This window comes from Oratosquilla oratoria, chromosome 11 (genome assembly GCF_046742065.1).
Source record: "Oratosquilla oratoria isolate Oo_2021 chromosome 11, ASM4674206v1, whole genome shotgun sequence".
Taxonomy (NCBI): domain Eukaryota; kingdom Metazoa; phylum Arthropoda; class Malacostraca; order Stomatopoda; family Squillidae; genus Oratosquilla; species Oratosquilla oratoria.
The window spans coordinates 23,447,715-23,588,504 of NC_134787.1; the positions used below are offsets into that span (position 1 = coordinate 23,447,715).

Here is a 140,790-nt window from a genome sequence, read left to right on the forward strand (position 1 = left end):
AAACTGTTAAACAGACAGAGCCACAGAAATACTTGCAGCTACTAGACTAAATGCTACCTCAACACATTAAACACTTGGTTCACTACTTCACTACAAAAAGACTCAACATCTCACCAATTAAACAGTAAAACACAAATACACACAACACCTCTTTATAAAGAGCACCCTCATACCAAACACATACACACCCAAGATTCTTGGATGTGTGATACATATGATACATCCATATCATTCAAACAACACATCACAAACATAAAGACAAAATGCACACCTAGACTCAACACACTTAAATCACTTGCAGGTAAAATATTTGGACACAACAAAGAAACTACCACTACAGTATACAAACAATATACAGTATTCACTCAGTGATGAATTATTATACGAGCCTTGCATGGGCCCCTAACCTCATTGAGACACACCCAAGATTCTTGGATGTGTGATACATATGATACATCCATATCATTCAAACAACACATCACAAACATAAAGACAAAATGCACACCTAGACTCAACACACTTAAATCACTTGCAGGTAAAATATTTGGACACAACAAAGAAACTACCACTACAGTATACAAACAATATACAGTATTCACTCAGTGATGAATTATTATACGAGCCTTGCATGGGCCCCTAACCTCATTGAGACACACCCAAGATTCTTGGATGTGTGATACATATGATACATCCATATCATTCAAACAACACATCACAAACATAAAGACAAAATGCACACCTAGACTCAACACACTTAAATCACTTGCAGGTAAAATATTTGGACACAACAAAGAAACTACCACTACAGTATACAAACAATATATTCACTCAGTGATGAATTATTATACGAGCCTTGCATGGGCCCCTAACCTCATTGAGACACACCACAACATCCTACAAACTATACAGAACAATGCAGTAAAGATGATTACAGGGTGCAGAATCACAACACCTGAGAGGACAGACTTCACCTGCCCAGGTTGTAGTGGGGCTACCATCCAACCCTTCTAAGTTACCAGAAGTGGTTGGATGACTGTATCACAGATAACTGTCCAGGATGTAGCATTTCATCCAATACTGTACAACATACAGTATTATGGAAAACTGAATTGTACACAATTATGCATGCCAACAACACAACATATACTCTATAAGTGATTTGTGGGATAATCCCATTCCAGCCATGGTATTCCTCAGGGAGACCCACTTTCATTCTTTCCAAGCACTTACCACCCTCTGGTTTATCTACTCAAGAATTCAAATCACCCATCACCACTATATTCATATTCACTCCAAAACTCTATACACACTCGTTTAGATAATTCCAAAAATCTTCTTCCTTTCTTCATTTCTCTCACTAACAGGACCATATGCATTCACAAATACCTCACAATCTATTCTCAAATTATCAACATAATCCTAGATGGCACTTGCTTCCATTCAATTTTCCACTTGAACATCTCGACACTCACCAACAGAGCCACTCCTCTCTCCCTCATCACTCCAGCCACACTACCAATCACTCTCCCAAGCTCAACCTCACCTTTCATTTCTAACTTACGTTTCACTCAAAGTTAACATATTCATCTTTTGTTTTACAAGCAAACTATCCATCTCCTCCTCTTACTATCTCTTACTGAAAAACCACACACATTTGGGGAGTTATTCAAGTTCTAATTGAAACTACCCTCCCATAACCCTCTTTCACCTTGACTCTTCACAAGAGAAAAAATACAGAAAGGCAGATTTCTGGTCCCTTCCCTCCACCCCATTCAAATACCTTTAATGACACACATGAGAACACCCAGGATTGGGTATTGATTGCAGTCAGTACTTTATGGTTTTCAGTGATGTCCCTTCAGGCCAGTCATGCAACATTCATTTGTGAATGTAAACTAATCTCTACTCAAAAAAGAATGTTCATTACTTTTAACTTCAAATATCCCTTTTTGCCTATTTTTTGCCACCTCCATGACTTCACCTCTTTGGCATACTATTGTCCCAATGGACAGAAATATTAGTTATGGGAAACAAAATGTAAATATACACATAGGAAACTGAGGTGGCATTCTTATCCCTTCCACAAAACTCAGAAAAAAAAGAAGAGATGGAGTCATGTGAGCAATAAAGGAGGAGAGCACAAATGAGGAAAAGTAAAAGTTTAAAAATCAGATTGGCTTTCCCCTATCAAATTAATTTATGAATATTGAAGAATGCTTTATGACTTTGGTCTTTTAGGCCATCACCAAAGTCCCTTGAGTATTGACTGAATGTAATTATGGGTTACTGGAGTAGCAGCTTTGTGAATTTGCACAGAATGATATACTCCATTGAATAGTCTTTGGTTTGTCCTCTCAACAGGACGTCGGGTGTGTCCTGGGGAAACTTTGGCAAGGACAGAACTCTTCCTGTTCACTTCAGCAGTTTTACAGCAATTTACAATCAAGTCCCCTCCAGGAGAAAAAATTGTTGCAGAAACTGATCCAAGTAAACTTATCTTCAATCATGTTAAGCCATATAAAGTGGTCTTTGAGAGGAGGATACAAACAATTTAAATCTAGCTCACTGGTCTTAATAGCTACTGGTCTTCTGGTTTAGCATTTATAATAATGAAATGTAACAAGGCTAGATGATATCACCATATTCCATTATACAATATTCTGGTTGATTGTCAACCATTATTCATTGTAAACTAACAGAACTTGTATGTCAAGACTTTCTCCAAAGAAAATATTATATTTTGTGTTCAAATTACAGTATTCAGAGTAATGAAAATCTTTTCTTTGTCAGATATTTTCAAACTATCTCCAAGATACTTTTTGTATGGCTATATTTCAAAAATACTTTTTGCATTTATATAAGTTATTTAATTTTTATCCATCCAACCTGATAGGAAATGTTATTCATACCCTACTGGAGTTCCTTTTCATAAATCTGTAAATTGAAAAAGAAAAAATGCTAGGATAGTATGTATAGGCTATATGAAATAATGATATTGAATTTCTAAAATAATAAATTTAGTACATAAGTCTACAGAGCACTTGCTAATGTTGTTTAAAGATATTTTGTTTTCTTCAATAGGGTATGAAATGTGTGGGTGAAGAACTTGTAATTCAAAATATTGCAGGTAGTTTGGTGGCTTCAATCAGAAAATTATTAATTTCCTTCCTGTCCCTCAAATTATGTGCAAAAAATGCTGGATTTTTTTAATGGCTTATATGTCACTTTATGCTATTTACTGGTGCAAGGCTTTAGATGTCCATCTTGTACAGGTGATGAGAAAGGAATTTGATAACCATATAGATCTTGGAGGTTGGCCAGGTGCTGGCATTAAAGATACAAAAAATTTTGAAGGGCAGTTTGGTATGACTTGAATGTCAGGCTCTAAATTAGTTGTTGACATTACTTTTAAACCGATATTTGCTGCCCTGCATAGGTTGTTTCAAGTTCTATTCGAACTTCTCTTGTGGAAGCTGTACACTAATATCACTTGTAATTGAAATATAGATAATTATATCTGGTTGTCACTATGATTATTCAACATGCATGTGGATATGGTTGAATGGGAGGTGAGTGTTAAGGTGATGAGCGAGAGTTTGGAAATGGTGAGAGTGGAGGGTAGTGGGAGATATCATTTGTTGTTCACCAATGACATTGTGCTTGTGTCTGATTCACAGGAGGGTCTAAGACAGCTGGTGGCAGAGTTTGAGAGGGTATGTAAGAGGAGATATCGAAGTAAATATGGGCCAGAGTAAGGTGATGTGATGCAGAGGCATATGGTGATATTGTGTGGGTCACCATGATTATCCATGTGGATAGAGTAAATAAAAGTCAAGGTTAAATGGTATTTGGTATTATTAAGTAGGTTACAATCAACCAATGGAAGCAGCTTACTCCTTCTCATTGACCTTCAGTTGTAGGCCTGCAGTGTCTCTGCCTGGGCATACAGAGTTGCTACATCTAACCTACTTATGTAGGACATACTTATATAGTAGATACAGGATATTATGAATTTGGATACATATAGGGCATCTACATGCTTAGATGTTGCAGGAAAAGGTAGGGCTGGATACAGATAGAATATATTCATAGGTATACATAATTATATATCATACGATGTGGCATCAACGTACTGGCATATGTTGCTTTCTGCACTAGAGAATGTGCATAGGCAAATATGTAGTTATAAATTATGCATTACATTATATTACAACTGATACAGTGGTTTCTGACACTGTGTGTGTGTGCATTACTAATATATATATAGCTACTGGTATATACATACATACATATACCAACATCTTTTTTCCCCTTACACAGGGGGTAGCCAAAAAGAAAAAAAAGCATAGAAACCACTCCCACCCATTCCATCCCCTACATATTCCACTCCCCTCCACCCTCCTTCTCATCTTGGAACCTCCTGGAATACAGGTCATCCCTGCATCCTGTCCACTGCCCTGGGTCAGAAGCAGTGTTACAAGACACAGCACATCCAAAGCAAGGCCGCTTCATAATTTCAGCGACGTCCCCTAATGCAGAAAAGGAGAAGACGGGGAGAAATCCCTTCGGGTTGTGTCAAATTTTTTCTCATACATACTTTCTCACACCCCCACCCACTCTCCCTCATGCATCACAACACCATTTGTACACAACCATTCTCCATTCACCCCTATCTTCTGTCCTCTCCCGTCCTTCCTCAACAGACATTCCTCTTTTTTTTCAATGCGTCTTTCACCCCATCCATCCATCTCATCTTATGACGCCCCCTCATATTCACTCCTTCCATCTCTGCCTTCCACACCTCTTTCACTAATCTTTCTTCACCAGTCGCGGATCCAGGATAAAAATTTGGGGGGGGGCTAACCTGAATTCCTTCCTCTGAGTAGTCTGATGTATCAGAAGTCTGAGGTATACTTAACTTAATAATGTTTTTTTCAGATTTTTCTGTATTTTAGACATATAGAATGTATATTCGTTTTATATTGTTACACGCTTGTGCTAGTCAGTGATAAGGCACTGGCACGCGTATACTCTCGCATAGAGAAATTATTGCAGGATCCGTGTGTAGTGTTAGTGCACATGGACTCATGGAAGTAATAAAAAATAAAAGTAGCTTTAAAAAACAGAAATACAAACAAAAACGTGTATGAACTTCTGAACCTGTTAATAAAAGTATCTAAATTACATATCACACAGCATTGTTCATGGGATCTCACACGAACATCAACCTCCTGTTTTTTTGGGCAAATACATTGATTACACTGTCTATTTCAATATTGATTTCATTGTGAACGCTTCAGGGTTGAAAATGAACGCTCGGCCTCTGCGTTCGAGACTGGGAGCGTGATCAAAACTCGGAGGAGCTTGGCCAGGTTCGGATACATTCGGGTCTGGGCGTGGAAAAGGGCATCTCCAATGGATTCGAACTTCATTGTTGTTGAATACCAGCGCTCTGCTTCCGCCTTCACGAGGCTCAAGGTCTCGATGTCAGCCTCATAATCCTTTGCCGCTTCCAGTACAGCAGCAACATCTCCGTCAGCGCTGCTGAGCAGACTCTTGATCTTGAAACCAACAGGAATAGTATCATTCCCGAACCGGGTCTGCAGCTCAGTCAATACATGGTCGAGGAATGGGACATACACAAATCTTCGGTAATACTCCTCAGCTGTCTGGAAGGGTAAATTCGCTCGCTGCGTTTGGCGCTTGCAAACTCGAGGTACAGGAATGGTGTCGTGTGATGAACCGATCTCCTGGAGGAGCCCCTCTGCCTTCTTGAAGATGTCCTGGAAGCTGGTCAGTGCACCTTCCCGGGTCTTGTTTAGATGCGTCACCACATCACCAATCGTAGCGTACGCTGAGACTAGATCGACTATAGGGGACTGCAGGGCTCGGCTCGGCTCCACAGTGTGAGCTAGCACAGACTCAGCGATGGCGAGACCAATCAGAAAGCGCGGCTCTCGGATTGCTATTAGTAGTAGTCCCGCCGTCGCGTCCGAGTTGCTTTCGTTCTCCAGAAAGACGGCAATAACTGGCAGGTATTCCATAAACACAATGACTGAGTCGTGTCGCTCAACCCATCTAGTAGCGCAGAGGCTGACCAGCTTCTTCCGCTTCGTGGACGTGTGGTCTCCAGTCTCATTACAATTTAGTCTAATAAAACCATCAACTCACGATATTTTGCGTAATATAAATAATCTTAAAAATAAGTCCAATGGCTATGATTGCCTTAATACAAAGATCCTTAAACTTGCTGCTCCCAAAATTATTCATTTACTTATGCATTTAATCACTTTGTGCTTTCAACAGAGTTGCTTTCCTAATGTCCTAAAAATTGCTGTAGTACACCCGATCCATAAAGATGGGCCCACATCAAACGTATCAAATTTTCGTCAGATTTCGATCCTTCCGGTATTGTCTAAAGTACTTGAAGCCGTTATTCTTGAGCAATTGGTAGATTACCTTGAGTACCATGGGATCATTTTCGATAATCAATTTGGATTCCGCGAAAACCACTCAACATATATGCCTGTAGCTCTCTTACATGAATATATTGCAACTCGACTATCTAATAAAAAATATGTGCCGCAGTTTTTCTAGACATTAAAAAGGCTTTTGATACAGTTGATCATAGTATTCTATTGATGAAAATGGCTGAGTACGGAATAAGAGACTTTGAACTTCAGATGTTTCAGTCATATTTATCTAATCGTAATCAAGTTGTCTTATTTAACGGCAGCGGCGGCGCCAGGAATTTTTAGTTGGGGAGGCTAAGGGGGGGCTGAGCAAATTTTGGGGGGGGCTAATAGTAATATGATAATACACATATATTATCCTCATTTCAGAAGGGGAGGGGGTTAATGGTTGGGCTAGCACTGATGGCTGACAAATCTTTAGCCCTGGCAATTAAAAATTCCACTTAATAGAATTATTTCAATGAGTGTTTTAAATTTTCAATTTGCTCATTTCAGTTGGGGGGGGCTGGCCACTTTTTTTTTTGGGGGGGCTAAAGCCGCCCCCTGGCGCCGCCACTGTTTAACGGTGTTAAATCGAGATTAATGGGTGTAAGTATGGGGGTACCTCAAGGTAGTATTCTAGGTCCTATTTTGTTTTTAATTTACATTAACGATATCTATAAAGCCTGTAGTATTCCTGAATACTTACTGTTTGCAGATGATACTTCTTGATTGATTGCTTCAACAACACAAAACAATCATATAGGTGACAATACAGGTATGTTCACCACTTCACTCCGGACTTAAATCTCGCGGGCAGCAGCCAATGCCAGCCGTACGACGTGTCGTAATAATACTCGCATCATAAAATATAGTCACCGCTTATATTGATCGTTCTCTCTTTCACCCGCGAATTTTGAAAACCACAGAGAATGGGATTCAGGGCACATTTGAGAGAATGTAAAAACACAGGGGCGACTACAATAAATATAATCAAGACGCCGATATGGCAGCGTCGCGAATCCACTTGCTCCTCATGACGCCTACGTAGGCGGCACCGTATGGAAGGGGAAACGGCCAACGAACATGGTATATCTCCTTTCTATCCCTTTTCAGCGCAACTGAGACACAACCCTGGGAACCGTACAACACGCGCAGCACAAAACAGATAAATGGAATTAAACAAATGCCAAACACAGCACAATTCCGCCCAAATACCGCACACATGCTGTCAGTTTATTTAACCCCCGGACCTGGCAAAACATCAGAAAGTACTAAAATCGATTAAATGACATCCTTACAATGATTCATGGAAGAACAAATTTGGGGGGGGCTTCAGCCCCCTCAGCCCCCCCCCCCCCCTGGATCCGCGCCTGTTCTTCACTTATTCTCCATGTGTCCAAACCATCCTAATTCTCTTTCATCAACCCTATCTTCCAGCTCCCTTCCCACCTCTGTCCTCCTCCTCATTTCTCACTCTATCTAGCCTAGTAACCCCTATCATACTTTTTAGACATTTCATCTCAAAATCAAACTCCTTCTGTCTTCCTCTCTTATTTTCCATATTTCTGCCCCATACAGTACTGCTGGCACAATCACTCCTTCATATAAACTCCTCTTAGCATCCATTCCCAGATGTCTATTTCTCATTACACTTTTTAATCCACCAAGGCATTTACTCGCTTCTCTCAATGTACATTCTACCTCCACTCCTCCCTTTCCTGCCACATTCGCACCCAAGTATCTAAAATTATCCACTTCCTCCAGTCTTTCACCCTTAATGCTCACTTCCAGCCTGCTGTCACTCTCCCCCCTTGTACATCTCATCACCTTACCTTTGCCCACATATATCTTCAGCCTCCTTCTTTCACACACCTTTTCAAACTCTGTCACTAACTTCCAGGTATATATATATCATATTAATATATATACATATATATATCTATATCTATATATATATATATATATGTATATATACATATGTAAATATATATATATATATATACATATATATATATATACATATATATACATATTCATATTGTTAGTTGGAAAATAAAGCAAATAATGTGTAAATTGATTGTTATTGGGTTACCTAAAATACACAACAGAATGACTGACATAGTCACATAGCTGATTACTTATAATTAAATTCTATTCCTCGTCTTTGGGATATAAACTTGTTTATGACTTCATCATAGAGAGAGCCTCTCTGTGTAACTTGAGTCAGCAAGTTCTTTACAATGGGGAGAAAAATGAGGCCAATCAGCCTCTATTGACTTTGTGCTCAACGGTAGCATAAAATCCAGTTTGTTTCAATTGTCAACAACGTTCGTGACATAGATTGCACCCAGTCATCGTTTCTAACAGTCTCTTAATAAAATTTGGTTTCATAATACTATACAATTATTCCTGCAAGTCGTAGTTATCCCTATATAATGACTGGCAAGGACACTATATTTTCTAGCCAACATAACATTTCAACAGCAAAAATTAACTTAAACAGTGTTCGTTTGTGTCATTTCCTCGACGTAAGTAAAACCCGTTTGTGCTGTGCCACGCCCTTCTGTGAATAGTCTCCTGTTTGTAATTTTAAGGTACGCCTTGCGCGAATATATGTTATCCAAAAATCATATTATATATATATATATATACTTACATACTTATATATATATATATATATATATATATATATATACATATATATATATATGTATATATATACATATATATATACATATATATAATTGAAATTTGCAGCAGCTTCTGAGTTCACGAGTTTTTTGATGACATTCTCGACTTATACTGGCGAGCTGTGGCGTGCTAAATTCTCTAATTACCTCGCCAAATAGCATTTGTAATTATAGAACTTAGCACAACACAGCGCGCCAGCATGAGAAAAGTTGAAAATGTCAGCAAAAAATCATGAATACAGAAGCTGCTGCAAATCTTAATGACATTTGCCTAAAAGATGATCTGCTGCCCAACTATAGCAATATATATATATATATATATATATATAATATATAGATATAAATATATATATACAATATATATATATATATATATATATATATATATATATTTAAGATTATTTCAGACAAATGAGAGAGAATGCGGGTGGGGAAGGGCAAACGAAGATGTGTTAGGAATAGAGTTTATTGCCCTAACGTTGCGACCAACTTGGTCTTCTTCAGAGGACTACAGCATTACAGACGGATCACAATTCTTATATTCGTAGTGAGAGGGAACCCGCCAAGGTATGAGCGTCATGTTTTCCCTTTGGCTAACGATTTAATTATTAGGACACTTGCTGCTTTCGAGAAGCATTTAAATCCGTCTCTGTCGTTGTTGTTCTTGTTGGTGGCGATATGTGCAGCTTCCACAGTTTTTCTCATTTTCTTCTCAAATCCCTCGTGTAGAATTTCTGCGTTGTTCCAATCGGTGACGAACCAGGGAGTTAGATGTTCTATGAGCCCTGAGATCGTTTTTGTGCTCATTCAAGCGTTTATTGAACCCTCGACCTGACTCACCGAAATAAGATGATGGACAACCGTTGCATGGAATACGGTAAATGACACTGAGATTATTACGCATATTATTATGTTTCTTAAATAATTTTCTCCTATTTTATTGGAAGATATTTTTGCTATATTTATTCCACCTTTTAACAAATAATCATCAATAGCTATGGTGTTTGTAGAATTAGGGACAGAAATAAAATGAGACTTATCCTTTCCCGGGGTCCGGACGTTTGAGCCATCGTAGATCTTCTTGGCTTTCCTCGTTGTCCTGGTGATCAAACCTCCGGGGTATTTCAGCTTCCTAAAGGTATTCTTGATGTAAGTAAGTTCATCCTCTAGGAATTCTTCACTGCAGATACGAAAAGCTCTGAGAAAGAAACCTATTAGAACACCCGTTTTAACACGTCTGCTGTGTGCTGAAAAATAATGGACATTCAATTCACAGTTGAACTAGAAAAAGAGTGTAATTTACCATTTTTAGACACGTTGATACACAGAGGTTCTCAACAGGTAAGTTTCTCGGTGTACAGGAAACCCACCAATAGGGACGACTTTGTCCATTATTTTTCAGCACACAGCAGACGTGTTAAAACGGGTGTTCTAATAGGTTTCTTTCTCAGAGCTTTTCGTATCTGCAGTGAAGAATTCCTAGAGGATGAACTTACTTACATCAAGAATACCTTTAGGAAGCTGAAATACCCCGGAGGTTTGATCACCAGGACAACGAGGAAAGCCAAGAAGATCTACGATGGCTCAAACGTCCGGACCCCGGGAAAGGATAAGTCTCATTTTATTTCTGTCCCTAATTCTACAAACACCATAGCTATTGATGATTATTTGTTAAAAGGTGGAATAAGTATAGCAAAAATATCTTCCAATAAAATAGGAAAAATATTTAAGAAACATAATAATATGCGTAATAATCTCAGTGTCATTTACCGTATTCCATGCAACGGTTGTCCATCATCTTATTTCGGTGAGTCAGGTCGAGGGTTCAATAAACGCTTGAATGAGCACAAAAACGATCTCAGGGCTCATAGAACATCTAACTCCCTGGACAAATGTGGACATCTACCTGATTGGAACAACGCAGAAATTCTACACGAGGGATTTGAGAAGAAAATGAGAAAAACTGTGGAAGCTGCACATATCGCCGTCAACAAGAACAACAACGACAGAGACGGATTTAAATGCCTCTCGAAAGCAGCAAGTGTCCTAATAATTAAATCGTTAGCCAAAGGGAAAACATGACGCTCATACCTTGGCGGGTTCCCTCTCACTACGAATATAAGAATTGTGATCCGTCTGTAATGCTGTAGTCCTCTGAAGAAGACCAAGTTGGTCGCAACGTTAGGGCAATAAACTCTATTCCTAACACATCTTCGTTTGCCCTTCCCCACCCGCATTCTCTCTCATATATATATATATATATACATACATATATATATATATATATATATATATAAAGTTCCCACATCCTAGGGAACTAGCCAACATCAAGTGGGACATCGTAGGATTGAGCAAAGTCCGAAGAGCGGAAGCTGATACAATTATAAGATGGTCACCACCTGTTCTACTATAGAGGCAAGGACAAAGACCGAGAGGTTGCTGGTAACGTAAGTCAAATTCAGTAGTTTGTCAGACAGGATTGCTTGGATTGTGATTAGGCTGGGTAAAAGGCACACTAAAAATATTTCAAGTTTATGAACCAACTTCACAGAGTTCAGACGATGAAATTGAGTTGATCTTTGATGATTTAAGTCAGGTTATGGATCAAGAAAAAAGTACACATTGGTAATAGGAGACTTTAATGCTAAACTGGGGAAGAAGATGGGAGATGAGACGTATATTGGGAAGTTTGGAGTACGTGAAAGAAATGACAGAGGCGAGATGTTAGTCAATTTTGCAGAGAACTACAACATGAGGATAATGAATACTTTCTTCCAAAAGCGTGTAGGTCGTAAATGGACGTGGAGAAGTCCCAACGGAACAATAAAGGACGAAATAGAATTCATATTAGGAGATGAGAGCAAAACCAGACTGGTCGTCACACAATTCGAGCTTGGCTTTTATACTCGCTGCAGTTGGCAAGAATAGTTCGCAAAGACGTCCCGGCCAGTCAGACGGGAACCAATCAAACTCGGAAAGCTCGCAGAGGTCAGACGTCGCTCTCCGTTCCAGTTCACTCAACAGCGCCCATCGGTCTTCGCCGACCGGTGGCGGCGAGGAGATATTTCTCCTTCGCTGCTGCCGGTCTGGCACAAGGCTGACCTCTTCGTTGGCGTCGGCAGGCGAGTTTACACCACAGACATATACACACATTTCCCAAGTCACGTAATTCTTTGTTTTCAGAGTTGTGCTTGGATGAAAAGAGAGAACGCACACTTGCTCGCTGGTTTAGCAGAGGTCTACAATTCAACTCTGATTCAGAGCCCTTAACTCTTCGCCGGCTGGTCGTGGGAGAGGAATTGGGGAGCCTCTCTTGTTGACCGGCCCGCACCCACGCCCTGGCCTCTTCGCTGACGCTGGCGAGCGGGTTTACACTTCTGATATTGACACACAATTCCCAAGTCACGTAATTCTCTGCTTTCAGAGTTGTGCTTGGAAGGAGAGAGATAAAACAACACCCGCCCGCCTGCCCACACACCCACCCTCGCACCGCCATTAGATCCACTCTCCTGACTACGCTTCGGACATCGCTCGCTCATCGCTCAGGCCCAACTTGGGGGTAAACAGGAACGCTCATGCCCAACCTGGGGCTAATCAGGAACGCGCTCTCTACACGCGGGAAGTGAACTCTACTCACTTCCCGTAAGATACATACACACACCTCTCACGAACATAGCCACGCCCCACGCACAAACATCTACACGTACTTTTTCTTCAACTAAAATTTGCTTCCTTTCTAACTCTCTTATACTACATCTCATTTCAGTTTACCTCCCACTAAAGATTTTTCCGTTTTTCCACCTTTCTCTACTACTACGCCTCCTACCATGTCAACTTTTGATGATTCTAATCCCAGGCGTCAGCGCCGCCGTCCAAGTTTCCTGCCCATTTCTCCCAAGCCACGACCATCAACCGCCCCTAATCGCTCGTTTAATTGCCCAGTGGTAAAAGCCCTCTTTTATACACTACTATCTTTTCATTTTCTTACAGACATTCTTCCCCTCCCACAAAAACCGATCCCGCGCAAATGGGTGGTCTTACCTAACAAATCGTAAGTCGCAGAATTAACACAGCGCTCGCCGAGGTCAGACGTCGCTCTCCGCTCCAGCACACTCAACAAGCGCCCATCGATCTTCGCCGACCGGTGGCGGCGAGGAGACTTTTCTCCTTCGCTGCTGCCGGTCTGGCACAAGGCTGACCTCTTCGTTGGCGTCGGCAGGCGCGTTTACACCACAGACATATACACACATTTCCCAAGTCACGTAATTCTCTGCTTTCAGAGTTGTGCTTGGAAGAAAAGAGATACACGCATACTTGCTCGCTGGCTTAGCGGAGGCCAATCCAACTCTGATTTAGAGCCTTAACTCGCCACCGGCTAGTCGTGGGAGAGGAATTGGGGAGCCTCTCTTGTTGACCGGCCCGCACCCACGCCCTGGCCTCTTCGCTGACGCTGGCGAGCGGATTTACACTTCTGACATTTACACATAATTCCCAAGTCACGTAATTCTCTGCTTTCAGAGTTGTGCTTGGAAGGAGAGAGATAAAACAACACCCACCCGCCTACCTACCCACCCAACCTCGCACCGCCATTAGATCCACTCTCCTGACTACGCTTCGGACATCGCTCGCTCATCGTTCAAGCCCAACACACGCCTCCCACGAACATAGTCACGCCCCACGTACAAACATCTACACGTACTTTTTCTTCGACTAAAATTCGCTTCCTTTCTAACTTTCTCTTATACTACATCTTTTCATTTCAGTTTACCTCCCACTAAAGATTTTTCCGTTTTTCCACCTTTATTACTACGCCTCCTACCATCTTCTCAACTATTGGTGATTTCCCAGGCGTCAGCGCCGCTGTCCAAGTTCCCTGCCCATTTCTCCCGAGCCACGACTATCAACCGCCCCAAATCGCTCGTTTAATCGCCCGGTGGGAAAAGCCCTCTTTTATACACTATTATCTTTTCATTTTCTTACAGACATTCTTCTCCTCCCACAAAAACCGATCCCGCGCAAGCGGGTGGTCTTACCTAGCAAGTCGCAAGTTCTCTCCCGACATCTCTCCCGGGATCAACACCAAGCAGCACTTCTCCCAGGAAGCAGCAAGTCTCTCCAGCAAGCAGCAAGTCTCTCCAGCAAGCCGCCTTGGGACCAGTTCTCCCCAGCAAGACGCCTCGGGACCAGCTCTCTCCAGCAAATCGCCTCGTTCCCTCCTGTGGCCCTTCGCCCACAGCCACGACACTTGAGGAGGCCTTCACTCCGGACTTTCTCCTAACGAGACCTCGTCCGTGACCTCCGAGCCTATTAATCATTAAATCTTAGAGTTAGCGTTATTATGAGCCTCATTTTCCCTGCCTTGTCCATATCGAACCAAACCACGACATATGTTACGGTCATAAAGTCAACATAAGTAGTGGCCATAGAATGGTAGGTTGCACAGCTAATTTCAATTTCAGAGCCGAGAGAATTATACTAGTTTTAAGAAAGAAAATCAACCTTGCAAAGGTTAAGGATAAAAAAAGAAAAGAAAATTCAGTTAAAAATTAAAAATATATTCGAAGCTCTAAGAACTAACGAGGACACCGTGGAAGATATTAATTTGAATTTAGTGAATATCATTAGGGGACCGGCAGAGAAAGTAGGAAGTACAAAAAACGTTAGAGAAAACAAATACTCCAAAACTAAAAATGACCTAATTAAAAGAAGAAGGACCATGCAGATTAAAAGTAGGAAAGACGAAATAGAAAGAGTAGAACTAAAAAAGCTTATCAACAAAAGGCAGAGATTAGAAAAAAGAAAGAAAATCATGGATGAAATAGAGGAAGCTATTCGGAAAGGTAAAAGTATTAAAGGGACCGAGCGCAGACATGCTTTAGGAAGACAACAAATGATATGTTTGAAAGATAGAAATGGAGAAATAATTAATTGTAGAGACAAAATGGTAAAAAGAGTAGAAGAATTTTACCAAGAGCTTTACTCGTCGAAGACCGTAGTTGAGTCAGTAAATTAATGTGTAGACGTTAGTAGTATACTAGAGATTACAAAGGAAGAAGTAGAATTTGCTCTAAAAACTATGAAACGAGGAAAAGCACCTGGGGAAGATGGTATATTGATAGATCTGTTGAAAGACGCAGGGAAATTACTTCATATTAAACTAGCTCAGTTGTATACCCAGTGCTTACGTCAAGAAAGTGATCCTGGTGCGTGGTGCAATGTTATAGTGATTTTGCTTCATAAAAAAGGAGACCAGAAGGACCTTAGTAACTATCGACCGATCAGCTTCCTATCAAATGTATATAAAGTATTCTCCAAGATCCTTACAAATATACTAAGTCAAGTTTTTGATGGAAACCAACCGAGAGAACAGGCAGGCTTTAGGAGCGGATATTCGACTCTAGAACATTTGCAGGCGATAAACCAACTAATCGAGAAAACGACAGAACACAATATACCTCTGTGTTTAGCTTTTGTGGATTACGAGAAGGCCTTTGACTCAATAGAACAAATAGCAATACTAAACTAGCTACGCAAGCAGGGTGCAAACGAACAGATCGTAAGAGTTTTAGAAAATATTTATCCGCAAGGTACCGGTGTAATTCGACTTCATAAAAGTACAGAAAAGATCAAGATCGAGAAAGGAGTACGGCAAGGCAATACTATTTCACCCAAACTTTACAGCTTGCTTGGAAGATATTTACAAAAGATTAAGTTGGGAAAAGAAAGGTTTAAAAGTTAATGGCGAATATTTGAACCACCTAAGATTTGCGGATGACATTATTCTTATTTCAGAAAAAGCAGAAGACTTGCAAGGTATGCTGAGTGATCTAAACAAGGAAAGTCTCAAAGTAGGTTTAAAAATGAATAAGAGTAAAACCAAAGTAATGTTCAACACGAAAGTTCAAAGTAAAGAAATTATAATTGATGGTGTGAGTCTTGAAGAAGTTGAGGAGTATAATTATTTAGGGCAAATGGTGAAAGTGACGAAAGATCATGATAATTAAATAAAAAGACGCATTATAATTCGTTGGAAAGTGTTTGGTAAGTATAATAAAATCCTGAGAGGCTCCCTACCTTTATGTTTGAAACGTAAAATTTACAATCAATGCATTCTATCAGCAATAATCTACGGGTGTGAGACTTGGAAACTAATGAAAGCAATGGAAACAAAGCTAAGGGCCGCACAGGGGAGAATGGAGAGATCAATGATGGGAATAACACTGAGAGACCGAAAGAGAGCAAGCAGAGAGCAGACTAGAGTGAAAAATATTGTGGAGGCGGCAAAAGAGAGGAAGTGGAATTGGGCAGGTAAGTTAGTGCGAACGACTGATGAGCGATGGAGCAAGTGTGTCACTGAGTGGACGCCGCGAGATAGGAAACGTGGAAGGGGGAGACCAGAGAGAAGGTAGAGAGACGAGATCGAGAAGTTTGCAGGAGTGACGTGGCAGATGATGGCGAGGTCGTTTGAATCATGGAATATTATGAAGGGAGCCTTTGTTCAGCAGTGGACTCAGGATGGCTGATTTGACTGATTGATATATATATATATATATATATATATATATATATATATATATATATATGTGTGTGTGGGCATATATGTATATATATATGTGTGTGTGTGTGTGTGTGTGTGTGTGTGTGTGTGTGTGTGTGTGTGTGTGTGTGTGTGTGTGTGTGTGTGTGTATTTACCTACTTGTATTTACCTAGTTGTATTTTACGGAAAGGGGAGCTATGGTCGTTGGGTCCCGTCTTCATATGTCATTTTATCTAAACTATTTTTAAATTCATGTATTGTTTTTGCACACACCACTTTCTCATCTAACTTGTTCCAACTGTCTATTACTCTGTGAGGAAAGCTGTTCTTTTTCACATCTCTTCTATAGCTGTCTTTTTTTATTTTCTTTCCGTGTCCTCTTGTATTTCTATCATCCCATTTTATCAGATTCTCTCTATCAGTAATTTCTATGCCTTTCATGATTCTGTAAATAGCTATCAAATCTCCTCTCTCTCTTCTTTGCTCTACTGTCTGTAGTTCAAGTTTTGCCAGTCTCTCTTCATATGATAGTTTTGAGAGTGTTGGTGCCAATTTTGTAATTGCTCTTTGTATTCTTTCAAGTTTTTTATATATATTTTTTGTACTTGGTGACCATATCGTTGCTGCATTTTCCAATCTTGGTCTTATCAGGGTGATTAGAATTTTTTTCATCCAGGTATGTAAATACAACTTTGATTGTTCTTATTAAATTATAAGTTTCTCCAAAAATCTTATTTATATGTTTCTCAGGTGACATATTATTCATAACAATGACTCCCAGGTCCTCATTTTCCACTTTTTTTTATTCCTTCTTCTCCCAATTTATATGCTCCTGTTATTCTGTTTTTGCTTTTTCCAAATTCCATTATACTACACTTTTTTGTATTGAACTCCATCTCCCACTTCCTACTCCATTCCTGTACTTTATTTAGATCACTCTGTGGTGATTCACAATCTTCTTCCGTGTTCACTCTTTTCAGTAGTTTTGCATCATCTGCAAAGAAGCTCATATAGCTTTCAATTCCTTCATCCATATCATTAATATATATAGCAAACATTATTGGGGCCAGAACTGTTCCTTGCGGAACACCGCTTATTACTTCATCCCATTTTGAGTGTTTGTCTCTTATCACTACTCTCATTTTCCTTTCTTGCAAAAAATCTTCCATCCAATTAAGCAATTTGCCCTGTATTCCTCCTTCATATTCTAATTTCTTAAGCAGCTTCTTATGTGGTACTTTGTCAAAAGCTTTCTTTAGGTCTAGAAATGCACAGTCCGCCCATCCATCTCTTTCTTGTATTATATCTATTAGCCTTGAATAGAAACATATTAAATTGGTGACGCATGATCGTCCTTGTCTGAATCCAAATTGCCTTGGATTTAACACTTTTTTTTTTTTCTAAATATTTTACCCATCTACTTTTGACAATTCTTTCACAAATTTTTGCTATTGTACTTGATAGGGAGACTGGTCTATAGTTGTTAGGGTGTACTTTATTTCCTCCTTTATATATGGGTACTATATTTGCTTTTTTCCAATCTTCTGGAACTTTTCCTTCTTTCAAGGAACTGTTTATTATGCTATGTATTTTGTCTGCCAGTTCATTCCTGCATTCTTTCAAAATCCAGTTTGCTATTTCATCTGGTACATGCGATTTTCTGACATCAAGATTACTCAAGTGTTTCAATATTTCGTTCTTTGTTACTTCTATTTCTTTCATGGGGGGGACTTTCTCTTTCCATTCGATCTCTTCAGGTTGTATGTTCTCCCTTGTAAACACTGATTTAAAATGTTTGTTCATAATTTCCGCCATTTCAGTTTCCTCTGCGTATTCAACTCCTCCTTGTCTTAATTTCTCCAAGTCTTGTTTGTTTTTCAATTTGTTGTTTACAAATCTGTAAAATAGTTTTGGTTGATCTTTACACTTTTCTATGACATCTTTTTCATATTTTCTCTTTTCCTCTCTGCATGCTTGTACATATTCATTTCTATAACAAGTATATATTTTCCATTTTTCAGGCCTTCTGTCTTTTTTCCATCTGGTCCAAGCTTTGTCTCTTTTGTCTTTTAACTCCCTACAACTTCTATTGTACCAGCATTTTACATATTCTTTTTCTTGTTTTTGTCTTGGGACATACTTTTCCACTCCTTTTTTGTAAATTTTTGTCAAAATATTCCATTTCTCTTCCACTGTTGTTTCTTCTTTGTATATTTCTTCCCAGTTTTCTTGTTGAAAGAATTCTCTTATTTTATATAAGTTTGTTTTTTCATACATCATTCTTCCTTTTCTATATTGTTAATTTCTTTTCATGTATTTTTCTTCATTTAGTTCCAGTTCAATCAATATGTGGTCACTTTTACTTATTGGTGTTTTATATTCAATCTTGTCGACTATTCTAGGTTCAGATGTAATTATTAGGTCTAGTCTCGATGGTTCTTCTTCATTTCTATACCTAGTGTTCTCCTGTATCCATTGTGTCATTGTATGGTCAGTAATCATCTCAAATAGAGCATTTCCCCATGAGCCGTCTCCACCCGTTACTGTCATCTCTTCCCAGCAGATTTCTTTGCAATTAAAGTCGCCCATCATAACTATTCTTCCTCCCTCTTCCATTATCTTGTTTAATGCTATCTTTGTGTCTTCTAACATACTTTTATGTTCACTCTCTTCCCACGAGGCTGTTTTCGGGGGCACATAATTTATCACAAACTTTCTGCTCCTCTTATCTCTGTCTTCTACTTCCATCATAATCATCTCTACTGTATTCTTTCCATATGTGACACACCTCACGTTTATATCCTTCTTAGTCAGGAACATAACTCCACCCCCTTGCTTTGTCTCTCTGTTTCTAATCCAATAATTATATGCGTCATGTCCTACACTGTTGGGTGGTAGTGGACCTTTTAATTTTGTTTCTACAATTCCCATTATGTCCGGTTCTTTTTCCTTCAAATAATCATTCAGCTCATTCAATCCTGTTATTAATCCATCTATATTTGTGTAAGACACTCTTAGTTTTCTGTCACTTCCATTGTGTTCTCTGTTTCCCTTTTGTTTTTCTCTTGTATGTCGAACTGCCTTAGTTTCATATTCACTACTCTCCAATAGAATCTCTCTTTCTCTGACTCCGTTCTGCTCTCGTTTTTTTCTTAGCTTCAAGTCTTTTCTGCTTTTCTTCCTCTCTTTCCTCTTTATTCATTTCCCTTTTTATCCATACCTTTTTATATTGTTCACTTGTTGCTAGTTTCCCTGTTTTGGATAAGATATTCTCTGCCGTCGTTTGTGACCTGAATTTAATCTTAATTGGTCTGGTCTTATCTGTACTATACTTTCCGAGCCTGAATTTTTCCTCAATTTCCTTCATAATTTCTGGTTCATCTTCCTGAACTAATTTTAGTAAACTGCTTACTTTTTCATTTTCCTCATTGGTTCTTGAGGTTCTATCTGGGTTATGTTTCTCTTCCATTCCTAATATAATTATACATTTCTTTTTGTCAGCTAAGTCTCTTACTATATTCTCCTTCTGTCTCATCACTTTAATAACTGAGTCTTCAGTTTGTTCTCTCATTTGCTGTTTAATTATATCAGTAAATGCAACTTTACTGTTTTCTTTTATCGACTTCCATCCCTCTCTGTTTTCTTTACTATTCCTCTTCAATTCCTCATTCTCCACCTTTACTTCTTTTAACTGTCTTTTCAGGTTTTCTATTTCATCAGTTAAGTTTTTGTTCGCCTTCTCTAGTTCTTCCAATTTTTCAACCCTTTGTAGAATGTTGTTAACATGACCGAACCTACGCTCCAAGTCCTCGATCATCTTATCGACCTTCTCTTCTAGTCTTGTCAGTCCCCCCCACCCTCTTTAAATCCCTGGAAAATATTCTCATCACTTTCTACTGTATTGCTCTTATCTATACTTCTAATCTTTACATTTTTATTAGACATTTCATCGTCGCTCAGCTGATCGGGGGGTCGTTTGTTTACCTTTCGCCTGTCTACCTGGGCCAAGTCTACTCCTTCCTCATTTCCTTCCATTTCCCTCAGTAATCCCTCCCCTTCTCCTCTTTCCCTACTTTTCTACTACCCCACGAGCAATTTCCCCCACCCTGTAAATACAATAGGCACTTCTCTTTGCGTTGGGATCCACAAAACTTCAATTTTCTTCAGAACGTCTTCTAAGCCGTCCGTTCGTTGAAGTGTGTGTGTGTGTGTGTGTGTAACTGAAGGCGGAGGAAGTACACGAGGAATAATGGAAGAATGTTACTGCCTTAACGTTTCAACCCTTAGGGTCTTGATCACAAGCTTTGTGATCAAGACCCTAAGGGTAAAAAAGTTAAGGCAGTAAAATTCTTTCATTATTCCTCCTCTACTTCCTCCGCCTTCAGTTACATTTGTCATAATTTAAATCAATATATATATATATATACATATATATATATATATATACATATATATATATATATATATATGTCAGAATGTCTCAACATATATATATATATATATATACATATATATATATATATATACATATATACACACACACACACACACACTGTCGTCGGATTCACGGCGTGGATTGGAACTCCGGAAAAAAACCGCATTTTTCGTGAATCTCAACTACGAGGAAGTGCCTTATTGTATTTGTAGGGAAGGGAAAAACTCGTGGTGTAGTAGAAAGGTAATAAAATGGGAGAAGGGGAGGGATTACTGAGGGAAATGGAAGAAAATGAGGAGGGAGAAAAACGGGCTCCCCCTGACAGCAGAAAAAATGTAAACAAAAGGTCAGCTGACGACACTGGGGAAATCGAAAATATCAGTAAAAGCATTAAGGTTAGAAATATAGATAAGAGTAGCACAATGGAAGGTGAAGATAATAATTTCCAGGGATTTAATGAGGGGGGGGGGAGAATACCAACCTAGCCCCCAATAAGCAAGACTAGAGGAAAAAGTTGAAAAAATGACCGAGCATTGGGAGAAGAGGTTCGGTAACGTAGCAAAGATTGCGCAGAGTTGAAATATTGGAAGACTAGAGAAGGTGAACAAAAACTTAACTAAAGAAATAGAAGATTTAAAAAGACAGTTAAAAGAAGTAAAAGAGGAGAATGAGGAATTAAAGAGGAATGATAAAGACAATAAAGAGGCCATAGCAAAAGAAGCATAGGGTTGAAAAAAAAAAACCAGTAGAGTTGCATTTACTGACATAGTTAAACAGCAAATGAAAGAACAAAATGAAGACTCAGTTATTAAAGTGATGAGACAGAAGGAGAATATAGTAAGCGACTTAGAAGATAAAAAAAAATGTATAATTATATTAGGAATGGAGGAGAAATATAACCTAAATAGAACAACAAGAATCAATGAGGAAAAAGAAAAAGTAAGCAGTTTACTAGAATTAGTTCAGGAAGATGAACCTGAAATCATGAAACCAATTGAAGAGATAGATAGACTCGGAAAGTATAGTACAGATAAGACCAGACCAATTAAGATTAAATTCAGGTCACAAACGACGGCAGAGAATATCTTATCCAAAACAGAGAAACTAGCAGCAAGTGAACAATATAAAAATGTATGGATAAAAAGGGAAATGAATAAAAAGGGAAGAGAGGAGGAAAAAATGAAAAGACAGGAAGCTATGAAAAAAAAAACGAGAACAGAACAGAGTCAGAAAAAGAGAAATTCTATTGGAGAGTAGTGAATATGAAAGTAAGGAAATACGACATACTAGAGAAAAACAAACGGGAAACAGAGAATACAATGGAAGTGGCAGAAAACTAAGAGTGTCTTACACAAATATAGATGGATTAATAACAGGATTGAATGAGCTGAATGATTATCTGAAGGAAAAAGAACCGGACATAATGGGAATTGTAGAAACAAAATTAAAAGGTCCACTACCACCCAACAGTGTAGGACATGACGCATATAATTATTGGATTAGAAACAGAGAGACAAAACAAGGGGGTGGAGTTATGTTCCTGACTAAGAAGGATATAAACGTGAGGTGTGTCACATATGGAAAGAATACAGTAGAGATGATTATGATTCAAGTGGAAGACAGAGATGAGAAGAGCAGAAAGTTTGTGGTAAAATATGTGCCTCCAAAAACAGCATCGTGGGAAGAGAGTGAACATAAAAGTATGTTAGAGGACACAAGGATAACATTAAATAAGATAATGGAAGAGGGAGGAAGAATAGTTATGATGGGCGACTTTAATTGCAAAGAAGTCTGCTGGGAAGAGATGACAGTAACGGGTGGAGACGGCTCATGGGGAAATGTTCTACTCGAGATGATTATTGACCATACAATGACACAGTGGATACAGGAGGACACTAGGTATAGAAATGAAGAAGAACCATCGAGATTAGACCTAATAATCACATCTGAACCTGGAATAGTGGAAAAGATTGAATATAAAACACCAATAAGTAAAAGTGACCACATATTGATTGAACTGGAACTAAATGAGCAAAAATACATGAAAAGAAATTAACAATATAGAAAAGGAAGAATGATGTATGAAAAAACAAACTTTGATAAAATAAGAGAATTCTTTCAAAAAGAAAACTACATACAAAGAAGAAACAACAGTGGAAGAGAAATGGAATATTTTGACAAAAATTTATAAAAAGGGAGTGGAAAAGTATGTCCCAAGACAAAAACAAGAAAAAGAATATGTAAAGTGCTGGTACAACAAAAGTTGTAGGGAGTTAAAAGATAAAAGAGATCAAGCTTGGGCCAAATGGAAGACATAAGTCCTGAAAAATGGAAAATATATACTTGTTATAGAAATGAATATGTACAAGCATGCAGAGAGGAAAAGAGAAAATATGAAAAATATGTCATAGAAAAAAGTAAAGATCAACCAAAATTATTCTACAGATTTGTAAACAACAAACTGAAAAACAAACAAGACTTGGAGAAATTAAGACAAGGAGGAGTTGAATACACAGAGGAAATAGAAATGGCGGAAATTATGAACAAGCATTTTAAATCAGTGTTTACAAGGGAGAACATACAACCTGAAGAGATAGAATGGAAAGAGAAAGTCCCCCCTATGGAAGAAATATAAGTAACAAGGAATGAAATATTCAAACACTTGAGTAATCTTGATGTCAGAAAATCGCATGGACCAGATGAAATAGCAAACTAGATATTGAAGAATGCAGAAATGAACTGGCAGACATAATACATAGCATAATAAACAGTTCCTTGAAAGAAGGAAAAGTTCCAGAAGATTGGAAAAGAGCAAATATACTACCTATATATACAGGGGGAAACAAAGAAGTCCCTACAAACTATAGACCAGTCTCTCTAACAAGCACTATAGCAAAAATCTGTGAAAGAATGATCAAAACTAGATGGGTAAGGCATTTGAAAAAAAAAAGCACTAAACCCAAGACAATTTGGATTTAGACAAGTACGATCATGCGTCACAAACTTAACGTGTTTCTATTTGAGGCTAATAGATATAATACAAGAAAGAGATGGATGGGCTGATTGTGCATTTCTAGACCTGAAAAAAACTTTTGACAAGGTGCCACATAAGAAGTTGCTTAAGAAATTAGAAACTGCAGGAGGAATACAGGGCAAACTGCTGAAGTGGATGGAAGACTTCTTGCATGAAAGAAAAATGAGAGTAGTGATAAGAGACAAACACTCAAATTGGGATGAAGTGATAAGTGGTGTTCCACAAGGAACAGTTCTGGCCCCAATAATGTTTGCTATATATATTAATGATATGGATGAAGGAATTGAAAGTTATATGAACTTCTTTGCGGATGATACAAAATTGTTGAAAAAAAATGAACACTGAAGAAGATTGTGAGTCGCTACAGTGATCTCAATAAAGTAGGGGAATGAAGTAGGAAGTGGGAGATGGAATTCAATATCAATGAGTGTAGTATAATGGAATTTGGAAGAAAAAAAAAAGAATAGTGGGATCATATAAATTGGGAGAAGAAGAAATACAAAAAGTAGAAAATGAGAAGGACCTGGGAGTCATTATTATGAATGATATGTCCCCTGAGAGACATATAAACAAAATTTTTGGAGAAACTTATAATTTAATAAGAACAATCACAGTGGCATTTACATACCTGGACGAAGAAATAGTGAAGAAAATACTAATCACTTTGATAAGACCAAGATTGGAATATGCAGCGACGATGTGGTCACCAAGTACAAAAAAAAATCTATAACAAAACTTGAAAGAATACAAAGAGCAATTACAAAACTAGCACCAACACTCTCAGAACTATCATATGAAAAGAGACTAACAAAACTTGAACTACAGACATTAGAACAAAGAAGAGAGAGAGAAGACTTGATAACTATTTATAGAATCATGAAAGGCATAGAAACTATTGATAGAGAGGATCTAATAAAATGGCATAGTAGACATACAAGAGGACACGGAAAGAAAATAAAAAAAGACATTTATAGAAGGAACCTGAAAAAGAACAGCTTTCCCCACAGAGTAATAGACACCTGGAACATGTTAGATGAAAAAGTGGTGTGTGCAAAAACAATTCATGAATTTAAAAACAGTTTAGATAAAATGAGATATGAAGGCAGGACACCACAAGCACAGCTCCCCTTACCGTAAAATACAGCTAGGTAAATACAACTAGGTAAATACATACACACACACACACACACACACACACACACACACACACACACACACACACACACACACACACACACACACACACACACTTCAGTGAACGGACGGCGTAGAAGACGTTCCGAAGAAAAAGGGAAAAATAGAGGATTCCAAAGCAAAGGAAGTACCTATTGTATTTGCAGGGTGGGGGGAAATTGCTCGTGGGGTAGTGGGAAAGTAGGGAAAGAGGAGAAGGGGAGGGATTGCTGAGGGAAATGGAAGGAAATGAGGAAGGAGAAGACTTGGCCCAGGCAGACAGACGAAATGTAAACATCAAAAAACGGCCCCCCGACCAACTGAGTGACGACGAAATGTCTAATAAAAATGTAAAGATCAGAAACATAGATAAGAGCAGTACAATGGAAGGTGAGGATGATAATTTCAAAGGATTTAATGAAAGGGCGGCGGATACCAACCTCCCCCGACTGACAAAACTGGAGGAAAAACTTCAACAAATGTCTGACAACTGGGAAGTTAGGTTTGGCAAGATGACAAAAATCGCCGAGAGGTTTGAAAAATTGGAAGAACTAGAGAAGGCGAACAAAAACTTAACTAATGAAATAGAAGACCTAAAAAGACAGTTAAGAAAAGTAAAGGTGGAGAATGAGGAATTGAAGAGGAATAGTAAAGAAATCAGAGAGGCCATAACTAAAGAAGCTAAGAATTGGAAAGCAACCCAAGAAGACAATAAAGTTTCATTCACTGACATAGTCAAACAGCAATTGAAAGAACATACTGAAGACTCGGTTATTAAAGTGATGAGACAAAAGGAGAATATAGTAAGAGATTTAGCAGACAAGAAGAAATGTATAATTATATTAGGAATGGAAGAAAAACACAACCCAGATAGAACCACAAGAATCAAAGAGGAAAATGAAAAAGTAAGCCAATTACTAGAATCAGTTCAGGAAGATGAACCAGAAATTATGAAACAAATCGAAGAGAAATTTAGACTTGGAAAGTATAGCACAGATAAGACCAGACCAATTAAGATTAAATTCAAGTCACAAACGACGGCAGAGAATATCTTATCCAAAACAGGGAAACTAGCAACAAGTGAACAATATAAAAAGGTATGGATAAAAAGGGAAATGAATAAAGAAGAAAGAGAGGAAGAAAAACAGAAAAGACATGAAGCTAAGGAAAAAAACGAGAAAAGAACGGAGTCAGAGAAAGAGAGATTCTATTGGAGAGTAGTGAATATGAAACTAAAGAAAGTCGACATACAAGAGAAAAACAAAAGGGAAACAGAGAACACAATGGAAGTGGCAGAAAACTAAGAGTGTCTTACACAAATATAGATGGATTAATAACAGGATTGAATGAGCTGAATGATTATTTGAAGGAAAAGGAACCAGATATAATGGGAATTGTAGAAACAAAATTAAAAGGTCCACTACCACCCAACAGTGTAGGACATGATGCATATAATTATTGGATTAGAAACAGAGTGAAAAAGGAAGGGGGTGGAGTTATGTTCCTGACTAAGAAGGATATAAACGTGAAGTGTGTCACATATGGAAAGAATACAGTAGAGATGATAATGATGGAAACAGAAGACAGAGATAAGAGGAGCAGAAAGTTTGTGATAAATTATGTGCCCCCGAAAACAGCCTCATGGGAAGAGAGTGAACATAAAAGTATGTTAGAAGACACAAAGATAGCATTAAACAAGATAATGGAAGAGGGAGGAAGAATAGTTATGATGGGCGACTTTAATTGCAATGAAATCTGCTGGGAAGAGATGACAGTAACGGGTGGAGACGGCTCATGGGGAAACGCTCTACTTGAGATGGTTACTGACCATACAATGACACAATGGATACAGGAGAACACTACGTATAGAAATGAAGAAGAGCCATCGAGACTAGACCTAATAATTACATCTGAACCTAGAATAGTGGACAAAATTGAATATAAAACACCAATAAGTAAAAGTGACCACATATTGATTGAACTGGAACTTAATGAAGAAAAATATAGGAAAAGAAATGAACAATATAGAAAAGGAAGAATGATGTATGAAAAAACAAACTTTGATAAAATAAGAAAAAAAAATCAAAATGAAAACTGGGAAGAAATATACAAAGAAGAAACAACAGTAGAAGAGAAATGGAATATTTTGACAAAAATTTACAAAAAAAAAAGGAGTGGAAAAGTATGTCCCAAGACAAAAACAAGAAAAAGAATATGTAAAATGCTGGTACAATAAAAGTTGTAGGGAGTTAAAAGACAAAAGAGACAAAGCCTGGACCAGATGGAAAAAAGACAGAAGACCTGAAAAATGGAAAATATATACCTGTTATAGAAATGAATATGTACAAACGTGCAGAGAGGAAAAGAGAAAATATGAAAAAGATGTCATAGAAAAGTGTAAAGATCAACCAAAACTATTATACAGATTTGTAAACAATAAACTGAAAAACAAACAGGAATTGGAGAAATTAAGACAAGAGGGAGTTGAATACACAGAGGAAATGGAAATGGCGGAAATTATGAACAAACATTTTAAATCAGTGTTTACAAGGGAGAACATACAACCTGAAGAGATAGAATGGAAAGAGAAAGTCCCCCCTATGGAAGAAATAGAAGTAACAAAGAATGAAATATCAACACACTTGAATAATCTTGATGTCAGAAAATCGCATGGACCAGATGAAATAGCAAACTGGATACTGAAAGAATGCAGGAATGAACTGGCAGATAAAATACATAGCATAATAAACAGTTCCTTGGAAGAAGGAAAAGTTCCAGAAGATTGGAAAAAACCAAATATAGTACCTATATATAAAGGAGGAAATAAAGAAGAACCTACCAACTATAGACCAGTCTCTCTAACAAGTACAATAGCAAAAATTTGTGAAAGAATTATCAAAAGTAGATGGGTAAAATGTTGAGAAAAACAAAACAAAGTGTTAAATCCAAGGCAATTTGGATTCAGACAAGGACGATCATGCGTCACCAATTTAATATGTTTCTATTCAAGGCTAATAGATATAATACAAGAAAGAGATGGATGGGCGGACTGTGCATTTCTAGACCTAAAGAAAGCTTTTGACAAAGTACCACATAAGAAGTTGCTTAAGAAATTAGAAACTGAAGGAGGAATACAGGGCAAACTACTAAATTGGATGAAAGACTTTTTGCAAGAAAGAAAAATGAGAGTAGTGATAAGAGACAAACACTCAAAATGGGATGAAGTAATAAGCGGTGTTCCGCAGGGAACAGTTCTGGCCCCAATAATGTTTGCTATATATATTAATGATATGGATGAAGGAATTGAAAGCTATATGAGCTTCTTTGCAGATGATGCAAAACTACTGAAAAGAGTGAAAACTGAAGAAAATTGTGAATCACTACAGAGAGATCTAAATAAAGTACAGGAATGGAGTAGGAAGTGGGAGATGGAGTTCAATACAAAAAAGTGTAGTATAATGGAATTTGGAAAAAGCAAAAACAGAATAACAGGAGCATATAAATTGGGAGAAGAAGGAATAAAAAAAGTAGTAAATGAGAAGGACCTGGGAGTCATTGTTATGAATAATATGTCACCTGAGAAACATATAAATAAGATTTTTGGAGAAACTTATAATTTAATAAGAACAATCAAAGTTGCATTTACATACCTGGATGAAGAAATGGTGAAGAAAATCCTAATCACCCTGATAAGACCAAGATTAGAATATGCAGCAACGATATGGTCACCAAGTACAAAAAAATGTATAAAAAAACTTGAAAGAATACAAAAAGTAATTACAAAATTGGCACCAACACTCTCAAAACTATCATATGAAGAGAGACTAGAAAAACTTGAACTACAGACACTAGAGCAAAGAAGAGAGAGAGGAGATTTGATGGCTATTTACAGAATCATGAAAGGCATAGAAATTACTGATAGAGAGAATCTGATAAAATGGGATGACAGAAATACAAGAGGACACGGAAAGAAAATAAAAAAAGACAGCTATAGAAGATATTTGAAAAAGGACAGCTTTCCTCACAGAGTAATAGACAGTTGGAACAAGTTAGATGAGAAAGTGGTGTGTGCAAAAACAATACATGAATTTAAAAATAGTTTAGATAAAATGAGATATGAAGACGGGACACCACGAGCATAGCTCCCCTTCCCGTAAAATACAACTAGGTAAATACAACTAGGTAAATACACACACACCCTTTCACCGAATGGACGGCGAGAATTGGTGTTCCAAAGAAAAAGGAAAAACTACGTGGATCTCAACATCCAGGAAGTGCCTTTTTGTATTTATAGGGAAGGGGAGTGCTCGTGGAATAGTGGGGAAGTGATAGGGAAGGAGAAGGGAAGGGATATTGAGGGAAATGGAAGGAAATGAGGAAGAGAATGACATGGTCCAGGAAGCTAGGAGAAATGTAAACAAGAGACGAACTGAAGACGATGACTTTGGAGAGGACGGAATCAACAAAAATGTAAAGATTAGAAGTATAGATAAGAGCAATACAGTAGAAGGTGATGAGAATATTTTTCAGGGATTTAAAGAGGGTGGGGGAGGACACAATCCCCCCCCCCCCAACCGATTGACAAGACTAGAAGAGAAGCTCGATAAGATGATCGGGCACTGGGAGCTTAGGTTCGGTCACGTTAACAACATTGTGCAGAGGGTTGAAAAATTGGAAGAACTAGAGAAGGCGAACAAAAACTTAACTAAGGAAATTGAAGAATTAAAAAAACAGTTAAAAGAAGTAAAAGAGGAGAATAAAGTCTTAAAGGAGAATAGTAAGGACAACAAAGAGGGTTGGAAAAAAATCCAAGAAAACAGCAAAGTTGCATTTACTGACATAATCAAACAACAAATGAAAGAACAAACTGAAGACTCAGTTATTAAAGTGATGAGACAGAAGGAGAATATAGTAAGAGACTTAGCAGATAGAAAGAAATGTATAATTATATTAGGAATGGAAGAGAAACATAACCCAGATAGAACCACAAGAATCAAAGAGGAAAATGAAAATGTAATAAATTTACTCGAATTGGTTCAGGAAGATGAGCCAGAAGTAATGAAACAAATCGAAGAGAAATTCAGGCTAGGGAAATATAGTACAGACAAGACCAGACCAATTAAGATTAAATTCAGGTCACAAACGACGGCAGAGAATGTCTTATCCAAAACAGGGAAACTAGCAACAAGTGAACAATATAAAAAGGTATGGATATAAAGGGAAATTAATAAAGAGGAAAGAGAGGAGGAAATAAGGAAAAGACATGAAGCTAAGAAAAAAAAAAAAAACGAGACCAGAACGGAGACAGAAAAACAAGAATTCTACTGGAGAGTAGTGAATATGACACTGAAGAAATGGAAAATAACAGAGAGAAACACAAAAGAAACAGAGAATACAATGGAAATAACAGAAAGTTAAGAGTATCCTACACAAATATAGATGGATTAATAACAGGACTGAATGAACTGAACAAATATCTGAAAGAAAAAAATCCGGACATAATGGGAATTGTAGAAACAAAATTAAAAGGTCCACTACCACCCAACAGCATAGGACACAATGCATATAATTATTGGATTAGAAACAGAGAGATAAAACAAGGGGGTGGAGTTATGTTCCTGACTAAGAAGGATATAAACGTGAAGAGTGTCACATATGGGAAGAATAGAGTAGAGATGATTATGATAGAAGTAGAAGATAGAGATAAGAAGAGCAGAAAATTTGTAATAATCTACGTGCCCCCAAAAACAGCCTCGTGGGAAGAGAGTGAACATAAAAGCATGTTAGAAGACACAAGAATAACACTAAACGAGATAATGGAAGATGGAGGAAGAATAGTTATGATGGGCGACTATAATTGCAAAGAAATATGCTGGGAAGAGATGACCGTAAAGGGTGGAGAAGACTCATGGGGAAGTGTTCTACTTGAGATGATTATTGACCACACAATGACACAATGGATCCAAGAGAACACTAGGTATGGAAATGAAGAAGAGCCATCGAGACTAGACCTAATAATTACATCAGAACCTAAAATTGTGGAAAAGATAGAATACCAGGCACCAATAAGCAAAAGTGACCACATATTGATAGAACTAGAACTAAATGAGAAAAAATACATGAAAAGAAATGAACAATATAGAAAAGGAAGATTGATGTACGAAAAAACAAACTTTGATAAAATAAGAGAATTCTTCCAAAATGAAAACTGGGAAAGAATACACAAAGATACAACAGTAGAAGAGAAATGGAATATTTGGACAAACATCTATAAAAAAGTAGAAAAGTATGTCCCAAGACAAAAACAAGAAAAAGAATATGTAAAGTGCTGGTACAATAAAAGTTGTAGGGAGATAAAAGACAAAAGAGACAAAGCTTGGACCAAATTGAAGAAAAACAAAAGACCAGAAAAATGGAAAATATATACTTGTTATAGAAATGAATATGTACAAGCGTGCAGAGAGGAAAAGAGAAAATATGAAAAAGATGTCATAAAAAATGTAAAGATCAACCAAAACTATTCTACAGATTTGTAAACAATAAACTGAAAAACAAACAAGATTTGGAGAAATTAAGACAAGGAGGAGTTGAATACACAGAGGAAACTGAAATGGCGGAAATTATGAACAAACATTTTAAATCAGTGTTTACAAGGGAGAACATACAACCTGAAGAGATCGAATGGAAAGAGAAAGTCCCCCCTATGAAAGAAATAGAAGTAACAAAGAATGAAATATTCAAACACTTGAGTAATCTTGATGTCAGAAAATCGCATGGACTAGATGAAATAGCAAACTGGATTTTGAAAGAATGCAGAAATGAACTGGCAGACATAATACATAGCATAATAAACAGTTCCTTGAAATAAGGTAAAGTTCCAGAAGATTGGAAAAAAGCAAATATAGTACCTATATATAAAGGGGGAAATAAAGAAGACCCTACCAACTATAGGCCAGTCTCTCTAACAAGTACAATAGCAAAAATTTGTGAAAGAATTGTCAAAAATAGATGGGTAAAATATTTAGAAAAAAAAAAAACGTGCTAAATCCAAGGCAATTTGGATTCAGACAAGGACGATCATGCGTCACCAATTTAATATGTTTCTATTCAAGGCTAATAGATATAATACAAGAAAGAGATGGATGGGCTGATTGTGCATTTCTAGACCTAAAAAAAGCTTTTGACAAAGTACCACATAAGAAGTTGCTTAAGAAATTAGAAACTGAAGGAGGAATACAGGGCAAACTGCTAAATTGGATGGAAGACTTTTTGCAAGAAAGAAAAATGAGAGTAGTGATAAGAGACAAACACTCAAAATGGGATGAAGTAATAAGCGGTGTTCCACAAGGAACAGTTCTGGCCCCAATAATGTTTGCTATATATATTAATGATATGGATGAAGGAATTGAAAGCTATATGAGCTTCTTTGCAGATGATGCAAAACTATTGAAAAAAGTGAACACGGAAGAAGATTGTGAATCACTACAGAGAGATCTAAATAAAGTACAGGAATGGAGTAGGAAGTGGGAGATGGAGCTCAATACAAAAAAGTGTAGTATAATGGAATTTGGAAAAAGTAAAAACAGAATAACAGGATCATATAAATTGGGAGAAGAAGGAATAAAAAAAGTAGAAAATGAGAAGGACCTGGGAGTCATTGTTATGAATAATATGTCACCTGAGAAACATATAAATAAGATTTTTGGAGAAACCTATAACTTAATAAGAAAAATCAAAGTTGCATTTACATACCTGGATGAAGAAATGGTGAAGAAAATTCTAATTACCCTGATAAGACCAAGACTGGAATATGCAGCAACGATATGGTCACCAAGTGCAAAAAAATGTATAAAAAAACTTGAAAGAATACAAAGAGTAATTACAAAATTGGCACCAACACTATCAAAACTATTATATGAAGAGAGACTAGCAAAACTTGAACTACAGACACTAGAGCAAAGAAGAGAGAGAGGAGATTTGATAGCTATTTACAGAATCATGAAAGGCATAGAAATTACTGATAGAGATAATCTGATAAAATGGGATGACAGAAATACAAGAGGACATGGAAAGAAAATAAAAAAAGACAGCTATAGAAGCGACCTGAAAAGGAACAGCTTTCCCCACAGAGTAATTGACAGTTGGAACAAGTTAGATGAGAAAGTGGTGTGTGCAAAAACAATACATGAATTTAAAAATAGTTTAGATAAAATGAGATATGAAAACGGGACACCACGAGCGTAGATCCCCTTTCCGTAAAATACAACAAGGTAGATACACATACACACACAAACACAAACTTCCACACACAAACACATGCAGATGCAAACACACACACATAAACAGACACACACACACACACACACACACACACACACACATATATATATATATATATATATATATATATATATATATATCTATATATGTATATATATATATATATACATTACAGGTGAAAAATGTAATCACACATTTGTCAATCATGTGAAAACCGATTCCCCGTCTCCAGTCTTTTTTTACTCCATCAGTTAATATTGTTATTATTATACGTTCAATTTATGTTTTTTTTTTTTTTTTTTTTTCATCTTTCGTATCGCGACTAGCCTGGCCCATAGGTGATTGTGACTGTTCGTCGATCTGCACGCCTAACGCCTATATTTTCAACAGTCTCCCATCACATTAAATCGTATAAGTCTACCAACATTGAAAGATCGAAGAGAAAGGTGATATGGTTACAGTTTTCAGGTAATGGGGATAGATTGTATTGACAGAAGAGATCTCCTAATTAAAGATGAGAGGGCTTTAAGAGGTCATGGAAATAGATTAAGAAAGACCACATGTCGAAAGGATGTGAAGAAATACAGTTTTCAATATAGATGTATGAATATGTGGAATAGCTTAGAAGGTAATATAGCCCAAGTTCAAACAATACATGAGTTCAAATCTATATATGATAATAGGAAGTCAAAAATATAGATTAAATTGGAACCGTACATGAATTTGAGTCTAGGTATGTTAGAAAATTAGAGAATGGGAGATGAGACCCAACGAGCGTTTCTCCTTCCCTGTATCTTACAACTAGGTAAATACACTCCACTGTATGCGCTAATTACGCTATGCCACATAATGTTACAATGGACCTTTCGCAGTGAGCGATTTGATACCAGACACCGCCAGATTTTGTAATACTTGCCGGAAAATAAATACTTTTTTGGGCAAGTTTTATAAGCTTACAGAGGTGTATCGTTGTACATTATTGTGTCTGAAATTTAAGTCAATTAATTTCATGATTGCAAACGGCATACAGTATTGTTTGAGCCTCTATTTATAATTACAGATGATATTCGTAAAACAGCCTATAATTGTATCAAGCCAAGAATTTTTTCATTTTCTACCGACTTCAATGGACATATACTGATCTATACTTTCATTTGAACGCACCAAGCAATAGGAAAATCCATGTAATGTATAGAAAACATAATTTTGCATCGAAGACTTAATTTTTCCGGTACGATTACGGTTTGTCTTTCTCTTACTTTTTCTTGAATCTGACGTGCAATCTGCCACGGTACACGTAAAATTAGTCATATTTGTTTGAAAATAGCTCCCAGCACATCTAACAGGCTATTGTTTACACAAACGTCGCTCACCTCGTACGTCCGCCACCACTGTTGTTATCTTTTATCTCACTGATTATCTTCATATACAGGACGTGACAGTGATATCCATTATTTTTCAACACTCAGATGAAATGCACAAACCGAAATCAACATCCTCTTATTTTTACTGCTCATACTTACTTCAGTAAAAATAATTACCTATTTTTAGTTTTATCATATAATTAAATTAACAAAGCCTTATCACACACCAGTAAGTAAAAATTATAACATTAAGAGTCATGTTTTTAATTTTGAATACACTTATGCAGCAATTTATGTCGTTTTTTTTTTTTATCGGTTTCCAAATTAGCTAAGTCACCCCTTTGCCTCGTGAAATCCGAGACAATTGAAAATTCTAGCGCTAATAGGAATCTACGAGCCTGACTGCGAAAGGTCCCATTGATTATATATATTATTGGGTGTGCAGTGCTTCTATAGACCTATAACGCGAAACCTCATAACAGGGCTAAAAACTATAAGAAAAATATCGTTTCCAACTTACTGCTGAATTTATTTGTAAAAAAAAAAAAAAAAAAAAAAAAAAATTCTCTCTGGGATGCAAAATAGAATGAGGTATATGGGTCAGAACACAAAAATAATGCTTACCTTAGTGAAAGTAAAAGAAGCAAGAGAGTAGCTCATAAGGGGTGCCTCTTCTAGAATTTCTTACAGTCTCAAACTGGTCATATCTGTTTTTAAATATATTTACGTTTGTGCCTCCAGTCACATTTTCAGTGAGGCTGTTCTACATATTCACTACCTCAGTATTGAATTAAAAAAAATATTCCTCTACTGTTCGGTGGCATGGTTTCATTAACTTGAGACTAAAACCTCTTAGTTCTGGGTGGCAGTCTCTGGTAACCAACTGTAAATATTCTTCACCTCCAACCTTGTCCACACCTCTCAGGATTTTGTAAGTTTCCAACATATCTCCTCGGATCCTTCATTCTTCAAGTGTGCTGAGTCTCGGTCTAGATAACCTCTCCAGCTTCTTTATGTCACCTCTCATATGTGGAGACCAAGCTTGTACACAATACTCAAGACACGGTCTTACCGCTGCCTTGTATAAAGACATCATCATATCCACATCAAGACATGTAATAGTCTTTTTTTACAAGCCCTAGTATTAACCTTTGCACCAGTCTTAGCCACCTGTCTCGAGGGCTTGAGATCACTGTTAACCATGACTACAAGATATATTTCCTCTTGTATCTCCTCCAGTACTTTCTGTCCCAAATAGTACTTAAAGCCTTTGTTCTTCAAATATGCACAACTTTATACTTCTCCTAATTAAACTGGACCAACCAATTTTAGCTCCATTCCTTCAATACATTCAAATCTTGTTTCAGCGTCGTGCTATCTTCTGCAGCTCTTATCCGATAATAATTTTTTGCAGTCAGCGAAGATTTTTTCTTTTCACTGGATATTATCTAACATGTCATTTATGCTCCCCTGTGAAACGCCACTCCATACCTGCAGCCATTCCGAAGAGATTCCCCTGGCTCAAACCCTTTGCTATTTCCAAGAAAACCCAGTATCCACCTATAAATTTCTCCTCTCACTCCTAGAGTTTCCAAATTAGCTAAAAGTCTGTTGTGGGGGACATTATCAAATGCCTTTCGACAATCAAGAAAAACATCTGCACTATCTCCCATCATCCACCATATTTTCTAACACATCTAGATATTCTAATAATTGCGTCAGGCAAGATTTCCCTGCTCTTAACCAGTGTTGGTAATTATTTAGCAAGTGATTTTTTTCAGGTGCTCTACTATATCCTTTCTTAGCAGTTTCGCCATTACATGGAAAAGAGGCGAGTTAGTTGACCACCAGCACGTATTTTAACACACTCTATCTTTCGGCTGTGCATACCATTGTCGCACCAAGGTCACTTCCCCCCCCCCCCCCACCCCTTACACGACCCACTCCAATCCATCACCCATTTCATTTTTATTTTAGCTTCTTGACATTGAAGGGACATCCTTGTCCCCTGTCCACTGCCCAGGTCAGAAGCAATGCTGCAAGACAATTAGATAGAAACATAAATAAAATATTTCATATGCATTCCTTAAACAATGACGTTTTCTTTGATAGCCTATCAACCATAGTTACTAATGGCTTATAGTAGTCCTAGTTGGCAACATAGTTGTAATCACATGCTTGAAGTCGCGTGTGGCCTAAGGCCAAGTCATGCTTATTTGAGCGAGGTTCTTCAGTTCATTCATACACACCCCTTTCAGCGCAACTGCAGTCATCACAAGGTATCGTATTTCTGTTCAAAACAAGTTACGGTGTTCACGAATACACTGATGGCCACATGCAGACATAAACTGTCTTGTCACAGCTTCTATTAGGTCATTAGGGAGCGGTGTCCTTTTGCATGCATACTCTACCATCAAACGATTTTATTCAGCTAAGGGATATATTTCCATTAACCAACAGACTGATGAACATTTTCTGCCAAAAGTTTCAGTTTTATATCCGCAACGCTTTGTGTATTCGGACTCGCGCGTTCGACGTTTCAAAACAAATAGTATGAAATTTGGCCAATCCTTCAAAAGATTTTTTGGGACGCTCTCTCCCACGTATCCTACCCAGCCACACACACCCGTATTTGCTCTTGCATCACCGTTAGAAACTATACCCCGCTCTCTGTTTAGAAGTACGATAATAGTAATAATGATTATAATAATAATGATAAGAAGAAAGAAACCTCGAAATATGCAGTCACTGGTCCAACAAATGAATATTGGAAAATTTTGTTGCACGTTGAACTAAGAAAAGGATCCAGGATTAAAAAAAAAAAAAAAAAAAAAAAAAAAATAGGGTACAGCTAACCTGAAGTTTGTAAATGTAGATGAGGGGCTGAGTTTTGTAAATATTGATAACGGTTAAGGAATGTACTCTGTAGCTTCAGCCCACTCAGCATCCCTCCCCTAGTACCCGCCACTGCTGTAAGGAAGACGAAGAAAAAAAAGTAATTTTGAGCGATTAACTACACTAATCGTCAGAACGTCATCGGCTATCCAATTTGAACAAGAACTGTATCAGAGATCAATACAAGAATAGTAATGGTAATAGCAATAATAATAGTAACAATAAAATAATAATACTAACAACAATAATAATGATAATAACAATGATAATAATAATAAATAATTCATAATATTAATATTTATAATTATATTATAAAAATCAATAATAATAACACTAGCAATAATGATAACGATAGTAGTTACCATTTGCAATAATGATGATAATAATGGTAATGCGCATGTCTACTCTGGCAAGCTCTGAGCTTTCATCCGGGAGGTTAATAACTGTCGATCACGAATCCAACACGTGATCCAAGGCCATGGTGAATCACCAGCGAACTGCCAAACATTAAAGTACTTCGCTGTAGACGGCGGTAATATTTCATTTATATTTGTTCTGGCTACCACCAAGCAATTTTATTCATCAGAGGGTAACACCCAACTCCAGTCATTTCAGGGTCACAACCCTTCTCAATCAATCCAAAGACTTTTACCCCTTACAAGAGGGGCGGACAGCCAAGGCAATTCATCCTTCACCTATCCCACTCCCATTCAACACTCCCTTTCATCTTGTTTTCAATTTACTCAAGATATTCTAAGCAATGCGTACATTAAGGCGCAATTTCATCCACGATTTCTAGCGATGACTACATGAAGCGATATTGTTTCCAAACAAACTACGCTTTGATGAATAATCTTGCGAGATATTTCTCGACTTTAGTGAAGCAGTATTTGATGGTTGCTCTAGTGACATTGTAGATACAACATAATTTAAGGCAAAACAATCAAGTTTGAGGATTTTTTTTTTTTTTTTAGGAAAAGTTGTACTATTGTGTTATCTTTACCGCACTGACGCAGCAGTAATGCTTGTGATTAGTAGTCAGGTGCATCATGTAAATCTCCCAAATGCACAGAGTAGGCTTTCCTACGCAGCGTGTGTGATTCACCATGGTCGTCTTGGATCACGCGTTAGACTCGTGATCGACACCTCATAAATGATCGCGTGTGTGAGTTTACCTATACCGCGGGTCTTCGGTCAACTTGCAGTCTCTTTAATTATACCAGTCATACATGCAAATATTTAGAAAACAGTGTCTCCCCCGTTTTCTATGGAGATGAATTAGACGTGCCAACGCTGCTGGTTTTGCCGACCACATCCTATGGGTCACCAGATAATGGAAGAAGTATAGTTGTATTATACGGTAAGGGGAGCTATGCTCGTAGAGACCGTCTTTGTATCTCTCACCATCTAGTTTATTCTTAAATTCTGGTATGGTTTTTGCACACACTATTGTTTCGTGCAATTTGTTCCAGACATCTATCTGTTGGTTTACTATATTTTTGTCTATCTTCATCATCCTCCATTTTATATTTTAACCAGTAAGTGAAATTACTCTATTATATAATTTCAGTCACAATAAACAAAGCTCCCTTCCCATACAATACCAACTAGGCATTTCCACCAACTTATTGAAAAAACACTGTACTCCAGAGCTTGTTCTAGATGTCCATTCCAGATGGTGGTTCCAGATGGTGGTTCCCATACAATACCAACTAGGCATTTCCACCAACTTAGTGAAAAAACACTGTACTCCAGAGCTCGTTCTAGATGTCCATTGCAGATGGTGGTTCGTCGGTGTGCGTGTCTGTGTGTGTAAGAGAGAAGCACAGACCTTTGTGGCAGATGCAGATTGTTCAAATGCTCCAAAAATACATGGGAAGATTTGTTTTCCGACAAACATCGTCTGTACATAGATATTCCTGTGGAGTACTGGTCTTGTTTTCTCTATATTTTAGTATAATACTAATTGCCAAATATATTGCAACGCAGTGCATAATGATATGAGTATGGCACCAACTACTAGTTGATGAATAGCAAAAGGTTGTAGTATAATCTTAAGATGTGGCTGTATGACTGTATGACCTTGAAGCGTAGCTCAGTATCCATGATAACAAAACGCCTCGGCACCTTCATTGCTGTGGCTTAAATGATTAATCTCTTTAACTTCTTCAAAACTGTCACCATCTATTATAATTCCTTTATTTCTAATCGGTCGGTTTTCTGGTCTTTCTTATGAAGTAATATCACAGCAACATTGCACCATGGTTTAATGTTTTCCTGACGTAAACTGGGTAGATAGCAGAGCTAATTTACAACGAACTTATTTCCCTGTGTCTTTCTGAAGAAGACAGAGGTGAGTGGAGAATGGTTGTATATGGATGATGTTGTGACTGCATGAGGAGGAATGGGCGGGGGGGTGGGGGGTGGGGTAGTATGTGTGAGTAAATTTTGACGCAGCCCGAAGGGATTTCTCCCCGTCCTCGCCTTATATGCAAAGGGGGACGGAGAGGGGGGGGTCGCCGATTAAATGAAGCGGCCTTGCTGTGGATGTACTGTGTCTTGCGACACTGCTTCTGACCCAGGGCGGTGGGCAGGGTGCAGGGATGACCCGTCATCCAGGAGGTGCTCAGATGAGAGGAAGGGTGGGAGGGGTGTGGAGTGTATTTAGGGATGAAATGGGTGGGAGTGTTTTTATGCCTTTCCCTTTTTGGCTACCTCCCTTGGAAGGGGAAAAAAGCCTTGGTATATGTATGTATGTATGTCTTTCTGAAGATCTCCATATGTACAGAACCAAACTGCCACAAACACAACCATCATACTGAAGGTACTCGGCACCTCATCTTGCTTTGCGTTACTCTGACCATACCCAATAACACATTTCTTCTTTGAGAGATTTATAGGCCAATTCAGTGGCTCCTTCAGTGAACCTGTGATCCATGGGTCTCAGGTAAAAGAGATGTAGACCAATATGTTTAATTGTCTTGTTTTACATAGACAAGGACAATCATAATGAGAGCTACATCTGCCCATCAAGTCCGTTATATCTGAATTTTTTTTTATCAGATGCTGTTATAATGAAATTTGACTGTAATCTGTATAAATTGTAAACCAGAGACTGTGTCTAATGTTTGTTTCTGCAGATGCTGGCTGAGGTGCTCCTGAGTGTGCTCTTTCTCATAGTCTGTGTCTACTTTCTGGATGCAAAGCCCAAGAACCTCCCCCCAGGTATGTTGTAGCATAATTCGATATAAGGTCATGTTATTGCTTTTCTCGGCGAACCTCATTAAATTAACCAAAATTAGATAAATCAGTACAACACTATCAGGGTTGTAGATAGCCAATCTTTTTCATCTACTATTATTTCAATGGGCATTCCTTTAAATTCTCCCCTGTCTCTTATTCCCTTTTATCTGTCACAGATAATCTAAACTTTCAGCTGAAGGGTGGATCTTGGTCTGAATGAGGTCTCAGTTACTGACTACCCTTGTGAAGTGAATATCCAAACTTGAGTCTAATAATTATAAGCATTTACTACTGTACAACAAATTCTATTAATCAATGCCCCCAGAGTATTTAAGGAAACAGTTAATATTTTTGTGTCAACTGTGGGATTATAAAACCCATAACTTACCACCAAGTGTAGCACCAAAATTACTATACGAAATATGATATCAACCACTTCTGTTTGCAGGACTGTGGGGCCTTCCAGTTGTTGGATACATATTCTCTACATTGCCATTTCCAGAACAAATAAAAAACCTACAAAGGAGATTCGGAGACATTGCTTCGTAAGAATATTCCTTACTGTTGTAACAAATATACATGTATAATAATATTCCATACATGGTATGAAAACTGTTGACAAGTAAATAGGGACTTTTTTTTAATCAGTAGATTTTTAACAGTGATAATTTACTGTTAAAAAAAAAAACTCCCCAAATGATTCTAAGGGATACGTTCATACAATACCATGCTTAAATTGCAATAAATTTTATGTTGGACAAACAAGCAAAGATTTAGAAGTAAGAATTAAACAGCATAAGCATAGCATTAAAACAGGCCAATAGTCTAATGCCTTGTTTACTCATGTAAGGGATTTTGACCGTCCGATCGATTGGGGAAATGCAACAAAAATTGTACAATTTTTAAAACAGGATTGAAAGAAATATTATAGAACCCTGTATCGTCAAACATGACCATGAACAACTCCTCAATAACAATTTAGGTATTATACAAACTTGACCCATTTATTGTCAAGAGTATATACGATAATTACTGTAAGGAATGAGGTCACCCACCCCTACCCTTCAAGGGTTGACCTGACCTGAAATAATTAGCTTAAGTGGTAACCCTTTCCATGTGTTAACCCTCTCTTGTGTGTGTATGTATATATATATATATATATATATATATATATATATACATACATACATACATATATATATATATATATATATATATATATATATATATATATATATAATCTTACTCCGTACTTATCTATTCTATTATAATCCTTGAAAATGCGAAAATATCACGAAAGCGCTCGGATTCCAAGAATTTTTCTTTTCCTTGGGGTGTTCAGCATATCGGTGTAGTCACGTGTTTTGTGATACTTGTGTATACATACATACATATATATATATATGTATATATATATATATATATATATGTATATATATATATATATATATATATATATACACCAAGGACTACTATTACACAGGACGTGCGCACCCAGATTCCTGGCTCTGCTAGCGGAGGCCATTGCTTTCTTTGTAACCTAACATTTTATTTTGGACAAATATATCAAAACTAGAAACCTAACATTGTATATACGACAAATATATCAACTATTGACTTATTCAACGCAGGATAAGTTAATATAAACTTTTATAGTGAAATAAGAAACTATTTTTAAGGCACTGTCATGCTTTGAAATGCCAGTTTTAGCCGGACTTAACATGTATTATTGTATAGTGGACACCAGGGTTCGCGATTTTTTTTTTTAATCATATTTATTTGATTTAAATAGATTTTTTTTCTAGATGTTAAATATTGTGTGATTGCTATCTGATATGCGATCTGATTCCTAAAGGACATTTTTAGCATATCAATATAAGGTGTTAATAGACTTGCTACAAGTATACAAGGAAAGGTATAAGCCTACATGTAGTATATATCACTGTACAACCCACAAGTTTCAACAAGATTCTTGTTGAAACTTGTTCTGGGTAAGCAGCTTCTCACTGAGTCAGTTGCTGCTTTGGAATCAACCAGGAAGGATGTCTTCTGGACCTGGCAGAGTAGTTCCTTCTGGCAAATGGTACCGAGCTAAATGCAAAGACTGCAGCCAGGAACTACAGGGCATTGTGTCAAGATTAAAATCTCACACAGATAAATGCCAAGGTCAGCCACAGCATACAGAAGAAATTGACCCAGGTAAATAATTTTACTTATATTGTGTGCATTTCTCCCTTTTCATACGCAACTATATAAATGTGGTGAACAATGGAGAGCATGTGCAATAAAAATGTGAAGGCCTAAAGAGATGCTACTTCAACTTCATTACTTCTAAATTTGGGTAATGACTATATCACTATAACATACTGTATCCACTCAACTTTGGGGCCTAGATGATTGTTATTCATTTAATTCAATATTGTGTAATATATTTCATAGGTTCCATTGGAATTCAGCCCACATGGGATTCAGCCCAAAGGGATTTAGCTTAACCTAACCCAACTAACCCATTATTTTGAGTGAATTTAAAAGTGGACTGAATCCTGTGTGGGTTGAATTCCAAGCCCACCTATTTCATATCCTGTTAATTATTTCCAAATAATTTAGTGGCTTGTGTGAATATGATCATTATCTAAAAAGAATAACTACTGTACTCAAAAGTAGCCTAAATCACACTATTCATTCATTTATTTATTCATTTATAAATTATGCAATATGCTAAAATTTTCTGTTTCCATTTCAGGATCTGTATCAACAGCGTCAATCCTTTCATCATCGGTTCCACTTGAATTATCTGCAAACCTGACTCCACCATTAAAAAGGTCACTATCAGCTCCTCCACAGGCGCCACTTCTGCTAGATCATTTTCATCTAAAAGAAAGTCATCAACATCTATGGACAGATTTATCATAAAAACTTCAGCCTCTCAAAAGGAAAATCTCGACAAAGAAGTTGCAAGAATGATATTTGCTACAAATTCACCATTTCGTCCTGTTCAGCATCCTCAGTTTCTCAAGATGGTTCAGAACCTGAGGCCAGGTTATATTCCTCCATCCAGAAAAGATATTGCTGATAAGTACTTGGATCTTGTGTATGAAAAGGAATATAAACAGTGTGCAGATGACCTGAATAATGAAACTGTATGTCTTTCAATTGATGGGTGGTCTAATATCCATAATGAGCCCATAACATGTGTCACTCTAACAACATCCACTGGTCAGATTTATTTAGTTGATACAATAGACACATCAGGGAAACCTCATACTGCTGAATATCTTCTACAACTTGTACAAAATTCGATCAAGAAGGCTGAACAAGATTTTGGTTGTAACATTGGAAGTGTTGTGACAGACAATGCAGCAAATGTCACCAAGATGAGAAAAGTCTTGGAGGAATCAAGTGAACCTGAGCATACCGTCCTCACATACGAATGTGCAGCACACCTACTAAATCTACTGGCTCATGACCTTGAGATTGATAATGTAAAACAACATGTGGTCCATGTAGTTAAATATTTTAGAAATAATCATTATGCTGCTTCAAAGTATCGGCAGGAAGGTGGTCGGTGTCTAGTTATGCCCCAGGACACAAGGTGGAACACAATGTCAGATTGTCTCAAGGCCTATATAAATAACTGGCCAATTCTAATGAAGATCTGTGAAGTCAACAGGGAAGCTATTGATATTAAAGAAACATAAGTATCAAATTTAGGCCTAAAACGCTCGGGTGAGGAATTACTGGATCGATTGCAGCCAATAGCAAAGGCTCTAGATGAGGTACAGAGTGACAAGTGCACTATTGCTCAAGCGGTAGATGTTTGGAAGAAATTACTTGGCCATTTCACAAACAATAAACAAGCTGAAAAACTGGTGAAAAAAGGTATGAACAGTTTATCACCAAAGCTCACATACCAACATGCTTCATCCAGCACTTCAAGGAAAAATGCTCAGTGCAGAAGAGGTGAATATTACTATGGAGTACGCCAATGAGAAATATACATTACTTGTTCCTGCAATTATGAAGTTTCAGGCAAGATCACCTCCTTTCCAGGCGTTCAAGTTTACTAAGTCTGTGACCAAGACCCTAACAGCTATTGAGTGGTGGGATTCACATACAGCCATGTTAGACAGTGATATTTTGTTATCAATGCGTCAACTCCTAACTGCAGTAGCCTCATCATCAGGAGTTGAAAGAGTTTTCTCCTCCTATGGACTTGTTCACACAAAATTAAGGAACCGCCTCGGTAATGAGAAGGCAGCCAAATTGGTCTTCCTTTTCAAGACAATGAACTCAAATGTAAATAATGATTAATGTAAATAACTGTCTACTAACCTCATACAATAATACATGTTAAGTCCGGCTAAAATTGGCACTTCAAAGCATAACGGTGCCTGAAAAATAGTTTATTATTTCACTATAAAAGTTTATGTTAACTTATACTGCATTGAATAAGTCAATAGTTGATGTATTTGTCCTATATACAATGTTAGGTTTCTAGTTTTGATATATTTGTCTAATATAAAATGTTAGGTTACAAAGAAAGCAATGGCCTCCGCTAGCAGAGCCAGCAATCTGGGTGCGCGCGTCCTGTGTAATAGTACTCCTTGATATATATATATATATATATATATATATATATATATATATAAATATATATATATATATATATATATATATATGTGTGTGTGTGTGTGTGTGTGTGTGTGTGTGTGTGTGTGTGTGTGTGTGATATATATATACATATATACATATATATATATATATACAGACGCTCCTCTACCTACGTTCATTCGTTTTACGTTTTTTCAATTTTATGTTTGGACTGAAAAAAAAAAAAAGTGATTTTTTTAGTTTAGCGCGCTCTCCGTGGTTCAAACGATACTTATGCATGACGCTGCGTCCATTGTTTACATGGCACAAACGACAGACTGAACGTGCTTTGCCTCCTCCTCCTCCTCCCCCTCCTCCTCCACCATCTCAATTTATGTTGCTTGAATTGAATTTATTTGAAATTAATGTTATTATTTTACAATGTTATGTGTGTAATTAATGATTTAGGGGTGTTTTATACGATACGGTAATAGAATTTACGGATGTATAATACAGTAACAACTTACGTTCATTTTCAACTTACGTTCGGCCGTTCGGAACGTAACTAAAACGTAAGTTGAGGAGCGTCTGTATATATATGTATATATATATATATCTGTGTGTGTGTGTGTGTGTGTGTGTGTATTTACCTAGTTGTATTTTACGGGAAAGGGAGCTATGCTCGTGGTGTCCCGTCTTCATATCTCATTTTATCTAAACTATTTTTAAATTCATGTATTGTTTTTGCACACACCACTTTCTCATCTAACTTGTTCCAACTGTTTATTATTCGGTGAGGAAAGCTGTTCTTTTTCACATCTCTTCTATAGCTGTCTTTCTTGATTTTCTTTCCGTGCCCTCTTGTATTTCTATCATACCATTTTATCAGATTCTCTCTATCAATAATTTCTATGCCTTTCATGATTCTGTAAATAGCTATCAAATCTCCTCTCTCTCTTCTTTGCTCTAGTGTCTGTAGTTCAAGTTTCGCTAGTCTCTCTTCATATGATAGTTTTGAGAGTGTTGGTGTGTGTGTGTGTGTGTGTGTGTGTGTGTGTGTGTGTGTGTGTGTGTGTGTGTGTGTGTGTGTGTGTGTGTGTGTGTGTGTGTGTGTATTCACTTGGTCTTTGGATCACGTGTTGGACTCGTGATCGACAGCTATTTCCCTCCCGGAAGAGAGCTCAGAGCTCGTAGGTCCGATCTATGGGTAATGCTATGACCTTTCACACACACACACACACCCAACTCCCCGCCCACGAGTGTCAGAGTAACGACCCGATGCGCAGCGGTACCGAATTAATTTCGGCCCTGGGCAGGATTCGAACCATGAACTGCGGGCCGCTTTCGTGGCAGCTCAAAGCTCTACCAACTGCGCCACCGAGTCGTGTGTGTGTGTTTGTGTGTGTGTGTGTGTGTGTGTGTGTGTGTGTGTGTGTGTGTGTGTGTGTGTGTGTGTGTGTGTGTGTGTGTGTGTGTGTGTGTGTGTGTGTGTGTGTGTGTGTGTGTGTTTACCTAGTTGTATTTTACGGGAAGGGGAGCTATGCTCGTAGTGTCCCGTCTTCATATCTCATTTTATCTAAACTATTTTTAAATTCATGTATTGTTTTTGCACACACCACTTTCTCATCTAACTTGTTCCAACTGTCTATTACTCTGTGAGGAAAGCTCTTCTTTTTCAGATCTCTTCTATAGCTGTCTTTCTTGATTTTCTTTCCGTGTCCTCTTGTATTTCTATCATCCCAATTTATTAGGTCCTCTCTATCAATAATTTCTATGCCTTTCATGATTCTGTAAATAGCTATCAAATCTCCTCTCTCTCTTCTTTGCTCTAGTGTCTGTAGTTTAAGCTTTAATAGTCTCTCTTCATATGATAGTTTTGAGAGTGTTGGTGACAATTTTGTAATTACTCTTTGTATTCTTTCAAGTTTTTTTTTTACAATTTTTTGTACTTGGTGACCATATCGTTGCTGCATATTCCAATCTTGGTCTTATCAGAGTGATTAGTATTTTCTTCACCATTTCTTCATCCAGGTATGTAAATGCCACTTTCATTGTTCATATTAAATCATAAGTTTCACCAAAAATCGTATTTATTCGTTTCTCAGGTAAAATATTATTCATAACAATGACTCCCAGGTCCTTCTCATTTTCAACTTTTTTATTCTTTCTTCTCCCAATTTATATGATCCTGTTATTCTGTTTTTGCTTTTTCCAAATTCCATTATACTACACTTTTTAGTATCGAACTCCATCTCCCACGTCCTACTCTATTCCCATACTTTATCTAGATCGCTCTGTAGTGACTCACAATCTTCTTCCGTGTTCACTTTCTTTAATAGTTTTGCATCATCTGCAAAGAAGCTCATATAACTTTTAATTTCTTCATCCATATCATTAATATACAAATATATATATATATATATATATATATATATATATATATATATATATATATATATATATATATAGCAAACATTATTGGGGCCAGAACTGTTCCTTGTGGAACACCACTTATTACTTCATCCCAATTTGAGTGTGTGTCTCTTATCACTACTCTCATTTTTCTTTCTTGCAAAAAGTCTTCCAACCAATTAGGCAGTTTGCCCTGTATTCCTCCTTCGGTTTCCAATCTTCTGGAACTTTTCCTTCTTTCAAGGAACTGTTTATTATGGTATGTATTTTGTCTGCCAGTTCATTCCTGCATTCTTTCAAAATCCAGTTTGCTATTTCATCTGGTCCATGCGATTTTCTGACATCAAGATTACTCAAGTGTTTCATTATTTCATTCTTTGTTACTTCTATTTCTTTCATAGGGGGGACTTTCTCTTTCCATTCGATCTCTTCAGGTTGTATGTTCTCACTTGTAAACACTGATTTAAAATGCTTGTTCATAATTTCTGCCATTTCTATTTCCTCTGTGTATTCAACTCCTCCTTGTCTTAATTTCTCCAAATCTTGTTTTTTTTTCAGTTTGTTGTTTACAAATATATAAATAGTTTTGGTTGATCTTTACATTTTTCTATGACATCCTTTTCATATTTTCTCTTTTCCTCTCTGCACGCTTGTACATATTCATTTCTATAACAAGTATATATTTTCCATTTTTCAGGTCTTTTGTCTCTTCCATTTGGTCCAGGTATTATCTCTTTTGTCCTTTAACTCCCTACAACTTTTGTTGTACTAGCACTTTACATACTCTTTTTCTTGCTTTTATCTTGGGACATATTTTTCCATTCCTTTTTTTTTTTTTTTTTATAAAAAAAATTCAAAATATTCCATTTCTCTTCCACTGTTGTTTCTTCTTTGTATATTCTTTCCCAGTTTTCTTTTTGAAAGAATTCCCTTATTTTATCAAAGTTTGTTTTTTCATACATCATTCTTCCTTTTCTATATTGTTAATTTCTTTTCATGTATTTTTCCTCATTTAGTTCCAGTTCAATCAATATGTGGTCACTTTTACTTATTGGTGTCTTATATTCAATCTTTTCCACAATTTTAGGTTCAGATGTAATTATTAGGTCTAGTCTCCATGGTTCTTCTTCATTTCTATACCTAGTGTTCTCTTGTATCCATTGTGTCATTGTATGGTCAATAATCATCTCGAGTAGAACATTTCCCCATGAGTCGTCTCCACCCTTTACTGTCATCTTTTCCCAGCAGACTTGTTTGCAATTAAAGTCGCCCATCAAAACTATTCTTCCTCCATCTTCCATTATCTTATTTAATGTTATCCATGTGTCTTCTAACATACTTTTATGTTCACTCTCTTCCCACGATGCTGTTTTTGGAGGCACATAGTTTATTACAAACTTACTGCTCTTCTTATCTCTGTCTTCCAATTTGATCATAATCATCTCTACTGTACTCTTTCCGTATGTGACACACCTCACGTTTATATCCTTCTTAGTCAGGAACATAACTCTACCCCTTTGTTATGTCTCTCTGTTTCTAATCCAATAATTATATGTATCATTGCCTACACTGTTGGGTGGTAGTGGACCTTTTAATTTTGTTTCTACAATTCCCATTATGTCTGGTTCTTTTTCCCTCAGGTAATCATTCAGCTCATTCAATCCTGTTATTAATCCATCTATATTTGTGTAAGACACCCTTAATTTTCTGCTACTTCCATTGTATTTTCTGTTTCCCTTTTGTTTTTCTCTAGTATGTCCCATTTCCTCACATTCATATTCACTACTCTCCAATAGAATTTCTCTTTTTCTGACTCTGTTCTCATCTTTTTTTTTTTTTCCTTAGCTTCTTGTCATTTAATTTTTTCCTCCTCTCTTTCCTCTTTATTCATTTCTCTTTTTATCCATACCTTTTTATATTGTTCACTTGCTGCTAGTTTCCCTGTTTTTGCTAAGATATTCTCTGCTGTCGTTTGTGACCTGAATTTAATCTTAATTGGTCTCGTCTTATCTGTGCTATACTTTCCGAGTGTATACATCTCTTCATTTTGTTTCATGATTTCAGGTTCATCTTCCTGAACTAATTCTAGTAAACTGTTTACTTTTTCTTTTTCCCCTTTGATTCTTGTGGTTCTATTTAGGTTATGTTTCTCTTCCATTCCTAATATAATTATACATTTCTTTTTATCTGCTAAGTCTCTTACTATATTCTCCTTCTGTCTCATCACTTTAATAACTGAGTCTTCAGTTTGTTCTTTCATTTGATGTTTTATTATGTCAGTAAATGCAACTTTACTGTTTTCTTGGATTTTTTTCCAACCCTGTGCTTCTTTTGCTATGGCCTCTTTATTGTCTTTATTATTCCTCTTTAATTCCTCATTCTCATCTTTTACTTCTTTTAACTGTCTTTTTATTTCTTCTATTTCTTTAGTTAAGTTTTTGTTCACCTTCTCTAGTTCTTCCAATATTTCAACTCGCTGTGCAATCTTTGCTATGTTACCGAACCTATTCTCCCAATGTTCGGTCATTTGTTCAAGTTTTTCCTCTAGTCTTTCTAATCGGGGGAGGTTGGTATCCGCCCCCCCCCTCATTAAATCCCTGGAAATTATTATTATACTCACCTTCCATTGTGCTGCTCTTATCTATATTTCTAATCTTTACATTTTTCTTAATCCCTTCACCAAAATCATCGGTCCTTCGTTTGTTTACAAGACGCCTGGCCTCCTGGACCAAGTCCTTCCCTTCTTCATTTCCTTCCATTTCCCTCAGTAATCCCTCCCCTTCTCCTTTTTTCTCATTTTCCCACTACACCACGAGCTTTCCCCTTCCCTATAAATACAATAAGGTACTTCCTTTGCGTTGAGATCCACGAAAATTTCCCTTTTTCTTCAGAACTCCAATCTTCGACGTCCATCCGACGAAAGTGTGTGTGTGTGTGTATTTACCTAGTTGTATTTTACGGGAAGGGGAGCTATGCTCGTGGTGTCCCGTCTTCATATCTCATTTTATCTAAACTGTTTTTAAATTCATGAATTGTTTTTGCACACACCACTTTTTCGTCTAACTTGTTCCAGATGTCTATTACTCTGTGGGGAAAGCTGTTCTTTTTCAGATCTCTTCTATAACTGTCTTTCTTGATTTTCTTTCCGTGTCTAATATCCCATTTTATTAGATACTCTCTATCAATAGTTTCTATGCCTTTCTTGATTCTCTCTTCTTTGTTCTAATGTCTGTAGCTCAAGTTTTGTTAGTCTCTCTTCATATGATAGTTCTGAGAGTGTTGGTGCCAATTTTGTAATTGTTCTTTGTATTCTTTCAAGTTTTGTTATACACTTTTTTATCTGGTGACCACATCGTCGCTGCGTATTCCAACCTTGGTCTTATCAAAGTAACTAGTATTTTCTTCACCATTTCTTTATTCAGGTATGTAAATGCCACTTTGGTTGTTCTTATTAAATTGTAAGTTTCTCCAAAAATTTCGTTTATATGTTTCTCAGGGGACATATTATTCATGAGTATGACTCCCAGATCCTTCTCATTTCCACTTTTTTATTTCTTCTCCCAATTTATATGATCCCACTATTGTTTTTTTTTTTTTTTTTTTTTTTTTTTTTGCTTCTTCCAAATCCTATTATACTACACTTCTTGATATTGAATTCCATCTCACACTTCCTGCTCCATTCCCATACTTTGTTGAGATCATTCTGTAGTGACTCACAATCTTCTTCAGAGTTCACTTTTTCAACAATTTTGTATTGTCCGAAAAGAAGCTCATATAACTTTCAATTCCTTTATCCATATCATTAATATATAGCAAACATTATTGAGGCCAGAACAGTTCCTTGTGGAACTCCACTTATCACTTCATCCCAATTAGAGTGTTTGTCTCTTATCACCACTCTCATTTTTCTTTCATGCAGGAAGTCTTCCATCCATTTCAGCAGTCTGCCCTGTATTCCTCCCTCAGTTTCTAATTGAGCAATTTCTTATGTGACACCTCATCAAAAGCTTTTTTCAGGTCTAGAAATGCACAATCAGCCCATCCATCTCTTTCCTGTATTACATCTATTAACCTTGAATAGAAACACATTAGGTTTGTGACGCATGATCGTCCTTGTCTAAATCCAAATTATCTTGGGTTTAATGTTTTTTTTTTTTTTTCAAATGCCTTACCCATCTAGTTTTGATCATTCTTTCACAGATTTTTACTTTAAGAGAGACCGGTCTATAGTTAGTAGGGTCGTCCTTGTTTCCCCCTTTATATATAGGTACTATATTGGCTCTTTTCCAATCTTCTGGAACTTTTCCTTCTTTCAATGAACTGCTTATTAGACTATGTATTTTGTCTTATAGTTCGTCCCTGCATTCTCTCAAAATCCAGTTTGCCATTTCATCTGGTCCATGCGATTTTCTGACATTGAATTTACTCAAGTGATTCATTATTTCATTTCTTGTTACTTCTATCTCTTTCATAGGGGGGACTTTCTCCTCCCACTCGATATCTCTAGGTTGTATGTCCTCCCTCGTAAACACCAATTTTAAATGCTTGTTCATAATTTCTGCCATTTCTATTTCCTCTGTGTGTTCAACTCCTTCTTGTCGTAGTTTCTCCAACTCCTGCCTGTTCATCAGTTTGTTGTTTACAAATCTGTAAAATAGTTTTGGTTGATCTTTACATTTTTCTAAGACATCTTTTTCGTATTTTCTCTTTTCTTCTCTGCACACTTGTACATATTCATTTCTATAACTAGTATATATTTTCTATTTTTCAGGTTTTTTGTCTTTTTTCCATTTTATCCAAGCTATCCCTTCTGTCTTTTAGCTCCTTGCATATTTTGCTGTACCAACACTTTACATATTCTTCTTGTTTTTGTTTTGGAACATACTTTTCCACTCCTTTATAATATTTTGTCAAAATATTCCATTTCTCTTCTACTGTTGTTTCTTCCTTCTGTATCCTTTCCCAGTCTGCTTTTTGAAAGAATTCTCTTATTTTATAAAACTTTGTTTTTCCATACATCAACCTTCCCTTTCTATATTGTCCTTTCTTTCATGTATTTTTCCTCGTTTAGTTCCAGTTCAAGCAATATGTGGTCACTTTTACTTATTGGTGTCTTATATTCGATTTTGTCCACTATTACGGGTTCTGATGTGATTATTAGATCCAGTCTCGATTGTTCTTCTTCATTTATATACCTAGTATTCTCTTGTATCCACTGTGTCATTGTATGTTCTATAATCATATCAAGTAGTACACCTCCCCATAGGTCGTCTCCACCTTTCAATGTCATCTCTTCCCAGCAGATTTCTTTAAATTAAAGACACCCATTATTAATATTCTTCCTCCATCTTCCATTATCTTATTTAGTGTTATCCTTGTATTCTCTCTCTTCCTACGAAGCTGTTTTAGGAGGCACATAATTTACTACAAACTTCCTACTCTTCCCATCCTTGTCCTTCACTTTCATCATAATCATCTCTACTCTATTTTTTCCATATGTAACATTCCTCACATTTATATCCTTCTTAGTCAGGAACATTACTCCACCCCCTTGTTTTACCTCTCTGTTCCTAATCCAATAATTATATGCACCATGTCCTACACTGTTGGGTGGTAATGGACCTTTCAATTTTGTCTCCACAATTCCCAATATGTCCGGTTCTTTTTCCTTCGGGTAATCATTTAGTTCGTTCAAGCCTATTATTAAGCCATCTATATTTGTGTAAGACATTTTCAATTTTCTGCTACTTCCATCGTGTTTTCTGTTTCCCTTCCGTTTTTCTCGGCTATGTACCATTTTCTCACTTTCATATTCACTACTCTCCAATAGAATTTCTCTTTTTCTGTCTCTGTTCTTTTCTCGTTTTTTTCCCTTAGCTTCTTGTCTTTTTGCTTTCTCATCCTCTCTTACCTTTTTATTCATTTCTCTTTTTATCCATACCTGTTTAAAGTGTTCACTGTTTGCTAGTTTCTCTGTTTTTGCTAAGATATTCTCTGCTGCTGTTTGTGACCTGAATATAACCTTAATTGGTCTGGTCTTATCTGTATTGTATTTCCCTAGCCTATAAATTTCTTTTATTTCTTTCCTTATTTCTGTTCCATCTTCTTGAACTGCTTCCAATATCTTATTTACTTTCTCCTTCTCCTTTATTCTTGTAGTCCAATTTGTATTATACTTCTCTTCCATCCCCAATATAATTATACATTTCTTCTTATCCACTAAGTCTCTCACTATATTCTCCTTCTCTCTCATCACTTTAATAATTGTGTCTTTAGTTTGATCTTTCATCTGCTGTGCCACTATATCCTTAAATACAATTTTGTTATTTTCATGGACTTTTCTCCAACCCTGTACTTCTTTTGCTATGGACTCTTTATTCTTTTTATTATTCCTCTTTAATTCCTCATTCTCATCTTTTAACTGTCTTTTTAATTCTTCTATTTCTTTAGTTAGGGTTTTGTTCTCTTTCTTTAACTCTTCCAATTTATCAACTCTCTGCGCAATCCATGTAAGTTGACTGAACCTACTTTCCCAATGTTCGGTCATTTTCTCTAGTTTTTCTTCTAGACTTGCTAATCGGGGGAGGTTGACATCCCCCCCCCCCTCATTAAATCCATGGAAATTATTATTTTGACTTTCCATTGTGTTGTTCTTATCTATATTTCTAACTTAAATGCTTTTACTGATATTTTCGATTTCCCCTGCGTCATCAGCAGACCTCTTGTTTATATTTTTTCTGCCTTCAGGTGGAGCCCATTCGTCTCCCTCCTCATTTCCTTCCATTTCCCTCAATCCCCCTCACCTTCTCCCCTTTCATCACCTTCCCACTACACCACGAGCTTTCCCCCTTCCCTACTAATACAAAAAGGTACTCCCTCGTTGTTGAGATCCACGAAAATTCACTTCTTCTCTGGAGTTCCAATCTTCGCCGTCAATCCGTCTACGTGTGTGTGTGTGTGTGTGTGTGTGTGTGTGTGTGTGTGTGTGTGTGTGTGTGTGTGTGTGTGTGTGCGTGTGTGTGTGTGTATATACATATATTTATATATATACATATATATATATATATATATATATATACTGTATATATATATATATATATATATATATATATATATATAAATATATATACATATATGTATATATCTATATATATAACAGGATTCCTAGTCCTATCTCCGTCCCGTTTTTTGTCGCCTCGTACGACTCAAGTGGGAAGACTCGGTGGCAGAATTATTTTCCCCCACCATAGTGTTAAGCAAAAAAGGGAAATGAATATTCAGAGAAATGGTACAGGACAGTAACAAGGTGTGTGTGGGGGGGGGGGGCAGCATAACGGAGGGACAGTCACAGTATAATAAAAGTTTACTAATTTCTCTATGAACAGAGACTTCCTCTATCACAGACAAAATGATGTGTGACTCTGGTCCGTAGGGGCGCCCCATATAGACCCTAAAGTATCAGCTGCATGCTACTTTGTCACAATAACATGCAGCCAATACCCCAGGCGGGGTATTGCAGATATATGGGATAGGAGGTATTGCAGATATATGGGATAGGAGGAAAGCTGTTAAGAGCAGTCAAGAATTTTTACCAGAGTAGTATAGCTTATGTTAGGATTAGAAATGGAGAGAATGAGTGGTTTGTGATAAAGATGGGACTCCGTCAGGGATATATTACGTCGCCCTAGCTGTTCAATTTATACATGGATGGGGTGGTGCGAGAGGTGAATGCAAGGGTAGTGGGTCAGGAATTGGAGATGGTTAAAGAAAACGGAGAAAAGTGGGAGATAAGCCAGTTATTGTTTGTTGACGACACTGTGCTTGTAGCAGGATCAGAGGAGGGATTGAGGAAGTTAGTGACAGAGTTTGGGAAGATGTGCGAAAGAAGGAAGTTGAAGATAAATGTGGGTAAAAGTAAGACGATGAGATGTACATGGGGAGAGAGTGGCAGCAGGCTGGAAGTGAGTATTAAGGGAGAGAGAGGAAGTGGATAGTTTTAGATATTTGGGTGCAAATGTGGCAAGAAAGGGAGGAGTGGAGGTGGAGGTAGAATGTAGATTGAGAGAAGCAAGTAAATGCCTTGGTGGAATAAAAAGTGTAATGAGAAATAGACATTTGGAAATGGATCCTAAGACGAGATTATATGAAGGAGTGATTGCGCTAACAGCACTGTACGGGGCAGAGACATGGAACATTAGAGAGGAAGAGAGAAGGAGTCTGAATGTGTTTGAGATGAAATGCCTAAGAAGTATGATAGGGGTTACTAGGCTAGAGTGAGAAAAGAGGAGGTGAGGAAGAGAACAGGGATGGAAAGGGAGTTGGGAGATAGGGTTGATGAAAGAGTTTTGGGATGGTTTGGACACATGGAAAGAATGAATGACTGATGAGAGATTATTTAAAGAGGTATGTAAGGCAGAGGTGGAAGGAGTGAACATGAGGGGGCGACCAAGGATGAGATTAATGGATGGGGTAAAAGGGGCATTGGGAAAGAGGGAAATGTCTATTGAGGAAGGACGGGAGAGGACAGAAGATAGGGGTGGATGGGGAATGGTTGTGTACAGATGATGCTGTGTTCCATGAGAGGGAGAGGGTAGGGGATGGGGGTGAGGGAGTATGTATGAGAAATAAATTGACGCAGCCCGAAGGGATTTCTCCCCATCGTCTCCTTTCCTACATGAGGGGACGGAGAGGGGGGGGAGGGGTCGTCGATTTGATAAAGCGTCCTTACTGTGGATATGCTGTGTGTTGCAACACTACTTCTGACCCAGGGCAGTGGACAAGATGCAGGGATGACCCATCATCCAGGAGGTGCCAAGATAAGAGGGAGGGAAGAGGGTAGATAGGGATTGGAGAATGCAGGGGTTGGAATGGGTGGGAGTGGTTTCTATGCCTTTGTTTTTTGGCTACCTCGTTGTGTGTATGTATATATATATATATATATATATATATATATATATATATATATATATATATATATATATATATATATATGAGTGAAAATGGTGGTGAGGTAAACGCCAAAAAACCGTAGGAATTTTATTACTAACGTTTCGTTCATAAGAGGAAATGGGTGATGGATGGGAGTGGGATGGGTGGGGGTGGGGGTATGCCTTGCCTGGCGACCTCCCGTATAAAGGGGTATACACCTATTGGTATGTACGTAGATAGATTTATATTGTAATTCAAATATCACATAATCATGGGAAAATTAACTTTCATTCAATCAAATACGGTATCTGGTTGACAGATGGCGTATCGGTAGCCGGATTACAATACTCATCAGTGATTTTGCCGCTATCAAAAGTGCTTTGGGGCATCCTAATTTAGCAACAAGAGCAGATTTTTTCTCCTTCAATATTTTCTCACATTTTGAAAATATGGGTAAGTCACTCTGTTTCTGCTATAAGTGAAAAATTGACAAACAATTATCATGTAAGTAACATGTTACTAATATTATGTTTAAAAATAGGAATTTTAAGTTCAAATGGACCTCAATGGCAACATGCACGACGTTTTGCTCTCCACCATTTAAAGGACTTTGGAATGGGAAAGACATCTTTAGAAGACACCATCATACCAGAAGTAAACCAGTTGATTAATGAAATATCCAAGCAAGAAGGCGAGCCCATGGAGATATCGAATGCACTAAATGTAAGCATTCTTAATGTCATCTGGAAATTAGTGGCTGGTAAGTAGTCTTGCATATGTACATATATAAACATATGCACAAAGAATCCACAATCTGTATAAATAGGAAACGAAGAAGAAAGTTAAAATTCTATATTTTGGCTAATAGCTACAGCTTTCTTCAGAAAGGTACAAGATACGAGAGTTGTTTGAGACTTAAATACTGTTAAGATGAAAGAGGGGCAGGAACATGGGTAGCACGACGGACAACATCCGTCACTCAGGGCGGGGTCAGAAGGAAGGGTCGTATGCCATCAGAAGGGGTAGGGGTATGAGGTCAGAGGGGGGTGGAGTGCGGGGTTGAAAGGGGGAGGGGGAGCGGGGTTCAGGAGGGTGAAGATTCTTAACCAAATGACTAACAGTTAGATGCGAGATTATGTCCGGAGACCATTGTCCTTTGAAGATGTTAAGGTTTGGAAATTGGAGAATGTTCCTGCCCTCTTTCATCTTAACAGTATTTAGGTCTCAAACAACTCTTGTATCTTGTACTTTCTTGAAGAGGGCTATAACTATTAGCCAAAATATAGAAGTTTAATTTTCTTCTTAGTTCATTTTTACTTCAATTGTGAGTTCTTTGTGTGTTTTACAAATGTGCTACTACATTTTGTCTCATTGATATAAACACACACATACACACACACACATGAAAAAACAAAGATGGAAGAGAAATGGAACATGTTTAAAGAAAAATACAAAGAGGGAACAAATAAATATGTACCAAAGAAACAAAAAAGGGTTTACATAAAATGTTGGTATAACAAAAAATGTAGTGATGCTAAAGATAGAAGAGACAAAGCCTGGAAAAGATTTAAAAAAAAAAAAAAGACAAAATGGTAAATATACATAAAACTGAGAAACGAATGTGTAGAAAACGTGCAAAAGATATAATAGATAAATGCAAGGATCAACCTAAACTATTTTACTGATATGTCAATGATAAACTAAAAGACAAACACGAAATAGTGAAACTGCACGAAGGAAATAAAGAATATATAGATGATGTAGAAATGGCTGAAGTTATGATCAGGCATTTCGGGTTTATATTTACAATTGAAAGCTCACAAATTTGGGATGAAGGGCAGCGAGGAAGATCCTCCCAAACGAAAGAAACAACGGTGACACAGAAAGGAATAAGGGACCAAATAAAAAACCTTGACGTCAGAAAGTCACACGGGCCCGACGGAATTGCAAACTGGATATTGGGAGAATGTATAGATGAACTAATGGACATAATACACAAGATAATTGATTTCTCACTCAAAGAAGGAAAAGTACCACAAGATTGGAAAAATGCAAATATTGTACCAATATACAAAGGAGAAGACAAAGAAAATCCAAGAAACTATAGACCGGTATCCCTTACAAGCACAGTAGCAAAATTATGCAAAAAAGTTATTACGAATAAATGGATTAAACACTTGAAACAGAACAAAATACTAAATCCAAAACAATTTTGTTTTACAAGTGGAAGATCATGTACTGCAAACTTAATATGCTTTTACACAAGATTAATAGAAATAATACAAGAAAGAGACGGGTGGGTGGATTGTGCTTTCTTGGACTTACAAAAGGCTTTTGACAAAGTACCACACATAAAGCTACTAAGACAATTTTAAATAATAGGTGGAATATAAGGAAAGTTATTAGAATGGATGAAAGATTTCTTGAACGGAAGAAAAATGAGGGTGGTACTTAGAGACAAGAACTCAAATTGGGAAGATATAAGTGGAGTCCCTCAAGGCTCCGTGTTGGCTCCGATGTTTGCTACTTACATAAATGATATGGATGAAGGTGTGGAATGCTATATGAACTTGATTGCAGATGATGCGAAACTACTCAAGAGAGTAAGTACAGAAGAAGACTGCAAATCTTTTCAAGAAGACCTAGACAATGTCTGGAAATGGAGCCAGAAGTACGAAGTAAACTTCAACATAAGGAAATGTGGCATAATGGAATTTGGGAAAAGCAAAAATAGAATATCATGTCAATATAAAATTGGTACAATGGAAGTAAAAAAAAAAGTAAATTCAGAAAAGGACCTAGGAGTAACTATCTCAAATGACATGACACCAGAGAAACAAGTCAACAAACTAGTCGGAGAAACTTTCAACTTATTAAGATCAATGAAAGTAGCCTTTGATTACATGGATGAAGAAATGGTTAAGAAAATACTAGTTACACTGATAAGACCAAAATTGGAATTCGCTGCGACACTATGGTCACCTAGTATAAAAAAAAAGGGGGGGGGGTATATTAAATGATGGTACAGCAAAAGGTGTAGCGAGTTAAAAGATAAAATGGATAAAGCTTGGATAAAATGGAGGAAAGACAAAAGACCCGAAAAATGGAAAAGAAAAAACACGAAAAGGATGTCATAGAAAAATGTAAAGATCAACCAAAACTATTCTATAGATTTGTAAACAACAAACTGAAAAACAAACAAGAATTAGTGAAACTACGACAAGGAGGAATAGAATACACATAGGAAATAGAAATGGCAGAAATTATGAACAAGCATTTTGAATCAGTGTTTACGAGAAAGAACATACAATTTAGAAATGTTGAGTGGGAAGAGAAAGTCCTCCCTATGAAGGAGATAGAAGTAACAAAGAATGAAATAATGAATTACTTGAGTAATCTCGATGTCAGAAAATCGCATGGTCCAGATGAAATGGCAAACTGGATTTTGATAGAATGCGGGAACCAACTAACAGACAAAATACATAGTCTAATAAGCAGTTCATTGAAAGAAGGAAAAGTTCCAGAAGATTGGAAAAGAGCAAATATAGCACCAATATATAAGGAGGGAAACAAAGGAGATCCTACAAACTATAAACCGGTCTCTCTTACAAGTACGATAGCTAAAATTTGTGAAAGAATGATCAAAATTAGATGTATAAAGCATTTGAAAAAAAAAAAAAAAAATCCGAGGCAGTTTGGATTTAGACAAGGAAGATCATGTGTCACAAACTTGATGTGTTTCTATTCAAGACTAATAGATATAATACAGGAAAGAGTGTGCCTTTCTAGACCTGAAAAAGGCTTTTGATAAGGTGCCACATAAGAAATTGCTAAAGAAATTAGAAAATACAGGAGGAATACAGGGCAAGCTACTTAAGTGGATGGAAGACTTCCTGCACGAAAGGAAAATTAGTGGTGATAAGAGACAAACATTCCAATTTGAATGAGGTGATTAGTGAAGTTCCACAAGGAACAGTTCTGGCCCCAATAATGTTTGCTATATATATACTAATTATATGGATGAATGACTTGAAAGTTATATGAGCTTCTTCGCAGACAATGCAAAAGTGTTGAAAAAAGTGAGCACCGAAGAAGATTGTGAGTCACTGCAGAGTGATCTCAATAAAGTATGGGAATGGAGTAGGAAGTGGGAGATGGAATTCAACATCAAAGAGTGTAGTATAATTTTATTTGGAAGAATAAAAAAAAAAGAATAGTGGGATCATATACATTAGGAGGAAGAAATGAAAAAAAAGTGGAAAATGAGAAGGACCTAGGAGTCATTATTTTTTAAACATATATACACACACACACACACACACACACACACACACACACACACACACACACACACACACACACACACACAAATATATATATATATATATATATATTTGTATATATATATATACTATTATTATTATTATTATTATTATTTTTTTTTTTTTTTTTTTTTTTTTTTTTTATAGAAACTTGTAATTCAATAAGATCAATCAAAATGGCATTGACATACCTGGATGAAGAAATGGTGAATAAAATACTAGTCGCTTTGATAAGACCAAAATTGGAGTATGCAGCAACGACGTGGTCACCAAGTACAAAAAATTTATAACAAAACTTGAAAGAATACAAAGAGCATTTACGAAATTGGCACCAACACTCTCAGAATTATCATGAGAGGAGAGGCTGGCAAAACTTGAGCTACAGACATTAGAGCAAAGAAGAGAGAGAGGAGACTTGATAACTATTTATAGAATCATGAAAGGTATGGAAATTATTGATAGAAAGGATCTAATAAAATGGAAAAGTAAAGATGCGAGAGGACATGGAAAGAAAATAAAAAACAGACAATTATAGAAGTGACCTGAAAACGAACAGCTTTCCCCACAGGATAATACACGTTTGGAACAAGTTAGATGAAAATGTGGTGTGTGCAAAAACGATACACGGATTTGAAAACAGTCTAGATAAAACGAGCTATGAAGACGGGGCACCACGAGCATAGTTCCCCTTCCCGTAAAATACAACTAGGTAAATACACAGAGTCAGATTGACGGCGAAAATAAGAATTTCGGGAAGAAAACAAAAAACAAAAAACACGCAAATTTCGTTGATTTCAGCGACGAGGGAGTACCTGTGTTGTATTAGTAGCGAAGGGAAAAACTCGTGGTGTAGTGGGCAGGTTAAAAAAAGAAGGGGAGCCATTGTTAAGGAAAATGGAAGAAAATTAGAAAGGGGAGAAACGGCATTGGACGTCAGAAGGGGTGTCAACAAAAGTTGTGCAGATGACACAGACGAGGTAGAACAGATGAGCAGAGGTATTAAAAGTAGAAATATAGATAATAGCAGCTCAATGGAAAGAGGAGATAATTACTTATATGGATTTAATGAGGGAGAGGACAACCTCCCCCGACTAGTAACTCTAGAGGAGAAACTTAAAAAAAAAAAAAAAAAAAAAAAAAAAAAAACGAAGTATGGGAGATTAGATTTAACCAACTAATACTAGTTACACAAAGAGTTGATAAACTAGAAGAACTAAAGAAGGAAAACCAAAACCTAACTAAAAAAATACAAGAATTAAAAAGACAGTTAAAAGGAGTAAATGGTAAGAATGAAGAAGAGCGGAATAATAAAGAGAACAAGAGAGGTAAGTGGTTGGATAAAAGTCTAAGAGAATAACAAAATTGAATTTAGAGATGTAGTGCAACAACAGATGAAAGAACAAACTAAGGACAGTTATCAAAATGATGAGAGAAAATATAGTAAGAGACTTAGCAGATAAAAAGAAATCTATAATTATATTATGAAAGGAAGAAAAGCATTATCCAAATAGAACTACAATAGTAAAGGAGAAAGAATAAGTAAACAAGGCATTAAAATAGTTCAAGAAGATAAACAAAAAATAGGGAAAGAAATTCAAGATATGTTTAGAGTGGGAAAATACAATATAGACAAGACCAGAACAATTTAGCTTAAATTCAGGTCAGCTTGTGTTAAGATTAGAAATGGACAGAGTGAATGGTTTGAGGTAAAGGTGGGACTTCGTCAAGGATGTGCTATGTCGCCCTGGCTGTTCAATCTTTACATGGATGGGGTGGTGCGAGAGGTGAATGGAAGGGTAGTGGTTCAGGGGTTGGAGATGATTAAAGAAAATGGAGAAAAGTGGGAGGTAAGCCAGTTGTTGTTTGCTGACGACACTGCGCTTCTAGCAGGATCAGAGGAGGGATTGAGGAAGTTAGTGACAGAGTTTGGGAAGGTGTGTGGAAGAAGGAAGCTGAAGATAAATGTGGGCAGAAGTAAGGTGATGAGATGTACAAGGGGAGAGAGTGACAGCAGGCTGGAGGTGAGCATTAAGGGTGAAAGACTGGAGGAAGTGGATAGTTTTAGATATTTGGGTGCGAATGTGGCAGGGAAGGGAGGAGTGGAGGTGGAGGTAGAATGTAGATTGAGAGAAGCGAGTAAATGCCTTGGTGGATTGAAAAGTGTAATGAGAAATAGACATTTGGGAATGGATGCTAAGAGGACGTTATATGAAGGAGTGATTGTGCCAACAGCATTGTATGGGGCAGAAACATGGAACATGAGAGAGGAAGAGAGAAGGGGTTTGAATGTGTTTGAGATGAAATGTCTGAGAAGTATGATAGGGGTTACTAGGTTGGATAGAGTGAGAAATGAGGAGGTGAGGAGGAGAATAGGGGTGGAAAGGGAACTGGAAGATAGGGTTGATGAAAGAGTATTAGGATGGTTTGGACACATGGAAAGAATGAGTGAAGAAAGATTGGTAAAAGAAGTGTGGAAGGCAGAGGTGGAGGGAGTGAATATGAGGGGGCGTCCTAGGATGAGATGGATGGATGGGGTGAAAGGGGCATTACAAAAGAGAGGAATGTCTGTGGAGGAAGGACGGGGGAGGACAGAAGATAGGGGTGAATGGAGAGGGGTTGTATATGGATGATGCTGTGATGCATGAGGGGGGAGTGGGTGGAGGGATGTAGGGTGAGGAAGTATGTATGAGGAAAAACAATTTGACGCAGCCCGAAGGGATTTCTCCCCGTCTTCTCCTTTTCTGCATGAGGGGACGGAAAGGGGGGGGTCGCCGAATTTATGAAGTGGTCTTGCTGTGGATGTGCTGTGTCTTACGACACTGCTTCTGACCCAGGGCAGCGGACAGGATGCAGGGATGACCCGTCATCCAGGAGGTGCCAAGATAAGAGGGAGGAAGAAGGGTGGAGGGGAGTGGAATATATGGGAAATGGAATGGGTGGGAGTGGTTTCTATGCCTTTTTCTTTTTGGCTACCCCCCCCATGAAGGGGAAAAGAGCCTTTGGTATATGTATGTATGTATGTATATATGTATAACAAAATTTGAAAGAATACAAAGAGCAATTACGAAATTGGCACCAACGCTCTCAGAACTATCATACGAAGAGAGACTGACAAAACTTGAGCTACAGACATTAGAGCAGAGAAGAGAGGAGACTTGATAACTATTTATAGAACATGAAAGGCATAGAAACTATTGATAGAGAGGATCTAATAAAATGGGATGGTAGAGATACAAGAGGACACGGAAAGAAAATCAAGACAGTTATAGAAGAGACCTAAAAAAACAGCTTTCCCCACAGGATAATAGACGATTGGAACAAGTTAGATGAGAATGTGGTGTGTGCAAAAAACGATAAACGAATTTAAAAATAGGCTAGGTAAAACGAGATATGAAGACGAGACACCACGAGCATAGCTCCTCTTTCCATGAAATACAACTAGGTAAACACACACACACACGTCGGACAGACGGCGAAGATTGGAACCCCGGAAAAAACGCAATTTTCGTATATTTCAGCGACGAGGGAGTACCTGTGTTGTATTACTAGGGAAGGGTAAAGCTCGTGGTGTAGTGGGCAGGTGAAGAAAAAGGAGAAGGGGAGGAATTATGGAGAAAAATGAAAGAAAATGAGGAAGGGGAGGAGCAGGCCCCAGAAGTCAGAAGGAGTGTAAACAAAATGTGTGCAGACGACACAGGTGAAGTCGAACAAGTCAGCAAAGGGATCAAAAGTAGAAATATAGACAAGAGCAACTCAACAGAAAGTGGAGATAATAATTTCTATGGATTTAATGAGGGAGGAGAAGACAACCTCCCCGATTAGCAAATCTAGAGGGAAAAAATAAAAAATAAACGAAGCATAGGAGGTTGGGAATTGTGGAGACAATATTGAAAGGTCCAACAGTGTAGATTACGGTTTATATAATTATTGGATTAGAAAGAAGTAAAACATGGTGGTGGAGTTATGTTCTTGACTAAGAAGGATATAAAATGTTACATATGGAAAGAATAGAGTGGAGATGATTATGATAGAAATAGAGGACAGGAACAAGAAGACCAGGAAGTTTGTGATAAATTATGTGCCTTCTAAAACAGCTTCGTGGGAAGAGAGGGAACACAAGAATATGTTAGAAAACACATGGATAACACTAATTAAGATAATGGAAGATGGAGGAAGAATAGTTATGATGGGCGACTTTTATTGTAAAGAAATCTGCTAGGAAGAGATGACAGTGAAAGGTGGAGACGACCTATGTGGAAATGTACTACTTGATATGATTATAGAACATACAATGACACAATGGATACAAGAGAATACTAGGTATAGAAATGATGAAGAGCCATCGAGACTAGACTTAATAATCACATCAGAACCTGATATAGTGGACAAGATTGAATATACGACACCAATAAGTAAAAGTGACCACATATTAGTTGAATTGGAATTAAATGAAGAAAAATACAGGGGAAAAACGAATATAGAAAGGGAAGAATGATGTATGGAATAACAAATTCTGATAAAATGAGAATAATTTTTCAAAAAGCAGACTGGGAAAGGATATAAAAAGAGGATACAAAAGTAGAAGAGAAATGGAAAAAGTTGACAAAAATTTATAAAGAAGTGGAAAAGTATGTTCCAAGACAAAAACAAGAAAAAGTATATGTACAATGTTGATACAACAAAATATGTAGCGAGTTAATAAACAAAAGGGAAAAAGCTTGGAAAAAATGAAGGAAAGACAAAAAAAAAAAAAAAAAAAACGAATAATGGAAAAAAAAATTACTGGTTATAGAAAGGAATGTGTACAAGTGCGCAGAGAAGAAAAGAGAAAATACGAAAAGGATGTTATAGAAAAATGTAAAGACCAACCAAAACTATTTTATAGATTTGTAAACAACAAACTGAAAAACAAACAAGAATTAGTGAAACTAAGACAAGAAAGAATAGAATACACATAGGAAATAGAAATGGCAGAAATTATTAACAAGCATTTTAAATCAGTGTTTACGAGGGAGATCAAACAACTGAGAGATGTCGAGTGGGAGGAGAAAGTCCCCTCTATGAAAGAGATAGAAACAACAAGGAATGAAATAATGAATCACTTACATACATACTTACATACATACATATACCAAAGGCTTTTTCCCCCTATATGAGGGGTAGCCACAAAGAAAAAGTCATAGAAATCACTCCCACCCATTCCATTTCCTATATATTCCACTCCCCTCTACCCTCCTTCTTATCTTGGCACCTCCTGGATGACGGGTCATCCCTGCATCCTGTCCACTGCCCTGGGTCAGAAGCAGTGTCGTAAGACACAGCATATCCACAGCAAGGCCGCTTCATAAATTCGCCCCCCCCCCTCTCCGTCCCCTCATGCAGAAAAGGAGAAGACGGGGAGAATTCCCTTCGGGCTGCGTCAATTTTTTTCTCATACTTCCATTCACCCTATCTTCTGTCCTCTCCCGTCCTTCCTCCACAGACATTCCTCTCTTTTGTAATGCCCCTTTCACCCCATCCATCCATCTCATCCTAGGACGCCCCCTCATATTCACTCCCTCCACCTCCGCCCTCCATACTTCCTTTACTAATCTTTCTTCACTCATTCTTTCCTTGTGTCCAAACCATCCTAATACTCTTTCATCAACCCTATCTTCCAGTTCCCTTTCCACCCCTATTCTCCTCCTCACCTCCTCATTTCTCACTCTATCCAACCTAGTAACCCCTATCATACTTCTAAGACATTTCATCTCAAACACATTCAAACACCTTCTCTCTTCCTCTCTCTCATGTTCCATGTTTCTGCCCCATACAATGCTGTTGGTACAATCACTCCTTCATATAACGTCCTCTTAGCATCCATTCCCAAATGTCTATTTCTCATTACACTTTTCAATCCACCAAGGCATTTACTCGCTTCTCTCAATCTACATTCTACCTCCACCTCCACTCCTCCCTTCCCTGCCACATTCGCACCCAAATATCTAAAACTATCCACTTCCTCCAGTCTTTCACCCTTAATGCTCACCTCCAGCCTGCTGTCACTCTCTCCCCTTGTACATCTCATCACCTTACTTTTACCCACATTTATCTTCAGCTTCCTTCTTCCACACACCTTCTCAAACTCTGTCACTAACTTCCTCAATCCCTCCTCTGATCCTGCTACAAGCGAAGTGTCGTCAGCAAACAACAACTGGCTCACCTCCCACTTTTCTCCATTTTCTTTAACCATCTCCAACCCCTGACCCACTACTCTTGCATTCACCTCTCGCACCACCCCATCCATGTAAAGATTGAACAGCCAGGGTGACATAACACATCTTTGACGAAGTCCCACCTTTACCTCAAACCATTCACTCTCTCCATTTCTAATCCTAACACAAGCTCTACTACTCTCGTAAAAACTCATGACTGCTCTTAACAGCTTTCCTCCTATCCCATATATCTGCAGTACCTCCCACAGTGCCTTCCTATCTAGCCTTTTCCAGATCCATAAAAGCCCAAAAAACATCCTTACCTTTTCCTATAGCTTTCTCACATATCTGTCTTACCACAAAAATCTGATCTACACAACCTCTACCTGTCCTAAACCCGCACTGTTCCTCACCAATTACATCCTCTGTTCCTCTCCTAATCCTCTCAATCAAGACCCTCCCATAAGCCTTCCCAACTACACTCAACAAGCTGATCCCTCTGAAACTACTACACTCACACTTGTCCCCCTTTCCCTTGTAAAGCGGAACTATACAGGCACTCCTCCAGCACTCTACCCTCTCTCAAACAAACATTAAACCTCACCAGCCAGTCCACCATCACTGTACCTCTTTCCTCAGACATTCTGCATGGCATCCACCTAGACCAGGTGCCTTACCTGCTCTCATCATCTTAACAGCTGCTTTCACTTCATCCTTCCCTATTTCTCCTCCATTTTCCTCACTCATCACTCTCATTTTCTTAGCGCTTCCCACTGCAACTACCTTTCCCTCCCTATCCTCCTTCACATTTAGCAACTCCCTAAAATACTCTGCCCACCTTCCTCTCACTGCCTTCTCTTCCATTATCATCTCTCCATCTGCACCTTTTACCTTTTCCTCTCTACTTGATTCGCCTCCTTTTTCTCTTTTAATTTCCTTCCAAAACATCTTTTCATTGCTTTCAAAATTTTCTGTCATACTCTTACCCCATTTCACATCTGCTCTCCTCTTTGCTTCCTTTATCTTATGCTTAACTTCCTTTCTCTTTACTTTGTACCTCTCATACGATTCCCTCGTCCTAATTTGCAGCCAATCTATGAATGCCTGCTTCTTTTCTTCTACACATTTCTTTGCTTCCTCATCCCACCACTCACTACCCTTCCCGAAGTAACAGACAAAATACATAGTCTAATACGCAGTTCACTGAAGGAATGAAAAGTTCCAGAAGATTGGAAAAGAGCAAATATAGTACCAATATATGAGGGGGGAAACAAAGAAGACCCTACAAAATATAGAGCTGTCTCTCTTACAAGTGCGGTAGCTAAAATTTATGAAAGAATGATCAAAATTAGATGGGTAAAACATCTGGAAAAAAAAAACAATGTACTAAACCCGAGGCAGCTTGGATTTAGACAAGGACGATCATGCGTCACAAACTTAATGTGCTACTATTCAAGAATAATATATGTAATACAGGAAAGAGATGGATGGGCCGATTGTGCCTTTCTAAACCTGAAAAAGGCTTTTCATAAGGTCTCACATAAGGAGTTGCTAAAGAAATTAGAAACTATAGGAGGAATACAGGGGAAACTACTTATGGGAATGGAAGACTTCTTGCATGAAAGGAAAATGAGAGTGGTGATAACAGACAAACATTCCAATTGGAATGAGGTGATTAGTGGAGTTCCACAAGGAACAGTTTTGGTCCCAATAATGTTTGCTATATACATTAACGATATGGATGAAGGAATTGAAAGTTATATGAGTTTCTTCGCAGACAATGCAAAAATATTGAAAAAAGTGAACACCACAGAAGGTTGTGAGTCACTGCAAAGTGATCTCAATAAAGTATGGGAATGAAGTATAAAGTGGGAGATGGAATTTAACATTAAGAAGTGTAGTGTAATGGAATTTGGAAGAAGCAAAAAAAAGAATAGTGGGATCATATACATTGGGAGAGGAAGAAATGAAAAAAGTGGAAAAAGTGAAGGAGCTAGGAGTCATTATTATGAATAATAATGTCCCCTGAGAAACATATAAACAAAAAGTTTGGAGAAATTTATAATTCAATAAGATCAAAGTGGCATTTACATACCTGGACGAAGAAATGGTGAAGAAAAAACTAGCCACTTTGATACGACCAAGATTGGAGTATGCAGCGACGACATGGTCACAAAGTACAAAAAAATTATAACAAAACTTGAAAGAATATAAAGAGCAATTACGAAATTGGCATCAACGCTCTCAGAATGATCATATAAGGAGAGACTGGCAAAACTTGAGCTACAGACATTAGAGCAAAGAAGAGAGAGAGGAGATTTGATAACTATTTATAGAATCATGAAAGGCATGGAAATTATTGATGTAGAGGATCTAATAAAATGGGATGGTAGAGATACAAGAGGATATGGAGAGAAAATCAAGAAAGACAATTATGGAAGAGACCTGAAAAAGAACAGCTTTCCCCACAGGATAAGACATTTGGAACAGGTTAGATGAGAATGTGGGGAGTGCAAAAACGCTACCCGAATTTAAAAACAGTTTAGATAAAATGAGATATGAAGACGGGACTCACGAGCATAGCTACCCTTCCTGTAAAATACAACTAGGTAAATATACACACATATATACTTACATATGTATATATATATATATATACATATATATATATATATATATATATATATATATATAGTAAAGCCCCGATTATCCGAAACGAAAGGGGGGAAGCCTCTTTCGGATAAGCCGATTTTTTGGATAATCCAGATTTATCAGAAATATATTTCGTGTTGACATACTTTGTGTGTGTGTGTGTATTTACCTAGTTGTACCTAGTTGTATTTTACGGGAAGGGGAGCTATGCTCGTAGGTTCCCGTCTTCATATCTCATTTTATCTAAACTATTTTTAAATTCATGTATTGTTTTTCCACACACCACTTTCTCATCTAACTTGTTCCAACTGTCTATTACTCTGTGAGGAAAGCTGTTCTTTTTCAAATCTCTTCTATAGCTGTCTTTTTTTATTTTATTTCCGTGTCCTCTAGTATTTCTGTCATCCCATTTTATCAGATTCTCTCTGTCAGTAATTTCTATGCCTTTCATGATTCTGTAAATAGCTATCAAATCTCCTCTCTCTCTTCTTTGCTCTAGTGTCTGTAGTTCAAGTTTTTCTAGTCTCTCTTCATATGATAGTTTTGAGAGTGTTGGTGCCAATTTTGTAATTGCTCTTTGTATTCTTTCAAGTTTTTTTATACATTTTTTTGTACTTGGTGACCATATCGTTGCTGCATATTCCAATCTTGGTCTTATCAGGGTGATTAGGATTTTCTTCACCATTTCTTCATCCAGGTATGTAAATGCAACTTTGATTGTTCTTATTAAATTATAAGTTTCTCCAAAAATCTTATTCATATGTTTCTCAGGTGAAATATTATTCATAACAATGACTCCCAGGTCCTTCTCATTTTCTACTTTTTTTTATTCCTTTTTCTCCCAATTTATATGCTCCTGTTATTCTGTTTTTGCTTTTTCCAAATGCCATTATACTACACTTTTTTGTATTGAACTCCATCTCCCATTTCCTACTCCATTCTTGTACTTTATTTAGATCTCTCTGTAGTGACTCACAATCTTCTTCAGTGTTCACTCTTTTCAGTAGTTTTGCATCATCTGCAAAGAAGCTCATATAGCTTTCTATTCCTTCATCCATATCATTAATATATATAGCAAACATTATTGGGGCCAGAACTGTTCCCTGCGAAACACCGCTTATTACTTCATCCCATTTTGAGTGTTGGTTTCTTATCACTACTCTCATTTTTCTTTCTTGCAAAAAGTCCTCCATCCAATTTAGTAGTTTGCCCTGTATTCCTCCTTCAGTTTCTAATTTCTTAAGCAACTTCTTATGTGGTACTTTGTCAAAAGCTTTCTTTAGATCTAAAAATGCACAGTCCGCCCATCCATCTCTTTCCTGTATTATATCTATTAGCCTTGAATAGAAACATATTAAATTGGTGACGCATGATCGTCCTTGTCTGAATCCAAATTGCCTTGGATTTAACACTTTGTTTTTTTCTAAATATTTTACCCATCTACTTTTGATAATTCTTTCACAAATTTTTTGCTATTGTACTTGTTAGAGAGACTGGTCTATAGTTGGTAGGTTCTTCTTTATTTCCTCCTTTGTATATAGGTACTATATTTGCTTTTTTCCAATCTTCTGGAACTTTTCCTTCTTTCAAGGAACTATTTAGTATGCTATGTATTTTGTCTGCCAGTTCATTCCTGCATTCTTTTAGTATCCAGTTTGCTATTTCATCTGGTCCATGCGATTTTCTGATATCAAGATTACTCAAGTGTGTTAATATTTCATTCTTTGTTACTTCTATTTCTTCCATAGGGGGGACTTTCTCTTTCCATTCGTTCTCTTCAGGTTGTATGTTCTCCCTTGTAAACACTGATTTAAAATGTTTGTTCATAATTTCCGCCATTTCCATTTCCTCAGTGTATTCAACTCCCTCCTGTCTTAATTTCTCCAAGTCTTGTTTGTTTTTCAGTTTATTGTTTACAAATCTGTAGAATAGTTTCGGTTGATCTTTACACTTTTCTATGATATCTTTTTCATATTTTCTCTTTTCTTCTCTGCACATTTGTACATATTCATTTCTATAACCGGTATATATTTTCCATTTTTCAGGTCTTCTGTCTTTTTTCCATCTGGTCCAGGCTTTGTCTCTTTTGTCTTTTAACTCCCTACAGCTTTTGTTTTACCAGCATTTTACATATTCTTTTTCTTGTTTTTGTCTTGGGACATACTTTTCCACTCCTTTTTTGTAATTTTTTTGTCAAAATATTCCATTTCTCTTCTACTGTTGTTTCTTCTTTGTATATTTCTTCCCAGTTTTCCTTTTGAAAGAATTCTCTTATTTTATCAAAGTTTGTTTTTTCATACATCATTCTTCCTTTTCTGTATTGTTCATTTCTTTTCATATATTTTTCTTCATTAAGTTCCAGTTCAATCAATATGTGGTCACTTTTACCTATTGGTGTTTTATATTCAATTTTGTCCACTATTCTAGGTTCGGATGTAATTACTAGGTCTAGTTTCGATGGCTCTTCTTCATTTCTATACCTAGTGTTCTCCTGTATCCATTGTGTCATTGTATGGTCAGTAACCATCTCGAGTAGAGCGTTTCCCCATGAGCCGTCTCCACCCGTTACTGTCATTTCTTCCCAGCAGATTTCTTTGCAATTAAAGTCGCCCATCATAACTATTTTTCCTCCCTCTTCCATTATCTTGTTTAATGCTATCTTTGTGTCCTCTAACATACTTTTATGTTCACTCTCTTCCCATGAGGCTGTTTTTGGGGGCACACAATTTATCACAAACTTTCTGTTCTTCTTATCTCTGTCTTCTACTTCTATCATTATCATCTCTACTCTATTCTTTCCATATGTGACACCCTTCACGTTTATATCATTCTTAGTCAGGAACATAACTCCACCCCCTTGCTTTTTCACTCTGTTTCTAATCCAATAATTATATGCATCATGTCCTACACTGTTGGGTGGTAGTGGACCTTTTAATTTTGTTTCTACAATTCCCATTATGTCTGGTTCTTTTTCTTTCAAATAATCATTCAGTTCATTCAATCCTGTTATTAATCCATCTATATTTGTGTAAGACACTCTTAGTTTTCTGCCACTTCCATTGTGTTCTCTGTTTCCCTTTTGTTTTTCTCTTGTATGTCGACTTTCTTTAGTTTCATATTCACTACTCTCCAATAGAATCTCTCTTTTTCTGACTCCGTTCTTATCTCGTTTTTTTCCTTTGCTTCAAGTCTTTTCTGTTTTTCTTCCTCTCTTTCCTCTTTATTCATTTCCCTTTTTATCCATACCTTTTTATATTGTTCACTTGTTGCTAGTTTCCCTGTTTTGGATAAGATATTCTCAGCCGTAGTTTGTGACCTGAATTTAATCTTGATTGGTCTGGTCTTGTCTGTACTATATTTCCCTAGCCTGAATTTCTCTTCGATTTGTTTCATTATTTCTGGTTCATCTTCCTGAACTAATTCTAGTAAATTTCTTACTTTTTCATTTTCCTCTTTGATTCTTGTGGTTCTATCTGGGTTATGTTTCTCTTCCATTCCTAATATAATTTACATTTCTTTTTGTCTGCCAAGTCTCTTACTATATTCTCCTTCTGTCTCATCACTTTAATAACTGAGTTTTCAGTTTGTTCATTCATTTGCTGTCTGATTATGTCAGTGAATGCAACCTTGCTATTTTCATGAATTTTTTTTCCAACCCTCCTTGTTCTCCTTATTATTCTCCTTTAAGACTTTATTCTCATCTTTTACTTCTTTTAACTGTTGTTTTAATTCTTCAATTTCCTTAGTTAAGTTTTTGTTCGCCCTCTCTAGTTCTTCCAATTTTTCAACTCTTCGTATAATACTGTCAACATGACCGAACCTACGCTCCAAGTCCTCGATCATCTTATCGACCTTCTCTTCTAGTCTTGTCACCCTCTTTAAATCCCTGGAAAATATTCTCATCACTTTCTACTGTATTGCTCTTATCTATACTTCTAATCTTTACATTTTTATTAGACATTTCATCGTCGTCGGGGGGCCTTTTGTTTACCTTTCGCCTGTCTGCCTGGGCCAAGTCTACTCCTTCCTCATTTCCTTCCATTTCCCTCAGTAATCCCTCCCCCTTTCCTCTTTCCCTACTTTCCTACTACTCCACGAGCAATTTCCCCCCCACCCTGTAAATACTTTAGGCACTTCTCTTTGCGTTGGGATCCACAAACTTCAATTCTCTTCAGAACGTCTTCTAAGCCGTCCATTCGTTGAAGTGTGTGTGTGTGTGTGTGTGTCCTGTGCCTCCCCCCCCCCCTCTCTCTCTCTCCATCAGTCTCAAGTTGTGGATTGAACACAATTTTTTTTCGTGTTGACGTACATACCTTATACGTAACAGAGAACAAGAATTATTCCATACATATATCTTCCACTATCCTGACGAACACAATAAAGCAACTCCGCCACTCCCCGCCTCCGTCACCATCACTCCACAACCCTTCCACTCCCCACATACTTATACGCACACACACAAACACGCACACACAAATACACAAACTCGCGCGCGCGTGTATACATACACAAACACACACACATACATGTACACAAGCGCACACACACACACACAAACGCACACACACACACACATACACCCACACTTTCAACCGAATGGACGGCGTGAACTGGTGTTCCAAAGAAAAGGAAAAACTACGTGGATCACAGAATTCAGGAAGTGCCTATTGTATTTATAGGGAAGGGGGGTGCTCGTGAAATAGTGGGGAAGTGATAGGGAAGGAGAAGGGAAGGGATATTGAGGGAAATGGAAGGAAATGAGAAAGGGGAGGACTTAGTCCAAGAGTCTAGACGGCTGATAAACAAACGTCGAACGGACGACTTGGATTTAGATGAGGGGACTAACAAAATTGTAAAGATCAGAAACATAGATAAGAGCAGTTCAATGGAAGGTCAGGATGATAATTTCCAATGATTTAATGAAAGGGCGGCGGATACCAACCTCCCCCGACTGGCAAAACTGGAGGAAAAACTTGAAAAAATGTCTGACAACTGGGAAGTTAGGTTTGGCAAAATGACAAAAATTGCCGAGAGATTTGAAAAATTGGAAGAACTAGAGAAGGCGAAACAAAACTTAACTGATGAAATAGAAGACCTAAAAAGACAGTTAAGAGAAGTAAAGGTGGGGAATTAGGAATTGAAGAGGAATAGTAAAGAAAACAGATAGACCATAACTAAAGAAGCTAAGAATTGGAAGACAACCCAAGAAGACAATAAAGTTTCATTCACTGACATAATCAAACAGCAATTGAAAGAACATACTGAAGACTCAGTTATAAAAGTGATGAGACAAAAGGAGCATATAGTAAGAGATTTAGCAGACAAAAAGAAATGTATAATTATAATAGGAATGGAAGAGAAACACAACCCAGATAAAACCACAAGAATCAAAGAGGAAAATGAAAAAGTAAGCCAATTACTAGAATCAGTTCAGGAAGATGAACCAGAAATTATGAAGCAAATCGAAGAGAAATTTAGACTCGGAAAGTATAGCACAGATAAGACCAGACCAATTAAGATTAAATTCAGGTCACAAACGACGGCTGAGAATATCTTATCCAAAACAGGGAAACTAGCAATAAGTGAACAATATAAAAAGGTATGGATAAAAAGGGAAATGAATAAAGAGGAAAGAGAGGAAGAAAAACAGAAAAGACTTCAAGCTAAGGAAAAAAACGAGATAAGAACGGAGTCAGGAAAAGAGAGATTCTATTGGAGAGTAGTGAATATGAAACTAAGGAAAGTCGACATACAAGAGAAAAACAAAAGGGAAACAGAGAACACAATGGAAGTGGCAGAAAACTAAGAGTGTCTTACACAAATATAGATGGATTAATAACAGGATTGAATGAACTGAATGATTATTTGAAAGAAAAAGAACCAGACATAATGGGAATTGTAGAAACAAAATTAAAAGGTCCACTACCACCCAACAGTGTAGGACATGATGCATATAATTATTGGATTAGAAACAGAGAGAAAAAGCAAGGGGGTGGAGTTATGTTCCTGACTAAGAAGGATATAAACGTGAAGTGTGTCACATATGGAAAGAATACAGTAGAGATGATAATGATGGAAGTAGAAGACAGAGATAAGAAGAGCAGAAAGTTTGTGATAAATTATGTGCCCCCGAAAACAGCCTCATGGGAAGAGAGTGAACATAAAAGTATGTTAGAGGACACAAAGATAGCATTAAACAAGATAGTGGAAGATGGAGGAAGAATACTTATGATGGGCGACTTTAATTGCAAAGAAATCTGCTGGGAAGAAATGACAGTAACGGGTGGAGACGGCTCATGGGAAAACGCTCTACTTGAGATGATTACTGACCATACAATGACACAATGGATACAGGAGAACACTAGGTATAGAAATGAAGAAGAGCCATCGAAACTAGACCTAATAATTACATCTGAACCCAGAATAGTGGACAAGATTGAATATAAAACACCAATAAGTAAAAGTGACCACATATTGATTGAACTGGAACTTAATGAAGAAAAATATATGAAAAGAAATGAACAATATAGAAAAGGAAGAATGATGTATGAAAAAACAAACATTGATAAAATAAAAGAATTTTCAAAAAGAAAACTGGGAAGAAATATACAAAGAAGAAACAACAGTAGAAGAGAAATGGAATATTTTGACAAAAATTTACAAAAAAGGAGTGGAAAAGTATGTCCCAAGACAAAAACAAGAAAAAGAATATGTAATATGCTGGTATAACAAAAGTTGTAGGGAGTTTTAAAACAAAAGAGACAAAGCCTGGACCAGATGGAAAAAAGACGGAAGACCTGAAAAATGGAAAATATATACCGGTTATAGAAATGAATATGTACAAACGTGCAGAGAGGAAAAGAGAAAATATGAAAAAGATGTCATAAAAAAATGTAAAGATCAACCAAAACTATTCTACAGATTTGTAAACAACAAACTGAAAAACAAACAAGATTTGGAGAAATTAAGACAAGGAGGAGTTGAATACACAGAGAAAATGGAAATGGCGGAAATTATGAACAAACATTTTAAATCAGTGTTTACAAGGGAGAACATACAACCTGAAGAGATCGAATGGAAAGAGAAAGTCCCCCCTATGAAAGAAATAGAAGTAACAAAGAATGAAATATTGAACCACTTGAGTAATCTTGATGTCAAGAAAATCACATGGACCAGATGAAATAGCAAACTGGATTTTGAAAGAATGCAGGAATGAACTGACAGACATAATACATAGCATAATAAACAGTTCCTTGAAAGAAGGTAAAGTTCCAGAAGATTGGAAAAAAGCAAATATAGTACCTATATATAAAGGAGGAAATAAAGAAGACCCTAACAACTATAGGCCAGTCTCTCTAACAAGTACAATAGCAAAAATTTGTGAAAGAATTGTCAAAAATAGATGGGTAAAATATTTGGAAAAAAAAAACAACGTGCTCAATCTAAGGCAATTTGGATTCAGACAAGGACGATCATGCGTCACCAATGTTTCTATTCAAGGCTAATAGATATAATACAAGAAAGAGATGGATGGGCTGATTGTGCATTTCTAGACCTAAAAAAGCTTTTGACAAAGTACCACATAAGAAGTTGCTTAAGAAATTAGAAACTGAAGGAGGAATACAGGGCAAACTGCTAAATTGGATGGAAGACTTTTTGCAAGAAAGAAAAATGAGAGTAGTGATAAGAGATCAACACTCAAAATGGGATGACGTAATAAGCGGTGTTCCACAAGGAACAGTTCTGGCCCCAATAATGTTTGCTATATATATTAATGATATGGATGAAGGAATTGAAAGCTATATGAGCTTCTTTGCAGATGATGCAAAACTATTGAAAAGAGTGAACACGGAAGAAGATTGTGAATCACTACAAAGAGATCTAAATAAAGTACAGGAATGGAGTAGGAAGTGGGAGATGGAGTTCAATACAAAAAAGTGTAGTATAATGGAATTTGGAAAAAGTAAAAACAGAATAACAGGATCATATAAATTGGGAGAAGAAGGAATAAAAAAAAGTAGAAAATGGGAAGGACCTGGGAGTCATTGTTATGAATAATATGTCACTTGAGAAACATATAAATAAGATTTTTGGAGAAACCTATAATTTAATAAGAACAATCAAAGTGGCATTTACATACCTGGATGAAGAAATGGTGAAGAAAATTCTAATCACTCTGATAAGACCAAGATTGGAATATGCAGCAACGATATGGTCACCAAGTGCAAAAAAATGCATAAAAAACTTGAAAGAATACAAAGAGCAATTACAAAATTGGCACCAACACTCTCAAAACTATCATATGAAGAGAGACTAGCAAAACTTGAACTACAGACACTAGAGCAAAGAAGAGAGAGAGGAGATTTGATAGCTATTTACAGAATCATGAAAGGCATAGAAATTACTGATAGAGAGAATCTGATAAAATGGGATGACAGAAATACAAGAGGACATGGAAAGAAAATAAAAAAAAAGACAGCTATAGAAGAGATGTGAGAAAGAACAGCTTTCCTCACAGAGTAATAGACAGTTGGAACAAGTTAGATGAGAAAGTGGTGTGTGCAAAAACAATACATGAATTTAAAAATAGTTTAGATAAAATGAGATACGAAAACGGGACCCCACGAGCATAGCTCCCCTTTCCGTAAAATACAACTAGGTAAATACAACTAGGTAAATACAAATACACACACTCGCGCGCGCGGGTGTATACATACACAAACACACACATACATACACACAAGCGCACATACACACACATAAACAAAATAGTACGCTTATACGTATTCATTATAATTGTTCTTATGAATTTTAAATGTGATCATATAGTACATATGTAGTTACTTTTATTTATTTTCATATTTTTGATGTTTTATAACGTTTTAGTATAGAAAAAAACTTAATTGCATTATCCAAATCAATTTCGGATAATCCCGTTTTTCGGATAATCTGCTTTCGGATAATCGGGGTTTTACTGTATATATATATTTATATATATATATTTTTATATATATATATATATATATATATATATATATATATATATATATACAAACTACACTAACATGGTTACAATGTAAAGATGACAAGAAGAATAAGAGCCTCACAACTGTAGCTCCTTTCTTGTATATAACTAGAGAAAAAACAATTGATAAATCAATAAAAAATAAGGTAGAATAAGTAAACATTGATACAAAATTGTAGGTGGGCAGTTATGTGTTTTAACATCTCCATGAGTTGATAATGAGATGTACATAATTCATGTTCTTGTTTTTGAAGTGGGGTGCATTCATATGTTCACACTTGACAACACACTGCAGTGTGTGGGCACAGATGATTATTGACCACACAATGACACAATGACACAATGGCTTCAGGAGAACACTAGGTATAGAAATGAAGAACCATCGAGACTAGACCTAATAATCACATCAGAACCTAGAATAGTGGAAAAGATAGAATACCAGGCACCAATAAGTAAAAGTGACCACATATTGATAGAACTAGAACTAAATGAGAAAAAATAAATGAAAAGAAATGAACAATATAGAAAAGGAAGATTGATGTATGAAAAAACAAATTTTCATAAAATAAGAGAATTCTTTCAAAATGAAAACTGGGAAGGAATACACAAAGAAGATACAATAGTAGAAGAGAAATGGAATATTTTGAAAAAAAAAATTATAATAAAAAATAAAAATAAAAAAAGGAGTGGAAAAGTATGCCCCAAGACAAAAACAAGAAAAAGAATATGTAAAGTGCTGGTACAACAAAAACTGTAGGAAGTTAAAAGACAAAAGAGACAAAGGTTGGACCAAATGGAAGAAAGACAAAAGACCTGAAAAATGGAAAATATATACTTGTTATAGAAATGAATATGTACAAACGTGCAGAGAGGAAAAGAGAAAATATGAAAAAGATGTCATAAAAAATGTAAAGATCAACCAAAACTATTCTACAGATTTGTAAACAACAAACTGAAAAACAAACAAGATTTGGAGAAATTAAGACAAGGAGGAGTTGAATACACAGAGGAAATAGAAATGGCGGAAATTATGAACAGGCATTTTAAATCAGTGTTTACAAGGGGCAATAAGAGATCGAATGGAAGGAGAAAGTCCCCCCTATGAAAGAAATAGAAGTAACAAAGAATGAAATAATGAAACACTTGAGTAATCTTGATGTTAGAAAATCGCATGGACCAGATGAAATAGCAAACTGGATTTTGAAAGAATGCAGAAATGAACTGGCAGACAAAATACATAGCATAATAAACAGTTCCTTGAAAGAAGGTAAAGTTCCAGAAGATTGGAAAAAAGCAAATATAGTACCTATATATAAAGGAGGAAATAAAGAACCTACCAACTATAGACCAGTCTCTCTAACAAGTACAATAGACAATTTTATGAAAGAATTGTCAAAAATAGATGGGTAAAATATTTAGAAAAAAACAGCGTGCTAAATCCAAGGCAATTTGGATTCAGACAAGGACGATCATGCGTCACCAATGTTTCTATTCAAGGCTAATAGATATAATACAAGAAAGAGATGGATGGGCTGATTGTGCATTTCTAGACCTAAAAAAAGCTTTTGACAAAGTACCACATAAGAAGTTGCTTAAGAAATTAGAAACTGAAGGAGGAATACAGGGCAAACTGCTTAAATGGATGGAAGACTTTTTGCATGAAAGAAAAATGAGAATAGTGATAAAAGACAAACACTCAAAATGGGATGACGTAATAAGCGGTGTTCCACAAGGAACAGTTCTGGCCCCAATAATGTTTGCTATATATATATCAATGATATGGATGAAAAAATTGAAAGTTATATGAGCTTCTTTGCAGATGATGCAAAACTATTGAAAAAAGTGAACACGGAAGAAGATTGTGAGTCACTACAGAGTGATCTAAATAAAGTATGGGAATGGAGTAGGAAGTCGGAGATGGAGTTCAACACTAAAAAGTGTAGTATAATGGAATTTGGAAAAAGCAAAAACAGAATAACAGGAGCATATAAATTGGGAGAAGAAGGAATAAAAAAAGTAGAAAATGAGAAGGACCTGGGAGTCATTGTTATGAATAATATGTCACCTGAGAAACATATAAATAAGATTTTTGGAGAAACTTATAATTTAATAAGAACAATCAAAGTGGCATTTACATACCTGGATGAAGAAATGGTGAAGAAAATTCTAACCACTGATAAGACCAAGATTGGAATATGCAGCAACGATGTGGTCACTAAGTACAAAAAAATGCATAAAAAAACTTGAAAGACTACAAAGAGCAATTACAAAACTGGCACCAACACTCTCAAAACTATCATATGAAGAGAGACTAGAAAAACTTGAACTACAGACACTAGAGCAAAGAAGAGAGAGAGGAGATTTTATAGCTATTTACAGAATCATGAAAGGCATAGAAATTACTGATAGAGAGAATCTGATAAAATGGGATGACAGAAATACAAGAGGACACGGAAAGAAAATAAAAAAAGACAGCTATAGAAGAGATTTGAAAAAGAACAGCTTTCCTCACAGAGGAATAGACAGTTGGAACAAGTTAGATGAGAAAGTGGTGTGTGCAAAAACAATACATGAATTTAAAAATTGTTTAGATAAAATGAGAAATGAAGACGGGACCCCACGAGCATAGCTCCCCTTCCCGTAAAATACAACTAGGTAAATACAACTAGGTAAATACACATAAACAAAGTAGTACGCTTATACGTATTCATTATAATTGTTCTTATGAATTTTAAATGTGATCATATAGTACATATGTAGTTACTTTTATTTATTTTCATATTTTTGATGTTTTATAACGTTTTAGTATAGAAAAAAACTTAATTGCATTATCCAAATCAATTTCGGATAATCCCGTTTTTCGGATAATCTGCTTTCGGATAATCGGGGTTTTACTGTATATATATATGTATATATATATATGTGTATATATATATATATATATATATATATATATATATATATATATATATATATATACAAACTACACTAACATGGTTACAATGTAAAGATGACAAGAAGAATAAGAGCCTCACAACTGTAGCTCCTTTCTTGTATATAACTAGAGAAAAAACAATTGATAAATCAATAAAAAATAAGGTAGAATAAGTAAACATTGATACAAAATTGTAGGTGGGCAGTTATGTGTTTTAACATCTCCATGAGTTGATAATGAGATGTACATAATTCATGTTCTTGTTTTTGAAGTGGGGTGCATTCATATGTTCACACTTGACAACACACTGCAGTGTGTGGGCACAGATGATTATTGACCACACAATGACACAATGGCTTCAGGAGAACACTAGGTATAGAAATGAAGAACCATCGAGACTAGACCTAATAATCACATCAGAACCTAGAATAGTGGAAAAGATAGAATACCAGGCACCAATAAGTAAAAGTGACCACATATTGATAGAACTAGAACTAAATGAGAAAAAATAAATGAAAAGAAATGAACAATATAGAAAAGGAAGATTGATGTATGAAAAAACAAATTTTCATAAAATAAGAGAATTCTTTCAAAATGAAAACTGGGAAGGAATACACAAAGAAGATACAATAGTAGAAGAGAAATGGAATATTTTGAAAAAAAAATTATAATAAAAAATAAAAATAAAAAAAGGAGTGGAAAAGTATGCCCCAAGACAAAAACAAGAAAAAGAATATGTAAAGTGCTGGTACAACAAAAACTGTAGGAAGTCAAAAGACAAAAGAGACAAAGGTTGGACCAAATGGAAGAAAGACAAAAGACCTGAAAAATGGAAAATATATACTTGTTATAGAAATGAATATGTACAAACGTGCAGAGAGGAAAAGAGAAAATATGAAAAAGATGTCATAAAAAATGTAAAGATCAACCAAAACTATTCTACAGATTTGTAAACAACAAACTGAAAAACAAACAAGATTTGGAGAAATTAAGACAAGGAGGAGTTGAATACACAGAGGAAATAGAAATGGCGGAAATTATGAACAGGCATTTTAAATCAGTGTTTACAAGGGGCAATAAGAGATCGAATGGAAGGAGAAAGTCCCCCCTATGAAAGAAATAGAAGTAACAAAGAATGAAATAATGAAACACTTGAGTAATCTTGATGTTAGAAAATCGCATGGACCAGATGAAATAGCAAACTGGATTTTGAAAGAATGCAGAAATGAACTGGCAGACAAAATACATAGCATAATAAACAGTTCCTTGAAAGAAGGTAAAGTTCCAGAAGATTGGAAAAAAGCAAATATAGTACCTATATATAAAGGAGGAAATAAAGAACCTACCAACTATAGACCAGTCTCTCTAACAAGTACAATAGACAATTTTATGAAAGAATTGTCAAAAATAGATGGGTAAAATATTTAGAAAAAAACAGCGTGCTAAATCCAAGGCAATTTGGATTCAGACAAGGACGATCATGCGTCACCAATGTTTCTATTCAAGGCTAATAGATATAATACAAGAAAGAGATGGATGGGCTGATTGTGCATTTCTAGACCTAAAAAAAGCTTTTGACAAAGTACCACATAAGAAGTTGCTTAAGAAATTAGAAACTGAAGGAGGAATACAGGGCAAACTGCTTAAATGGATGGAAGACTTTTTGCATGAAAGAAAAATGAGAATAGTGATAAAAGACAAACACTCAAAATGGGATGACGTAATAAGCGGTGTTCCACAAGGAACAGTTCTGGCCCCAATAATGTTTGCTATATATATATCAATGATATGGATGAAAAAATTGAAAGTTATATGAGCTTCTTTGCAGATGATGCAAAACTATTGAAAAAAGTGAACACGGAAGAAGATTGTGAGTCACTACAGAGTGATCTAAATAAAGTATGGGAATGGAGTAGGAAGTGGGAGATGGAGTTCAACACTAAAAAGTGTAGTATAATGGAATTTGGAAAAAGCAAAAACAGAATAACAGGAGCATATAAATTGGGAGAAGAAGGAATAAAAAAAGTAGAAAATGAGAAGGACCTGGGAGTCATTGTTATGAATAATATGTCACCTGAGAAACATATAAATAAGATTTTTGGAGAAACTTATAATTCAATAAGAACAATCAAAGTGGCATTTACATACCTGGATGAAGAAATGGTGAAGAAAATTCTAATCACTCTGATAAGACCAAGATTGGAATATGCAGCAACGATGTGGTCACCAAGTACAAATTTTTTTTATAAAAAAACTTGAAAGAATACAAAGAGCAATTACAAAATTGGCACCAACACTCTCAAAACTATCATATGAAGAGAGACTAGCAAAACTTGAACTACAGACACTAGAGCAAAGAAGAGAGGAGATTTGATAGCTATTCACAGAATCATGAAAGGCATAGAAATTATTGATAGAGAGAATCTGATAGAATGGGATGACAGAAATACAAGAGGACACGGAAAGAAAATCAAGAAAGACAGCTATAGAAGAGATGTGAAAAAGAACAGCTTTCCTCACAGAGTAATAGACAGTTGGAACAATTTAGATGAGAAAGTGGTGTGTGCAAAAACAATACATGAATGTAAAAATAGTTTAGATAAAATGAGATATGAAGACGGGACCCCACGAGCATAGCTCCCCTTCCCATAAAATACAACTAGGTAAATACAGGTTGTTTCATGGAAGTAGTAGTCTGCGTATAGTGTTGCCTGTACAAACACTTGTTTGCAAGTCTGTTGGTGTGTGTATATTAAATACACAGACACCAACAGACCTGCAAACAAATATTTGTATAGACTACTACTGCCAGTGAGTTCCCCCCTCTGTGTTACCGTAGTAAGAATGGTGTTGGTAGATAGAACTCTGTCTTTTATGTGCTGGCTTATAGTAAATAAGTGTGAAATAACCCCCTCATTTTTTTGTAGTGACTCAGATTCAGAAGTGTCAACATACCCATACATTTTATGAGTCAGGTTAGCTATCATTGAGTTGGTGGTTTTTGTAGCAATTTTACTTGTTTTTTTTTTTTTAATTATTAGATACTCATGGAGTTCTATCTTCTTATCCAATCATAATACCTAGTCTTGAATTTGTCTAATGGTTTTAGCTTGGGCTATATCAGCTTGTAAGCTATTCCAAGAATTGATGAAGTTTGAGGGAAAAATATTTCTTGATACCCTTTAGAAATTTCTCCCTTTGCCTTGTGACTCTCTCCTGTCCCAGACCAAGAGTTCTTATGTTATTCTTATCTATTCTCTTTAGTGACTTGAACACAAGTATGCTTTGCTCCATTTCTGCATGTTCCAGATCGGAGATACAATATCAATGATGAAGAAATCCTTACCTTTCAAAAAATGATATTTGAAGACTTTGAGAATGCACAGGGACCTGTAATGCTTCTGGATTACTTCCCATGGCTTTTCCACATTCTTCCTTCTTGGGTTATCAATAAAGTCATGGGAGTAAACATAACGGAGTACAATCGGAATACCTTAAATGATTTTCATAAGGTGCATTAAAGAATATGTTAATGAAAATCTGAATTATTGCCATATATCATACATTCATTTTATATACTTACCACTCTATATTCTGCATTCTCTTTATAAAATACTTCATATTTTACAGCAAATTGTTGAAGAACACAAGAAAAGCCGTATCCCACACAATCCAAGAGACTATATTGATGCATATCTCGACAAAGAAGAAGAAGAAAAACACAACCCAAACTCCTCATTCAAATTTGAATGTAAGAACACTGAAACTTATAATAAATATGATAATCCAATGAAAGCTAAAATATAAGAATTTCCTTGAATTTACCACACTGGCATGATATGATCCACCTTTGAACAACATATCATCTAAAATTTTCTCATTTTATAGAAAATTAATCATTTGTTATTTACTGACAACACTGCTTGTATGTGATTCTGAGAAGAGACTGAAGCAGTTGGTGACTAAGTTTAATAGGGTATGTGAAAAAAGAAAGCTAAAAGTAAATGTTGGCAAAAGTAATATGTGAAATAAATTTTACAATTATTTTCATCTTCATATTTTTTTTATGGACACTTCCTCACCCCCCATTCCCCACCTACTCCCCCTCATGTATCATAGCATCATCTATACACAACCCCTCTCCATTCACCCCATCTTCTGTCCTCTCCCGTCCTTCCTCCACAGACATTCCTCTCTTTTGTAATGCCCCTTTTACCCCATCCATCCATCTCATCCTAGGACGCCCCTCATATTCACTCCTTCCACCTCTGCCTTCCACACTTCTTTTACTAATCTTTCTTCACTGCATCTATTACATTGTGCTTTCTTCTTCTTCTTCTCCTTTTGACACTACTCTTTGTTCTCCTCTGATGAAAGTCTGACCTAAACCACATTCTCTCCAATCATTTATTTCTAATCCCATCTCTTGCTTATCATACAGACTCAATAATTTTCAGAATAATCATATCATGTTCTTTAACTTCCTCCTTTTCTCTGAAAACTTCCCCTCTCTATTTCTCACCTCCACCATAAAAGATTTTTTCAACAACACAAACATGTTTCATTCAAATTGGACTTTTTCTTACATGTACATGTTTTGTTTCAAGTGTTCGATTTGTTGATAACAATGGGAGACCTTTTTGTGGCTGGAAGTGAGACAACATCGTCAACATTTAGATGGATGATAGCACTCATGGCAGTCAACCCTGATGTGCAAACCAAGGTTCAAGCAGAAATTGATGCAGCAGTTCCTCGTGATAGGATACCAAATCTCAATGACAGAAAGAAGTAAGATTTTTTGTTTTGTTTTCACCTGCACTTGATTGAAATTTCATCCAATATTACATGTAATTATATTGCATGAGACTTATGTAAGGCATTACCCGATATTTTTGTGAAAGACCAGGAAACAGACTCGTGGGTAAGATTTTATCTATGAAGCTTTTATTTATGCTAATTCTCCTATGAATATGATGTTTATTGACTTGAGTTTTTTTTTTTTTTTTTTTTTTTTACTGGAATCCCAAATCTCAAAAGTAGTTTGTAACAGTCATTAGGACTTCCCATAGAGGTTTTTTTTTTTTTTTTTTTTTTTTTTTTTTTTTTTTTTTTTTTTTTTTTTTTTTTTTTTTTTTTTTTTTTTTTTTTACTGGAATCCCAAATCTCAAAAGTAGTTTGTAACAGTCATTAGGACTTCCCATAGATCTCAATGGAAAAAAAATGTGGTCAATATTTTTTGGACTCTAGTAACATTACTACGGACCAAGTCTCTCAGCACTCTTTTATGGTTAGAGATTACTTTCCACTCAAAAGACAAATGCAGATAATTTTTAACTTCTGCTATCCTTCCATTCTTTACCTTGAATTTACCTTGAAGTGCTTTTGTCTTGAAGCGCTTTTGTCTCAAGGGGGTGTTGCTCCCCTAATGGAACTTGAGGCAAGGCCACAGTGTAGCCACCACCTTTTAGTTTGTTGTTTGTAGTCCAGCTGGTCAATAATGGAGTTGGAATTCTCTGGACATGATGCTGAATAACCTGGGTACCCGCCTGATCTGGTAGGATTGACAGGAATTTGTCAAGTTCCCTTTTTAAAACTTCCGTTTTAACACCTGTAATGTTCTGTAGGTGTTTGGGTAAGTGATTGAACAGTTGGGCCCCCTTTCTTGAGATGCTGTTGTTTTGGAATGTCCTGACTTTTAGCAGGCACTGTGATGGCAGGGCCAATTGGGTGCGTTTTCTTGCGGTTCTATTTTCTTCTGGGGTGATATGGGTCTTTACTGGTTTAATAGGTTCTGTTTTGGGTGGAGTGATCTGGCTTTCTAGGATTTTCCATCATATATTATCAGATATCTCTCTAGCCTCCTCTCTATTGAGTAGAGTTCATTTTCAGCCATTTCTTGTGGGGATGTGGTAGCATGTTGTCCATCTGCCCTAACTAGTGGTCCGATATTGTGCTTTAGTGTGGAGTTCTTTTTTGTATAATTAAAGAAAAATCTGGTATTGTTTTTTATTGTTTTTATGGCTTTTCTTTCACTGTCCATCCTTTCGGTTTCATGAGATGTTTTTCTTTTCTTTTCTAGATCATGTAGTTCTCTTTCAGCTCTATATCTTTCTCTTATATTGCATGGATTGTTCTTTTTGTGGTTGTTGGAGAGTGATTTTCCAATTTTGGTTCTCCTCCTCATTAATGTCTTTCTGTATCTATGTTCTTTTGATATCTTTTTCCTTTTTGGTTGCTTCTTGGGTGCGATGGAGTATATTATTTTCCTTATGTGTTTATCTATTATATTCCAGCATTCCTGTGTGCCTTGGTTCTTAAGTTCTTCGTTCCAGTTTATTCTTTCAAGGGTTTCATTGATTTTTATCCAATTAGCCTTGTTTATGTTAATATCTGAGAATGGCATCCTTCTTTGTTTATAAGGCACTGAGTTTAGTAGGGATATTTTTGTTTCTCTTATGATTATATTGTGATCCAAGTGTATAGTTAGGAATATGATTAGATCATTTAACATATTTGGGTTATTGGTTAGTATGAGGTCGAGGGTGTTGTTGTTTCATGTTGGAGTATGAACTTCTTGGGTTAAGAGAAGCATTTCCATCATTCTGTTTAGCATTTCTCCTTTGTTATGGTATTTTCCAGACTCCATGGTGCCATGGCTGCTCCATGTACATTTTGGTAGGTTGAAATCACCTGTTATTATCACCTTTACCACCTCTATGACTTAACCTCTTTGGCATAATGTTAACCCCAAGGATTTAAGTGCTGGTTAAAACTAAACTGAAACTTATCTCTTTTCAGTGAAGATAATTTTTTTAAGAACACAATACACATTCTTTTTTTCCACTATGAGGCTCAAGAATTCTTAATCATGACATGTACTCACTTGTCTATCATGTGAACTCCTTCAAAACTGAATTTTAAAAAACTACCCTTGTATCAGCACTTATCAAATAATTATTCATTTTTCTATCCTTTCCAGAGTGGTGATTTGCATTATATATTTTCTCATTTTTCTTTTTACTACTGATACACAAATAAGGTATCCTCCTCCCAAAAGACAGCAACATAAAATAACATCTTAGAATGACTTATTGGCAGAATTGATGGACATGGCTGGTTTTTTGAGGGTCATGGGTCTCCTCTAAGAGAGAACTGGGACTAATGATTGAAGAACATTGCACTTCATTATAATTTGACACCAAATACTGAACTTGAGGAGTCCCATCATCAATCACACATAAATGTTATATTGGACTTTAGAGGCAACAGTATCACAATTCATTCTATTGGCTCTGAGATGAGTTGTAGCATGCAGACTTTCTTCTGATTTATACTATGTATAGTGCAACCCCCTTTTTTCTAAGAGCTCATTTTTTTTTTTTTTTATACCTCATGTGTAATTTGACTCCAGCTTTTCAATATCACTAGTAGATCTATAATGGCTTTCATACCCTCTCTTTTTTATCATTATTATTTCTTTTACAAAGACACCCATAATGGTCAGAAAAACTACTTAAAACATCTGATATGAATGAATATTTGAATATTTAGAGACAGTACTTTTACTTGCCTGACAATGGTTGCTCCTTTTTACCCTGGGCATGTTTCCTAATTAGCCTAAATTTCTTTCCTTTTGTTGCTACATTAAGAACAAGACCTCATCTACAATGTATTCTACTTCAAATCAACAAATACCTTATGTAAATGAAAAATTAAATATATTATTTTTACCTCTCTCAAATTTAAATGCATTTTATTTGCTAGTGTTTACATTGTTCATGTATTGCCTTTTCAATGACAATCCATTTGTCAGGATTAGCAGCATACATATGTCTTATGTTAATGTAAAGAATATAATAAGATAAATATAAATAGAGGAAGGCAGAATAAGGAACACAATTTAAACTACCATACAGTATAGGTAGTTGTGGTATGAATATGGTGCAGATATGGGTGTGCAGTTGGTACCCCCAGCACAGGATCAAAGGTCACGGTGTAGATAGGAGGCGAGTGGGGCGCAAGCTGTGTGCATATGCTACTGGGTATGTGGAGCGAACAGTGAGGTGTTAGTTTAAATGTTAAAATTAGAAATAGGAGAGCTAGTGGTTTTAGGTAAAGGTAGATTGTAGAGTGAGAGAAGCGAGTACATTAGGGTATTGAAAAGTGAAAAAGAAACTAATGAAGAAAAACCGGGAAATAACTCCGATAAGGGAAGTGAGTGACAAGCTATCTAGGCACTAGAGATGGCCAAGGCGACTAACACAAAGGAACCATTCAATATTAGCAATATCACCCTAGAGCCATTTGATGGCATTGGAGACGTCGCTGCGTGGCTCAAAAAGGCAGAATTAGTGGTAAAACTAACCGATGTCACCGACGTCGCGAGTTATATTGTCCTTAACCTGGAAGGCGACGCATTGGGCATCTACCTAGAAATGAGAGATAGTGATCAAGCAGATGCAGAGAAATTGAATAGGAGGCTGGAAGAGGCATTCGCTGAGAGTCCGTTCGAATCGTTTAATCGGCTGCAAAGAATGCGCTGGACTGGCGAACAGATCGACGTTTTTGCCAAAGAAATTAGGATATTAGTGGGACTATCAACATTCAAAGTCGAAGGCTTAGAGCAATTAGAATGGTGTTTGTGAATGGCTTTCCACAGGAAGTAGAGAATGCCGTGTCGATGAGCATGGACGTATTGATAGTCCGTACTAGACATCTCACAAGGTCACAGAAGGATGGGCCTTTAGCTGTCATGGCGACAGAGAAACCGAAAGGCCTTACACGAGACCCAGGGCCGAGATGACAACCCGATGACTCATGTGGGAAGAGGGGAGACCCGGCGAAGCAGGGTCCTCCACCGGACAATAGAAGAGAGAAAACGGGGGAGTCCAGGGGTGACCACAGCGGATGGAGGGTACGACCTCGCGAGGAATTATAGAGACGGAGCAGGGAAACGAGCGACCGCTCAAGAAATGTAATGACACTCTCCAACTGTATGCCGATTGTAGATATCTGGTTGAGAGGAAGGCGTGCAAGAGCACTAGTAGATTCCGGCTGTTGAACTACGATTGTAACGGCCGACTTGATTAAAGAATTCAAAGGGAGATATGGCCCTGATGACAGTTGACGGAAGGGAGACAAAGTGCGAGGGCGACCAGGAAGTTGAAATGACGGTGGAGGGCATTCCGATACGACTAAGAGTGCTTGTTATTAGAACGGTCACAGAGGGAATTGACGTGGTGCTGGGAATGGATACAATTGCACAGCTTGGAGAAGTCACGTTTGTCGCCGGACAAGTGAGTGTTGGACCGATATGTGACTCGAGTACGGAAAAGAGAGGAAGGAGCTTTCAGAGGCCGGAAACAGACGTAGGAATGACAATGAGGACCATGGAGGGCAGTGTCGCCGCGAAGCTCGACCTTGACGAGAAGGCGGCACCTTGTACAGTTGAAGACAAAGACTTCTTGGTGAAATCTGATGGCCAGAAGTTGGGGTGGGGGGGTAGAGTGGTACCTGAAAAAAGGCTCAGTTCTATTAAAGAGCAAAATCGACTGGTACGAACAGACTCTCGGAGAGGGGGTGAGGGATGTCTTTGACATCGAAGAAGAGCGGTGGATTGATGAGGGAATTTTGAGTCCCTGGGAGGAGCCGGTGGAAGATGGATTATTGTCTCTGATGGCAGTGGTACAGCACACCAAGAACAAAGTGCGACCGGTGTTGGATTTCCGAGAGCTGAACCAGTTCGTGAGGTGTCATACTGACGATGATTTTGTAGACGTATGTAACGAGACTCTACGCAAATTGCGCCAAATGAGGGTGGGGGGTCCATATCTCCGGGCGGCTTACCTACAAATTCACGTGGCGAAGAAGCTATGGAAATACCAAATAATAAAATATAAATGTAAAACATATTGCTTGACCGGACTGGGATTCGGGTTGTGCTCAGCTCCGAGGATAGTGATGGGGATCCTGAAGACAGTACTTGAGAAGACTGAAGCGATGAAGAAGGGCACAGACTACTACTTCGATGACACATTAATGGATGATACTGTTGTACCGGCGTCGGACTTAGTAGAACACTTAGCTCGGTTTGGATTGGCCTCAAAGGAGCCAGAACCGATGGAGGGAGGAACGGTGTTGGGGCTGCGACAAGAGAGAGACGGGAGCGGAAACCCGTTGTTCAGGGGAGGCAACGAAATCCCGAATGTAACGGATGAGATTAGCAAACGAGACCCCTTCTCGCTATGTGGCAAATTGGTTGGTCACTACCCGATCGCCGGTTGGCTCCGTGTAGTGTGCAGTTATATTAAGAGGCGGTCAGGGTCGAAGGATTGTGGAGACAAGGTTGATGAGGGTACGCTTACGATGATAAGTGACGTCGTACGACGGGTGAGACACGAGCCAGTGAGAGGACAATGAAGTGCACCACAACAGGGCATAGGTGTAATGTGGTGTGATGCTAGCAGCATAGCAACCGGCGTAGTCTTGGAGATAGGTGTGGTAGTCGAAGATGAGGCGTGGCAGCACAAAAAAAATTACTACCATCACATTAACGTATCGGAGTTGGATGCGGTTGTAAAAGAAGTAAATTTGGCGCTGAGATAGGGGCTACGCGAGATCGAAATCAGGACAGACTCAGCCTCGATGGTGGGATAGACGAACTCAATGATGACGGCTGAGAAGAGAATATACACGAAAGGGGCAGCAGAGGTTATTGTGAAATGGAGCCTTGGGATCCTGAGGGAGTTAATAGACGAGTTCAGAGTGAAGGTGAGCGTAACCTAAGTGCCGTCGGGAGTGAACAAAGCGGATGCGATAACCATAGTGAAGAAAAGTTGGTTCAGGGTGCCGGAAGAACAGGAAGAGAAGGTTGAAATGTGCGCCGCAAGGTCCCTGTGCGCGAAAGGGTTGCATGGAACGCATCACCTAGGTGTTAATAGGTCATTGTTCTTAGCAAGGAAAGTTGACGCGAATATAACTAGGGAAGAAGTACGGCAGGCGGTGAGAGCATATGTCTGATGTCAATCAATAGATCCCTCCCTTGGACCGCACGCAACGGGGGAACTTAGCGTAAAAGAGAATTGGAGGAGGTTGGCGGTCGACGTAACCCACTATAGGCGGGGCATGTACTTATCGATGGTTGACTGTGGGCCAGGACGCTTCACCGTCTGGCGGGAGCTGAAGACGGAGACGGGAGAGGAAATTGCACGGGTGATGAATGAAATATTTTTGGAACGGGGTTCAGTGGATGAAGTCCTGATGGATAATAGCACCGCGTTTCGGTCGGGGGCACTGAAAGAAATAATGGACAAGTGGAGCTCGAGACGTTTCTTTAGGGCTGTGTACCGGCCGAACGGAAATGGAATACTAGAACGACACCATCGCACTATTAAGTCCATTGTCGAGAGGGCACTAATACCACCCATGGATGCAGTCTTCTGATATAATATGCCCCCCTAGGTCAGGCTAAGACGAAGGCTCGGTTCCACAGAGAGCCTTATTTAAATATGATTGGCGACATCCCAGGGTAAGGCCGGTGCTACACGCCAATGCTGAAGGCGCTGCCTCAGTACAGGTGGGGAGGGGGTACGGGTGAAGCCAAAGGATGGTAAGTGCACGTCATAGTGGACAAGGGGTATCATAACGGAGGTACGTTCGCGGAACATCTTTGTCGAAGGAGTGCCGCGACATATCCTGGATCTTCCTCGTGCGGTGAATGACGGAAAAATGAGGAAGAGAATCGCGACAAGGTAGTGGATGGGGGAGCGATGCCCCAACGACCGCGGCGCAACAGACGTCCTCCGAGATGGCTGCAGGACTACGAAGTAGGAAGTGGAGGAAACGAAAAAAAACGAACATTAGGTTAATCTCGAGATCAAAGGGATGTGTGGTATGAATGTGGTGCAGATAGGGGTGTGCAATTGGCACCCCCGGCACGGGATCAAAGGTCACGGTGTAGAAAGAAGGCCGAATGGGGCGCGAGCTGCGTGCGTATACTATTGTGTATGTGGAACAAACAGTGAGAAGGTGCAACTTTAAATGTGTTAGAATTAGAAATAGAAGAACTAGTGGTTTTCAGTAAAGGTAGATTGTAGAGAGAAGTGAGTAAATGTGTTAGGGAATTAAGATATTAAAGAGAAACTAACGAAGATGAAAAAAAAACTAGGAAATAACTCCGATAAGGTAAGTGTATCAGACAAAAAAGTGGTACCCTTGGGAAAGTAATACCTCATTGGTGTAAACACATGCAAAGAAAAGTGTACACATATTGGGGGAAAAACAAGTTTTCATTTATATAACTTTTTGTAAATCATAAGTGATATACATAGTGAATATTAACACATTCAAGAATATCATCTGTGTATAGTGTGGCCCCCTATTTTTTTAAGTAAAGAATTTGTCATAAAAACTTGCACTATACACAAGTATATACAGTAAGCAATTTTATTCAGCTGCAAGTGGGATCCTATTTTGAATGTTTTAACAATATGCTGAATAAAATAATCATGAAGGGGAAGAGGTAGTTACTATCGCTGAGAGGAGTTTGGTTATGTATGAATGAGCCAGTTCTGTCACATATCCTTTTTCTGTGTACATTAAGACAAATACTATATATTTCTTATATTCCAGCTTACAATACCTTGAGGCAATGCTGAATGAGGTTCACCGTCATGCATCCTTTACACCCCTTGGAATTCCACACATGGTCTCTGAAGATACAGATTTAGAAGGATATGTTCTACCCAAGGTCATGTGTTAAACAAGTGTTCTTTTATTTGCATTCAATATATTAATCAAGATGTCAGATTTGCAATGTACAGTATACCCAAATGAAAAGAAAGATAGCTGTATTAATTTAGATGACACCACAGAAGACACAGAACATGTTATCTTGCATTTCCCAACGTTCACTCTATTCATATATTATTATCTTCTCTGAGTGATGTATAGGGCACCCCAGTAAATATGACTGGATTCCTCAGGGTCATAGATTTCCTACAAGAGATCTGTTGCTGTAGAGTGACAGACCATCTGTATGATGCACATGTTTCTTCATGCAAAATTATCATCATTGCTTTCAGTTTACTTTATTGCGTTTAGAATCTTAATTCATATTTATAACTTATTCTTTCAACTTTTTCTCATATTTGCAAAACTTTTACAAAAATAAGTGTGTAGATTTGTGATAATTTCTGTAAAGTTTTACTCCCCATAACTTAATTGAAGTGTTTTTTACATAAATAGCACACCTTGTCTATCTCACACCATTACATGATATATAATCATTCCTTATCTGTATTAATAATGAAGATCTTGCTTTGGTTCAGGGTTCTATTGTGATGGCCAACACTTCCAACTGCCACTTCAACCCTCGCTACTGGAAATACCCTAAGACATTCTACCCAGAACACTTCATTGATGAGAAGGGAAAATGCATGAATAAGAAAGAAGGATTCCTTCCATTCTCAATTGGTATGTATATGCAAAAGCTGCAGTCCCTCTCTTAATGGGGATGGCCAAGTCAGTCCATACACCTGCTCCAAAAGACCTATTAACACCACCCTTTCATCACAGCACCTTAGGGATAAAGGTCATATATCTGCACCACACTGCACGAGTCAAAACAGTACAGCAAAGCAATCTCATCTACTAAAGGGACTAAACAACCAAAGATGGTTTACCTCCAAACTTCACCATGCAGCCAACACCCATCCCCCTATCTAGTAATCTATCTATCCATATACCAAGGAAGGTACCGGTACACCTTTACCTACCTCCCTTACCAGGGAAGTAGCCAAAGTCAAAAGGCATATACCCACTCCCACCCATTTCATCCCCACCCATTCCACTCCTATCCACCACCCTTTCCTCCCTCTCATCTTAGCTCCTCATAGATGATGGGTCATCCCTGTATCCTGCCCACTGCCCTGGGTTAGAATCAATGCACCAAGACACAGCACATCCACAGTAATGCTGCTTCACTTGATCAGTGACACCCACCCCTTTTCCATCCCCTCATGCATAAAAGTAGGAGATGGGGAGAAATTAATTTGGGCTGCATCAAAATATCATTTACACATAACCACTCCCTAAACCCCTGCCACTATCCGCCATCCACTCTCTTCCTTGCATCACAGTATCATCTATACACAGCCATTCTCCACTAACCCCTATCTCCTGCTTTCTCCCTTCTTTGCTCAACAGACATACACATCTACATCATAATAGATGAAGGAAAATATATTGGACCCCATGAGCATAATTTCTTTCCTAAATATCACAGTTAAGCTTAGATAGAGAAATTAATTTTTTCCAGTTCCACTTTCACCCTCATTGACTATGTTCCACACATTCCATAGACCCATGTAGTATTCATGTTCTTTCCCACCATAATCTCACTTTTAGCACTTCTCTGGCTCCCTTTGTTTTCCTCTTCTCCCATTTCTCCCGCTGATATCCACTCTTAATCACCATTAATCTAGAATGTGATCACATCTTCCAACACTATCAAAGGATCACAAAGGTGAAGATTGCCAACAGGAAACCTTTTGGTCCATAACTAGGTCAGATGCAAAAAAAAAACATAAATAAATGAATAAAAAATAAAATAAAAATAATAATAATGATGATAAATAAATAAATAAATATATATATAATAATATAAATAATAATAAATAAAACAAATAAATAAATGCATAGGTATAGTTAAATAATAAACAGGTAAATAGTAAATAATAATAAATTGACATATAACTAACAATAAATGTGAATCAAGCAAATAATAAACAAACAGACAAATCATAACAAAACAAATAAACAAATGATATAAAATAAATGACAGTCAGTACAGCATCTTGCTTAGGTGTTTATCTAAATGATTCTTAAAGCTTTAAACTGAACTACATTGCACTGGATGTGCAGGAAGTTTATTCGGACAATTTATGGATTCACACAAAATTACAACCGCATTGTTTCTTGTTGGATTCTCATTCAGTGTGAAAATTTTGTCACTTTTAATGTTGTCATTTCCCTTTAGAATCTTAAAGACCTGTATCAAGTCATCTCTGAGTCTACGAATTTTAGGGAAAACAAATTCATATGATTTAGGCAATTTTCATATGATTTATTTTTGATATTTGGAATCAGTTTTGTGGCTCACTGTTGTACTTTTTCCAATCTGTCAATGTCTTTAATAAGATTCAGTAACCATATGGAAACAGCCTATTCCAGATGTGGAGGAAATAACGATTTATATAGCTTCTTAATGATAGATTTTTGAAGTCAAAAGATTGTGCAATCAGTCCTAGAATCTTATTTGCTTTCTCAGAGGCTGAAATACACTGCTTACATAAGAACATAAGAATAAAGGAGACTGCAAGAGACCATAAGGCCTACACTAGGCAGCTCCATATCCATCACCACCTGTCATCCCCATCCATAAAGTTGTCTAATCGTTTCTTAAAACAACTGATAGTTTCAGCCCTTACTACATGGTTACTAAGTTTATTCCATTCATGCTTGGATGATTTGAGATTGTTACTGATAATTATGCCAAGATCATTTTCACTATCCACTTTTGTTAATGAATTTCCAAATAACTTGTAATCATACTTACTGTTATTTTTACTTATGTGCATTACCTTACATTTATTTGTGTTAAATTTCATTAGCCACTTTTCAGACCATTGCTGTAATTTATCTAAATCTTCTTGAATATTTTATTGGTTTAAGATATCATTTGCCATTCCGCACAATTTTGTATCATCAGTGAATTTGGAGACAATAGATTTTAGTCCGTGGTCTATATCATTTATATATACTTTGAATAGAAGTGGCCCAAGACCAGAACCCTGAGGAACTCCACCCGTAACATTTTTCCATCTAGAAGTTTTGCCATTTAGAACAACTCTGTTTTTGATCATTCAACCAATTTCTAGTCCAACTTAATAGGCTACCACTTACTCCATGGGAAGCTAATTTAGTAAGTAGTCTTTCATGGGGAACAGTATCAAAAGCTTTTGTAAAGTCTAGATATATTAAATCTATATTGTTTCTTTTGTCATGATTTGAAATGACTGTGTTGTAGAATTCAAGTTAGTCATGCAACAATGATTCCATCTGAGTACATGCTGCCTATCATTTATAAAACATCTCCTGAATCTGTGTAATCCCTTAATGAGTTCTGAACTACCCTCCCACCAACCACTATAACCCACATATTCTTATTGGTTGGTGGGAGGATAGTTCAGAATTTATTAAAGGACTGGGGTCCTGGTGTGTCATGGGAACATGCCAAACCCCCAGCATGGAAGGAATTGGGGGCCAAACCATCACAGGAAGCCCTTGTCACTCTTGCAGATGGCATAAATCCCTGGGAGCAGCATTGATTACCCATGGCAAATACCACAACCCTTATCCAAAAGTGCACCTTCACATTTTTTTCAACACTGGCAATCATCCCTCTTCTTTTCCTATTAGCCAGAGATATAGAGAGCAACCCTGGATCCACCACAAATTACACATCTCCAAAATGTTCCAAACCTATCACCTCGAGCCATCTGGTAACGGACTCAGTTAAATATAATTTATGCAAAAACTGGGTCCATCTCACTTGCACAACACATGCTAACATAAAACACTACACAAACACTTGGACTTGTTCCTCATACCCATCCCTGACCTCACCCTAACCTACCCCCGCTCAGCCTCCATCCTCACCCACATTCCCACCCCTGACCCCCCTTTCTCTCACCTTCCCCACCATCCATTCCACCTCCTCCTCCTAACCCTGTTCCTAACCCTCTCCCAGCCATACCCCAACCACATGCAGCAACCTCCAACATGTACAGAACAACAACAATATCTTTCAATTAAACAATGATGACATCAACATGAAAAAACACAAACTTGAACACTTTCTCAAACAACACAACATACATGTTGTCAACATACAAGAAACAAAACTCTGACACTCACAAAAAACACCATCATTTTATAATTTCACCATCAGACAAGACCAAAATGATGGCAACTTTGCATCCCAATCCACCAATCTATCTGCTTTGTGGTCACAAGCACCACAAAATCCCTTTTCCCTCCCATTTACAGTACCAACAAAACCCAATCAATCCAAATCTGAACTGACAACAAATTCACAATCAAAATACTTAACACATGAAATGAATAAGGAGGAAAGAGAGGCAGAAAAGCAGAAAAGACTTGAAGCTAAGGCAAAAAACGAGGAAAGAACGGAGTCAGAGAAAGAGAGATTCTATTGGAGAGTAGTGAACATGAAAATAAAGCAGTTCGACATACAAAAGAAAAACATAAGGGAAACAGAGAACACAATGGAAGTGGCAGAAAACTAAGAGCGTCTTACACAAATATAGATGGATTGATAACAGGATTGAATGAACTGAATGATTATTTGAAAGAAAAAGAACCGGACATAATGGGAATTGTAGAAACAAAATTAAAAGGCCCACTACCACCCAACAGTGTAGGACATGATGCATACAATTATTGGATTAGAAACAGAGAAAAAAAACACGGGGGTGGAGTTATGTTCCTGACTAAGAAGGATATAAACGTGAAAGGTGTCATATATGGAAAGAATACAGTAGAGATGATTATGATAGAAGTGGAAGACGGAGATAAGAAGAGAAGAAAATTTGTGATCAATTATGTGCCTCCGAAAACAGCCTCATGGGAGGAGAGTGAACATAAAAGTATGTTAGAGGACACAAAGATAGCATTAACTAAAATAATGGAAGACGGAGGAAGAATAGTTATGATGGGCGACTTTAATTGCAAAGAAATCTGCTGGGAAGAAATGACAGTAAAGAGTGGTGATGACTCATGGGGAAATGCTCTACTTGAGATGATTACTGACCATTCAATGACACAATGGATACAAGAGAACACTAGGTATAGAAATGAAGAAGAACCATCGAGGCTAGACTTAATAATTACATCTGAACCTAGAATAGTGGACAAGATTGAATATAAAACACCAATAGGTAAAAGTGACCACATATTGATTGAACTGGAACTTAATGAAGAAAAATATATGAAAAGAAATGAACAATATAGAAAAGGAAGAATGATGTATGAAAAAACAAACTTTGATAAAATAAGAGAATTCTTCCAACAAGAAAACTGGGAAGAAATATACAAAGAAGAAACATCAGTGGAAGAGAAATGGAATATTTTGACAAAAATTTACAAAAAAGGAGTGGAAAAGTATGTCCCAAGACAAAAACAAGAAAAAGAATATGTAAAATGCTGGTACAACAAAAGTTGTAGGGAGTTAAAAGACAAAAGAGACAAAGCCTGGACCAGATGGAAAAAAGACAGAAGACCTGAAAAATGGAAAATATATACTGGTTATAGAAATGAATATGTACAAAAGTGCAGAGAGGAAAAAAGAAAATATGAAAAAGATGTTATAGAAAAGTGTAAAGATCAACCAAAACTATTCTACAGATTTGTAAACAATAAACTGAAAAGCAAACAAGACTTGGAGAAATTAAGACAAGGAGGAGTTGAATACACTGAGGAAATGGAAATGGCAGAAATTATGAACAAACATTTTAAATCAGTGTTTACAAGGGAAAATATACAACCTGAAGAGATTGAGTGGAAAGAAAAAGTCCCCCCTATGGAAGAAATAGAAGTAACAAAGAATGAAATATTGACACACTTGGGTAATTTTGATGTCAGAAAATCGCATGGGCCAGATGAAATAGCAAACTGGATTCTGAAAGAATGCAGGAATGAACTGGCAGACAAAATACATAGCATAATAAGCAGTTCCTTAAAAGAAGGAAAAGTTCCAGAAGATTGGAAAAAAGCAAATATAGTACCTATATATAAAGGAGGAAATAAAGAAGAACCTACCAACTATAGACCAGTCTCTCTAACAAGTACAATAGCAAAAATTTGTGAAAGAATTATCAAAAGTAGATGGGTAAAATACTTGGAAAAAAACAACGTACTAAATCCAAGGCAATTTGGATTCAGACAAGGACGATCATGCGTCACCAATTTAATATGTTTCTATTCAAGGCTAATAGATATAATACAAGAAAGAGATGGATGGGCTGATTGTGCATTTCTAGACCTAAAAAAAGCTTTTGACAAAGTACCACATAAGAAGTTGCTTAAGAAATTAGAATATGAAGGAGGAATACAAGGTAAATTGCTAAATTGGATGGAAGACTTTTTGCAAGAAAGAAAAATGAGAGTAGTGATAAGAGATCAGCACTCAAAATGGAATGAAGTAATAAGCGGTGTCCCGCAGGGAACAGTTCTGGCCCCAATAATGTTTGCTATATATATTAATGATATGGATGAAGGAATTGAAAGCTATATGAGCTTCTTTGCAGATGATGCAAAACTACTGAAAAGAGTGAAAACTGAAGAAGATTGTGAATCACTACAGAGAGATCTAAATAAAGTACAGGAATGGAGTAGGAAGTGGGAGATGGAGTTCAATACAAAAAAGTGTAGTAATAATGGAATTTGGAAAAAGCAAAAACAGAATAACAGGATCGTATAATTTGGGAGAAGAAGGAATAAAAAAAGTAGAAAATGAGAAGGACCTGGGAGTCATTGTTATGAATAATATGTCACCTGAGAAACATATAAATAAGATTTTTGGAGAAACTTATAATTTAATAAGAACAATCAAAGTGGCATTTACATACCTGGATGAAGAAATGGTGAGGAAAATCCTAATCACCCTGATAAGACCAAGATTGGAATATGCAGCAACGATATGGTCACCATGTACAAAAAAATGTATAAAAAAACTTGAAAGAATACAAAGAGCAATTACAAAATTGGCACCAACACTCTCAAAACTATCATATGAAGAGAGACTACAAAAACTTAAACTACAGACACTAGAGCAAAGAAGAGAGAGAGGAGATTTGATAGCTATTTACAGAATCATGAAAGGCATAGAAATTACTGATAGAGAGAATCTGATAAAATGGGATGACAGAAATACAAGAGGACACGGAATGAAAATAAAAAAAGACAGCTACAGAAGAGATTTGAAAAAGAACAGCTTTCCTCACAGAGTAATAGACAGTTGGAACAAGTTAGATGAGAAAGTGGTGTGTGCAAAAACAATACATGAATTTAAAAATAGTTTAGATAAAATGAGATATGAAGACGGGACCCCACGAGCATAGCTCCCCTTCCCGTAAAATACAACTAGGTAAATACAACTAGGTAAATACACATGCCCTCCCAATCATCCCCCACATTTTTCAACAACTTCAGGCCTAACCTTAACCAACTTACCACCATCCCCAACCTTATCCTAGGTGGTGACTTCAATGCCATGTCATTAGCCTGGTATGTCAACAACCCAGACACTGACAAAGGGTTTGATTTCCAGACACAGCTTGACTCACTATCATAAACAACACTCATAATAATCACACATATATCCCCCATCAACACCCTAAACACCCCCTCCTCTTTTGACATCACCTAGTTCTCCTGTTTAATTAATCCTAACATCACAATATCACCCCCAACTGACCATAGATACATGGACTAATTACAAAAGAACAAACTGGGAAACTTTCACTGAACAAACAGAACAACACTTTGAGACACTGAACAGTACACCAATCAGAGACATAGACACTGCTGAGCACACCTTCAATACAACCATATAAGACACAGACAAGAAATACATCCCAGAGGCAACAGAAAATAACACAATCCAAAATTCACACCAGAAATTCAAAGCCTTATCAGGCACTACAGCACACTCAAATACAACATTCCCACTTATCCCTCTGAACATAACAGACCAAATAAAAGCACTTAACACTTAGATTAACAATAAAATACATGGGAAAAAATAAATTGGAAAACCTTTGTCAACACACTTAATCACATGACAAACACCAAAGAATTGTAAAAGACACTCAACAGCATTACACTACCCAACAATAACACAACACGCTCACACAGCAATCACTACAACAAGCCACCCTACCTTCAAACAGACAGCAAGCAATCACCTTCATTGATCACTTTGCACAGACAAGCCACCTCATCCTTCACCTTAATGACTAATGTATTTTCCAATGTAAGAAATATTTCCTTAAAAAACCAGACTATGCACCCTTCAAAGATAGAAAGACGAAGCATATAATCCATAACTTCAATCATTCATCCACTTGTGGTTAGGACAACAGAAGTAACATCCACCTAAATCACTTCAGACCACATGGCATATATAGTATACTCTACAAGAGGTTTGTGGGAAAACATCATTCCAGCCATGGCATTCCTCAGGGAGACAGAACTGCTTGGCCAGACAGTTTAGGGAATGACAACAACAGTGACAACACCAACAAAATTTGTCACACCACATATTCCCCTTGCCAAATCACAACACAGTTTTAGACCACTACAGTCCACAAACACTCTTCTGATACCGGTAATTACTAAGAAAAAGTAGGAACTACATGTACCGGTATATGACTCATGTTGTGCATTGGCCCCTTATTACTTTGTAGCTTAAATAGTTTGTTGGAAATATGATCTAAAAAAGTTTATTGAAAGTAAAATATACAGAAAAAATTTGGGATTTTTACAGAAAATGTTCTTTTTATATCTTGAGGAAATAATTTGTCTTTACCATTTTTTTTATTTAATACTGAAACAAACTACAGACTGTTTCGTTTTAGCTTTAAACCTGCAATGACAGTGGTGAAATAGGACAGTCTCTCATCGAGGTGACGCTTAGTTAATATAACTCCCGAAAGAGGGTGTTGTAGTCAGGTGTTTGACACAATTATGAACGGCCGCAATGGAATGAGTACCATACCTAAAGTGAAGCCACAAAGCCAACATAAAAATTCAAACTAAGATGCTGTGAACATGGGCAAATATCATGAATATTGATCATGTTTCATGGTGTTTAGGCCTATTTAAACATGAAAAATAAGATTCGATAGATACCTACCTATACCAAATATTTATATACGGTAGCCCATGCTGGCGTATTCTTTCATGTCACCATGGCTGTTCTTCTTGTTCTCACTGAACGTCACGGAGAAGTGTGCCTCCCGACTTTGCGACGGCCAACATCGTCACGTTGTTGTGAAAAAAATTACACACACAGCCGCAGAATTTTTATCGTAGGCCGTAGATAATGCGCACCGCCGGATGACGCGCACCCTCCATTTTTAGGCCCTTACAACGGAAAAAAGTCGCGCACTATACGCCGGAAAATACGGTATATCGTACATAAAAAAACTTTTGATGGTATCAATTCAGGTATGCCCCCACACAGAATGCTTTTTATAACATTAGTCATTAGTAAAGCTTTTGATACCATCTCGATAAATTTCATAGACAAAATATACAAGAAAGACATACACAATAATAACAAACAATGGTTGGCCAATAATTTGACAAGTAGAAATACCTATGTGTCATATAATGACCAATCACTGTACACCATAAACTTCCCCTCCCTCTTTTTTTTTTTTTTTTTCTTGCCTCCTCCTGGATGACAGGTCATCTCTGATCTCGCTCACTACCCTAGGTCAGAGGCAATACAGCAAGATTTAATTTATACATGCACAATATACTCACACCCCAGAAACACAAATTTCATCTTACACAGATGACATGATAATTACAGGCACAAACTGTTAAACAGACAGAGCTACAGAAATACTTGCAGCTACTAGACTAAATGCTACCTCAACACATTAAACACTTGGTTCACTACTTCACTACAAAAAGACTTAACATCTCCCCAGCCAAATCTACATCATTACTTCTCACCAATTAGACAGTAAAACACAAATACACACAACACCTCTTTATAAAGAGCACCCTCATACCAAACACATACACACCCAAGATTCTTGGATGTGTGATACATATGATACATCCATATCATTCAAACAACACATCACAAACATAAAGACAAAATGCACACCTAGACTCAACACACTTAAATCACTTGCAGGTAAAATATTTGGACACAACAAAGAAACTACCACTACAGTATACAAACAATATATTCACCCAGTGATGAATTATTATATGAGCCTTGCATGGGCCCCTAACCTCATTGAGACACACCACAACATCCTACAAACTATACAGAACAATGCCTTAAAGATGATTACAGGGTGCAGAAATACAACACCTGAGAGGACAGACTTCACCTGCCCAGGTTGTAGTGTGGCTACCATCCAACCCTTCTAAGTTGCCAGAAGTGGTTGGATGACTGTATCACAGATAACTGTCCAGGATGTAACATTTCATCCAATCCTGTACAACATACAGTATTATGGAAAACTGAATTGTACACAATTATGCATGCCAACAACACAACATATACTCTATAAGTGATTTGTGGGATAATCCCATTCCAGCCATGGTATTCCTCAGGGAGACCCACTTTCATTCTTTCCAAGCACTTACCACCACTATATTCATATTCACTCCAAAACTCTATACACACTCATTTAGATAATTCCAAAAATCTTCTTCCTTTCTTCATTTCTCCCACTAACAGGACCATATGCATTCACAAATACCTCACAATCTATTCTCAAATTTATCGACATTATCCTGGATGGCACTTGCTTCCATTCAACCTTCCACTTGAACATCTCGACACTCACCAACAGAGCCACTCCTCTCTCCCTCATCACTCCAGCCACACTACCAATCACTCTCCCAAGCTCAACCTCACCTTTAATTTCTAACTTATGTTTCACTCAAAGTTAACATATTCATCTTTTGTTTTACAAGCAAACTATCCATCTCCTTTTACTATCTACTACTGAAAAACCACACACATTCAGGGAGTTATTCAAGTTCTAATTGAAACTACCCTCCCATAACCCCCTTTCACCTTGACTCTTCACAAGAGAAAAAATACAGAAAGGCAGATTTCTGGTCCCATCCCTCCACCCCATTCAAATACCTTTAATGACACACATGAGTATTGGGTATTGATTGCAGTCAGTACTTTATGGCTTTCAGTGATGTCCCTTCAGGCCAGTCATGCAACATTCATTTGTGAATGGAAACTAATCTCTACTCAAAAAAGAATGTTCATTACTTTTAACTTCAAATATCCCTTTTTGCCTATTTTTTGCCACCTCCATGACTTCACCTCTTTGGCATACTATTGTCCCAATGGACAGAAATATTAGTTATGGGAAAAAATGTAAATATACACATAGGAAACTGAGGTGGCATTCTTATCCCTTTCACAAAACTCAGAAAAAAAAAAAGAGATGGAGTCATCTGAGCAATAAGGGAGGAGAGCACAAAGGACGAAAAGTGAAAGTTTAAAAATCAGATGGGCTTTCCCCTACAAAATTAGTTTATGAATATTGAAGAATGCTTTATGACTTTGGTCTTTTAGGCCATCACCAAAGTCCCTTGAGTATTGACTGAATGTAATTATGGGTTACTGGAGTAGCAGCTTTGTGAATTTGCACAGAATTATATACAGTATGAGACATATATAGACTACATTGAATAATCTTTGGTTTGTCCTCTCAACAGGACGTCGGGTGTGTCTTGGGGAAACTTTGGCAAGGACAGAACTATTCCTGTTCACTTCAGCAGTTCTACAGCAATTTACAATCAAGTCCCCACCAGGAGAAAAAATTGTTGCAGAAACTGATCCAAGTAAACTTATCTTCAATCATGTTAAGCCATATAAAGTGGTCTTTGAGAGGAGGACACAAACAATTTAAATCTAGCTCACTGGTCTTAATAGCTACTGGTCTTCTGGCTTAGCATTTATAATAGTGAAATAACAAGGCCAGATGATATCACCATATTCCATTATACAATATTCTGATTGACTGTCAACCATTATTCATTGTAAACTAACAGAACTTGTATGTCAAGACTTTCTCCAAAGAAAATTATATATTTTGTGTTCAAATTACAGTATTCAGAGTAAAGAAAATCTTTTCTTTGTCAGATATTTTCAAACTATCTCCAAGATACTTTTTGTATGGCTATATTTCAAAAATACTTTTTGCATTTATATATGTTATTTACTTTTAATCCATCCAACCTGATAGGAAATGTTATTCATACCCTACTGGAGTTCCTTCTCATAAATCTGTAAATTGAAAAAGAAATAATGCTAGGATAGTATGTATAGGTAACAATAATATTGAATTTCTAAAATAATAAATTTAGTAAATAAGTCTACAGAGCACTTGCTAATGTTGTTTAAAGATATTTTGTTTTCTTCAATAGGGTATGAAATGTGTGGGTGAAGAACTTGTAATTAAAAATATTGCAGGTAGTTTGGCGGCTTCAATCAGAAAATTATCAATTTCCTTCCTGTCCCTCAAATTATGTGAAAAAAATGCTGGATTTTTTAATAGCTTCAATGTCACTTTATGCTATTCACTGGTGCAAGGCTTTAGATGTCCATCTTGCACAGGTGATGAGAAAGGAATCTGATAATCATATAGACCTTGGAGGTTGGCCATAGGTGCTGGCATAAAAGATACAAAAGATTTTGAAGGGCAGTTTGGTATGACTTCAATGTCAGGCTCTAAATTAGTTGTTGACATTACTTTTAAACTGATATTCTCTGCCCTGCATAGGTTCTTTCAAGTTCTACTCTAACTTCTCTTGTGGAAGCTGTACACTAATATCACTTGTAATTGAAATATAGATATATCTGGTTATCACTATGATTGTTCAACATGCATGTGGATATGGTAGAATGGAAGGTGAGTGTGAAGGTGATGAGAGGGAGTTTGGAAATGATGAGAGTGGAGGGTAGTGGGAGGTATCAGTTGTAGTTCACCAATGACATTGTGCTTGTGTCTGGTTCACAGGAGGGTCTAAGACAGCTGGTGGCAGAGTTTGAGAGGGTATGTAAGAATAGATATCGAAGTAAATATGGGCTAGAGTAAGGTGATCTGATTGTAAGAGGCCAGTAGATAGAGGTAGACATTTAAGGTAGATCAGAGTAAATCGAGAGGTAGATGGAGAACGAATGCTAATCCAGGGTCAGTTGTTATGAATACTTATGAAAACAACGGCCGGACGGCCGACAGGCGTCAAGGATAGCTGAGTCAGACTCGCGCCTTGTATATATTTAAAAGTGCGGAGTGTTGCCTGGTGTGTAATATTGTTTTGACTATTGTAACTGTGAGCGGACAAGCCATTTTTGTTACGACATAATGCTTACATTGTGACATAGTTTAGAAGAGTATAACAGGCTCTCTAAATGGAGAAAAAGGTGGAGGAGGAGAAAAATCATTGGTGCAGAAAGGAAAGTCATGCCCTTAAGGTGTGGCACTTATTTGAGAAGTAAAAGACTATTGGATGAATGAAGGAGTGATGTCAGAACGAAGGTGGCTTGACGTTATGTAGAGAGTTCCAGGTGGGATTCTCGAGGTGTACTGATTAAGACCAACAAGCATCAGAACGACTACACCTATTTTATTCACCCCTCAAGAAACTAATTTAGAACAAAGAGAATAGAAACGCTCTGAGAGGAGACGACGGGGGGTGACAGTGGGGGCAGCGGTGGGATCTTCAATTTCCTCCGAAGAGAAGTGGCAAGACGGGTGCGTGAAGTGGTGCAAGATAAGTCTACGGGAGTACAACAACCACAACCAAGCGTGTGTTGGTTTCAAGGGACGACAAGACGAGGAACGAGGGGTCTACAACACTACAAGCAACTACTACGAGTGGAACAAAGCGATCTTCAAGGTGATCATCTACAAGACGATCTTCAAGGCAGTGAGTGATGAGGCTGAGGAACGACGTCGCTGGCGAACGACAAGGCTGAAGAAGGACGTCGAAAGGAAGTCGTAAGCAACACTACGTGGAGGCAGCCAAGCTAAAGCAAGGTATGAACAATCCGAACGCGAACGTGTTGAGGCATGAGGTTCATACCTCAAATATCAATATTCCGAAATTTACGGGGGAAGCAAATACCTATGGGGTCAACAAATACCTAAATTTGATAGACACTCTTATTGTGAGTAAAAACATTACTGATGAAAAAAAGAAAAATAGAAACTCTAAAGGAGAATATAGACCCTGAAAATGGGAGGGCTAGGTTTATCATTAATTTCCAGCAAATGGAAGAGATCAACCAATATGAAGTATATAAGAAAGCCTTCATTAAACATTTTATGTCCAAATGTGACCAGGATCCTATCAGGTCTTTGGTAAAAATTATTAAAGAAGTTAGAACAAGTGAAACAGACACAGAATACTTAGCTAGATTAGATAGATGGTCAAAAGACATGAATTCTATCTTGAAAGATTCAGACTGGATAGAAAGATCTAGTGACAAAATGAAAATTTCTCAGGTAATCAAATTGATCACATTTGGATTGTTAGCCAAAAATTCTGATGACTTAACGGCAGAAAAGCTGTATAAAGATCTTAAGTCAAATATAAGTTTAGGAGAAGTAGATTATCTTCTTCAAGGATACAGTGAGACCAGAACGATAAACCCATATGTAATGACCGTGGGCCAACATAGGAACTCTAGAGAGTTGAGAAAAGCTGAAGTAGGACATAGACGGCATGTTAGAAGTCCATCCAGGGATGCTAGAATTCTATGTTTTAATTGTAATACCTGGGGACACAAAGCACAAGACTGTTTTTATGGAATTATTTGCAGAAATTGCAAATACGAGGGTCATACGGAGTATCAATGTAGGAACCCACCATTCTGTATTTATCATAATAAGATAGGTCATAGGACTCATGAATGCAGAAATTTTCGGATACCCCCAGAGCTGAGAGGAAAACCCCCAGACACAGAATAAACAATTTCAGAACTCCCCATATATATACCGATAGACGGTATTGTGTTAAATATGGGAATACAAGAGAGATGAAAGAAACTGACAAACTGATAATTACTATTGGAAGAACTTCTGTAGGACCTCTCATTGCGGGTAGAGTGTTCAATAAGCCTATTCAAATATTTATTGACACAGGGTCTGTAGTTAATGTAATTACCAGTAAAGTTTTAAACCAGTTGAACCCAGGAGTGAAAATGTTGGAACCAATCCGTTACTCATTGCAAGGAGTAACTGGAAATCAGTTAAAAACATTAGGTAAGGTTGAACTAGAAGTTATCTTATATACAAATGAACATTTGTACATTCCAGTGATAGTGGTAGAAGAATCTGTTTTTCCAGGAGATTTATTGATAGGATTTGCAACTATGAGAAAAGAAAACATGGTAATATGTCCTGCTGACTTAGGGATTTTAGTGAAGTCACAGTTAATCCCATTTTTTAATCAACCAGACTTAAGACCAGTGACAGGAATCAATGAATCCCTTGATAACATTTCTATCTTAGATAACGAGGCCGAGCGGTCCAGACCAACAGAAAGTAAAGCAACTTGTGAACCCAACTCAGATGTTCAGGAAATCCCAGAAATTACTAAATTATCAACGACTGAAGCTTTGCTAATTGTAGATGGTGGTGTAACAAAGTCGACATTGTTGCATCCCACGTCAATTAATAAGGTGGAAGTGTGTTTGAAAGGAGTCAATGTAGACTCTGAAATAATTACAGTCCCAGAATCAATTAAAATAAGAGGGTTGAAGTGGGACTCAGGGATTTATAAGTCAAATAAGAACAGAGTAGAAGTACTAGTAATTAACACTATGAATAAGGATATAGTTTTAAGGAAAGGTACACAAATAGGATGTTTTCAGGTGTGTACAAAACCCATTAAGATTTTAAATGAGAGTAGTGAGGAGATAGAATTACCAATTTCATCAATCTGTTCAGTTCAAGAAGGAATAGATTTAAGAAATAGATATAAAGATTTATTAAAATCAACTAATTGCCCTGAGTTGGATGAAAGTTTACTTGCTTTGCTTGTAAAGCACAATAAAGCAATTACTTTGCCGGGGGACGCCTTAGGCAAAACAACTGTTTTAAAACATCATATCAAATTAAAACCAAGAACACAGCCTATTTACATACCCGCCTACAGAGTTCCTCACTCTAAATTAGCAATAGTAGATCAACTGATCACTGAAATGTTATCACAGGATATTGTTGAACATAGTAATAGTGAGTGGAACTTTTTCTTTGATTTTGGTGCCAAAGTCAGATGGTACTATGCGCCCAGTTATTGATTACAGGGAATTGAATAAGCACACCACTCGTGACAGGTTACCATTACCCATTATTGGTGACATTTTGAGAAGTTTGGGAACTCCAACGGGACATTATGAGTTCAAGAGAATGCCATTTGGGTTATGTAATAGTCCATTAACTTATATGGGATTAATGAATACTATTCTAGATGAATTGTTAGGAAACACTGCCAGTGTATTTCTAGATGACATCTTAATAGTTTCTCAGACTCCAGTGGAGCACTTTAAGAAATTAGATTTGATATTCTCAAGATTAAAAGTAAAACTTGAAAAATGTAAGTTCTTGCAAGACAGTGTTATTTATTTAGGACATAAGATAGACAGATATGGACTTAGTACAGTGAATTCAAAGGTTGACGCTGTCAAGAATTTTCCGGTTCCGACCAATGTAGACAAGGTTAGGAGCTTTTTGGGATTGACAGGATATTATAGAAATTTTATTCAACGATATGCTGACATTGCTAATCCATTAAGTTCTTTGTTGAGGAAGGATTCAAAGTTCATATGGGGACCTGCACACCAGCAAGCTTTTGACAATTTGAAAGATAAACTCACGAATTCCCCCATTCTAATATTTCCTGATTATGAAAAAGAATTCATTCTTTGTACGGATGCATCTAACATAGGATTAGGAGGCATACTGATGCAAGAGAGAAATGGAACTTTGAAACCAATTGCTTACACATAAAGACTTTGTAATAGTGCGGAGAGAAACTACTCTATAACAGAAAGAGAAACATTAGCAGTCATTTATTCTTTAGAAAGTATTAGGGATATGATATTAGGATATCCAATCAGAGTTTGGACTGATCATACAGCTATTCAGAACTTATTTAAACATAAGAATCTAAGGGGCCGACTTGCTATGTGGTTTGCAATACTTCAGTGCTATGAAGTTCAATTTGAATATATTCCGGGTAGAAAGAATGTGGCTGCAGATGCACTATCTAGAAACATTAGTCAACCAATGACTGGGACTGGGTATATTATGTTCTGTCGTTTTCTCGATTAGTTGGTTTATCCCTTGCAAATGGTCTAGAATCGAATATCCGCTTCTAAAGCCTGCCTGTTCTCTCGGTTGGTTTCCATAAAAAACTTGACTAAGTATAATTGTAAGGATCTTGGAGAATACTTTATATACATTTGATAGCAAGCTGATTGGTCGATAGTTACTAATGTCCTTCTGGTCTCCTTTTTTATTAAGCAAAATCACTATAGCATTGCACCACGCATCAGGAACGCTTTTTTGACGTAAGCACTGGGTGAACAGCTGAGCTAATTTAATATGAACTAATTTACATGCGTCTTTCAACAGATCTATCGAAAATTAGCTCAACTGAGCTAATTTAATATGAACTAATTTACATGCGTCTTTCAACAGATCTATCGAAAATTAGCTCAGCTGAGCTAATTTAATATGAACTAATTTACATGCGTCTTTCAACAGATCTATCGAAAATTAGCTCAGCTGTTCACCCAGTGCTTACGTCAAAAAAGCGTTCCTGATGCGTGGTGCAATGCTATAGTGATTTTGCTTCATAAAAAAGGAGACCAGAAGGACCTTAGTAACTATCGACCAATCAGCTTGCTATCAAATGTATATAAAGTATTCTCCAAGATCCTTACAAATATACTAAGTCAATTTTTTTATGGAAACCAACCGAGAGAACAGGCAGGCTTTAGAAGCGGATATTCGACTCTAGACCATTTGCAGGGGATAAACCAACTAATCGAGAAAACGACAGAACATAATATACCTCTATGTTTAGCTTTTGTAGATTACGAGAAGGCCTTTGACTCGATAGAACAAATAGCAGTACTAAACTCGCTACGCAAACAGGGTACAAACGAACAGATCGTAAGAGATTTAGAAAAGATTTATGCGAAAAGTACCGCTATAATTCGACTACATAAAGATACAGAAAAGATCAAGATCGAGAAAGGAGTACGGCAAGGCGATACCATTTCACCCAAACTATTTACAGCTTGCTTGGAAGATATTTACAAAAGATTAAGTTGGGAAAAGAAAGGTTTGAAATCAGTAGTGAATAATTGAACCACCTAAGATTTCCGGATGACATTATTCTTATTTCAGAAAAAGCAGAAGACTTGCAAGATATGCTGAGTAATCTAAACAAGGAAAGTCTCAAAGTAGGTTTAAAAATGAATAAGAGTAAAACTAAAGTAATGTTCAACACTAAAGTTCAAAGTAAAGAAATTATAATTGATGGTGAGAGTCTTGAAGAAGTTGAGGAGTATAACTATTTAGGGCAAATGGTGAAAGTGACGAAAGATCATGGTAATGGAATAAAAAGACGCATTACAATTGGTTGGAAAGTGTTTGGTAAGTATAATAAAATCCTGATAGGCTCTCTACCTTTATGTTTGAAACGTAAAGTTTACAATCAATGCATTCTGCCAGCAATAATCTACGGGTGTGAGACTTGGAAACTAACGAAAGCAATGGAAACAAAGTTAAGGACCGCACAAAGGAGAATGGAGAGATCAATGATGGGAATAACACTGAGAGACCGAAAGAGAGCAAGTTGGGTGAGAGAGCAGACTAGAGTGAAAGATATTGTGGAAGCAGTAAAAGAGAGGAAGTGGAATTGAGCAGGTAAGTTAGTGCGAACGACTGATGAGCGATGGAGCAAGTGTGTTACTGAGTGGACGCCTCGAGATAGGAAGCGTGGAAGAGGGAGACCAAAGAGAAGGTAGAGAGACGAGATCGAGAAGTTTGTAGGAGTGACGTGGCAGATGATGGCGCTGTCGTTTGAATCATGGAATAATATGAAGGAGGGCTTTTTCAGCAGTGGACTCAGGATGGCTGATTTGACTGACAGATATATATATATATATATATATATATATATATATATATATATATATATATATATAATATATATATATATATATATATATATATATATATATATATATATATATAATACCAAAGGCTTTTTTCCCCTTACATGGGGAAAAAAATTAAACAACTCCCACCCATTCCATCCCCTACATACTCCACTCCCCTCCACACTCCTCCCTCCCTCTCATCTTGGCACCTCTTGGATGACGGGTCATCCCTGCATCCTGTCACACACACGCGCGCGCGCGCCGTGCGCTCGCACACGACAGTCGAAGTGACAGCGATGATTGGAACTAAAAAAAAAAAATCGTGGATATCAACGATGAGGGAGTACCTTTTTGTATTTATAGGAAAGGGGAAAGCTCGTGGTGTAGTGAGAAGGCAATGAAAAAGGAGAAGGGGAGGAATTACTGAGGAAAATGGAAGGAAATGAGGAAGGAGAAAACTGGGTCCAGGAGGCCAGGCGCCTTGTAAACAAACGGAGGCCGGATTATTTTGGTGAAGAAGAAGGGATTAGCAAAAATGTAAAGATTAGAAATATAGATAAGAGCAGTACAATGGAAGGTGAAGATAACAATTTCCATGGATTTAATGAGGGGGGGATACCAGCCTCCCCCGATTAGCAAGCCTAGAGGAAAAACTTGAGAAAATGACCGAACGTTGGGAGAGTAGGATTGGTCAACTTACACGGATTACGCAGAGAGTTAAAAAATTGGAAGAATTAGAGAAGGTGAACAAAAACCTAACTAAAGAAGTAAAACAATTAAAAAGACAGTTAAAAGAAGTAAAAAATGAGAATGAGGAATTAAAGAGGAATAACAAAGAGAATAAAGAGTCCATAGCAAAAGAAACACAGGGTTGGAAAAAAATAAGAGAACAACAAAATTGTATTTAATGATATAGTGACACCGTAGATGAAAGAACAAACTTAAAACACAGTTATTAAAGTGGTGAGGGAGAAGGAGAATATAGTAAGAGACTTAGCAGATAAAAAAGTGTATAATAATATTAGGGATGGAAGAGAAGTATAATCTAAATAGGACTACAAGAATAAAGGAGGAAAAGGAAAAAGTAAATAATATATTAGAAGTAGTTCAAGAAGATGAACCTGAAATAGGGAAACAAATTGAAGAAATATATAGACTCAGGAATTATAATACAGATAAGACCAGACCAATTAAGGTTAAATTCAGGTCACAAACGACAGCAGAGAATATCTTAGCAAAAACAGGGAAACTAACAGACAGTGAGCAACATAAAAAGATATGGATAAAAAGAGAAATGAAGAAAGAGGAAAGAGAGGATGAGAAATCAAAAAGACTAGAAGCTAAAGAAAAAAAAACGAGAACAGAACAGAGACAGAAAAAGAGAAATTCTATTGGAGAGTAGTGAATATGATGGTTCATAACAGAGAAAAACAAAAGGGAAACAGAAAACACGATGAAAGTAGTAGAAAAATGAAGGTGTCTTACACAAATATAGATGGATTAATAACAGGTTTGAATGAACTGAATGATTACCTGAAAGAAAAAGAAACGGACATAATGGGAATTATGGAGACAAAATTAAAAGGTCCACTACCACCCAACAGTGTAGGACATGGAACATATAATTGTTGGATTAGAAACAGAGAGGTAATACAAGGGGGTGGAGTTATGTTCCTGACTAAGAAGGATATAAATGTGAGGAATGTCGCATATGGAAAGAATAGTGTAGAGATGATTACGATGGAAGTGGAGGACAAGGATAAGAAGAGCAGAAAGTTTGTAGTAAATTATGTGCCTCCTAAACGGCTTCATGGGAAGAGAGAGAACACAAAAATATGTTAGAAGACACCAGGATATCACTAAGTAAGATAATGGAAGATGGAGGACAAATAATTATAATGGGTGACTTTAATTGTAAAGAAATCTGCTGGGAAGAGATGACAGTGAAGGGTGTAGATGACCTATGGGGAAATGTATTACTTGATATGCTTATTGAACATACAATGCTCAATGGATACAAGAGAATACTAGGTATAGAAATGAGGAAGAACCATCGAGACTGGACCTAATAATAACATCAGAACCCAAAATAGTGGACAAGATCGAATATAAAACACCAATAAGTAAAAGGGACCACATATTGGTTGAACTGGAACTAAATGAGGAAAAATACATGAAAAGAAATGAACAATATAGAAAGGGAAGATTGTTTTAAGAAAAAACAAACTGACAAAATGAAAGAATTCTTTCAAAAACCTGACTGGGGAAGAATACACAAGGAGGAAACAACAGTAGAAGAGAAATGGAGTATTTTGAAAAAAAAATTATAAAGAAGGAGTGGAAAAGTATGTGTCAAGACGAAAGCAACAAAAAGGATATATAAAGTGGTGGTACACCAAAAGATGTAGGGAGTTAAAAGACAAAAGGGATAAAGCTTGGATAAAATGGATAAAGACAAAAAACCTGATCATGGAAAATATATACTAGTTATAGAAATGAATATGTACAAGTGTGCAGAGAAGAAAAGATAAAATACGAAAAAGATGTCATAGAAAAATGTAAAGATCAACCAAAATTATTTTACAGATTTGTAAACAACAAACTGAAAAGCAAACAAGAATTAGAGAAACTACGACAAGGAGGAGTCGAATACACAGAGGAAATAGAAATGGCAGAAATTATGAACAAGCATTTTAAGTCTGTGTTTACAAGGGAGAACATACAACCTAGAGATATCGAGTGGGAGGAGAGAGTTCCCCCTATGAAAGAGATAGAAGTATCAATAAATGAAATAATGAAACACTTGAGTAATCTCGATGTCAGAAAATTGCATGGACCGGATGAAATGGCAAACTGGATTTTGAAAGAATGCAGGAATGAACTAACAGACAAAATACATAGCCTAATAAACAGTTCATTGAAAGAGGGAAAAGTTACAGAAGATTGGAAAAGAGCAAATATAGTACCTATATATAAAGGGGGAAACAAGGAAGACCCTACTAACTATAGACCGGTCTCTCTAACAAGTACAATAGCTAAAATCTGTGAAAGAATTATCAAAACTAGACGGGGAAAGCATTTGGAAGAAAAAAAACACCGCACTAAATCCAAGACAATTTGGATTTAGACGAGGACGACCATGCGTCACAATCTTAACGTGTTTCTATTCAAGGCTAATAGATGTAATACAAGAAAGAGATGGATGGGCTGATTGCGCATTTCTAGACCTGAAAAAAAGCTTTTGATAAGGTGCCACATAAGAAGTTACTTTAGAAACTAGAAACGGCAGGAGGAATACAGGACAAACTGATGAAGTGGATGAAAGAAAAATGAGAGTGGTGATAAGAGACAAACACTCTAATTGGGATGAAGTGATAAGTGGTGTTCCACAAGGAAAAGTTCTGGCCCCAATAATGTTTGCTATATATATTAATGATATGGATGAAGGAATTGAAAGTTATATGAGCTTCTTTGCGGATGATGCAAAATTGTTGAAAAAAGGTGAACACTAAAGAAGATTGTGAGTCGCTACAGAGTGATCTCAATAAAGTATGGGAATGGAGTAGGAAGTGGAAGATGGAATTCAATATCAAGAAGTGTAGTATAATGGAATTTGGAAGAAGCAAAAAAAAAAAAAGAATTGTGGGATCATATAAATTGGGAGAAGAATAAACAAAAAAAGTAGAAAATGAGGACCTGGACAAACAGAGAGAGAGAGAGAGAGAGAGAGAGAGAGAGAGAGAGAGAGAGAGAGAGAGAGAGAGAGAGGGAGAGGGAGGGGAGAGAGAGAGAGAGAGAGATAGACAGATAGGCAGACAGACAGACAGACAGACAGACAGACAGACAGAAAAAAAATTGTGGACGGTCTCAGAGTCTCACGAGAAAAACTGTCGTGAGATGGGGTTAGTGCCCTGAACTTACTTTTAATGCCCTTACTTAGTTCGCCACTCACAGTCCATTTTCTGAATCCCGAACTTTGTAAATCTGTTTATCCTTTTACATTTTCTGTCTCCTTGCCCATCCGGTGCCAAGATGACCTGCCTGGGCAGCATAAGGCCATCGTTTCTGGCACTCACTGGACAGGCCGCCAATGCCTTTAACGAGAAACATCTAAAGTTGTTCTTGGTCGGTGATGAGAAATTCCTCAAGACTATTTTCAGTCTGCCATTTTTTCTTGTGATGACCCAATTTTATTATTATTATTATTATCATCATTATTATTATTTCTGTGCATACATTGTGACGAATGTGGATAGGAGGTAAAGGGAACACGGGCTGAGGGAAATACTTTTATTCCTGACTAGTTTCGCCTGAGTGGCTTCTTCAGAGGAACATGAAAAAGTATTTTCCTCAGCCCGTATTCCCTTTACCTCCTATCCACATTATTATTATTATTATTATTACTATTATTATTATTATTAATTATTATCATTATCATTATTATCATTATTATTACTATTATTTATTTATTTTTATTTATTTTTATTTATATATATAATATATATATATATATATATATATATATATATATATATATATATATATATATATTTTTTTTTTTTTTTTTTTTTTTTTTTTTTTTTTGCGGACGTCACGCTCTTTCGTTCACGTTAAGGAAGAATATTCAAACGAGGAATTACTGAATATTCCTGGGAATGTTTACCTTAGCCATAAATTCTTGGACAGCGACGTCACTATTTCCGAGCCAATATCTACACAATTTTGACACGGAAGTACACATGCACCTCAGAATAATGCCTAAACTAAGAAATTCAACCTATGTCACCAAGTGGTTGGCGCCACCATCTGTCAACGGGACAGCATTGTACGGATATACAAAAAAAATTTTTTTAATGAGGTGTGGTCCATGAGTTAAGAGGTTTGGAATAAATCTAAAAGTTCACCTTTTAGACGCCATTCTAGCTAATGTCTGGGAACGTCTGGCTCGATTCTCAAAGCTAAAGCGTTAACGCACTGAACTATGTTTCCACCAACCTCCAGTTAATCGGCGGTACCACCCATCTTCAGGACTTTTTCTGACGTAAAATTACTATGGCAAACTATTTTGTTTCTTCAACAATTCACAAAGAATATCATTTGATATGCTGGATGAAAATTGTTTTCCTCCAGCATACCAGATTCCTTCCTGGAAGGTAGGAGCTGCAAATTTGCCCCAACAGTCGAAGGAAAAATAGACCAGTGTGATAACTTTTACCACTGTCATTACAATGGCATCGCTTATAGATTCTATAGGAATTATAGTCACGTCAACTGATTCAAGTGAAGACATGCACATTGTCTTAATAGATTAAATTTCTTCCCTTAACCTTTTCTATGCCTTTGTCAGTATATTTTTGTTTTAGAAAACAGAATATTCTATTCAGCTGAGGGGTAACCCTTGGAGTAAGGGCGTTTCTTGTTTATTTTTTCATTTTATTTTCTTATCATTACTTTTTTTTTTCTTGCCTGAAGTCCTTTTAATAGGATTCATCCTTGAAGTAAAGGTGTTTTTCTTTTTCTTTTATTTATTTATTTATTTTATTATTATCTTTTTATTTTATATATATATATTTTCTTCACTTTCTTGATCAAGTCCCTTTAATGGGATTAATTCTTGGAATAAGGACGTTTTTTCTTTTTCTTTTATTTATTTATTTATTTTATTTTATTTATTTATTCATTCATTTATTCATTTATTTATTTTTTACTTGTTTATCATTTTCTTGCCTTAAGTCCCTTTAATGGGATTAATCAAATTCTGTATAAAATAAATATTCTGAAAATCGAATACCAAACAATTGTGGAGATGATATTCCTTGAGAGCAAAGTTAACATTTTGCATATTTTTCTTGCTAACAGTTGATACAAACAATATCGTTGATGAATTCTGCAAATTTGCACCAAAATATAACTTCATTGAGAGAGATGATTACAAATGTAATTAATTCTTTCCAGGAGGACTGTCGATCTTTACAGCTGAAAGATGCTGAGCCAAGCATCAAGATGAAAGTTATTTCACAAGATTTTGCTTATGAGCGCTTGGTTAAATTCTTCGACACAGTGAAGGACATTTACATTTGGAATTAAACTACAGAGTATCAGTTCAGGATCTCGTATAATGTTTTCGAGATTGAACAAATCTTCTCTTTTTGTGAGACGTGACATTTTTACTCATAAATTCCAATTAATTTGCCATTCGTCATGTACTCAAGACTGACCACCAAGCAGATTTTTTTTAACTTATTAACAATTCAAACAGACTCTCCAGTTTTTTATTCGTTCTGTTTGTCGTGCTCGGCATCCCGAAGAGCGTCTCGATGTCGATCTCTCTCGAAGTCCCGAACAACGTCTCTTTGGGCATCGCGCCTTGCGTCTCTTCGAGGATCGCGGTCGAGTCTCTGTCCAGGCCAGATGCCTCTCCATGGCTCTGGGGTCCATTCGGCAATTTCCCATTCGACGCCCATGTCGGTCATCACGTCGATTTGGGCGTCTCTCCAGGCATCCCTTCGGGCATCCCGCCAGCCGTCGCGCCTTGCGTCCCTCCAGGCGTCCCGCGCTGCGTCCCTCTCTGCGTCTTCCCGAGCCTCCTGCAGGATCCGCTGCACCTCTTCCAAGTCCACCTGATGAGTGCTCCTGACCATTCTTGTAGTGAAGCAAAAACAACGCCCGAGTCTCTGGGAGGGGCTGAGGTTTCACGAGGCAACACGACAATTGGAGAACCATCCTAGAGTAACATGTCCTCTTCTTTCGACTGCACACTTTCTCTCTCTCTTTCTCTCTCTCTCTCTCTATCTTTTCTTTTGTCTCCTGTTCTTCATATTTCGCCTCGTTCTTCTCCTCCTCTCTGTCTAGACTCTAGTCCCTCCTGTTTTATCTTATTCGTTTCCTAAATTTCCTCTTTTCCCTTCCTTATCCTTCTCTTCTTCATCGTCTTTCTCTTCTCCCTCTTTTTCCTCCTCCTCTTTTTTCTTTTTCTTCTTCTTCTTCATCTTGTCCTTCTTCCTCCATTTCATTTTCCATGCTCTTCCTTTTATTTTTCCTCCTTTATTTCTTTCTCCTTTTCCTTTTCTTTCCCGCTTCATTTTCATTCTCCTCCTTTTATTTCTCCTCCTATTGTCTCTTCCTCTTCCTCTCTATCTCTCTGTCTTTCTCTTTCCCTTCTTCCTCTTCCTCCCCTCTTCCTTCTTCTCTTCTTTCTTCTCTTCCTCACTGTCTTCTTCACGCTCTTTTTCGACATACTCTTCTCTTCTTTTTTCTTCCTCCTTTGCTTCTTTTTGCAGTTCTTCCTCTTTTTCTCTCTCCTCTTCCTTTTCTTTATCCTCCTCCATTTCCTTCTCCCTCCTTCCTTTATTCTTCCTTTCGTTCCTTTTTTTTTTCTTTTCCATCCTCCCCTTCCTCTTCCTCCTCCTCCTCCTCCTCTTCCTCGCCTTTCTCCACCTCTTATTTTCTTCTTTCTCTCACTCTTTGTATTATTCATCATTTTCCTCTTCTTTGTTTTCTTCCTCTTTTCTTCCCATCGTCTTTTTTCCTCCTCTTCCTCTTCTTTATTCTTCCTCCTCTTTCCTCTTCTTCCTCTTCTTTCTTCAAGTCACCTTCTTCCTCCCTTTAACATTCTTTTCCTCCTTCTCCTCCTCTTCTTTCTACTTCTCCCCTCCTTCCTTTTCCTATTCTCCCCCTTCTTCTTTCTCTTCTTTCCTTCCTCTTCTTTCTCGTTCTCCAGAACAACCAAGAGAAAACAATCAGATAAAATTAAATTACATAAAAGAACGAATAAGGAGGCCTATTTACAGGATAACAAAACCACTTATAAACAAAGAAAAAATAAGCAAAAAAATATTCTAAGTTAATAAATGGACAATCACATAAATAGGTTAAAAAATTAACTAGCTCATTACTCAATGAGTTAATTAGTACATAAAACCACTTATAAACTAAAGCAATTAAGTAAACAAAACAATATACTAAGTTAATGAATGGACAATCACAGAAATAAATGCAAAGAAAACAATTAACTAGCTCATTACTCGACGAGTTAATTAAGTACATAAGTAAAATCTTAACAAAAGGCATAGATAAGCCAGACTTTTCTCTCCATACCTGTGACACTCAGACGCCAAAGGAAAGAGTGAGCAACACGAGAAGGTTTAAATGGAAGTGATATTATTCGTACTCTGTGCATTTTCTAAAAGTTTGATATAAAACAGAAAATATAAATAACGTTGTCAGGTCTAAGATGGGATGAGACATCCTCCCTATTGGCCGTGCACTAAATAAAGAATTTATAACAAAGATAATGTAAATCATGTAACCCAGCTAAAAATGTAAATATCATTTCCCCTCCGCATCTGCTAAAAATATATATATTCATGTTCCATTTGGCATACATAGGAGGGCGGAAGTAGAATAAATTTGTATCAAAATAAGACTGTGGCTCAGGGTGGTGGGAGGGTGGTGAATGTGGCAATTGGTGATAGTGTGGTGAATGTGGCAGGTGTGGTGGAGTGTCAGATATTCTCCTGCTGAAGTATTACGAGATGCTGAGGTGGAGGAGTGGAGGGAGGAGATAAATGAAGCATGAAATGGCAACATGTGCAATAGATAAATAACGGCAGTGATCGAAGATGCGTGTGTTATGATCGAGCGCGCCACGAATTACGTTTTGTAGATTCCGTCCGCAAGAAATGTTAAGACGAATTTCTTCACCTAATGGGCGCCCAGTGTACTAGATACGTGTTCACTACAGATACGAATGGGTTAAGATTATCCTTGTTAATCCTTTCTATCCCTTAAGCCAAGACCAATTTAATTATCTTCACGGAAAAACTCGACTGTTTTCCTACAAAGAAGTGGTTTCTGCCCTCAAGATCCGAGAGTACAATCATAATATATACAAAAAGGTATCTTATTCAAACTTATAACCCACTTTCAGAGAAAATTAAACTCAGAAGTCAAGTAATCCGTATTTTTCGACCACTAACTGTGGTCCTCTTCAGACGATAAGTACAGAGGAAGGTTAGAGCACAAAGAATATATAATGACGTGAGATGATACAGAAAAAAAGAGACGAGGAGGTTCTTAAGTGACATGCCCCTGGTAGTGGTGGTGGCAGTGTGTTTAATTTTCTCTGAAAGTAGATTATAAGTTTGAATTTTACTTATGTGCTACTACATCACGTTACTCTAATGTACCTTAAATTTCACCAAGAGTTGGGTGTCCATCACAGTCCTTCTAAAAACACACAATGTACAAAATTAGGAAGTCTTGCCAATAAGACACTTATGGATTAATATAAGGACGTAGAAAGTATGTGACCATAAAATTGAACTGTCACAAAGTAAAAACAAATCCTATCAGACAGAATGCCGGTGCAATTATAAGAATCAAGGATTTTTTCTCGACATCTTGATAATGTATATAAGGTGTTCGTAAACTCTTTGGAAGGTTTTAAATACGTATTACACTGAAATCTTTAGAGAACGAATGTTACGAATCTTGCATATGGTGTGACGTGTTTTTTTTTTTTTTCAATTTTAGTAACCCGTAGCTTTCTATCCAGTAGGAGACCATAGTCCGAAATATCATCAATTCGGGAAAACAAAAAACAGCACCAGTCACGATTTGTGAGGAGAACCTGCAGACCTCAGTGTCATAAAAATCCAGCAGCAGAAAAACGCCATTAGGGAATGAGGGAGAAAAGTTTAGAACACAGGAATTGTGCGCGATTTGCCTCAAGGTGGATGTCCAAGCTGTTCCATCTTCTTTTCTTTTTTCTTTTTTTCAGAAAAAAAAAAATCTAGAGTCAAGAGTCGACTGCTGTGACCAAGATTTTACACAAAATATCGATTTTTTAAATAAAATAAATAATGGATGTTTTGAGATTTAAATAGATAGATAACAGGACTGAAAGCATTTGATATTGCAGGAAATACCATTGATGGACAAAAGCTCAATTCTTTCCTTTACGCAACGTTTCCGCAATATGTGATGTGTATACACTACACTCCTCCTCCTCCCACCTCACCCTACGTCCATCCCTCCCACCATCAACTCCAAAGCGTGACGCCACCCCATCAACTGCATTTGGATGAATAGCTCCCCATACACGATAGATAGTCCGCCTGAACAAACCAGTTCAATCCGGATTCTTCCGTCCGGTTTGAACAGCTGATCATTTTTATGACAGTCGCATGTAGGATTCGAACCCACTGCTTTCGGCCACCCGTAAGATTACCTTCACAGAGGTTTTACCCACTTAAAAATCATTAGATTAATGTCGCTGTCACTAGCGAGTTTCTGTCGTGTAAGGAGCTATTTAGGACTCAGAGTAGGCCTGAAATGCAATCTGTTGGGTTGACACGTTTGCAAAGGATTACAAAGAATTACAAAGGAGGAGCATGCCGACAGGAGACCTTTTGGTCCATAACTAGGTCAGATGCGAAAAAATGTAATAATGATAAATAAATAGATAAATAAAAATTATAATATAAATAATAATAAATAAAATAAATAAATGCATAGGTATAATTAAATAATAAACAAACAGGTTAATAGTAAATAATAATGAATTAAACTGGGCCTGTGTTTAGGTGAACTGAAGGGAGGTTTGAACGTGTATGGGGCAATCTTCAGGCAAAGCATCAGTTCCACACCAACAGTCGTATTACTTCAAACACAGTCGCGCTTCCAAAAGAAGGTCATGTTAAGAGAGGGCACTTTTCTGATTAGGTTCTACAGACATGTATGTGAAATACCCATGCCTGTGTAACATTAAAGGATAGTAAATAATTTTTGGAGAAGAATACTTCTTTGTCGCGGCTAGTGCCGCTTAAATTGTTTTTATCGGCTTAAGAAACCTGCACAGCGAAGCTATAGCGGTAATCCCCTACCACACTCCTGGCCAAATGGCCACTTCCGGAAGGGAGTGTGTGGTTGGACATTCCGCATAAATCATCGGAAATTTAAAATTCCCGGCTCTGTGCAGGTGGCGCAAGCGTCTACAACCCCACCTCCCCCTCCCTATCCCCTCCCTTCTTACTCGGCTGCACGGATTGAGCCGTCACTTCAATGAGAAATGAAGGCTTCGCCTGTGGGAGGAGGGAGGGACCCTAAATCTGTGCAGGTTTCTTAAGCCGATAAAAACAATTTAAGCGGCACTAGCCGCGACAAAGAAGTATTATCGGCTGAGAAGAAACCTGCACAGCGAAGCTAAGCATGAGACGAGGATAGGTGGGAGGAGAAGGTGAAGCCCAAATTGTAGTCGAGGACAGGGCTCAAGCCGTTATTACGTGTGTCTCGTATGGGAGACTATTCATCTTATCATTCAGTAGAGGGGAGACAAAAAGCATCAAGTACTTATATCGATATCAATATCAATATATATATATATATTCATTTGTTTATTTTTTATAAAAATAATATTGTACAATTTACATAGTGCATAAATTCTATGTAGAATATTGTATCTTGCTCAGCGGTTCCTGGGCCTTCCCCGACCCCTCGGTCGCCCTTTGCCCCCCTTCTTTTGCGAAGAGAGGGGTGGAGCCGTTCCCATGGCGACACATGGGACAGGGGTGATCGAGTGGTAGAGATACCGTGTCTTGAAGGAAGTTGCTGATGCCCAGCCCCCGAGGTCCTGCACCCGTTCCACAGAGTGGGTGCGGAGAAATGCCAGCGATGCCGCGAGGCCTCTGATGTTGTGGGCGTGGGGGGCATGGCCCGGGTCGGCCTTCTCTATAATGCGGCAAAGTAGACGCGCCAGGGACCTCGGGGTTAGGGGGTTCCGAGATTTCGAATTGTAGAAGAGATGATCCTCGGACACCCCTTCCGTGCGTTCCACGTAGTCTTTAAACGCACGGACCGGGCACAGCGGGTGTGGGTTTCCTTCCTCCAGGAAGGATGGTATTCTGATAGGGCCAATCATGTCGTCCGCCTGCTCATTCTTGGCTAGGAATGTAGGTGATGGAGCGAGAGTTAGGGCAGAGCAGTCCTCCTCCAGGTTGGAGAAGGACTGGTGGCGGGTGATCGCCGCCAGCTGTGACGCCCTATAACCCGTAGCCAGGGCGAGCAGAAAGACGGCACGTTGAAGGAAGTGTTCCCCCTCCATGATGGTCCCTTCGAACGTCAGGTACTGCAGAACACGATGCAAGGACCAGGCTAGGACCGGCTGACGTCTCGGCTCTCTCGAGGCGCGGATCCCCTTCATTAGAAGGTTTCGCTCCCTTTGTGGCACTCTGATGTTCATGCCGAAGCAGAGTGGATCAGCGAGGGCTGCGGAGTGAGCCGAGATCGTCGCCGGTGCCCTGTTGGTGGTGTCAGCTAGCCAAGACAGGAAGTCCAGAACTGTGCTAGCGGAGATGGTCACTATCGCGTGTCCCCCAAGGTTGGGAGGGTTGTTGGATCTGGATGACGGTCGGGACCGTAGCGAAGACGCGGTCTGTCGCTTCCTGGTCGAACAGACCACGGGAAAGGGGAGCTGCTCTCACCACGCCCCGGCGAGCTATCTCCGGGGCCGACCGCGTTGCAGACTGACGAGCTGCCAAACGAGCCGCGGTGAAGGCCCTCGCTGCTGGGGGTAGGGCTGATGACGCCATGTTGGCTGTACCCTCTGCCACGGTAGAGAGTGCCGCCAGGGTGTGTCTGCATACAGAAAACACGCGAATCAAATTAGTAGGGCGAGAAGGATCCCGATCCCCGGAGGGTGTAATAAAGTCACATCGCTCAATTGTAGAACGTATAACATATGCGAGGCCGAGGTCGTTTCCGAACGACCTCGTCCTCGGGCGCTAGTCAAGAGGCTCCGTCCTGGGTGAAGACGCTACCTGAGCGTCACTCGCCAGGACAGGTCTGGACCCTCTGTATAGATTGAAATATCCCACTCACCTCAATTCTTCCCGCGGGAAGTCCTCAAAGCTCGTGGCGAGCGTCGTCAGCCAGTTCCTCATCATCGCGATTGCCGTGACGGTCGAGATGGTAGAGGCAAGGTCTTGTCTGGTCGAGGCCTCCGTCGTCAGCAACTTAGCCTCCGGTTCACTAAGTTGATGGGGGAGGGCGGGGTCCCTGCCCGAGTGCCATAAGCAATCGCGCAGGCCCTCCGGCGCGAAGGGTGGTGGCAGGACGACGGGGAATGATGAAGGGATATGCCGTCGAGGAGGAACCGTCTTGGGTTGGTCTTGGGCCCGCTCGAAGAGAGCAGGGATGTCTAAGGCCTTCTCCCCTTTCTCCTGCGGGAACCAGGCGTTTGGGGAGAGTGCTACCGCCGGCGAGTCCCCCGACCTGTCGACAAACATATGCCCATCAGGGTTTAAACGAAGGTTCTCCAGGAGAGCACCTAATGCGTCCAGAGTGTTAGAGGTGGAAATCCTGGAGGGCGTGGAGGCCGGGGCGGAGAGGGGTCGAATCTTATATAGAACCTTAGCCCCCTCCTCGTCGTTGGCCCACTTTAGGATAACGTCATCTCTCCTCCTCCAGCCCTCCGGTAGCGAGTAGTCGGGAGACCAGGCCACTAGCTTGTGGCCTTCTCCAAACGAGTACTCCCAGGACCGGGGAAGGTCACACCATGAGAAGGGGCGGAACTCAAAAGAGTCCGTCATGGTAGGAGGATAAGGTAAAGAAGAACTGTAGTGGTCCTCCACCCCGTCCAACCCGACGGACGTCTGATTGGGGGGTTCCTCCTGAGAGGGGCCTTCTAGTCCTATACCTGTCGCCGGCACGGAGGGGCGGAGGGAAGGACCAGGAGGGAGAGTGGGAGGGGGGGCTAGAGCCGTAGGTTCAATAGGAGGTTGCTCTGGAGAGGGGTGCGTTATGATTTGCGCGGCCTGAAAGGCCGGATAATGTGATAGGGCCGATTCAAGGACGGGGCCTATCAGGGACGGAAGGAGGGCAGCCACTTGGGCAGCCAGAGTTCCCTCTCCCCTCGTTTCGTCCTCCGGCTCCCTGCCCTTGTGGGATTTACGGCGAGGAAAAGGAGAGCGAGGAAGGGAGGGTGAGTTGGGGGGAGAGGCTGTGGAGGGTGGGGACAAGCTGAGCGTCCTGGACCTCGGTGAGGCAGACCTCTTTTTCGAGCGAGATTTCCTGCCGGGTTCACGCGAGTGAACTAGGGAGGAAGACGAGTTCGTGGGGGTGCTTGACAAAGCAAGCCGTAAGGGTTTTAAGGACCCTTGATGGTCGGATGTATGGGGCTGCCGAGAGGCCTGAGGACGCTCGGGGACACCATACTCCGCAACATCAGACTCGTCCCCTTGTACTCCGAGAGGCCCAGGTTGTGCACCAACGGAAGTCTCGGAGACATAGGGAGACGGATGGCGAGGGCGAACGAGGCCCAATTCCACGCCTAACGCCGGATCCGCCCACACTAGGGGGGGGGTCGTCAGCGGATTTCAATTTCCGAGCTCTGCGCCATGCCTCCCGAAGGAGTTCGAGGGCAGCTAGCTTGGAACGGGTTTTGGGAGGAGCAGCACGAATCTCCTCAACCCGCGCTTTGCACACAACGCCAGCTTGTGAGAAACAAGGGGTATGGCGGGAGCAGAGGTCGTGGGGGTGCTTGACAAAGCAAGCCGTAAGGGTTTTAAGGACCCTTGATGGTCGGATGTATGGGGCTGCCGAGAGGCCTGAGGACGCTCGGGGACACCATACTCCGCAACATCAGACTCGTCCCCTTGTACTCCGAGAGGCCCGGGTTGTGCACCAACGGAAGTCTCGGAGACATAGGGAGACGGATGGCGAGGGCGAACGAGGCCCAATTCCACGCCTAACGCCGGATCCGCCCACACTAGGGGGGGGGGGGTCGTCAGCGGATTTCAATTTCCGAGCTCTGCGCCATGCCTCCCGAAGGAGTTCGAGGGCAGCTAGCTTGGAACGGGTTTTGGGAGGAGCAGCACGAATCTCCTCGACCCGCGCTTTGCACACAACGCCAGCTTGTGAGAAACAAGGGGTATGGCGGGAGCAGAGGTCGTGGTGGCCGTCTGACGAGATCCTGGCTGTGCAGCCGGATTCCACACACAAGCGTTTGGTCTGAAAATAGAATAATGGTAATCATAGACGGGGTGTCCCAAAGGTGTCTGGACACAACACCGAAGGGGAAAAACTGCAGGAGAACAGGTAGAGCTCCCTACGAGAACACGAGCACGAGCAGGAACCAGACTTACCTGCATGAAAAGAAGGTGGGTTGTTGAGTGACCGACTCGTCTGGTTCCGCGATGCTAAGTGACGGCTCAATCCGTGCAGCCGAGTAAGAAGGGAGGGGATAGGGAGGGGGAGGTGGGGTTGTAAACGCTTGCGCCACCTGCACAGAGCCGGGAATTTTAAATTCCCGATGATTTATGCGGAATGTCCAACCACACACTCCCTTCCGGAAGTGGCCATTTGGCCAGGAGTGTGGTAGGGGATTACCGCTATAGCTTCGCTGTGCAGGTTTCTTCTCAGCCGATAAAGGACAAATGACAGATTGGGTGGTGGAAGTAAAACGAAGACGATCTAGGAAATTGATTGAGTAAATCAATTCCTAGATCGTCTTCGTTTTACTTCCCACCACTCAATCTCTCATATAGTAAACAATCATACAGAATTAAGAAATAGTCACAAATCTAACCCTTTCGATTAGATGTCTCCTTCATCTTCTTAAAAACATTTGGTGGTAATTGGAATATACGACTAAAATCGTCCAATTCAGCAAAAGAGAACAATTTTAATCTCGATAGGCTAAAGGTTTTTCTTTAAGACGAATGAAATCGTTCAGAGGCAACTAAAATAAATCATTTAGGTCATAAAATGTAGCACAATGGTTAAACCAGATAGATTTAAGATCATTTTCATCCTTGTATCTACAAAGGGTTTATTTCAACTAAATGAAATTACCTGGCGACTAAAATAGAACGCAGGAAATGGTCAAAGGATTAAGACAAGTCAGCAAAGACTAACACTGTGGTAAATAGACCAAGTGGTTCTTTGTGGAGCCTCCAGGAAGGAATATTGGAAGTGATAAACTCACACGCGTCAGGAGCCCTCGCAGACACTGTACACAAACAAAGCATTACGTCACGTCTGCATCTCGTGAGGAGAAACGAGCGTTCCCGCGGTGCTCGCTGCGTCATAACTGAACACCCATCTTGAGGCCAAACTGAATAGTGTGTGTGTGCAAACGCACCGGCCGGCCGTCCAGGCGGACTGTCCGGCAAAACTGAGCGTGGATGGAGGACTTTAGAACCAGGTTAGTGGAGACTTCAGTTATAACTGGCGTCTCAAGGGGTCTGTTAGGGGACCGTAGCGCGGTCAGTTTGTCTGGCTGTTTCGAGGTGACCAAAGATGGCATGGCAGGACATGCAACCTCTGCTCTCTTTCTAAGGCACAAGCTTACTCCCTCCCCCAACCCCAATAAAAAAGAGAGAAAAATATACTTTAATAAAGATCTTACCCTACGCGAAATTATCTTATCAGCAGTCTGAAAGAATCCTTGACAAGGATTTTTTTTCTCTGGGATGCCTCTGATCTGAGTAATATCAACCAACAATATGACGACACTCTTTAAAGATTTTGTTCTGGCTAAGAAGTGACAAATATTATACAACCGGAAAAGTCAAAATCAATCACAACAATAACGCCTAAATTTTACGTTAAGGGTAAATTAAATGTTTGACAAACAAAATAAAGTAGTCTGTCTTTTAGTTTAAAATTCATAATTCTATACGCCTCTCGAATTATGTTGCAAGTACCCAATCGGCTCTAGGAAATACGAAATTCCCCTTTAGTTGAAACAAGTCGATTGGTTTTCGTAATCGATATACCATGAGGCGGGATGATCTGGTATAAGCATTCATGCAAGTTCCTTAAGGATCGATGGAGGATGCGACAGGACGTCCTCACGTCCTGATGGAGGCAAAGGGAAGGACCCTTGCTGTGCACTCGCGCAAACAAATGGGAGGTGGCTTTCCTCTTCCAAGACATAAATTCGGTGGCCAAGGCTCCTCGGTCGAAGCAGGTTTCACAGCCCAAAAGCATAATTCCGCCTTTCCTTCCGACCCCCCACCCCCACCCCAAACTACTCCTATTTTTTTACTTGGTCGAAATAAAAACTTTGAACATATAGCATTACTTGGAAAACACAGTCTAAGTCTAAAAGAACGAGAGAAAAGAGACAGGCAGAAACGCTACGAGACAGAGGAAGAAAGGCGGAGAAAGGTAAAGAGAAAATGACAGGGACCGAAAAAGACGAAGACAAAAAGAGACAGGCAGATAGACAGACAAAACGACAGTGGGAGAGTCACTATTATGAATAATAAGTCCCCTGAGGAACATATAAATAAAAATTTTGGAGAAACTTATAACTGAATAACAATTATCAAAGTGGCTTTTACATACCTAGACGAAGAAATGGTGAAGAAAATACTAGTTACTTTGATAAGACCAAGATTGGAATATGCAACCAGGACCATCACAAGAGGATGATTCTGGGGATGATGCGGATTATTTTGAGGGTTTTGAGACTCCAGCAGCCATAGATGAATTCCTCGACGAGATACAACGTCGAGTGGGTGGTCAGTAACAAGCCACCCCAGCCTCGGAACCCCTCTAACCCACCCAAGCCCCTCATCACCCTCAAAAAGATAAAATAAATGTCTATGAAATGTCTATTTTTTATTTTATAGCCTTGATGTGTTTATTACAGCACTGGATTGTATGTTTAAGCAATTTTTTTAAGAAAGTTGAAAACAGTGAAAATAAAGGAGAAATATTGGTGAAGTTGGAGGAAAATTTTTGGTCTGGGTACCAATTATAATTAATACCATTAGTACTTAAGTTCCGCTATCGCGTTTTCAGCTATCGCGCGGCTTTAGCCGCACCAATTAGGCGCGATAGCAGGGGGATGGGTGTGTGTGTGTGTGTGTGTGTTTGTATATATATATATATGTATATATATATATATATATATATATATATATATATATATATATATATATATATTAGATATACTTGTTCATAACTGCGCAATACCAAGTTTGTTGGAGTGCACTATTTACGTATGATCGCAGGTAAAACGAAGCAGAAACGTCATTGATTTGAGCCGGAAAAGCTCGCTCTATTTTCCAATTGGATGAGGATCTTCAAACTGCCTAGTCCTAAGACGTTTGGCCATGTTTGAAACGTCGGCTCCCTTTCGCTTAGTATAAAAGGGTGGAGCCTAGGACGACCGAGAGAGAACTTAGAGAACAGAGATAGCGAAAATAAAAAAAAACACAAAAGTCAGAAGTCGGCATAAGTCAACAGAAGTCTGAAAACCAGGGCCCATTTGAATCTTCGTAGAATTATCTACAGATCGTCGACTTACGACCGTTCCAATTAACAAGTCCTTTGCATCATAAAATTGGCCGCCTTCAAAACAAAGTGCTGTCAACCTTCGTTGTTTTTTTTTTTTTCGAATTCATCGAACATTATCCAGATTGTTGCTTAACTACGAGCGACGTGACTATTCTGTTTTTCTCGTCAAATCTCATTTTGTTCCTGACTACCAGAAGCTACCCACACCAGAAGTTATCGTTCACCTCAAACTACCCATTCGTTCCCATAGTGACGGTTAGAATTCGTTTTGCCCACCTGATCACGACCAACAATTTGGTATACTTTATATAATTTTGGTTATATGTAATATTGTTATTATTATACGTTCAACTTATGTTTGTGTTGATTTTAGTGTGATAATATTTAATTTTGACAAAGTTTAATTATCCTTTTTTTTTTTAATTACTTTTTTTTTTTTTTTTTTTTTTTTTTTTAACCTTTCGTATCTCGACTAGCCTGGCCCAACATTTATATACACCAGGTCTAACCACTTGAGCCGTTCTGCGCAGCTTCTGACGTCATCTGGCTGCTTCCGTTTTCTCTTTGTGAAACACTGAAGAAAACTGTGAAACGCTAAGGAAGACTGGAACTATTATATTTTCCCCCCGTTATCTCTCTCTCTCTCTCTAGCTCATTGCTATTATCAGTGTGTGTGTGTGTGTGTGTGTGTGTGTGTGTGTGTGTGTGTGTGTGTGTGTGTGTGTGTATTTACCTAGTTGTATTTGCCTAGTTGTATTTTACGGGAAGGGGAGCTATGCTCGTGGGGTCCCGTCTTCATATCTCATTTTATCTAAACTATTTTTAAATTCATGTATTGATTTTGCACACACCACTTTCTCATCTAACTTGTTCCAACTGTCTATTACTCTGTGAGGAAAGCTGTTCTTTTTCAAATCTCTTCTATAGCTGTCTTTTTTTATTTTCTTTCCGTGTCCTCTTGTATTTCTGTCATCCCATTTTATCAGATTCTCTCTATCAGTAATTTCTATGCCTTTCATGATTCTGTAAATAGCTATCAAATCTCCTCTCTCTCTTCTTTGCTCTAGTGTCTGTAGTTTAAGTTTTTGTAGTCTCTCTTCATATGATAGTTTTGAGAGTGTTGGTGCCAGTTTTGTGATTGCTCTTTGTATTCTTTCAAGTTTTTTTATACATTTTTTTGTACTTGGTGACCATATCGTTGCTGCATATTCCAATCTTGGTCTTATCAGGGTGATTAGGATTTTCCTCACCATTTCTTCATCCAGGTATGTAAATGCCACTTTGATTGTTCTTATTAAATTATAAGTTTCTCCAAAAATCTTATTTATATGTTTCTCAGGTGACATATTATTCATAACAATGACTCCCAGGTCCTTCTCATTTTCTACTTTTTTTATTCCTTCTTCTCCCAAATTATATGATCCTGTTATTCTGTTTTTGCTTTTTCCAAATTCCATTATACTACACTTTTTTGTATTGAATTCCATCTCCCACTTCCTACTCCATTCTTGTACTTTATTTAGATCTCTCTGTAGTGATTCACAATCTTCTTCAGTTTTCACTCTTTTCAGTAGTTTTGCATCATCTGCAAAGAAGCTCATATAGCTTTCAATTCCTTCATCCATATCATTAATATATATAGCAAACATTATTGGGGCCAGAACTGTTCCCTGCGGGACACCGCTTATTACTTCATTCCATTTTGAGTGTTGATCTCTTATCACTACTCTCATTTTTCTTTCTTGCAAAAAGTCTTCCATCCAATTTAGCAATTTACCTTGTATTCCTCCTTCATATTCTAATTTCTTAAGCAACTTCTTATGTGGTACTTTGTCAAAAGCTTTTTTTAGGTCTAGAAATGCACAATCAGCCCATCCATCTCTTTCTTGTATTATATCTATTAGCCTTGAAAAGAAACATATTAAATTGGTGACGCATGATCGTCCTTGTCTGAATCCAAATTGCCTTGGATTTAGTACGTTGTTTTTTTCCAAGTATTTTACCCATCTACTTTTGATAATTCTTTCACAAATTTTTGCTATTGTACTTGTTAGAGAGACTGGTCTATAGTTGGTAGGTTCTTCTTTATTTCCTCCTTTATATATAGGTACTATATTTGCTTTTTTCCAATCTTCTGGAACTTTTCCTTCTTTTAAGGAACTGCTTATTATGCTATGTATTTTGTCTGCCAGTTCATTCCTGCATTCTTTCAGAATCCAGTTTGCTATTTCATCTGGTCCATGCGATTTTCTGACATCAAGATTACCCAAGTGTGTCAATATTTCATTCTTTGTTACTTCTATTTCTTCCATAGGGGGGACTTTTTCTTTCCACTCAATCTCTTCAGGTTGTATATTTTCCCTTGTAAACACTGATTTAAAATGTTTGTTCATAATTTCTGTCATTTCCATTTCCTCAGTGTATTCAACTCCTCCTTGTCTTAATTTCTCCAAGTCTTGTTTGTTTTTCAGTTTATTGTTTACAAATCTGTAGAATAGTTTTGGTTGATCTTTACACTTTTCTATAACATCTTTTTCATATTTTCTTTTTTCCTCTCTGCACTTTTGTACATATTCATTTCTATAACCAGTATATATTTTCCATTTTTCAGGTCTTCTGTGTTTTTTCCATCTGGTCCAGGCTTTGTCTCTTTTGTCTTTTAACTCCCTACAACTTTTGTTGTACCAGCATTTTACATATTCTTTTTCTTGTTTTTGTCTTGGGACATACTTTTCCACTCCTTTTTTGTAAATTTTTGTCAAAATATTCCATTTATCTTCCACTGATGTTTCTTCTTTGTATATTTCTTCCCAGTTTTCTTGTTGGAAGAATTCTCTTATTTTATCAAAGTTTGTTTTTTCATACATCATTCTTCCTCTTCTATATTGTTCATTTCTTTTCATATATTTTTCTTCATTAAGTTCCAGTTCAATCAATATGTGGTCACTTTTACCTATTGGTGTTTTATATTCAATCTTGTCCACTATTCTAGGTTCAGATGTAATTATTAAGTCTAGCCTCGATGGTTCTTCTTCATTTCTATACCTAGTGTTCTCTTGTATCCATTGTGTCATTGAATGGTCAGTAATCATTTCAAGTAGAGCATTTCCCCATGAGTCATCACCACTCTTTACTGTCATTTCTTCCCAGCAGATTTCTTTGCAATTAAAGTCGCCCATCATAACTATTCTTCCTCCGTCTTCCATTATTTTAGTTAATGCTATCTTTGTGTCCTCTAACATACTTTTATATTCACTCTCCTCCATGAGGCTGTTTTCGGAGGCACATAATTGATCACAAATTTTCTGCTCTTCTTATCTCTGTCTTCCACTTCTATCATAATCATCTCTACTGTATTCTTTCCATATATGACACCTTTCACGTTTATATCCTTCTTAGTCAGGAACATAACTCCACCCCCTTGCTTTTTCTCTCTGTTTCTAATCCAATAATTGTATGCATCATGTCCTACACTGTTGGGTGGTAGTGGGCCTTTTAATTTTGTTTCTACAATTCCCATTATGTCCGGTTCTTTTTCTTTCAAATAATCATTCAGCTCATCCAATCCTGTTATTAATCCATCTATATTTGTGTAAGACACTCTTAGTTTTCTGCCACTTCCATTGTGTTCTCTGTTTCCCTTATGTTTTTCTTTTGTATGTCGAACTTCCTTAGTTTCATGTTCACTACTCTCCAATAGAATCTCTCTTTCTCTGACTCCGTTCTGTTCTCGTTTTTTGTCTTAGCTTCCAGTCTTTTCTGCTTTTCTTCCTCTCTTTCCTCTTTATTCATTTCTCTTTTTATCCATATCTTTTTGTATTGTTCACTTGTTGCTAGTTTCCCTGTTTTGGATAAGATATTCTCTGCCGTTGTTTGTGACTTGAATTTAATCTTAATTGGTCTGGTCTTGTCTGTGCTATACTTTCCGAGTCTAAATTTCTCTTCGATTTGTTTCATAATTCCTGGTTCATCTTCCTGAACTGATTCTAGTAATTGGCTTACTTTTTCATTTTCCTCTTTGATTCTTGTGGTTCTATCTGTGTTGTGTTTCTCTTCCATTCCTAATATAATTATACATTTCTTCTTGTCTGCTAAATCCCTTACTATATTCTCCTTTTGTCTCATCACTTTAATAACTGAGTCTTCAGTATGTTCTTTCAATTGCTGTTTGACTATGTCAGTGAATGAAACCTTATTTCCTTCTTGGGTTTTCTTCCAATTTTTACTTTCTTTAGCTATCGTTTCTCTGTTTTCTTTACTATTCTTCTTCAATTCCTCATTCTCCACCTTTACCTCTCTTAACTGTCTTTTTAGGTCTTCTATTTCATCAGTTAAGTTTTTATTCGCCTTTTCCAGTTCTTCCAATCTTTCAACCCTTTGTAAAATGGTGTTCATATGACCTAACCTACTCTCCAAGTCCTCGATCACCTTATCGACCTTCTCTTCTAGTCTTGTCAGTCGGGGGGGGGGGGGGGGGTTGTGTCCCCCCCACCCTCTTTAAATCCCTTGAAAATATTCTCATCACTTTCTGCTATATTGCTCCTATCTATACCTCTAATCTTCACATTCCTATTAGACATGTCATCATCCAACTCGTCTTGGGGTCGTTTGTCTACCTTACGGCGGCCCGTCAGGGCCATTTCCTCCACCTCCTCATTACCTTCCATTTCCCCAGCAATCCCTCCCCCTCTCCTCTTTCCTTACTTTCCCACTACCCCACGAGCAATTTCCCCCCACCCTGCAAATACAAAAAGGCACTTCTCTTTGCGTTGGGATCCACAATCTTCACTTTTCTTCAGAACGTTCTTCAAGCCGTCCGTTCGTTGAAAGTGTGTGTGTGTGTGTGTGTGTGTGTGTGTTTTATGGGAAGGGGATATCGTCGTGTGTGCTAATATGTGTACATGTTCACATGTGTGTGTGATTCATCTTGGTCTTTTGGATCACGTATTGGACTCGTGATCGACAGCTATTTCCCTCCCGGAAGAGAGCTCAGAGCTCGTATGTCCGATCTATGAACTTACACGCACACATATCTCCAACTCCCCGCCAACGAGAGTTGGAGTATCGACTCGAAGCGCAGCGAGACTGAAAAAAAAAATTAAACCTGGACAGGAATCGAACCAAATACCGCCGATATTATGGCATTATATATCAGACTCTACCAATGGCGCCACCGAGTCGTCTGACTATTGGGAAGTGTGTGTTTGTATATTCTTTTATTTTACGGGAAGGAGAGATATCGTCGTGTGTACTTATATGTGTACACGTTCACATATGTGTGTGTGTGTGTGTGTGTGTGTGTGTGTGTGTGTGTGTGTGTGTGTGTGTGTGTGTGTGTGTGTGTGTGTGTGTGTGTGTGTGTGTGTGTGTGTTTTATGGGAAGGGGATATATCGTCGTGTGTGCTTATATGTGTACATGTTCACATGTGTGTGTGATTCATCTTGGTCTTTTGGATCACGTATTGGACTCGTGATCGACAGCTATTTCCCTCCCGGAAGAGATCTCAGAGCTCGTATGTTCGATCTATGAACTTACACCCACACATATCTCCAACTCCCCGCCCACGAGAGTTGGAGTAACGACTCGAAGCGCAGCGAGACTGAAGAAAAAAAAAAATCCTGGCCTGGCTTCGAACCAGGTACCGCCGATATCTTGACATTGAATACCTGACTCTTAACCGAGTACGACACCGAGAAATTTGAATAATAAGTGTGTGTGTATTTATATATTTTTATTTTACGGGAAGGAGAGATATCGTCGTGTGTACTTATATGTGTACACGTTCACATGTGTGTGTGTGTGTGTGTGTGTGTGTGTGTGTGTGTGTGTGTGTGTGTGTGTGTGTGTGTGTGTTTATATACTTGTATTTTACGGGGAGATATCGTCGTGTGTGTTTATATGTGTACACGTTCACATGTGCGTGTATTTGCAGGGAAACGATGAAAATTAACATTTGGCTTAATTCCTCTTTGGTTTGAGCCACAACCCTTAATGGTACAATAAGCCATATTGTCAAGATCTATATATACCGGTATATATAGATCTTCATTGTCAGAATATAACTAATTGCGTGGAGCGGTGCGGGCGGAGGCAGCGACATGCCCGTACAACGAACCAACATCAACTCACAGCAACGGGACGCGCGAACCCCACTTTGAGCAGCCAGGTGATGTCACGGGCCCGCTGCGCCAACTCTCTCGAAATTCGGTCGGAAGTAGTTAGACCTGGTATATATATAGATCTTGGCCTGGCCCATAGGTGATCGTGACAGTTCGTCAATCTGCACGCCTAACTCCTATATTTTCAACAGTCTCCCATCCCATTAAATCGTATAAGTCTACCAACATCGAAAGATCGAAGAGAAAGGTGATATGGTTACAGTGTTCAGGTAATGGGGATAGATTACATTGACAGAAGAGATCTCCTGATTAAAGATGAGAGGGCTTTAAGAGGTCATGGAAATATATTAAGGAAGACCACATGTCGAAAGGATGTGAAAAAATAGTTTTCAATATAGATGTATAAATATGTGGAATAGCTTAGAAGGTAATATAGCCCAAGTTCTAACAATACATGAATTCAAATCTAAATGTAATAATTGGAAGTAAAAAATATAGATTAATTTGTAACCGTACATGAATTTGAGTCTAGGTATGTTAGAAAATTAGAGAATGGGAGATGAGACCCAACGAGCGTTACTCCTTTCCTGTGTCTTACAACTAGGTAAATGCATTCTACTGTATGCGCTAATTACGCTATGCCACATAATGATACAATTGATTATTGGGTGTGCAGTGCTTCTATGGACCTATAGCGCGAAACCTCATGACAGGGCTAAAAACTATAAGAAAAATATCGTTTCCAACTTACTGCTGAATTTATTTATAACCAAAAAAACATATAAATTTCTCCCTGAGAAGCAAAACAGAATGAGGTATGTGTCAGAACACAAGAATAATGCTTACCTTAGTGAAAGTAAGAGCAAGAGAGTAGCTCATAAGGGGTACCTCTTCTAGACTGTCTTACAGTCTCAAACTGGTCATATCTGTTTTTAAATACATTTATGTTTGTTCCTGCAGTCACATTTTCAGTGAGGCTGTTCTACATACTGTATTCACTACCTTAGCACTGAATTTAAAAAAATATTCCTCTACTGTACGGTGGCACGTTTTCATTAACTTGAAACTAAAACCTCTTGTTTCTGGGTGGCAGTCTCTGGTAACCAACTGTAAATATTCTTCACCTCCAATCTTGTCCACACCTCTCAGGATTTTATAAGTTTCCATCATCTCCTCGGATCCTTCATTCTTCAAGTGTGGTGAGTCTTGGTCTAGCTAACCTCTCCAGCTTCTTTATGTCACCTCTCATATGTGGAGACCAAGCTTGTACACAATACTCAAGACACGGTCTTACCGCTGCCTTGTATAAGGACATCATCATATCTACATCAAGACATGTAATAGTCTTTTTTACAAGCCCATTAACATTTGCACCAGCCTTAGCCACCTGTCTCGAGGGCTTAAGATCATTGGTAACCATGACTCCACGATATATTTCCTCTTGTATTTCCTCCAGTACTTTCCGTCCCAAATAGTACTTAAAGCTTTTGTTCTTCCAAAATGCACAACTTAACACTTCTCCTGATTAAACTGGACCAACCACTTTTAGCTCCATTCCTTCAATACATTCAAATAATGTTTCAGCGTCGTGCAATTTTCTGCAGCTCTTATCCGATAATAATTTTTTGCATAGTTAGCAAAGATTTTTTTCATTTCATTGGATATTATCTAACATGTCATTTATGATTAGGAATAATACTGGACCCAATATGCTCCCCTGTGAGACGCCACTTCATACCTGCAGCCATTCCGAAGAGATTCCCCTGGCTCAAACCCTTTGCTATTTCCAAGAAAACCCAGTGTCCACCTTTAAATTTTTCCTCTCACTCCTAGAGTTTCCAATTTAGCTAAAAGTCTGTTGTGGGGGACATTATCAAATGCCTTTCGACAATCAAGAAAAACAACATCTGCACTATTCCCATCATCCACCATATTTTCTAACCCATCTAGATATTCTAACAATTGCGTCAGGCAAGATTTCCCTGCTCTTAACCAGTGTTGGTAATTCTTTAGCAAGTGATTTTTTTTCAGGTGCTCTACTATATCCTTTCTTAGCAGCTTCGCCATTACATGGAAAAGAGGCAAGTTAGTTGACCACCAGTACGTATTTTAACACACCCTATCTTTCGACGGTGCATACCATTGTCGCACCAAG

The 140,790-nt window shown here is 37.8% G+C and overlaps 3 protein-coding genes across 8 annotated transcripts in view; 2 read left to right on the forward strand and 1 right to left on the reverse strand.

The window, feature by feature from the left end:
- Positions 1-3,779, forward strand: part of LOC143029663 (cytochrome P450 2L1-like) — a 99,693-nt gene extending 95,914 nt beyond the window's left edge. For 3 of the 6 annotated variants that reach the window (XM_076192471.1, XM_076192474.1, XM_076192473.1), the window contains one exon: positions 2,362-3,779. In XM_076192471.1, the coding sequence (XP_076048586.1) occupies positions 2,362-2,555 (194 nt within the window). In that variant the 3' untranslated portion in view covers positions 2,556-3,779. The remainder of the gene's footprint in view (positions 1-2,361) is intronic. The other 3 variants (XM_076192475.1, XM_076192472.1, XM_076192476.1) reach the window with 3 other exon arrangements.
- A 33,347-nt stretch (positions 3,780-37,126) lies between these two features.
- LOC143029662 (cytochrome P450 2L1-like) lies at positions 37,127-108,644 on the forward strand. The gene is made up of 11 exons (XM_076192470.1): positions 37,127-37,248; positions 41,005-41,089; positions 41,556-41,652; positions 57,357-57,490; positions 57,579-57,797; positions 85,475-85,677; positions 85,796-85,916; positions 86,773-86,953; positions 94,796-94,913; positions 95,494-95,638; positions 106,739-108,644. The coding sequence occupies exons 1-11, from the start codon at positions 37,144-37,146 to the stop codon at positions 106,930-106,932; spliced, it is 1,602 nt and encodes a 533-aa protein (XP_076048585.1). The 5' UTR covers positions 37,127-37,143; the 3' UTR covers positions 106,933-108,644.
- A 17,754-nt stretch (positions 108,645-126,398) lies between these two features.
- LOC143029986 (uncharacterized) lies at positions 126,399-131,198 on the reverse strand. The gene is made up of 3 exons (XM_076193196.1): positions 130,985-131,198; positions 127,086-128,442; positions 126,399-126,842 (listed from the first exon to the last, which is right to left on the reverse strand). The coding sequence occupies exons 1-3, from the start codon at positions 131,196-131,198 to the stop codon at positions 126,551-126,553; spliced, it is 1,863 nt and encodes a 620-aa protein (XP_076049311.1). The 3' UTR covers positions 126,399-126,550.
- Between the last annotated feature and the right edge of the window lie 9,592 nt (positions 131,199-140,790).

Bases quoted from the DNA above. Each gene is read 5' to 3' on its own strand.
- LOC143029986 (XM_076193196.1), bottom strand. From the start codon at position 131,198: ATGCTTTTGGGCTGTGAAACCTGCTTCGACCGAGGAGCCTTGGCCACC. The intron at 128,443-130,984 runs GTATATCGATTA...TCGGAGTACAAG, and splicing joins CCAGATCATCCCGCCTCATG to GGGACGAGTCTGATGTTGCG. The intron at 126,843-127,085 runs GTGAGTGGGATA...TTCTGTATGCAG, and splicing joins TTCCCGCGGGAAGAATTGAG to ACACACCCTGGCGGCACTCT.
- LOC143029662 (XM_076192470.1), top strand. From the start codon at position 37,144: ATGCTTGAAGTCGCGTGTGGCCTAAGGCCAAGTCATGCTTATTTGAGC. The intron at 85,678-85,795 runs GTGCATTAAAGA...CATATTTTACAG, and splicing joins CCTTAAATGATTTTCATAAG to CAAATTGTTGAAGAACACAA. The intron at 94,914-95,493 runs GTCATGTGTTAA...GCTTTGGTTCAG, and splicing joins AAGGATATGTTCTACCCAAG to GGTTCTATTGTGATGGCCAA.